This window comes from Cucumis sativus, chromosome 1, assembly GCF_000004075.3.
Source record: "Cucumis sativus cultivar 9930 chromosome 1, Cucumber_9930_V3, whole genome shotgun sequence".
In the NCBI taxonomy this organism is placed as follows: domain Eukaryota; kingdom Viridiplantae; phylum Streptophyta; class Magnoliopsida; order Cucurbitales; family Cucurbitaceae; genus Cucumis; species Cucumis sativus.
Genome location: NC_026655.2, coordinates 23029259 through 23171116, shown reverse-complemented (window position 1 = coordinate 23171116; position 141858 = coordinate 23029259). Strand labels below are relative to the sequence as shown.

Sequence of the window (141858 nt, the reverse complement as noted above, 5' to 3'; positions counted from 1 at the left end):
TTTTTGGATTCATTAATGTGCTGTGATGACGGTATTTTTTATTTAATAATCTTGTGATTTAAAAGAAATCTTATCAATAATTGTAAAGAGTATAGACCTTATTTAAAAGTTAACATTTAAATTTTGCGTCCTTGTTTCCATTGACTAACTTTGTTCTCTCTAAGGGTAGTGTGTGGTTTCTGGATGTTTTTTTTATCATTTTACGTCTCTAATATATTCACAACCCCACATCAAATGATAATTAATTCTGAACCTTTAATATTCTTATTTTTATTTTATTTATTTATTTTGTTTAATACAACTAATTTACAGTTGGAAGGGGCTCCCCTCTACGGGAAGGCATAATCTCTACCCCTTGCCACAAGGCTGTCTGTTCTTAGTCCTTTTTTCGAATATGTATTTGTTTCCTAGAAAAAAAATTCAGTGTACAAATATGTTTTAATATGGTGCTCATTAGTTATTAATGTTAAGAGCATTGTAAGTTTAATTATTAAGTTTCCAAAAAATCTCCAAAATCGCTCCTTTTTAATATAGTGATTATTGGTATTTTGGAACAATGTGATAGTTTTATCATTATTTTCCGATGCCTTCTATCTTGTTGGCACATCAGACGTTTTTTTTTTTTTTTTTTAGAATTATACATTATTTTAATTTCTTAAAAAAATATATATTATTTTATAATTTACTTCGTATATGTTCTGAAGTGAAATTTGAATGTAGGAATCTCGCAGAAATTGACTCTTGAGACATGATTAAATTTAACCTTTTGTTTGTGCTCTGCAGAAAAGTTTCCAAGAAAGAGTAATTAGTCTTCGTCAAGATGAATTCAGCAGACGTAGAGCCGAGAGAGAAGAGCATATCAGGCAAATAATTCAGGCACGGAAAGCAGAAAGGGAGGCTCAGAGAAAGAAAATCTTTTATGTAAGGCGTGAAGAGGAGAGGATTAGAATATTATGTGAAGAGGAGGAAGCACGCAAGCGTGAAGGTATTTGTTTAAAATGCTCTAATTTTCTATGGGGTCAAAAATCATTTTGTGCTTTTTGAACATATCGGATATGCACTTATCGACTGATGTTTGACATTATGAACATGGATTGGAACAACTTAAGAGATCCCTCCTTAGTTTTTCATATAATGTACATTAGTGTATTTAGCTATAGCTGATATTGGTTGTTTAAAAATGTGTTGATATGTAATTTGTCTTTGGTGATGACATCTTTTGAACTTTTGCAGAGGCGGAGAGAAGAAAGAAGGAAGAAGCTGAACGCAAGGCTAAATTGGATGAGATAGCTGAGAAGCAGAGACAGAGAGAGCGAGAGTTGGAAGAAAAAGAGAGACTGAGGAAAGAAAGTCTCTTTGGTAGTGCCAGATCAGGTGATGCTCCTGCTCGACCTGATGTTGCTCCTAGTTCTCGACCTCTGGAGCCCGTGACTGCTGCTCCTGCCGCCGCTGCAGCAGCTGCTGCTGCTGCTGCAACATCCCCAGCGAAATACGTGCCAAAGTTTCGACGGAGTGAAGCCTCCAACCCTGATGCACCACCACCTGAATCTGGTCGATGGGGAAGCAGCCGGCCTGATAATCGACCTTCTCGACCCGACAGTTGGCGTAATGATGACAGCAGATCTGGGTTTGGAAGTTCAAGGCCATCATGGTCCTCATCTCGAGTTCGTTCCAGTACAGACCGCTGATTGTGGGGCAAGTTGATATGAATTTGAAAGTAAAGTTTTGGGTTTGATCAGGAAATTAAATCATTTCTGAAAAAGAAAATAATAATAAACGATGACCTGTTTTTGCTACTACTAGAAATTAAAGGGAAGCAGCAGCAGCTAATAGGTTGTAATAGTTTTAAGTGCATCATCTTTTCCTTTGTTCTTCTTTTCCTACCATCTTTTGAGGTAGGACTTAATGAAGTGCTTGATTGTAAGCATTTTTTTATTTTTTATGGACTATGTATATGTTGATTGGCTCTTCTTAAGTTCATTTCTAATTTTTTTCTGAAAAAAATGATTCCACTTTAAAAATTACTCATTAAATATTTTCCCCGCCATTTTCTAAGAAGTCGTTATATGAATACAAATTGTTTAATCAGTGAAGACAAGATAAAGGATTCCCCTTCCAGCTTTGCTTGTATCTACCAAAGTTTTCTTTTCAAGAATAGGTTTAAAATGTTCCTCAACTCAGTAAATCTGTTAAATTTAAACATATGATTGATTAATTATATGTGGTAAGATTGATTCGACTTTAAATTTTTGACAAATATTCTGATCGAGGTCTCGAGGTACTCGCCTTGAATGGGGTGGGAAACGATATTTTGCCATTTTTTTTTATTAATTATCTAAGTTTATTATCAAGTGATATTTTGCTATATTTTTAAATATTTTCAGAAGTTTTCTCATTTAACTTGGATAAATATTCAAATATATAACAAAACACCAAAATATTTATTATTGCGGACGATTTGTCACTTTCTTTTTCTTTTTTGCGATTTATTCATTTTCTCTTTCAGATTATTTTTCTTCTATTTTTTTTCATCTTCTTTTTCTTTCTTTATTTTCTCTTTTTCTATTATAGCTCTTCTAGAATATCAAGATTGTTTAAATATCACTTTGATATGATCTAAACGATTGTTTACCTAGTCAAAACGATCGTTTAGCATGGTCAATATGATTGTTTAGATTTGAAACATTTTCTTCATAGTTAAAAGGAACTACACAATCATATATAATTTTATATGTGATCGTGTATCATTTATTACATGATTGCATATCAAGATTGTTTAGAAAGAAGAATTACACGAAGCATTTTTTCCATTGTTAAAAAGAACTACACAATCGTGTATGCAAACATTAAGAAAACATCCATCAAGTAGGCCAAAGTCTCATTTGTTGGTTTTCTTAATGGCCAAAACACGTAATCAAAAACCATTTCTTGAGGTCCAACGCCATAAAAAATGAGACTTGGGCATTTTCCCCCATCAAATATGAACAAAGTTCCATCAAGAAACAATCTTTGTTGATATGCGTCAACGTCAACGTCAACTAGTAATAGTACCGTAATGTAACAGTGACGTTTTTCATCTATCAGCAATCATTTTAAATTTTTTCTATACTTTAATTAATTAACCATCAAATTCTACCCATCACAATTAGTCTATACATTTTTGTGTAATATTATGAAACTAGATATGTATGCTTTTGTACACTTCCAACTATAAAGTTTTCTTAATCAATGATGTGAATATTTAGTCTAATCACATGTATTTTGTGTATATGATAAAAAACAATAACCCAGAATGATTATTAAAGGAGAGGAGAATAACCTAACTTAAAATCTATTTTTAGAAATTGACAATAACACATCTTTTTATTACTACTAGTTATGATAACTACATGTGTTGCACAGGTCTCATAATGTATATACATATAAGTTGAAATAAAAGCCTTATAGGCAATAAACTTAATAATAAAGAAAATTTGTTAAAAGAAGAAAAACAAACTATTAGTTATAATAATAATACGTAGAAAATAACTACTCGCCTAGTTGAAATGTACCTTGTCCAACGTCCTATAATACCATCATTTGGTAATTAAACTACTCAACTAGTATTTCATTGAATGTTTTTGTGCAAAAGAGTCATTCTTAGTAATAAACTAGAAATATGATAAGTTGCATTCAATAAGGGTTGATATTTGATTTGGATATATGAATGATGCAAAACTTCCCTTATGAACTTGATTACCTGACACGTTCTACGTATATTTGTCCACGGGTACTAAAAACATAGAAATAAACAATAACTTTTAAAATTTGTTGGACTATACAATAATGGCAATAAAAAATTAATCATTTTTCTTATCTATATGGTAAACCAACTAGTCGTTCATAATATTTTTTTTTCGTTTACATTTATTTACTTCTAACCATAAAAATCATAAATACTCTAAATGATTCTCAATAACAATACAACGATGTGATGATAAAAAAATTCATCGATTTGTAGGGGTTGTTATATATAACCCTTGGGTTTTACATTTTTAAGTAACACGTGGCTAAAAGCAAAAATTAATTTTGTTTCTTCCACGATGGGTTCTTGTTTTGTTGGTTTGGTATTTTTTTTTTCTTTTCTTTTAAGAAATGTGATGGTTTATATTGGTGGGTGAAGGAAATTTTGCCGTACACATCCGTGAAGGAAATTTTGCAGTACACATCCATTCAATACAGAGATCTTGAATGCAAAATAAAACATACTGCGAAACATAAACAAATTTTAGTTATCAATTAAATTTATGCATAGGTAAAAGTGAGGGAGGGTGTGGGTTAAACAATATATCACGTACCAAAGTTCACAACCCTCACAACCTCTTTTAGGTTCATTGTAACTTGTCTTCTATTCTTCGATTGATATATAGAGATCTTGAATGCAAAATAAAATATCACCGTCTCATACAAAATTTCCAAATATCATACATAAAGAAAAATTTTAAAAGAGAAAAAAAGGACAATATGTGTGTGATTAAGTATTTGAACTTATCGATTACTACATTCTTGATGTCATTGCTATCATTTACTATTGAGTCTGAATCTCATGTTGACGTTGTTTTTCCTTTGAGGAAGTATGGTAATGTTGTGTCTGGTGCTGATGTCACTGAGGTATAAGCACACAATAAAAGTATATATCAAAGTGAGACTTATTGAATTAATTAATTGTTTTTGCTAAGTGTTGTAGTTTTGTTACTTGTGAAACATAGGCTTTGAAAGATGCATGGAATGACGCATGTGCATCTGTTCGTCCAAGTGCGGTGGTTATTCCAAGGGGAATATTTAAAGTAAGAGAAGGAGAATTTAAAGGCCCTTGCAAGAGCCCTATTGAAATTCGAGTTCGTGGAACATTGCAAGCTCCAAAACACCCTTATGGAGATAGTTGGATTACTTTTGCATATGTTGATAGAATGAAACTATCCGGTGGAGGAGTTTTCGATGGCCAAGGAAAGGCAGGTTGGGAAAAGAATGATTGCCATAAACATAAAAATTGTGCTAACCTCCCTATTGTAAGTTTTATACATTTTATGTTTTCTTTTCCATTAACCTCATTTGTCTTTATTGCTTCCGAAGCGTTCATTAGATTTTGTTATCTATTATTTTTACTTTTACAATTTGGTAAACGTGTTCTTAATACCATATGATAATGATTAAGAAATTAAATATTGAACTAAATTTAACCATAACAAAATTAGGCAAAATTAAAGAGCCACTTTTTTTTTTTTTTAAGTATCAAGACTAAATATATAGAGAAAACTCATAATTTTCATCCTTCCCTAAAAGTAGTTTGTGCATGACTTTCTCACCCTATCTCTGACACGACTTATTGAACATATAAAATTGGCAGAGTTTAAGATTCAACTTTGTTACCAACTCAATTGTGAGGAGAATAACATCACTTGATAGCAAAAACTTCCATGTCAACATCCTAGGGTGCAACAACCTCACATTCCAAGGTGTCAACATAATTGCACCAGGAGATAGTCCCAACACCGATGGAATACACATTGGTCGATCAATTGGGATCTCAATCTTGAAATCTCGAATAGCAACAGGTGATGATTGCATCTCACTTGGAGATGGAAGCAAACGAATAAAAGTCAATAATGTGACATGTGGACCAGGTCATGGAATAAGCATAGGAAGTCTTGGAAAATACACTAATGAAGAACCGGTTGAAGATGTCATAGTAAAGAATTGCACAATAATAAACACCACTAATGGTGTTAGGATTAAAACATGGCCAACCTCTCCTGTTGCTGGTATTGCCACAAATATGCATTTTTCAGACATTACAATGGTCAACGTTAGCAATCCAATTGTCATAGACCAAGAGTACTGCCCATGGAATCAATGCAATCGCAAGGTATTTATCACATTCTTAAAACTTTGATTTTTAAATTCTTCATGCATGTCAACTTCACGAATAAACTTTAATTTTCACTTTAATTTTTCAGATTCCATCAAATATTAAGATTAATAAAGTGAGCTTCAAGAACATTAGAGGAAGTTCTGCAACTCCAGTGGCAGTCAAACTTATTTGTAGTAGCAACCTACCATGTGAAGAAGTAAAATTATCCAACATTGACCTCATTTATAATGGAATAAAAGGTTCTATTACATCTCAATGCATGAATGTGAAACCAATCATTTATGGAATACAAAATCCTCCGATTTGCTCTTCTTCTTACACTACTGCTTCAAAATGATCGACAACCTTAAATAGAATATAAGACAACTTCTTTATCTTTTATTTTTCTCTTGTATTTTACTTTTCCAAATAAACAAGAAGTTGGAATGTTTGAGAGGGAAGATTGGTAACATGAGTACCCTAGATTTATTAATGAAAATTCTTGGGTAATTAATATAATTAGCCGTCCTAAATTTAGATTCCTTGTTGTCACTTCTAATGGAATGCCAATAATTGTTCAAACAATTTAACCAAAAAATTATGAAACATTTTCTTTTATATATACTAGTGGGTGACATGTAAAATTTGTCATTTTATTTCAGTGTAATTTGTCATTTTTATTTTTGTATATAAAACGTGTGAGATTTGTATAAATAGCATAACATGAATAAGTGAAACTACCAAAGAAGTAATAATAACAAGAATACGTGGAAACATTCAACTCTGAAATTCAAAACTAATAAGTGAAAATCTGAAATTTAAGAAAATACAATGGTAACTTCTTAAACTTTTATTCTCACGACCATAGATATTTTTGGGGTTCGTTGTAAATATGTAAATTAACCCTTTTTATATATTATTATAATAACAATGAGTTTTTTTTAAAATAGAACAAAACCCACAAATACTTATATATAATAATTTTGAAATAAAAAAATGTGCAAGTCCACGAAAATATATATATATATATATATATATATATATATATATATATATATATATATATATATATATATATATATATATATATATATATTTATATTGTATCACCTACCCAGTCTAAACGATCTTTTACAAAATCTAAACGATCTTGGTAGATGATCTTTCCTTGTACCCTAAACATACTAAATCTAAACAGTCGTTTGAATATATCACTTATCTATTAGTAATAGTTGTCTATATCTATCTATCTAGAATACAACTAATCATTTAAATATTGTTGGATGGTATAGAAAAAAAAAATAAGAAGAAAAAAGTACATGATATTGATAATGAAAAAAAAAATTATCATTTTTGCGATTGATGAAAAAAATTGCAATTATGAAATTTACGAAAAAATGGACAATTTTGTTAGAAAACCGTAAATATTTATAGTTTTATTTCACGTGTAATTTAACCTAATATAAAGTATTTATATCTTATTTTTTAAAATTTTGGATATCGCTTATTGCATGTGTGTTTGGTTCTCAGACCATCGGCTCTCTCCATAATCAGTCTCCACCGTCAGTCTCTCTTCTCCGCCATTCCATTTTCCGTCGTCGGTCTCTTGTTTGATCTCCCTCACACAAAACTAGTCTCCACTTTTTCGTCTTCAAGTAAGTTTTTCTTCTGATACTTATCGTCAATCGATCTGCGATGATCATCACGCTCGAAGCTAGTTTCCTTTTTCCTTTCCTGTGAATTTGGCGGGTTTTTTTTTTTTTTTCTTTTTGTTTCTTGAAACTTTATGCAATTGAATGGGTTGATTTTTCTTCGTTCTCGTCTCTAGATACCTGATCAAATGGGTTTCCTTCTATGGTTTTGCCTGTGATTTGGGGTTTCTTAGAACGTTTTGTTTTCCTTTAAGTTGTAATAGAAAAAGACAACGGAGATTTAGTCCCAATTTTTCCTCCCTCGGCGAGTGGAGCTGGGCGTTTCAATAACCCCATTGTTTTCGCGTTCGCCATTGTTGGGAACTCTTTATGGGTTTATTTTCAGAGATTTAAACGAGTTTCTGTAAATGATGTGAGTTGAAAATCAGAGATAAATCTAGAGTTTCAGCTATGTAATTTGATGGGTGGAAAGGAAGAAAATGATAAATTGAAGATGGGGAAGAGAAAGGGTTGCAGGTAAGAGATGAAATGAAGCCGGGATGCTTCAATTTTTGGGTTTATCCACGTTTACCAATAAAACGTTGAGATTTTTTTCTTTAAATATTGAAACGCATAATTCGAAACACAAGGAATTTACTTCTGTACTTTTGTTATTATTAATATTTCTAATGAACAAACTTGCTTTCCTCTTGAGGGTGTTGTTGGATTTGTAGTTTAGTTTTCTTTGTTTTTAGTTTTTTTACTCCTTTTTTTTTTTATTGAGCAGGATTTGGTTCCCAGTAATGCTCATGAATTTTGATCGTTTGTTTAAGTCTTCGTAATGGTTCTTCATGGTTGTCTCAGGTCATTCACGCGTTGCATGCCCCTTGCCTTGGGTCAGATAAAGATTGGATTGAATTATGACATCTTTTGTAAAGCCAGAGAATGCCTTAAAACGAGCTGAAGGTGAATGAACATAATGTTTTTCTTTTGGATAGTCATATTTGCAAGTATGTCCTTAATATTCTGGGAACTTTGTTTTAGTAGAATGCTTGGTTCTTTTGATGAAGTTTGGTACGTTAAGTTCTCAAAATTCAATGAATGTATTCCATTTTTTGTTTGTTGGGAAGTCGGTTCAGATATGCATCCTGAGTGACATTGAGAATATAGAGATTATTGGTGTGTTGATATTTGTGGATTTAATGATTTGACTTCTGTAAGTTCTTTGAACTCACTGCTTGTTCTTATCTTTTAATAATTATAATTATAATATAATGTGTATAACATAATTTTTACGGGTAGTTGGAAGATATTAGAAAATCATTGGAGTATCTATTTTCTAATTCTGGGCGTATAAAATGTCAGTTTGCCTTTGTTGTGACTTGTGTTTCTTGTACTGGAGTTCCATGTTTGTGCTTCCAGTTTCCCACTGTTGATGTATTTGCCCTATTTTGAAATTTACGATGTCTATTGTTTTTTGTGAAATAAAGCATATCATATTTAATTTATTCTTCTTGTCTTTTCAGAGCTGATAAATGTTGGCCAGAAGCAAGATGCTTTGCAAGCTCTTCATGATCTTATAACTTCAAAGAGATATCGAGCATGGCAGAAACCTCTTGAGAAGATTATGTTCAAGTATGTTGAACTCTGTGTGGATATGAGGAAAGGAAGGTTTGCTAAGGATGGTTTAATTCAATACCGTATTGTTTGTCAGCAAGTCAATGTTACTTCTTTAGAGGAAGTAATTAAGCACTTTATGCATCTTTCTACTGAGAAGGCAGAGCAAGCTCGTAGTCAAGCTCAAGCCTTAGAAGAAGCCCTGGATGTTGATGATTTGGAAGCTGATAAAAGACCAGAAGATCTGATGCTTAGTTATGTCAGCGGTGAAAAGGGAAAAGATAGATCTGATCGTGAACTTGTTACCCCCTGGTTTAAATTTCTGTGGGAGACATATCGAACAGTACTTGAAATACTAAGGAATAACTCAAAGTTGGAGGCACTTTATGCGGTAGGTCTGAATTTTTATGTGGGGGGGGGGGGGGGGGGGGGTGGGGGGGGTAACAGGTATCATTAGGTCTATGTACTTTCAGTTTTGTGCTCAATTGGTCACGTACTATAAAAAGTATTTTTTAAGTCCTTAAACTTGGACTGTGTTTAATAGGACCCAAAAATTGACGCAATAGACATAATTTAAAGTTTGACGTAAATTTTATGAGTGTAACTGTCTACTTGAAATTCAATGGATCCACCATTTTTCTTTTATTCTTCTTGCAAAGCTGAATGAATTTTACCATAAAGGAAATCTCCTTACCACTTTTTTTTTTAATTTCTTATAAATAATTATTGATCTAGTAATGTTACGCATTTTAATTGTGCTGGTGTTTTTCATTTGTAGATGACAGCCCATCGTGCCTTCCAGTTCTGTAAGGTGTACAAAAGAACAACAGAATTTCGCAGATTATGTGAAATTATTAGAAATCATCTTGCTAATCTCAACAAGTTTAGAGATCAAAGGGATCGGCCTGATCTTTCTGCTCCAGAGAGCTTGCAATTATACCTTGACACAAGAATTGAACAGCTGAAGGTTGCCACAGAGCTGGAGCTCTGGCAGGTCTGAATTTTTCTGTATAAAGAGAAGTGGGTTAATGTCCATCTTTCAAAAATTCATTTCAGGCTTTCTTCTCTACAAATAAGATGAGTTCAAAATTTTAATTATCACCGAATTTTACAGGAAGCTTTTCGTTCTGTGGAGGATATTCATGGTTTGATGTGTATGGTGAAGAAAACACCTAAACCATCCTTGATGGTGGTGTATTACGTCAAATTAACAGAGATCTTTTGGAAATCAGATAGCAATCTTTATCATGCTTATGCATGGCTTAAACTTTTCTCCATTCAGAAAAGTTTCAACAAAAATCTAAGCCAGAAGGATTTGCAGCTTATAGCTTCGTCGGTTCTTTTAGCAGCTCTTGCAGTGTCCCCCTATGACTCTAAGCATAGTGCTTCTCATTTAGAACTTGAACATGAGAAAGAGAGGAATTTGAGGATGGCTAATCTTATAGGGTTCAATTTAGATTCCAAACTTGAAAGTAGAGATGTGGTAAAACAACTTGCCTAATTGGATTTTCTTTTATATTTTTCACAACCTCAACATTACCTTACTTTCTTTCTGTTTATGTTTCATCCAGCTTTCAAGGGCGAATCTTCTTTCTGAACTGGTATGTCTGATTTATTTTACTTCGATATCTAGTTAGACTATCTCTCTTACCTCTAAAATTATTGTATTTCAATTGTTTCTTTAAGGGTGGATAGTAATTTTCAATACTGTCTAGAATTAGAAGAATTCTTACCCAGGGAAGTTCTTGATTCATCTTTATTCAAGGCGCTTTTTTGGTGTAAAAATATACAATTGCTTCAAAATGACAACTGCTCCAAAATTGCAACTTTAACTTTCTTGTTTCTTTTAGGAGTCTAAGAATTTAGGGGCTTGTTGCTTGTTAAAAACCAGGTATTTGTGTAAATTATTATACCCTAGTTTTCTTTCCTTTTCTGTTCAGGCTCATGTTGCCTATTTATTCTTCCCCTTTGTATTTTCTGTTTCACAATAAAATAATAAGATAATTGTGGTTTTTCTTCCTGTACTAGGGTTTCTATGTATCTTGGTGTATTATCCCGATTTTCCTCTCTTTTAATAACGAGGAATCTTTTGTAATCCTGATTTTTGTCATGAGCTCCTTTTGCAACTATTTGGATATTTCATTCCTCAATGAAATTGTTTCTTATAAAATTAAAATAGTAATAATAACAATAGAAACACCATGCTTCCTGATGGAAGTTGAGAAACTAATATTGATAACTTTCATATTACGTTAAGCCGACTATGGATGGCTCTTAGATTAATTTTTTTCATTACAGCTTATATGCAATCTTCTACCTCACCTCTTTTATACGGAGAACTTTGTCTTTTCTTTTACAGTGGAAATTCCATACAAATATGTATCACAACTTTTACTGTGTACCCAATAATTCTAGTTCTATTTGCTTAGTAGGTTTCTGCTTTCCTTTAGGTGTCTAAAGGAGTCCTGAGTTGCGCAATTCAGGAAGTTAAAGATCTCTATCATCTTTTGGAGCATGAGTTCTTTTCTCTTGATCTTGCAATAAAGTTGCAACCCTTACTTGACAAAATATCGAAGCTTGGAGGTAAGCTTTCATCTGCTTCATCTGTCCCTGAAGTGCAATTATCCCAATATGTCCCGGCTCTTGAAAAGCTTGCTACCCTGATGCTGCTTCAGCAGGTACTTATTGTATACTTTTTATATATTGTGAACCTTGCAATGGTATTGCTCATATATAAAGAAAAGCATTGGTTGGTTGGTAATTTCTTATAGATCGCTGAACTTTTTATGTATCTATGCTATGCCAGGTCTCCAAGGTGTATCAAACTATGAAAATTGAGAGCTTATTGCGGATGATCCCATTTTTTGATTTTTCTGCCGTGGAGAAAATATCAGTTGATGCAGTTAAACAAAATTTCATTGCCCTGAAAGTTGATCATTCGAGGAACATTGTGCTATTTGGCGATTTGGTATTGAATTTTTTTTCATGTTTTCTTTCTTTCTTTCTTCTTTTCTCCTTTTACAGTAAGGTACAAGGCCACTGAAATCTGAGCCTTGCTTGATAATGGCTTTTTCTTTAATGCTAATGTATCCCTTTCAGATACATGAAGGGGATACACTGGGTCACTTTTTTTTCCTATGTTTTTTCTTTTTTGTCCAAATTTAAGCCAATCCACATTAAAAGGATTATTTTATTTAAAAGTCCACTTAAATATGGCATTCCAAAAATAAAGAGGAAAAAGAACAGGAAAAGAAAAAAAACCCTAAAAGCAAAATCTTCGTTCTTCTCTCTCACTATCTGGATTACGATTCACAACCCTCTCCCCCTTCATCTTCAACTTCATTCTGCAATTTTCATCTTTGACTTCATTCTTCAATTTTTATCTTTGACTTCATTCTTCAATTTTTTATCTTCGATTTCATTCTTCAATTTTCATCCTCGACTTCATTCTTCAATTTTTTATCTTCGATTTCATTCTTCAATTTTCATCCTCGACTTCATTCTTCAATTTTCAGCTTTGACTTCATTCTTCAATTGTTATCTTTGACTTCATCGATGTTGTTTACCCTACACCTGTCGCCAACCACCAATTAGCCTTACCGGTGCTAGCTACGAGCTTGCTGTTTTTCTTTCTTCACTCTCTTCTTAAATCTACCGTAATTTTACTTAAAATTAGTATGATTTCAACTAATTGGCCATTATCATATAAAAAAATAACATATCGTCAAAATATCCTTGTCTTAGTTTTTTAAAAATAGGCGTATCATCATATTTTATGGTATCTATATTTGTGTTTGTACTTCTTAGGATTTGAGCCAGGCTCTTCAATTGTTTTTCCATTGATGTTTATGTATCTGTTAGGTACAAAAGCCTTGGAGAACCACACCCCACCCCAAAAGCTAGCTTTTGGTTGGGAGACTCAAGTCACTTAAGTACCACATTGGTCATCATTCTAACCAATGTGGGACAAAGATATCCCATTCTAGCTTGGTTCCTAACAATACCCCATCCCCAAAAAGCCAATGTCCCGACGGCTACGTTAGCATTACGGTACTTCACTTGGTCACACCCTATGAGAACCCCCCACCTGTTTCACTCTGGAACGTCAACAATCGACTCTGATACCATTGTTAGGTACTCAAGCACTTTGGAGAACCACACCCTAAAAGCAAGCTATTGGGGTGGGAGAGGCAAACCACTTAAGTACCATATTTTCATCCCATTCTAACCAATGTGGGGCAAGAACATCTCATACTACCTTGGTTCCTAACAGTGTCCCATCTTATTTTTGTCTTCTGTTCAAGTAACAACTAATCACTAAACCCCTATGATATTTCTCTGCGATGTGGTAGCTCACATCATTTTCAACATGTCTTTATTCTTCAGTTAACTCTTCAGCATGTCTTTATTTTTTGTATAGATCTTCAACATGTGTTTCGATCGTATTGAATTGACGGTTAAATCTTCTGCATGTCTTTATTTTTTGTATAAATCGTCAATTTATTAATATGAATTGACGGTAATAGTGGCTTTCTTTTTCTGTTTATTTATTAGGATTTAGGGTAATTAGTCTTTTCTGTATATAGTTTAAACTGATGTTTATAATTTTATGGAGTAGATAAGAAAATAAAGAAGCATTTTTTTTTTATGTATCAATTTAGGTTATCGAATCAGATGAGCTTCGAGGCCACCTGACTGTTCTTGCTGAATCCCTTAACAAAGCAAGAGCTATGATCTGTCCTCCAGTTAGGAAAGCCTCAAAAACAGGTGATATATTGCCTGATTTGGCCGATATTGTTGATAAAGAGCACAGGAGGTTGCTTGCTCGGAAATCAATAATTGAGAAAAGGAAGGAAGAGCAGGAACGTCAACTTTTGGAAATGGTACCCTAGCCTCATCAAACTGTGAATAGCCATATTCATTTCTTTGTTGTGTATATATGAAAAAAATGTGGTGAACTGTGTTTAGGAACGTGAGGAGGAATCAAGAAGGTTAAAATTACTAAAGATAACTGAAGAAGCCGAGCAGAAGCGGCTTGCTGCAGAATACGAACAAAGGAAAAACCAACGGCTTCGTAGGGAAATAGAAGAGCGAGAACTTGAAGAAGCACAGGCTCTACTTCAAGAAGCTGAAAAGCGTGTTGGTAAAAAGAAGGGAAGCAGGAAACCGGTTCTTGATTCAGTGAGTTCTTTTTGTTGAATCTTTTTCTTAGTTTGGAAGGATGATGGATCGATTAGTAACAATGGATATATATCTCCAGGAAAAATTGTCGAAACAAACTTTAATGCAATTGGCCCTTACTGAACAATTAAGGGAGAGGCAGGAAATGGAGAAGAAATTACAAAAGCTAGCTAAAACTATGGATTATCTGGAAAGAGCAAAAAGAGAAGTGGTGGCACCATTAATTGAAGCTTCATTTCAGCAACGTTTGCTGGAAGAGAGAATGGTTCATGAACGTAATCAGCAGGTCTTGCTTTCTGAATGATTTTTTCAACATGTTGAAAGAAACTATGAGTATATAATCATATGCATTTGTTTGTTGTTTTTTCTGTTTGTAGTTTTTTTAAAATTTCAAACTGTGAGAATATATATGATAGTGTAATTAGGGAACAAAGTAAATTTAACATCTATATGGTACGGCTATATCACTGACAGGTAAATAAAGGGTTTTTCATACAAAAAATAAATAAATAAAATAAAAAGGAAGTTGATATATTTTAGTGGCATCAAGTGCTGTTTGCACATAAGTGTTGTAGCCTCCAATGAGTTTTTATCTCCTTCATGTTTTGATTTTACTTTGTGTAGCTTCTGTACTGTATCTGTGTCATAACATTCCAAAGCATAGTGACGTGCAGATAGGGAGATGATCTAACGTATTGTGCTTTTCTGTTTTGATTTTTGGTTGTGTTTTTTGGGAATTTGTTCTTTCGAGTATGGTGGTGGACACTAGGATGGTGATATAGATTATGGCTTATGTATTTTCAAGATATAATTATGGGTGGGCAACTACGATTTTGCTGGCTTGTAAGTTGACACATGCCACCTCGTGTCTTTTATACTTAATGATTCTTCAATTGGTGAAAGATTCCTTCAACACCTTCTATCTGTTTCTTAAATAAAGAACTTACGTGATGAGTTAATGAGAAGTGGCTTGAATTTGATCACATAATGTCATATTGCAATGGTTGAAGAAAAACTAGCAAAACACTGATTACCATATTCATGGAAGCTCTCTAGTATGAAAAGAAATAGTTGCTTGTACTTCTAGTTTTTCGTGTTTAGAGAAAAGCGGGCGACAGTATTATTGCATGTTTTGTTGTAACATGAAGCCAGCTAGTGCAGTAAACTTAGCAAAGAGGAGTTGTGCTTCTGATGAGGTTAGGAATTAGTGCAGAGTGAGGGAAGTTTCTAGCTCTGATCACCATAATCTTTTGTGATCGTTGATAAAGATGAGCTGATGTACATGACTTCCACAGTGGCATTATCATTTTCAATTACTACTCTTAATGTTTCTGATGTCAAAGGGGGAAAGTTTTCTATGATTGTTTTACCCAACATACTAATCTTACAATGTCCTGCTTTGTTTTGTTTGGATTTCATCTGTTCGTTTTTGTTTGAAAATTATTGTGCTTTCATTTTTGTCTCATATTTTTCCTGCTACGGTTGATGGTATTTAAATTAATAGGTGTTTTTTAAGTTCTATTTTATTATAAGATGATTTTTTTTCTTCATTTCAGCTGGAGGTCGAGATAAGCAAGCAGCGCCATGAAGGTGACCTCAAGGAGAAGAATCGATTGGCGAGAATGTCGGAGAGTAAGGTTAGTAGTTAGCTTCATATGGTTCTATTGGGCTAATATTAACTGTTAGAATTAGTGAGCTTGATGTATGTTGAAAACCCAAGGGTAGTTAGGCGGTTTACTTTACCCTAATTTTTAGTCTTTGAATTAGGCTCCTATGGCATGTAAATGAACTCCCCTTATCATCCTCTTCATAAGAAAATAATAAGATTTCTCTGCACCGTTGTTTTTTTCTCTTGGTACTTGGGTTTTCACGCAAAACTTGTGTTCATTGTTCGTCTCTACTTTCAATATGATATCAGAGACTGATATTGACCAAACCCTAGACGACACAACACTTGATAGAACCTAAACAAAGGAGATAGTCGTCGGTTTCAGTTCAGCGCTGTTGTTGATGCTCAGATCAATGCCATCATGGATGAGTGGTTCTGCCGCCTTCAGACAACTCCAGCCAGCCATATTCCATCACCCTCACTGTCATCTGCGCCTCCACGCTGATCGTTTAGACAACCGATCGTTCCTTTTTTATCACTCTCGTCTTCATCTATGACCTGTAGTATCCACGCGTAGCCCCATGTGTTGCCGTCTAGATCTGTCCAGCCACCACCATATTGGCAGTCATATCTGTACACACCGCCACTTCCCTTTCACACGCAGCCATCCAGTCTTTTCCAGCAGTAAACCCTAAATCGAACCTTTGCTTCACAACCATGTCTTGACCAGCCTCCTCCCATCAGTATTGCTACAAACTCTAATTTTCATCCCGGGGTTGGAAATTCTCAAATTCACTCGACATTTGAGGTTGGTGAATGTCCGACACAATCCAAACCTCACATGCAGGCTTCTTCTCCGGGTATAGCCCACTAGCAACTAGAAGGGCTTCGACAAGAAATTGAGGCCACCCTAGGGGCGACATCCAACACTTTCGGTCATGACCTTCATTCAACTTTACCGATGTACTCTGAGAACTCAGTAACTTTGTTCCCTACTTTATCATTTTCTTATGTGTCTAATACAGTGGCATAGTCTACATGATATTTTTCAGGGAAAAAACTTAATGGTCAAAACTATTTTTCGTAGTCCCGATCTATGAAAATGATTCTTGAAGGGGGCCACAAGTTTGGCTTTCTGACAAGGGAGATCCACCAGGAGACCCACAAGAACAGTATTGGAAAGGGGAGGATTCTCTTCTTCGGTCCACATTGATCAACAGTATGGAATCATAGATCGGCAAGCCCTTACTGTAAGTTGCCACTACTAAATATATTTGGGACACGATTCAGTAATTGTATTCCAAGCATCAGAATACCTCTCGTCTATACAGTCTACAAAAACGAGTCAACGAATGCCAACAAGAGACAATGGATGTAACATTATATTTTAATAAACTCTCTTATTTTGCAAGAAATGGACTTATGCTGAGAAATATTCTAGGAATGTACCAGGTGTGGAGTACTCCAGAATTGAAGAAATCAACCGGACTTTTGACTTTCTTGCTGGTCTGAACTCTAAATTTGATGTAGCTCGGAAATTGACAGAAATGTACCAAGTGTGGAGTACTTCCGAAATTGACAAAAATGGAATTTCTTGCTGGGGTAGAGACCTATTCCCTCCTTGATGGAAGTCTGTTTGGAGTTTCTTCTTGAGGAGGATTGCACAAGCACTATAAATATTTTCACAACTCCTGTTATTGATTCTACTGCCTTTAGTGTGAGGTCCTCTACTCCTGGCAATGAAAAGAACAAAGGAAAACTGGTCCCTGCGAAGATTGCAAAAAGTAGTGGGATACTAAGAAGCAGCGTTGGAAGTTACATAATCGTCCCTCAGGAAGTAAGAAACGTCCTCCCGTTGACAAACAAAACACAGGCAGGCATATGTGAATGAATCTGCTAACCGATCTTATCAAATTGGAAACCATACCGATCCCACTCCAACCACACTAGGCGTTATTGTCCAATCAAGTGTACCTCGGTCTTTTAGTCTTTTTAGTATTGATTGGTAGAACTCGTGGATTTTGGATTATGAATTTTGGCGCTTCGTATCATTTGACCTGTTCCTCTGAACATTTTGTGTCCTATATTGGTCACAAGAAAATCAGAATTGCAGATGACTCTTTGGTCCCCAATGCCGGGAAGGTGTTGATTTCTCCTCATGTAGGACTCTCCTTACATAATGTTCTGCACGTGTCCAGAATTTCTTATAATCTGCTAATAAGCAAGATTATTCGTGATTTGAATTGCAAGGGAACTTTCTTACCTGACTCTTATTCGTTTCAGGACTTGAGCTCGGGGAGGATCATTGGCAATACTCGGCACAGTAGGGGATTCTACCTCCTTGACGATGACACCTCTTCTAATAACATTTATAGGACTAGTCTTTCATTTTCCTATTTTCCTACTTCTGAACAAGACTGTATGTTGTGGCATTTTTGTTTGGGCCGCCCCAATTTTCAATACATGCAATATTTATCTCCTCATCTTTTCTCTAAAATTAATATTTCTATCTTATCTTATGATGTATGTATTCGTGCTAAACAGCATCAGGTCTCTTCTCTTCCAACCATACAAACCAACCCATCCTTTCACTCTTATCCATAGTGATATTTGGGAACCATCCAAGGTTACTATCTCATCTGGAAAACGTTGGTTTGTGACCTTTATTGATGACCATAATCATCTTACCTGGGTTTTTCTTCTTTCCCGACCATACAAACCAAATCATCCTTTCACTCTTACCCATAGTGATGCTTGGGAACCATCCAAGGTTACTATCTCATCTGGAAACTTTGGTATGTGACCTTTATTGATGACGATACCCATCTTACCTGGGTTTTCCTCGTTTTGACAAATCTGAGGTCACATCCATCTTCTGAGCCTTTTATCACACCGTCGAAACGCAGTTCAATGCAACAATTTCAATTCTATGGAGTGATTATGGTCGTGAATTTCAGAACCACACCCCTTAATGCCTTTTTGTTCTCAAAAGGGACTCTCTACCAGAGTTTCTGTGCATACACCCTCCAACAAAATGGGGTAGTAGAGAGGAAAAATCATCACCTTTTGGAAGTAGCTCATTCCCTCATGTTGTCTACTTCCCTTCCTTCCCATCTCTAGGGCGATGTTCTCACTGCAGCCCATCTTATCAACTGCATGCGTTCTCGTGTCCTCCATCTCCCAATCCCCTTGGGATGGAAATTGTCAGATCTAGAGAGGGCATCTTAGTATCCCAAAGACAATACACCATCGATTTGTTAGTTGAGACATGTATGATGGGATGTCGATCTATCGATACACCTATTGAGTTTAACGCTAAACTCGGGAATTCATGTGACAAAGTTCCTGTCAACAGAGAGAGATTTCAGAGGTTGGTGTGGAAGCTGATTTACTTTTCACATACTAGACTAACATCTCATATGCTGAGTACAGTTAGTTAGTTCATGCAGGCTTCTTACGAAGGACACATGGAGACAGTAAACAGAATTCTAAGGTACTTGAAAGCAACCTCTGGTAGAGGATTGAGGTCTAGAAAGACTAACAGAAGATGTATTGAGGTCTATACAGATTCTGACGGGGTAGGGTACGTTGTTGATAGAAGATCCACCTTTGGGTGCTTTACTTTCGTGTGGAGCAATCTCGTTACTTGGAGAAGTAAGAAGCAAGGGTTGTGTCTAGGAGTAGTGTTGAAGTTGAGTACTGGGCTATGAGTTTTGGTACTTGTGAGGAAATTTGGATCCATAAGTGTTATCTGATCTTCATCAAGATTGTGAGGTGCCTATGAAACTTCTCTGCAATAACAAGGGGACTACTAGCATTGCTAATAGCTCAGTCCAACATGGCATAACCAAACAAGTAGAGATCGATGGACACTTTATCAAAGAAAAACTGCACAATGGTAGCATCTGCATTCCTTACATCCCTCAAGTCAACAGATTGTTGATATTCTCACAAAGGGGCTTCTTATACCGAGATTTGAGTCTTGCTTTAGCAAATTGGGTCTTTTTGACATTTACGCCCCAACTTGAGGGGGAGTGTTAGAATTAGTGGGCTGGTAGGCCAAGGTAGTTGGGCAGTTTACACTTTACCCTATACCCTAATTTTTAGTCATTTAATTAGGCTTCTATTGCCTATAAATGAACCTCCCGTATCACGTTCTTCATAAGAAAATAATAAGAATTCTCTACACCATGATTTTTCTCCCTGTACTAAGGTTTCCACGTAAAACTTGTCTTCGTCTTTATCTTCGTCTCTACTTTCACTATTAACCATTGTCTGCTCAAAGTTTTAGAATACATTTTGGTTACCATGTACTGTAGTTGGCGTATTTTTTTTCTAATTATTCTGTGATCTAAAAGAAACTTTATCAATTATTGAAAAAAGTATAGATCTTATTTAAAAGTCACCATTAAATTTAGCTTAATTTTTTTTTTTCAACCTTGGGTAGTCCCACGATATCAAATGTTCAATAGAACTATGAAACCATTATTATTTTATTTTAGTTTTTTTTTAATGCAACTAATTTAAAATTTGGAAACCTCTCCCAAGGGTAATCTCTACCCCTTGCCATAAAAATTGAAAATTAGTTGGCTTCTCAGAAATATGTTTTGTATAGCGCTCATTGATGTTAAGAGTAAGACCATTTCAAGTTTAATTAGTAAGTTTCCAATAAATTTCTCCAAAATCGCCCCCTTTTAATATAGTGATCGTTCATTAGGTTGAGGGTGTTTGGTATTCTTGCAACTATGTGATAACTGATACTTTTTATATAGTGATCGTTAATATATGTCTTTTGGGCACGTAAGATGGGGTTATGTTTTGCTCTTTTATTTATTTATTTATTTATTTATTATTTTAATTTTTTTAAGGAAAATATTGGTTCGAAACTTGAATGTATGAATCTTAACCGAAATTGACTTTTGACACTTGATTAAATTTAGCCTTTTCTTTTGCGCTCTGCAGAAAAGTTTCCAAGGAAGAGTAATTAGTCTTCGCCAAGAGGAATTCAGCAGACGTAGAGCTGAGAGAGAAGAACATATCAGGCTAATAATTGAGGCTCGGAAAACAGAAAGGGAGGTTAAGAGGAAGAAAATCTTTTATGTAAGACGTGAAGAGGAGAGAATTAGAATATTAGGTGAAGAGGAGGAAGCTCGCAAGCGTGAAGGTATTTGTTTAAAATGCTCTGATTTTCTATGGGGTCAAACTGTTTTGTACTTTTTGATAATCTAGTTTATGTATTTTTGGATTTGACCCGTTAGACATTATGAACATTGGCCTGGGGGTGTTTAGAGAAGTTAGAACATGGATTGACACAAACTTCAGAGGTGGCTCCTTGATTTTCTTTATATAATGTGCGTTAGTGAGTCTACATATTTATATGAATGTGTTTGCTAAACATAAGCAACCCCTCGGTAAGTAAAAAATGGCTCTCAAAACATAAGTAAAATAAACGTACGCAATTTTATTTTTTTGAGATAGATCCAGTGATCCAAGTTGATATTTGTTGGGTGGGGTTAGTGGGTGATTTGGGGTATCAAATATCTGTGCTTTTAAAATGTATCTTCTCAGAAAAAAAAATCATTTGTCCACTATCTTCTGGTTCTAGCTCTTCGATATGCTTTAAAAGTGTGGATATGTAGTTCTTTTTCTGTTTACTTTTGGTGATGTCATCTTTTGAACTTTTGAAGAGGCCGAGAGGAGAAAGAGGGAAGAAGCTGAACGCAAGGCTAAATTGGATGAAATTGCAGAGAAGCAGAGACAGAGGGAGCGAGAATTGGAAGAAAAAGAAAGATTGAGGAAACAAAGTCTCTTCGGTGCTGCCAGATCAGCTGATGCACCTGCTAGACCTGACATTGCTCCTGGCTCTCGACCTTTGGAGTCTGGGACTGCTGCTCCTGCCGCTGCTGCTGCTGCTGCCGCACCATCCCCAGCAAAATATGTGCCAAAGTTTCGACGAACTGAAGGCTCCAGCCCTAATGCACCACCACCTGAATCTGATCGATGGGGAGGCAGCCGGGCTGATAATCGACCATCTCAACCGGATAGTTGGCGCAGTGATGACCGTAGACCTGCGTTAGGAAGTTCAAGGACATCGTGGTCCTCATCCCGAGTTCGTCCAGACCGCTGATTGTGGTAGCAGATGTGGGAAAGTATGAATTTCTGGAAGTGAAATTTTGGTTCAACGGGAAATTATATCATTTCAAAATTGAGTTTTTGCTACTACTGAGAAGTTGAGGGAAGAAGCAGCAGGGAATAGGTTGTAGTATTTATTATTATTGAAGGAGGCGTTCTTTTGTTTTCTAGTTATATGAATATACATATATATGGCATGCTAGGCCACTATTTTTAAGTATATTATCATGTCCTTGGTTGGTTCTCTTGGTTCATCTTAAATACTTAACTTATTCATCTTCATTGCAGACGAGTCTATCTAAGAGAAGCGCAACTTCTTGATCATCTCTTAATTCATGTGTACCACTAATTGATGGAATCTTGGACCTCATAGAAAGGATTTGAGCAACGTTGGACTGGAAATGGCTCTTGTGCAAAGACACAGTTCACACCCCTTTTTTTTGTTGCTGCTGCCGACCAACGAAATTGCTTTTTTTAGTGGTGATTGAGTTATGCATGACAAATTCTTTTAGTCGTCTAACATTTAATAGCTGACATAAATTCTTTTTCCAACACTTCACTATTATAGAGACATTTTGAGTGTTGAGTTTGTTAACTATTAGTTTGAGTTATATTGGTATATATATAGGGTGCATATTAAAATCGTAACAAAAAGAAATGATGGGTAAGAAATAAGAAACACTATGATAAGGAGATTTTAATAATAAGTAATAATAGTTGCAAACACCAAGAAACGTATGAAACAAATGGTGAGTTATTAGTTTTAGATTATTATAGTTGTGTTATAATGATTTATTTTTGAAGTCTAAGTTATTTTGGTTTGGATTATAACGTTTAATGGGTAAACTATTTTGATTTGATAAAAAAAATAGTAAAAATTGTAGCAAATAGTAACCACAATAGAAAATGTTTATCGTAGTCAATTGAGAATTTTAAGTTCAGTTATTATTATAATGATAGATAGTTCAAAATACTATGATGGAAGCCTCAAAGACGTCCAAAGTCTCATGTCTTGTAAATCCATTTGCCATGCTACAGCTCATTCTGCCTTAGTGTAACAAGTGCAATTGAATGAAAATCTATTGCCAGAAATGTACTGATTTTCTAATACAAGTGCAATTCGACTTTTCTCTAAGTGGCTCTGAAAACTCGTTTGAAATTCAGGTAATACAGCTTGAATCGTACTTCATAAAATGAGATTTTCTAATAGTTACATAACTTGAGGCCTGAGGATAAGCTCCTACTAATGGAAACAAACAAACAAAAAGAGAAATGTACTTAAGAAGGAGCAATTAACATATATATATAGTCCATAAAAATGCTCGTAAGCAGCAGTTCATCAAGGCCCCCCTCAAAAGATCGAAGGAAAAATTTAAGAACCAAAGAAAAATACAATGTAACTAAAAATGTTGGCCTATAAATTGGTAGCCATGTGATGTAGCACATTCATTTCATTATAAAACAAAAAGAACAACTCTTCCACTAATAAATGTAACACACAACAGAACATAACAAATATTACAACCTTCTCGCTGCTGCTTCTTCCCTAACTTCAGTAGTAGGTTTAGTAGCAAAAACATGTGATTATTCTTTTCCTCGGTCCTACCCAAAAATTTTCTGCCACCACAATCAACGATCAGTGCTAGCACGAGCAGGAGCTCTGGATGAGGACCATGATGGCCTTGAACTTCCAAATGCAGATCTGCTGTCATCATTACGCCAACTGTCCGGTCGAGATGGTCGATTATCAGGCCGGCTGCCTCCCCATCGACCAGAATCAGGTGGTGGTGCATCAGGGTTGGAGGCTTCAGTCCGTCGAAACCTTGGCACGTATTTTGCTGGGGATGTTGCAGCAGCTGCAGCTGCAGCGGCAGCAGGAGCAGCAGTCCCTGGCTCCAGAGGCTGAGAACTAGGAGCAACATCAGGTCGAGCAGGAGCATCACCTGATCTGGCACTACCAAAGAGACTTTCTTTCCTCAGTCTTTCTTTTTCTTCCAACTCTCGCTCTCTCTGTCTCTGCTTCTCAGCTATCTCATCCAATTTAGCCTTAGCGTTCAGCTGTCTTCAGCTTCTTCTTTCTCCTCTCCGCCTCTGCAAAAGTTCAAAAGATGTCATCACCAAAGACAAATTACATATCAACACATTTTTAAACAACCAATATCAGCTATAGCTAAATACACTACATATGAAAAACTAAAAACTAAGGAGGGATCTCTTAAGCAGTCGATAAGTGCATATCCGATATGTTCAAAAAGCACAAAATGATGTTTGACCCCATAGAAAATCAGATCATTTTAAACAAATACCTTCACGCTTGCGTGCTTCCTCCTCTTCACGTAATATTCTAATCCTCTCCTCTTCACGCCTTACATAAAAGATTTTCTTTCTCTGAGCCTCCCTTTCTGCTTTCCGGGCCTGAATTATTTGCCTGATATGCTCTTCTCTCTCATCTCTACGTCTGCTGAATTCCTCTTGACGAAGACTAATTACTCTTTCTTGGAAACTTTTCTGCAGAGCACAAAACAAAAGGTTAAATTTAATCATGTCTCAAAAGTCAATTTCTGCAAAGATTCCTACATTCAAATTTCACTTCAGAACACCTACGAAGTAAATATGATAAAATTGATACTATTATTATATTTTCTCAGGTAATAAATAAGAACAAAAAGCGCCCCAAGTCTGATGTGCCCATAAGAGGGATACTATCACATAATTCCAAAAACAACAAAAAGCCACAATTCAGATTTCTTTTTTCAAGTGGCCACCATGGATTGACATCATGACCTCTTTGACATTTATTGAGACTATCGCTTTTCTTTACCACTAGGCCAACCCATGATGATTAACACTCTCGATCCTATTATTGCTACATTAAAGGAGTGGTTTTGGAGAATGTAATATGGAAAATACTAATTAAAATATATTTGTAAAAAGCAAACTTAACTTCGTTCATAATAAACAAATGCATATATTAAAAAAACGGAGTAAAAAAGACAGGGCAAGTGTAAGGGTTAGAGGTTACCCCTCCCTGAAAAGAACCGTCTGATTGCATGTTAGTTGTATTCGAAGAAAAATAAATAAATTATTATTGGATAAAAGTACATTATACATTTAACATTGTGGGTTCTTTTTTTTCTTCTTCTTTTTCGACATAAATATTGTGGGTTCTTGAATATATTTAAATAAAATTATAATTAATATATCTGTAAACAACACATTATGCTAGGAGAGAAAAAACGTTAGTTGATCAAATAAAGCATGCAAATTTTTCGGGTTGACTTTAAAATAAGATTTATAATATTTTGATCTATAGATAAGATTATTTTATAAATCACAAAACAATTAAATAAAAAAACATTGTGATTACAGTACCTGATAACGAAGACCAACGTATACTAAAACTTGGAGGGAACAAAGTTTAAGACTAACCCAATAGAGCCATATGAAAATGGAACTACTAACCTTACTCTCCATCATTCTAGACAATCGATTCTTTTCCTTGAGGTCACCTTCATGGCGCTGCTTGCTTAACTCTACCTCCAGCTGAAAACCAAAACAAAAACTCAATTTTCAATAAAATGGAACTAAAAAACACCTGTTTATCATTAACATACCATCAGCTATCGCAAGAAAAAATTGACGACACAAAAAAGAAAAACAGATTGATTGAATTTATATAAAACAAAGCAAAACATTGTAAGACTAGAAATTAGTGTACACCAGGTCTAAGAAGACCATAGAAAAAATTACCGGTTCAATGTCAGAGACATTAAAAGTAACCCTGGAAAATTGTAATTCTAAAAGCATCTGCATATCTTTATCAAAGTTCACATAGGATTATAGAGATCTGAACTAGAAAGAAGAAACTCTGCGATATAGCCTAAGTGACTGGAGGATATACTAGAATCTCTATTGTGAATCTTAGTATCATACATGAGAGAAACCTCCTTATCTATAAGAAATAAACAATTAAATGATATATTAGCACATATTCACAATTTAAAATAATAATAATAATAACAATAAAACGACTAAAACCAAATGTATACAATGATAGTCAAAATCACTAAGAAAGTAAGACCTGTTGATCACGTTCATGAATCATTCTTTCTTCAAGCAACCGTTGCTGAAATGCAGCTTCAATTAATGTTGCAGCTTCTTCTCTTTTTGCTCTTTCTAGATAATCCATAGTTTTAGCTAGCTTTTGTAACTTCTTTTCCATTTCCTGCCTCTCCCTCAATTGTTCAGTAAGGGCCAATTGCATTAAAGTTTGTTTTGTCAACTTTTCCTAAAGATATATAACCAATGTTATTAATCAATTCTACATCATTTCGAAATAAGAAAAAAAAAATCAACAAAAAAGAACTCACAGAGTCGAGAACCGGCTTCCTGCTTCCCTTCTTTTTACCGACACGCTTTTCAGCTTCCTGAAGTAAAGCCTGTGCTTCTTCAAGTTCTCGCTCTTCTATTTCCCTGCGAATCCGTTGGTTTTTTCTTTGTTCATATTCTGCAGCAAGCCGCTTCTGCTCAGCCTCTTCTGTTATCTTCTGTAATTTTAACCTTCTTGATTCCTCCTCGCGTTCCTAAACACAGTTCATCACATCTTTTTTCCATTTATACACCAACAGAAAAATGAATATGGTTATTCACAGTTTGATGAGAGTAGGGTACCATTTCAAGAAGTTGTCGTTCCTGCTCTTCCTTCCTTTTCTCAATTATAGATTTCCGAGCAAGGAGCCTCTTGTGCTCCTTATCGACAATATCTGCTAAATCTGGCAATATATCACTTGTTTTTGATGCCTTCAAAACTGGAGGATAGATCATAGCTCTTGCTTTGTTTAAGGATTCTGCGAAAACAGTTAGATGGTCCCGAAGCCCATCCGATTCGATACCCTAAATTGATTCATAGAAAACAATTATGACTTTTTAGTCTTCACTCCATAAAAAAGCAGCTATGCTAAAGATATACAAAACAGACTATAATCCCTTAGTCTTAATAAATAAACGAAAACAGAAAAAGTAATCCCCTTAAATCCAATATAAATGTCTGTTTTGTACAGTAACCCACCCCTCCAATCTTTAGGGAGGAAGGTCATGCAAATTACAGTTTCTCAATCTACAAGTGACTTAAGTGATCTTAATGATATCTAAAGACACGTAGAACATAATGTCAACTAGCAAATTGAAAAAGCCAGAGACAAATCACCTGGGTTTAAAATCATAATCTTAAACAGGCAGTCAAAAATCAGATGGGATACATTAACATTAAGGGGGAAAGAATCATCTCAGCGGCCTTGTCCCTTGACCCTTAGTGCAAAAGAAAGGGAAGAAAGTGAAAAGAAGACAGAATTTTTTCAGTACCAGATTGCCAAATAACACAATGTTCCTCGAATGATCAACTTTCATGCCAATGAAATTTTGTTTAACTGCATCAACTGATATTTTCTCCACGGCAGAAAAATCAAAAAATGGGATCATCTGCGACAGACTCTCAATTTTCATAGTCTGATACACCTTGGAGACCTGGCATAAAAAAGATAAATAAGTAGTTCAGTGCATGATCGTTGAATTACCAAGCAAAGTTTTTATCTGTATGAGCAATAGCTTTGCAAGATTAACAATATATAAATAATGACAAAAGGTACCTGCTGAAGCAGCCTCAGGGTAGCAAGTTTTTCAAGAGCAGGAACATATTGGGACAATTGGACTTCAGGGACAGATGAAGCTGATGAAAGCTTACCTCCAAGCTTTGACACTTTGTTTAGCAAGGGTTGCAGTTTTGTTGCAAGGTCAAGATGAAAGAATTCGTGCTCCAAAAGATGATAAAGATCTTTAACTTCTTGAGTTGCACAGCTTAGGACTCCTTTAGACACCTAAAGAAAAACAGAAATGTATTAAGAAAATAGAACTAGAATTATCGAGTACACAATAAAAGTTGTGATACAGATTTGTCACTGTAAACGAAAAAGACACAGTTTTACATGTAAAAGAGATGAGATAGAAGATTGCACATCAGCCCTAATGATTTTTTTTTTTTTTCAGTTTACAGTGGGCTAAACATAGTAAATGAAAAGTTATTATACGGGGCATAACCTTTCCACAGTAAAAGAAAAAACACAATTCTTCATATAAATCGCCTAACGAAAATTGAGCAAAATACTAAAAGTTAAGATACATATTTGCATGGCATTTCCATGGTATATGGAAAAACATAGTTCTTCAAATAAAAAAGGTGAGATGGAGATGATTGCAAATATGCCCAAATGAAAATTGACTAACATACATCAACAATAGTTGCAATCTTTCAATATGAAGCATGGTGTTCTTTTTTCTGGATAAGAAACAATTCCATTAGTCGTTTAATTTCCAATATTGAAATTTACTATCCAACCTTAATATTTAAAATGAATGTGAATCAACTGTCAAGTATCATACTTTCAGAGCGTAAGAGGGAAATATTTAACAAAGTAACCAAGTAAAGTCAATCAGACATACCAGTTCAGAAAAAAGATTTTCCCTTGAAAGCTGGATGAAACAAGAACAGAGAGAGAGTAAGGTGATGTACAAGCGGTGAAAAATATAAAAGAAAATCCAATTAGCCAAATTGTTTTACCACATCTCTACTTTCAAGTTTGGAATCTAAACTGAACCCTATAAGATTGGCCATCCTCAAATTCCGTTCTTTCTCATGTTCAAGTTCTAAATGAGATGCACCATGCTTAGAGTCGTAGGGAGACACTGCAAGTGCTGCTAAAAGAACAGAAGAAGCTATCAGCTGCAAATCCTTCTGGCTTAAATTTTTGTTGAAACTCTTCTGAAGGGAGAAAAGTTTAAGCCATGCATAAGCATGATAAAGATTGCTATCTGATATCCAGAAAATCTCTGTTAATTTGACGTAATACACCACCATCAAAGATGGTTTGGGTGTTTTCTTCACCATGCACATCAATCCATGAATATCTTCCACGGAACGAAAAGCTTCCTGCAAAAATTAGTGACAAATAGATTTCTGAATTGACAGTATTTGTATAAAAGAAATCTTGATATGAATGTCTGAAATCTTGAGATTGCCCACTACTTTATATGGAGAGAAAAAGTTCAGACCTGCCAGAGCTCAAGCTCTGTGGCAACCTTCAGCTGTTCAAATCTTGTGTCAAGGTACAATTGCAAACTCTCTGGGGCAGAAAGATCAGGCCGATCCCTTTGGTCTCTATACTTATTGAGATTAGCAAGATGATTTCTGATAATTTCACATAACCTACGAAACTCTGTTGTTCTTTTATACACTTTACAGAACTGGAAGGCACGATGAGCTGTCATCTACAAATGAAAAATACTACAAGAATTATTACATCTCAGTACAAAAAATTTACATGCTTCATCTAGTGAATGTACAGAAGACATCAAGGTCATCTACAAATGAAAAATGCTAGACTTGTCAATGTGTAAGTTCTAACCAATGCTAAATAAATAATGTCCAAACTGAAAACAGTCTGATCTTGTCCAGAATAGTTTTTGTAACCCTCTTCCAAAAATTGTGATGTGTAAAAGGTAAAGAATTAAGGGTCAAATAAATTTCCTTTATAAAATACAAAAGGAATCTTTTAAGAACTAAAGTTGTAAATTAACCCCCAAAAAAATTGGTTTCTTATGGCAAAGTTGATCCAAGGAGCCCTAAACATAAGTTCCAGATACAATATCAAAAGCCTTCATAAATCCTTCAACCATTAGAACCATTAGGAAGCTAGGTTACAATATGACAGGGTTTGAACTAGGACTCCCAGACCCAATATTAAGTTCCACAGTAATGCTAAAAGTTTAAGGCATGACATACTTCTCACATTTTAAAAGATATAAACTGAAAAACTAACTCAATTACTCATACACCAAATAACAAGCTTGGTGACCACCTACCGCATAAAGTGCCTCCAACTTTGAGTTATTCCTTAGTATATCAAGAACCGTTCTATAGGTCTCCCACAGAAATTTAAACCAGGGGGTAACAAGTTCACGATCAGATCTATCTTTTCCCTTTTCACCACTAACATAACTAAGCATCAGATCTTCCGGTCTTTTATCAGCTTCCAAATCATCAACATCCAGAGCTTCTTCTAAGGCTTGAGCTTGAGTACGAGCCTGCTCTGCCTTCTCAGTGGAAAGATGCATGAAGTGCTTGATTACTTCCTCCAAGGAAGTAACATTGACTTGCTGGCAAACAATACGATATTGAATCAAACCATCCTTAGCAAACCTTCCTTTCCTCATGTCCACACAGAGCTCAACATATTTAAACATAATCCTCTCAAGAGGTTTCTGCCATGCTCGATATTTTTTTGAAGTGATAAGATCATGAAGGGCTTGCAAGGCATCTTGCTTCTGGCCAACATTTATCAGCTCTGAAAACATACAAGGAGAATAAATTGAAGAAATGCTATTCTTCATTTCACATCAAAAAAAACAATAGACATCATAAATTTTCAAAATAGGGTAAATACATCAACAGTGTGAACCACAAACACAAACTTGGTACTCCAGTTACAAGAAACACAAGTCACAACAACGGCAAACTGAATACCCCCGGAATTAGAAAAAGGTATTCCAATGTCCTAATATGTCTTCCAACTACATCTTATAAATAAATTATGGTGTGGACATTATATTATGAGAAGAAATAAGAAAATAAATAGAGTTCAGAAGCCTTTACAAAGGATAGAAGAACCAAATTATATGTTTTCAATAATAAAATAAGACGTGATAACGTAAAATTCAAGACATGAATATGCTATCCAACTATAAAATTAACACGTCACGAGCCACCCAAAAAAAAACCCTTACCACCTAAATTTCATTTAAAGTAAAATGAAAACTACCATGAGGTGAACACTTCAAGGAAAACTTCGAAGAGTCAAATCACTAAATCTACAGACATCAACACACCAATAATGTATATATTCTCAATGTTTATCAAAACATGTATACTGAACCAACTTCCAAACAAACAATAAATTGAAAACGTTCATTGAATTATGAGAACTTACAGTACATGAATTCATCAAAAGAACCTAACATATAACTAAAACAAAGTACCCAAAAAATCATGGCATACTCCCAAATAGAACTCAATTTATGGCAAATCCAAAAGATAACATTATGTTCATTACCTTCGGCTCGTTTTAAAGCATTCTCTGGCTTTACAAAAGATGCCATATCTCAATCCAATGTTTAGCTCACCCAAAGCCGAATGACCTATGACAACCACGAAAAACCATTATAAAGATTTAAACCAAACAAAGAAAATTCGTGAGAATTAGAGATTTTGCAGCCAAGTTGCATAATATATTGCTTTAGAAATCAGGAGTTGGCCTATAAGTAGAAGGCTCTGCCGCTTTTCTAAGGATAACTAATCAAAGGGCACAGATTTTTTTTGAATTCCAAATATAACTAAAAACCTTTTTTACACCTTAGTTTATTGATAATTATACCTTTTCTTAAGGAATTTTTAATGGTATTTTTTCTATACTCTCATTAATGGCCTTTTCCTGACTATCTATATCTATGCAATATATATAGATATTTATATAGAAGTGGCTATAGGAGAGAAATTCACCATATTCTGCCATATTTTTTTTACTTCATTTACTTACATTGTTCTTTTCTAAGTTCTTCAATTTTTTATCATTCTACAAAATGGTGTTAAAGAAGACAAATTTTATACTTTTGTCCATTGTTTAAAAGTAAAAGTAAAATTGTGAATTAATTGTGGTTTACTCAATTCTTAGGGTGAGTGAGTGATTTGAATCACGAAAGGGCCATTACGAATCTGAGCTATTCTTTAGGCCTTCCTCCCTATATCTACAGTATGCGGACATTTCTTCTCTAATTCATTGCAGGGGATATAAGAAGGTAGAGCTAGAAATAATGAGTGAAAGAGCAATGTCATGGAAAATGTAAAGATCAGAATGGGCATTGCAAAATTTTTATTTTCTTTTCGCTCTACTTTTGTTTTCCCGTTTTCTTCACACGTTCTTTATGGACACACTCCATTGTTGTTTGTTTATCTTTTGTAGCAAGCTAGTTTATAAAATTGAAGTGATTAAACCAATTGACATCAGTCAGGTTGAAGTTGTTCGGTTAATCAATGAAACTATGAATTAAATAGTTCCTTAATCAAACAAATCCTCCATTATATCATTAGGTAAATTGAAATTCGTGTTTTCCAAGCGAGAAGAAAGCCATAGATGGAAGCTGGGAGAATACCTACCAGTAACAGAAAAGGAGTAGAAAATCAGAGCAAAACCACTGTGACTGAAGCTTCGGCGGCGCGAAGGGAGGAAAGACGATGGCTGCAGCAGCAGCCGTGAACTGGAGCAAAGGAGCGGCAACACTCAGCTGCCGGAGGAGTAGATGGTGGCGTGAGGAAGAAGTGGTTTTAGGGTTTTCCTCTTTTCTATTTTATTTTACAAAGTGGGCTCACCTTACAAAGAACCCATTGGGCCGAATTTTAAAAGAGAATAGTGGGCTGTTGTTCTATTGGAGTTTGGAAAGAGAAGAGTGGGTTGTTTTGGCAAAATCTATTTACTAGATTCGGAGAGTATTAGATCGAAAAATTGAATCAATTGATAAAAAATAATCTCAACAAAAATTGAATAAATTGAAGGTAAGAAAATGTTCTATCGGTATTAATTTGAAAAAAATCCAAATGGACAACATTTTTTAATAAATCAAAGATGGATATCCTATGCCGGTAATTGATCCACTAAAGATGGGTTTGTACTCCTACGTGGTTTGAGCTAATATTTATTAAATCAATCATAGTTAGTTTAATGCAGTTTCACGTGAGATTTTGAATAAATGTATTTCCTGGAATTGAACTTCGATATATTGATGAATATTGTGAATAAAATCTTTAGTATTTACTAATTTGATATTTTATCTCGAATACAAGTTAAAAATTATCGATCTCCGGTCTTTAGGATGTTGTAGTTACAAGTCGATATGAACTTCAATCTTCTGAAATCCAATAAAAGTTTAATCTTCCAAGTATTCGATCTTTCAGAAAATGTTGATATGAGTTCAGTCTTTCAAAATATGTTGGTTGGACTTACACATATCGAGAGCTTGTAGAAGTTTGAATGTTCAAATTTTACTTCAATCTAAAATCTTTCAAAATGAATGACAATGGTCTCTATTTATAGAGAAATTTCATGAGTTTTATGTGTTATTGGGCTCATTTGCTTGTTGGGCTTGGACTGAATTGTAAAAGAATGAATATGGAAAATGACAAAAAAAACACATTAGGGGAGGAAAGGAAAACGATGAAAAGAAAGAGCAAATATGGAATATTTAAAATAACCAGATTAATGAGCTTTTTCATTTTGTTATACACATTGTACGTGTTTTATCGGTTTATTATATTTATGAAAAATAACCACCAAAAAATTGTTTATTAAATTTTGGTAACTTAGCTGTAATGACAGGAGACATTGTTTAATTATTTATATCATGATATTTAATAGAGTCATTTATTAGGTTAAGTATTGATACTTTTTTATAATTGAATATTAATATTGTATATTTTTTATTTATTTGAATTAAATGATTGAATAAAATAAAATAAAAATATCGTTATATATAAGAGTCTCTGAAAAAAGTAAAATTGTAATTGATGACCATTTTAGAAATAATAATTAAGGATATAACAACATTTTTAAAAAATTACAAATATAGCATGATAGACTTGTATTGCTAATAAACTTGTATAATCTATAGCTGATATACCAATATTTGCGAAATGGTCTCTCACTAGTTGATAAATTTTCAAAAAATTTAAAATATTGCAATATACTTAATTATTTTGAATCTAATAGCTAAATTTGCAACTATTCTTTAAAAAATACAACAAACCGACAAAAAAAATCCACACTTACAATGAAAAATGCAAAAAAAAAAAAAAAAGTCCCAGTTAACACTAGATTAATTGGCCAAACGCACGCATGTAATTATTCTTATAAATAATCATGATACACGCTCATGTAGGAAATGATACACGATCGTGTAGTTTTTTTAAAGATGATAAAAAATGCTTCAAATATAAACGATCTTGTTGATTATGCTACGTGATTGTTTACGACATATCCACGTGATCCTGTAATTCTTTTTAAACGAAGGAAAAAATGTTTCGAATCTAAACAATCATGTTGACTGGGTAAACGATCATTTAGATTATATTCACACAATCGTGTAATTCTTTTTAAACAATAGAAAAAAAAAACTTCAAATCTAAACGATTGTGTTGACTTGGTAAACGATCGTTTATATCGCATTCACACGATCACGTAGTTATTTTTAAACTATGAAAAATGACTTCAAATATAAACAATTGTGTTGACAATGTTAAACGATCGCGTTGATCAGATAGACGATCATTTAGGTCATAAAGAAGATAAATAAATCCCAAATAGGAAGAAAGAGAAGTGAGGAATATCAATCACAAATCAATAAATTTTTTATTTTGTTAAGTTGGTTGTAAATATTTTATATTACTTTGAAATAAATATATGTTATTAAAATAAAACAACTTTGTTATTAGTTATTTTTAAAAATACATTATTTAAGTTGTAAAATATTTTATTTGATTTAAATTATTTTATATAGGTTGAAGAAAAATAATGGTTATAGAAATGTTGAATCAATTTATATTTAATTAATATAGGATGAATTGGTGTGAAGGACAACTTTAATCGTTTATGAAATAAAATAACAAGTAATTTTAGATAATTAAGAAATAATATGATTTAGGAAGCATCTAAAACAACTTTTTTTCTATATCTATTTTTGGTTCGATCAAAAGTAATTTTGTATGGAATTTATGATTAATCGATATAAATCTATCATTTACATACTTGCATCAACAATGTAATATACATGTATTGTAGATTATGTATGTGTGAATGTGTGTATGTGTGTATGAAGCTATAATCTCTTGTTTTGCGATACAAACATGTATCAATTGAACTAAAATTGTAGTGGTAATTTTGCCATTTCGTATATTGCAGTAGGAAGTAAATATCATACAATGACTTTAGGTTGATATTGATATCAGTAATTTAAGATTACTAATATATTAACAAATATTTGAATTTAGATTATCATGATTATCCCACTTATTTATAAATATAACAAACTTTATATGCCAATTTGATATTTTTGTTAATTTTAATTTGTTTTGTCCTTATAATTATTGCTATCTTCTTAAAGATCATTCATTATCTTATGAACAATTTAATTGTAATCATACCATAAACAAGTCCCTCTCGAGCTAATTAAATAAAGTCTCATTGTTAAGTCCCAAATTCAGCTGTCCCTTTACCATTATCATTTTTTTTGAAGGAACAAACACAAAAAAGAAATTACACAAGCATGTCACACAAGACCAAGTGATAATAAACTACTCAGAACAAGGAGAAGAAATAACTTAAAACTCTCAAAATCCTCCAAGATTTATGCGCACTATAGTGTGTCAGAACATTCTAATTGCGTTGAACATGAACAAATAAGACTTAAGAATCATCAACAACATCACTAGACATATTTATGATCTCAAGCAATCAAACTCCACTCAAAGATCTCCCCTTTCAACACATGGGAGTAAAGATCTATCACATGTACACAATTCAATTTGTCACAATAGCAAAGTTATGTGTTCGTTAATGATTTTACAACTTTTTATTACGCATACATTTTTTTAATACAAACGGAGGAAAGAGTTTGAACATATTCTTAGTTCTCAGCACATACATGTATCGATTTGATTTTAAATAACTTTTTAAAAAAATAATTAAATAATTTTATCGAAAAAACTAATGTTATTTGACTTCGGGAGATGATCCAACCGGACTCGACCCATCAACAACCATCGTTCCTTTGAGTTCCCAAACGTGTGAAGTAATTGAAATTTTCAACGGCTAGTAATTATATAAAACGGCTATTTTTTGTTCCCCACTCTTCAGGAACATCATCGTTTTTCATTCTCGCCTTTTCACTTTACTTCTCTCGGTATTTGTTCTAACCGGATTAATCCCATGCAAGATCCGACGCAAAAGTTCTAACTCAAGAAGGAAAAAGAAAATCCCCTCTTGTTTTTTCTTGTCAATTTTCTAGGACGAGAAACTGAAAGCGAATTTTTTCTCGGGGAAAAGAAAAACAAGAAGAAACGCATGTGGACTAACAACAGCAAGAACAATTTTCCCTGCAAGGGATTTTTGACCCCACCACCCTCGTGGAAATCGGGGCCGTTCCGGTCACCGAAAACGGCACCTTTCTCAGAGAGGAAAAGATCGTCACCTAATTTTGCGAACAAATCTGATCTCTTTCACGTCATTCACAAAGTTCCCGCCGGGGACTCTCCCTATGTTAAGGCTAAACAAGTTCAGGTTTGTCAAATTTTGAATTCGTTGTTCATTGTATTGGCGAGTCTGTTCTCTTTTTGTGTTTTGAAGTTTCTGGTTCTTGAATAGAATATTGTTGGCTCTGTTTTATGATCTGTTTCTTCTTTCTCTGTGGTGGTTTATCTGAACAATGTTGGTCTTTAAGATGGAATTAGTGAGAAACAGAGAGGAATGAATTGTTCGATTGTTAGTTTAATAAAGTGGATCATGTAGGGTTTGTTTGAAATGATTAAAAGTCTAAACAAATTAAAGCTGTATTTTTCTTTCAACAAGTTTGTAAATAATTAGTGATTATAATGTATTATGAGTACTGAGTTTTCAGTCATTTTTGGGCTTAAAAAAGATATTGGGGTGGGGGGTGTTAAGTTTGGTTTTTGAAAATCAAGTAAATTTCCTCCATTTTTGTAAGTGAAAGAGTTGAACACTTGGCCAAATTCCAAATCCAAAAACACGTTTTTAAGAACTATTTTTGTTTAGTTTTCAGAACTTAGCGTATTTGGCCATTTTTGCTTCTGCAGTTGATAGAAAAAGATCCGAGTAGGGCTGTTTCTCTGTTTTGGGCGGCGATAAATGCCGGTGATCGAGTGGACAGTGCACTGAAAGACATGGCTGTAGTGATGAAGCAGCTGGACCGCTCTGATGAAGCGATTGAGGCGATCAAATCCTTTCGCCATCTCTGCCCTTATGATTCTCAGGAATCTATTGACAATGTATTGATTGAATTATACAAGGTAAGAACTTCTGTTTTTTGATAAATGTGATCACTGTATTCTGATTAGTACGAGAAAGAAATCATTGTAAAGTAAGTCACATAGGAACTCATTTGATACTGTATTTTCTTTCAGAGGTCTGGAAGAATAGAAGAAGAGATCGATATGCTTCAACGCAAACTGAAACAGATCGAAGACGGCACGATTTTTGGTGGCAAGAGGACGAAAGCTGCAAGATCCCAGGGGAAGAAAGTGCAAATTACTATTGAGCAAGAGAAATCAAGGTAGGTATTCAATTTATTTTCGTTCTTTGTTGATTGATTCAGCATCGGACTAATACAAATTCTTTTCCAACTTAGAGTTCTTGGCAACTTGGCCTGGGCTTTCTTGCAGCTGAACAATATCTACGTTGCTGAAGATTATTACCGGTGAGTCGGTTTCCTCGGTAAACTTTGATCCTCATTGAACTGAGAGCTAGCTTTTTTGTCATGTTTTCTAACATCCAAGGGATCATAAATTCACAAGTTTGTAAGGGAAGTAATTTTTACTTGCAGGAAAGCTTTGTCTCTCGAGGCAGATAACAACAAAAAATGCAATCTTGCGATCTGTCAGATCCTTACGAATCGGCTCACAGAAGCTAAGTCTCTGCTTCAGTCTGTAAGAGCTTCTTCTGGAGGCAAGCCTACGGAAGAGTCATATGCCAAATCATTTGAACGCGCGTTTCACATGCTGACTGAAAAAGAATCGAAGTCGTTCAACTCAACAGGGAACGAAGAAGATAACGGCGCCGGAACCACGATAACCTCGAAGAACACGACTGGTAGAACTGGGCATTGTGTTCCTCAGATCGCTGCATCCACAAGGTGGACTCATGATGATGAACAGATGTACATAAACGAAAATAGTCGTGACATTGATCCTCACTGGGACTGTTGTGATGACAAGTCAGTTGGAGCTGTAAATTCTTCACATAATTATTTGCATAGTGATAAATGGATTGAAGGTTGTTGCATTGAAAATCTAGGAAAAACTGTCTCCTGCATTCCCATCAAAATGAAGGGAAACCGTAACCGAGATAGTTTATTTAGATTAGTAGAAGAGAGTTTCAACTGCTGCTCATTGCATACTTCTCCGACACCAACCAAAAAAAATGTTGAAGTTCCATTCACTCAACAGAAAAACTCATTTTGGGAATTCAATACTCGATGGCGGTCAAAGGAAAGGAAGCAACAGCAAAAAAGAACTAGGAAAGTTTTGTTTGAGAATCCTTCAAGGAAGGATCAAAGTTTTGACAGTGGCTTTGTTGTAGACTATTCTTCTGAATCTGATGAAACTGAACCGGCTTCGAATTACAAGACAAAGTATAGATCTGCAGCTCCTGATTCAATTGAACTGGAGGTTCCATTTACACAGCCAAGGAGTTGTTCATGGGGAATGAATGGAGGAGGAAACTCGAGAAAGACAACTGAATGTTTTCGAAGTTTGCTCAGCAGAAGTTCTAGTAGAAAACTTTCATTTGAGCTTCCCACAAGCACTGAAAATACTCAAGCAATGACTGATTCAAACCTTGGAAGATCTAAACTTTCCAGAGAAATCAGTGATGAACCTCAAGATCTTGCTGGAGGAGACTGGAAACAGACTTCTTATGGAGATATCGAGTACGAAGAAGGCACAATTCCAAACGACTCGATGAAGATAATGGAAGAACACATGACTATTGATCATAAGTTCAAACATAATTCACCAACAGTTGGTGGGAAGAAGAGTTGGGCAGATATGGTTGAAGAAGAGGAGGAAGACAGTGACGACAAGAACGAAGATGATACAGAAGAAACATTGTCGTCAAGCGGAAGAGGACAAGTCAATTGCTTCGACGACAATTGGAGCAGCAGCAGCGACAATGTAGAGTATAAGTTCAATGATGAAACTCTAACAGTGCATCAAGAGCTAGAATGTTAAGCAAAACTTTCCCATTTTGGGTTGTTTTGTTTCTGTTGTTCTTTATTTTCATTTTTTGGGTTGATACAGTTCCTTTTTGTATCTTTTTCAACATCACATAATTGATAATACTATACTGTAAAGAATTCTGTAAATGATATACTTGTTCATACTAATACAATACTCATTATACCCTATAGTTTATTTATTGTTTTTATTATACAATATATATAGTAAGAAACCATGTACTATTATAATTTACATGAAAATACTCGTTATACTAAAATTTGAAAAGAAAGAAAAAAGGAACATAAAGAACAAAGCCCAGAAGTAGTGATTGAAGTGAGCTAATATATAGAGATCTCATCTATCTTGATGCCAAATAATGGTAATAAATTGTTTGTTTGTTTCTTATGTTTTTCATGCCATCTATCTTCATGACAAATAATGCCAAATATGTTATTGATCATAAAATCCAAACTTAATTGTTGTTGTGTCGTTGAAGATCCGTCACTGCCTTGACAACAAAAATCGGTACAACTTTAATATTTAGCCACAATTGTTGGTTGTTCTCCATGATTTAAACAACCTTCAAAACTCAAACGGTTGATCGGACAAAATCAAAAGAGATGAAAAAACTCACGAGGAAAAAAAAATTCTCAAGTCTAACTTTACAAGAAAACATTTTAAATATATAACAGACTAAATATATTGGATACAATTTTTGAAACTGAAAAGTAACAGTGATTGTGATGACAATTGATTTCCAACAAAGTAGGTGAAAAGAAAAGATACCCAGATGATTAAAAGGGGGGAAAAAGCTTCTGAGTTACAAAGGCATCAATGGATATGGGGCTAAAAAGAGGGAGTAGAAAAAAAGTAGGATATGTATGAATGAAAGAGGTTTGTTTATGGAGGAGCTTCAAGGAAGCTTTGTGAGTAAGGAATTGATTCTTTTAAAAGGCAAAATGTAGAGTGGAGGGAAATTTGTTGATTTTTTGAAGAATATTTGGACTTGTCAGTGTTTTACTGTGTTGCTCTTTTTGGTTAATATGATGGGAAGTTATTTTTGGTTAATATGATGGGAAGTTATATGCCTTCTGACCTCTCACTCCTCTTCAATACAAATTTTATTAGGAATATTATGAGATGATATAATATTAATTTTAACTTCATGTCAACCTAAATGACATAGTAAGTTTTCGAATTACTTAGTGATTTAATAAGTACGATATGGATATGTTTTGGTTGCTAACATGATATGTTATTGAGATTTAGGTATTTAGACCTTTTATTTTTTTAATTTTTAGCATGAATATGGTAGTTTAAATATTGATATATAATCGTGGATATGAGTGGATATAATTGAAAACTTCGTTATTTCAACAATGCTATATACAAATGCTTGGTCGTTTGTATCCTATATCATCAATATTTTGATGTTATTTAAGGGTACACGTGTATTGTTTGGAAATTTTAGAAAATGAGATCTATGGTTTATTTTTAGATCAAGCAATTCAAAGACTTTAATCTAAGCAAACATTTTACAAATCCGTGCCTTGACATTTCTAGTTAGTTGGATAAAGTTTATTTGAATTCATTGGAAAAATAAAGTTGGAATTATATTTAAATGGAATGTCTCAAAATGTATCCGTACTAAAAATGACCTTCTTAATAGTCATGTTACGTGGCTGACACAACAAAAAAATGTAACAAATTTGCCACATTATGTAACACTAAACATTCTCTTCCTTAAAATGATAGTTTAAGATCTAAATAAATATGTCATCTAGTTTCACACACAATTTCACAATATCTCCTAAGTTCTTGTGATATTGATTTTTTTCTCTTCAAAATAATCATGGTGTTGTAACGTGAGTTGATATATGGTTGTAGATATCCAAATTTTAGTTGTTGAAGGTGTCAATAAGGAATAGTGAAACTCGACGAGCATGCAGTGTACATAAAGCTAAATATAAGTGAGTGCAAGTGGCTAATATAATTGGTCCTAAATATTCGACCATTACAATTCACTAGTTGTGTGTTTAGTGCTATAACATTGTTCTTAAACTTACACTTTCAATAGGTATTTGTCTATTTGGACTTTTTCTCCTTAGACTTATCATTGTATTCCAAAGGCTTTTTCTCCACGTCTTCGTAAAAAGTTGGCCCTAAACAATATATTCTTTTATCCCAAACTATATTATCAGTTTTTACTTAACAAATTACTTTACATAAATACTCTACATCACAAAACTCTTAAAAATATTTATTAATAAAAACAAATAGAAGCTGGACTTAGCCTATTGCAGTCCATCATTATATATATTATTCTTCCATGCTTTTGTTTTCATCCACCAATTTTGTTTTCTCCATCTCTTTATTGACAATTTTTTTACGCAGCTAATCCCACTTTGTAAAATAAAAATGTTAAAATGCTATTATATGATCCATCCCTGTATTTTGAAGCTATTCGAACAAAATTTGTTCAATTTTAATGCGTATATGACAAACATTGACCATAAACTTCCTTCAAGTTAAATGATATTTCATTGAACTACAACTTTTTGAAGTCGAAAGGTAACTAAATCTAAAGTCGAACTACAAAGAGCTACAATTTTTTTTTTTTTATTAATCTAGTTATAGAAAAGTAACCGAATGAAGAGGGTTGTGCTTGAAAAAACTAAAACCGAAATTGAGAACAGCAAATAAAAGCAAACAAGAGAGTATTGAAACAACGATGAGACAACCTTGTTAGGGTTAAGGTCCTCAAATGAGTTGATCGATCATAAACTTGTTGATGCTTAACCAAATTAATTAAGACCCTAATCAATCTTCCATAGATACGTAATTAGTTATTTATGATCAACATTCATTTCGTATTATATTGCATTATGTGCTAAGGTTATGCTAATATCAATTCATTAACTTCCACAGTCTAGTTAACTCGTTCAATATGATTTTTCAATCAAGATATAGATTGAAGCAATATTAGTCAACTTCACTTTGAAGCAAAATCTAATTCACTGCCTCTAATGATTCATAATCTTCACCAAGATTAAACCCGAAAAGCACATAAACAAGTGTCAATGCACAAATGCTCGCAATCAATCCATAAATAAAGGAAAACCTACTTAGTTCTAACTAGAAGTGTAGTTTAGCCAATGATGAGTTACATAATTCAAGGGAAAACCTTCCCCCAAGCATCACTATAATCCAAGATGTGACAATAGAAAATAAATTAGCGTGGAAGATGAACACCTGCCAAATGTCTTGACCTGATTCGATAATCTATTTTAATAGAAAATGACATGGCATCGTGATGCTTCGACACTTGCACACAACACGATCTTCGAAGCACCGTACCACAACACTTTATCCCTTCAATTCGCCAAATTGGAGCTATCAAGAATTTGCGTCACCAGGCATTGCTATGCCTTCCACTCCTCTTCCTCCCTCCCGGGCATTTTGGTGTTTTTCATCTTTTGATGCAATTTTACCTCATATTGGTCTAACTTAGCATCATTTTACTCAAAATTATCATGGGTCACTTGCAAAAATAGCAAAAAAGAAAAAAAAATTATGATAATAAGATCAATGTCACTACATTTTTTAAACTGCAAAAGTATCAAATTTAAAAGTCGATAACCATATTTGCAATATGTAAAAAAAAGAATGCCATAGACTATTTTTTTCTAAATGTTTTTGTCCAATTTTTCTTTATCCCTTTTATCTTTAAGACACTTAACTCGTTAAACAAGGAAAGAGTATACTTTTCAATCGGTAAATTAAACTCTCACTATATCTTGAATTTAGTTTCCAATACTAGTTTATAGTTGATTTTGTTTGAAAAAGTATATCTATTATTGTTTTTCTTAAGTTTCTTTGTTACTATTTATAACATTTTTAATGCAAAATTAAAAAACTTATTCACCTATTTTATTGTTGCATTAAAATCAATAATTTTGGTTACATTTCACATAACTGGAACAAACAAGGATTAAAATATACTGTTTCAGTCTATACTTTTTCTCCACGCCGTCTACTACTCCGGCAGCTGGAGTGTCGCCCCCGCTTTGCTCCCATTCACGGCTGTTGCCGCTGCCGTCTTCCCTCCGCTCGCGGCGCCGCAGCTTCCCTCCTAGCGGGTTTGCACTGATTTTCTACTCCCTTTTTTGTTACTGGTATTCTCCCAGTATCTATCTATTACTTTCTTCTCGCTTAAAAAACTAAAATTAGAATTTATCTGATGAAAAATGGAGTAGTTGTTTGATTTCTCTTTTCTTGAATAACAATAGCTGAAAATAATCGAAAAAAAAAGAAGAGCTGTCTCAAGAACTGTTTTAATTCTTAGCCTGATCGATTGCCAACAACTTCAACCTGATTTTTTGTCATTGGTTTAATTACTTTAGTTTTCTAAATTTGTTTGCACCAGCATGATAAACAAACAACGATGAAGTGTATACATAAAGAACGTATGGAGAAAAATGGAAACCAAAAGTAGAGTGAGAGGCTACAGGGAAAGGAAAATAAAACCCTCAAGAACTCTCCCTCTGCACGTGATTCTGTAATGCTTGTTCGAATCTCTACATTGTTCATGCTGTTGCTCTGTTACTCGTTATTTCTAGCTCTACATTCTCACGTCGCTTGCTGTGAGTTAGAGAAGAAATGTTCATATATAAGAGAGGGAGAGAGAGAGAGAGAGAGAGAGAGAGAGAGAGAGAGAGAGAGAGAGAGAGAGAGAGAGGAAGATCATCCACACAACTAAAAACAAAAACAAAAAATTGGTACTTTTCCTCTGGAGTCTTGATCCTCAAACGGGGGTTCCCTGATGATGACTCCCCAAATCAGGGAATGGGTGCGGGGCAGGGTTGAAAAATCCACACGGGGAAGGGGATAGAGAGTTCATCTCCGAACCCACCCTACCCTATTGCCATCCCTAACGAAAAGCCGTCAATTTTCTTTGTGAAATGTACGTATTCGTTTTCTCAAATGAGTGTTTAATCAACAATTTGGTCGTGCATTAATTCACAGTTTTTCACTGATGGAAACTGGAGGAGCTGGGAGGAAACCAGTGCTTACGCCTAAGGCTGTTATTCACCAAAAGTTTGGAAGCAAGGCTTGCTATACTATTGAGGAAGTACACGAGCCGCCTCAAAATGGGTGCCCCGGGTTGGCCATTGCTCAGAAGGGAGCTTGTCTTTATCGATGCAATTTAGAGCTTCCAGATGTTTCTGTTGTGTCAGGGACATTTAAAAGAAAGAGAGATGCTGAACAATCTGCTGCAGAATTAGCCATAGAGAAGGTTTGGTTATTTGCATTTTAACAATTTTCATTGTATTTCTCTATTAAAAATACACTTGCCTTCTTTTGGTGGATGATGCTACGGATTTGTTTTGCCATTTATTTTTTATTATTAGAATATTAAAAATGGTTCTTTTTGGTATTCAATTTAGGAGGCATTAGATGATAAATCTCATGGTCTCTTAATATTGATGTACATGCATTTTTGTTTTTACTTCCATATATTCCTTGTGATTCAAGATATCTGTACCCCTATGATTGTTGGTGAGGCGAGCCCAAGTGCTTAGATTTGGTGAGAGGGGAGTCAAGTGAAAGGTCTCAACATTTGTCGATCAATCAGAATTAATGGAATCTTTCATGTTAGATCCAACTTTCCCCATATGAGCAAGTCATTTAAATAGAAAGAAGGATGAACATCTTGTTCAGCATGATAAACCTCACTGACTCAGGCTTCCAACTTCAGTTTTAAATATAAATATTTCAGTTCAGTGTACTGGGTTCTACATCGACTTGTGATTAACATTGTACTGGTCTATCTATCAACTTCGTAGTTTCCAGGTCTTGGTTAATGTTACATTTTCTTATATGGGAAGATTGCATACTTCCGTTTGACTAGACAAGATAATTTGATTTATTGCTTATTCCATTGCTTACAGTTGGGCATACATACAAGAACCAATGATCTAACTTCAGAGGAAGCATGTGATGAATTAGTTGCTCGGATCAACTATTTATTTTCCAGCGAGGTTGGTAATTTGCACAGCTGTATTTGGGTCAGAGAGGCTCTGTATATTTTGCTGTTAGTCAATAAGGCACTTGTTCCAAGATTTTCCCTTTTTCATTCAGCAATTTGAATACATACTTAGTATGGTGGGTGTCAATTTAGTTTTGTATTTGTCTGAGTTTCTTAAAACTCCTTTGTGTATTTGTGAATTAAGCACTGAGGTTAGAGTTGATTTTACTCTTCTTCTTTTTTTCCCGTCGCTTAGTTGCGTGCTTCAGTAGTAAATTATATCAAATTTATTCACTATGAATTATTATGAAGATAAGAAAAGTAATGCGTAAGGTTTAAGTGATTGCCTCCCATATATTCTAAATTATTCCAACATAAAGAATGTAAATTGGCTAATTAGGACTGAAATGAACAAACTATACCCATTTATGGTCACTTAATGGCTAGTAATTGCGGTCTCAAAAAGATAAACATGTTGATCAAATTCTAAATTGCATTCGCTCATCTTGACCTTGCTCTTTTACTCTTTAATCTATATCCAGTTGCCATTGCTGAAGCTCATATATTCTTAAGTTTTATTCTTTTATGTTTCTCTAGTAGTTTGTTGGGATCGACTGAATTTTCCTTAATTTTTCAAGTAATTTCTAGCAATAATTATTTTTATTAATTTTCCTTCAAGCCCAGTGTATGCATGGTACATTATGACCTTAGTTTGCTTTTTCCCTGTCTTTGTTTTTATGTATATGCATATTCTTTGTTTTCATGATATGCATATTGCGCTGGTTTCATTTTGGAAAACAAGATGAAGTGATTCCTCATGCTTTCTCTTTAAAATTTTCTTTTGACGATCTTTGTCTCGCTACTCTCTATTTGTTACAGTTTCTTTCAGCCCTTCACCCACTCAGTGGTCACTTTAGAGATGCTATGCAGAGAGAAGGAGATTCTCATTGTTTAGTTCCTATCTCGGTTATTTTTGCTTATGATGCAAGGATTTGTAATTTGTCTAAATGGATCGATCCTCATGTGGAGTCAAATCCATACTTGGTTATCCCATGTATCTTGAGGGCAGCTGCAAAATTATCTGAATCCCTTTCTGCTCCTAATGGACAACTTTCACTTCAAAGGAAAAATCCATACCCTTCTGAAGTTATAGCATCATCAGTTATTGAGCCCTCTCTTTCTTCTAAAAGATCTTTGATTGAAGTCGTGCTTATTCCACATTTTCTTGACAAGCCTGTAGAAAGTATAACCCTCGACCTTTCTCCAACTGGGTATTACCTGGATCTTATTGCCAAGCAACTTGGCTTGTGTGATGCAGCCAAGGTTTTCATCTCAAGGTTGGTGATTGTCATGATATGTCAAGATGCTAGAAGATGGTTCCTTAATATTATTAGATGCTTGGTCCCTTCTTCATATAAATTGTTCCTATGCTAGCTAATTCATTGTCTTTCTTTTCATTAGGCCTATTGGTAGAGCTTCCTCTGAAACAAGATTGTACTTTGCGGCTTCTGAAACTTTTCTGTCGGATCTACCTTCAGATCTTTTAGACTTCAAAAAAGCTCTTCACTTTAGAGAACCATTGAATGCAAGAGCAACTTATTTATGTGGTCAAGATATATATGGAGATGCAATTTTAGCAAACATTGGGTACACGTGGAAGAGTAAAGATCTTTCTTATGAGAACATTGGCTTGCAATCATATTACAGGTCTCTTCTAGTTCTGTTTTCAATTGAATCATCTAATAAATAAGTTACTTTTTCCTGCTGTTCTCTCACTTACACATGCCTACACACACATGCTGCATTAATCAACATAGACACCTCAAACTGTTGATAAATGTAGTTGGTCGATAAGTGACAACTTCACCCTCCATCGTTACTAGATGTATTTTTTACTGATGCTCTGCCTACCATGGGTTTCCATATTGAGTCTGCCTTCAAAAGTCAATCATTGTCACTTCTTTTTGCTTGGTGTTTTTTTATTACAGTTGAACCTTTATACTTGTGGAATATAACTGTTTTTAACTCAGGGAAGAAAGAAGGAGCCCTTTGAATGAATCAGTTAGTTGCAATTCAAATTACTACAATGGTTATAGGTAGCTCATATATTGGACACTGTCACATGGGCCCAGAATCTCTACTATATGAATTTTGCATATTTAACATTTCTTCACCTTTCTTTGTCAATGAGGATAACATCAACAATTGCCATTGAGGGCTTTTTCAACAGTTGCAAAATATAAAAGAATGCTTGTTGGCACATTGCTACTATATAGTATAACAAGATATTTATCTACAGGATGCTTATTAATAAGACACCAAGTGGTATTTATAAGTTGTCCAGAGAAGCAATGGTTACAGCACAGTTGCCATCAACGTTCACCACAAAAGCAAACTGGAGGGGTGCCTTCCCAAGGGATGTCCTTTGTACGCTTTGTCGTCAGCAGAGATTACCTGAACCTATCATCTCTTCCATAGGTGTTATACCATCATCTTCCAAGTCATCTGATAAACAGAACTTACAGGTAACCGATTCAAAAGCAGCGCAAGAACATACAAATGGAGGCACAATTGCTGAAAACAAAGGACAAGTGGTAGAATCAGAAGATACTTTCAGATGTGAAGTAAGAATTTATTCCAAAAATCAAGAATTGGTTTTGGAATGCTCGCCGAAAGACACCTTCAAGAAGCAGTTTGATTCAATCCAGAATGTTTCTTTAAAAGTTCTTTTGTGGTTGGATATATATTTCAAGGATTTAAACGTGTCTTTGGAGAGATTGACATCTTATGCTGATGCACTTTTCATTCAATTTAATTCCCAAAGGTTCTTTGAAGAATTAGCCTCCTACAGATCTATTCATTCTGGTTTGAACAGTAAAGTTCAAGAGGAAATATCGCATAAATCAAAAGATTTGAAATTTCCTTGTACCCATCTTGGATATGGAGATAGTTCTTTGAACATTCATGGTTCAGATTCTGATATTAGTCCATCTAATGGATCATTAGTATGCATCAGTTATAACGTATCCCTTAAGGCCGAAGGTGTGGAAGTTAGAGAAACTATTGAAAAGAATGATGATTATGAGTTCGAGATAGGCTCTGGATGTGTTATTCCATGTCTTGAAGCAATTGTACAGCAGATGTCTGTTGGTCAGTCTGCTTGTTTTTGTGCAGAATTGGCCCCTAGAGAGTTTATTTTAGCTGCAACTCTCAACTCTGCTAGGATACTCCACTTGTTAGATTCAAGTTAGTTCCCTTCTCCCTCTTTTCAAAGTCATTTCAAATCAGGAACCTGGTGATTACAAATTTACAAGAATAAATACTCTATTCCTGTGCTGAACTTGAAATTTTTTGTAGTATTTCACTCTCCAAAATTCTATGAGCAGGGCTATCCAAGTCTGAATTATGAATCATGTAAAAGAAAGGAAACTATCTAATGTTTTGGTGACTTCAAGACTAAGAATTTTTAATGCCGTGAAAAGTTATAATTTCAAGATCAACCTACTGTCAATAATTCAACAGGTTATTTAGGTTCACTCTCTTGGAGGGCTGAGCTCTTTTGTCTTGCCTTATTACACTGCAAAGCTTATAGGGGCACTATTGTTCTATACTGCAAGGCTTCTTTAGTTGAAGCATGATAGATATGTTTTGAATCTAATGTTGTATATATAAATTGGAAAGATACAACTTAAATATTTTGTTTTTATTTATTTTATTATTTCTTGATATGGTTATCTTGCAGGTTCATGCTGCTTGGAATACTCATGTACTCTCATACGCGTTACGGAACCTTTGGAAGCCAGGATGGAACAGGCTCTTTTCAGTCCTCCACTGTCAAAGCAACGGGTGGAATTTGCTGTGAAATACATCAAAGAATCACATGCTTGTACATTGGTATGTTGAAACTTCTCACATCCTGTTTTAGTTATGGATGAAATTTGTTCTTTTATCTCTTCGGATCTCATCTCAGGTTGACTTTGGATGTGGCTCGGGGAGTCTCTTGGATTCTTTACTAAACTACCAGACATCTTTAGAGAAAATTGTTGGTGTTGATATCTCCCAAAAAAGTCTCAGCCGTGCAGCAAAGGTTTGGATATTTTATGGTCACTTTGTTCTTCATTTCTCACTTTCTATTTTAATTTAAATTGATGTAAATGTTTTAGATGAAGGAAATAAATCGTGCCATACAAAAGTACAGGCCAATGGACACAAGGGAGCCATATTAATGAAATTAAAAGGAGCTGCAAGTGTTGTGAATCAAGAACTAATGATTATAATAAATAATTTTTTGACCCAATTACCTGGACAGTTGTGCTAAACCTCGAACGAACTCCTTGTATCTTCCGAATAACCCTGTGGACCGATCTTTCTATTTTCTCCTAACAAAATTTCCATAAAAATATGTTGAAATTAACTTATGCAACCACATAATTATTTCTTCTCTTAGAGGGACAGCTGAATTTGTTTAGAATCTTGTATCATCATTATCGTCGTGTGTGTGTATGGGGAGAGAGCATTTAGATGTGCAAGAAAATTTCGCTAGGATACCTCCTAACAAGAAAGCTCAAGAACAACAAAAATACAGTAAAAGATAGAAATGTATTGCAATATCAATATCCGAAGAGGGTTATACCCTCCCAAATTCCCACAATGGAAGTTTGTACTAAAAATTTGACACCTTGCTCCCAAACTACTCCCTGTGGTTTTAGTAAATGTTGTTGATTTTCCCTGCAGATACTTCATTCAAAACTGAGTACAGAACCAAATATCCATGTACCTCGAACTCCCATCAAATCTGCTGTTCTTTACGATGGATCCATCACTGATTTTGATCCACGATTGTGTGAATTTGACATTGCCACTTGCTTAGAGGTACTCTCTAATTATCGCTATTTTCATATCTTAAGTTGGCTGCCTGTTCTTGAAACTAAGAAAGGAGGAAATCTTATTTTTAACTTACGTCTGTGTATATTCTAAGATGTATTAACTTTGGCACATAATTTTTATCAATCATTGCTCAAGTGTCAACACAAACGGCACTAGTCGGGTGCTGCCTCATCAATGCTAAAATGCTTAATAATATGTGAAAAAAAAGTTCTCTGGATCGCTCTCTGAAGATTTTGGCTCTCAATGTTGCTGCTATTGTGAAATATAGAGTAGTAAATGGTGGTTGTTAAAATGAACCATTGTAGTTCTCAGGTCGCTAAAAATATTTGGTCAACTGCAGGTAATTGAGCATATGGAAGAAGCTCAAGCGTATCTGTTTGGCAATTTGGTGTTGAGTTCATTCTGCCCCAAACTTCTTGTTGTTTCAACTCCGAACTATGAGTATAATGTGATACTCCAAGGATCAAATCTTTCAAGCCAAGAAGGGGATTCAGATGACAAAACACAGTTACAATCTTGCAAATTTCGCAATCACGATCACAAATTTGAGTGGACTAGGGAACAGTTTAATCATTGGGCAAGAGATTTAGCCACAAGACACAACTACTCTGTAGAGTTCAGTGGGGTTGGCGGATTGGGTCACATGGAGCCGGGTTATGCTTCCCAAATTGCTATCTTCAGAAGATCCGAAACTCGACATGTACATCCAATTGATGATAAAGCAGAACCAGCTTACAAGTACCAAATCATATGGGAGTGGAATAGCAGGAACAAATGAAGAACTGCAATGAAATTTTGTATAGGTTCCCAAGTTTTAATCGCTTGAAGCTTTAGTGGATGTGGATCAGTTTTGTAAATGACAGGTAGTCAGTCAAACACATACAGAGATGAGAAGAAAAAAGTATTCAACTCCAGAAGATCATTGTAACATCAGGACACCATATCTCTACTTATATATATTTTTTAGATTTGTATAGCTTTTCTGAAGCCCATTAGATTGAATTTTTTCATTGCATATATGTTTTTGTTTTTGTTTTTGTTTTTGTTTTATGTTTGGTTTATAAGGTAGATGGAAGTTCTTGAGAATGGAAAGCTGGGAGCATGTGAAACTTGGTAGGAAATTCTTCCATTTTTATACCTATATTTGCATTTGTATGATATGATCTTTGATTCTTTGTTTCTTTTCCTAGTTAGTATTTACAAATTGTTCTCTTTTAAGAGTATATTTTTGAGGTTTCAAAATCGTGGGATGAAAATAATTTTTAAAATAGTAATTGAAAAACAATACTTCCCTTTCTCATCCAAACCACCAAAAACCCAACATTTATTTTTTGTTTATTAGAATAATAAAGAGATTATTTTAAATGAGAAATTTCTAAAAAATATTAAAATTTGTTTGGGATAGACTACGATAGATTTATTGTGGTTTACGGTAGATAACTATGAATATTTTGTAAATATTTTTGTTTACTTTGCTACATTTGAAAAGTGATAAACTAGAATAGACTTATTGTGCTTTACTTAAATAGGCAGTAATACTTTGGTTTATTTTATCATGCTTAAAAATAACCCTAGAACAAATATTTATTTCCATTTCTTTGCAAGGGTGGTTAGCAAAAGAGAAATTATTGTGAATAGTAAAATTGATATATTTATAAAATATAACAAAATTTTAGGTTTTATCAATTATAATTTTTTATCCGTGTCAACTTATATTGATAGACCGACTTCCTGATATTTATCAGCTTATAGCTATTGATAGACTTCTATCGGCGTGATAGACACCTATCAACATTACAGACACGTCAAATTAGTATATATGATTGATAAAACCTAAAATTTTGTTAATATTTTATCATTATTTTGATTTATTTTATTATATTTGAAAATGTCATGTTTGTTTGTTAATCACATTTTTTTACAAATGTATGAATTATTTAAAAGAAAAGTTGAAATATAACAAACTCATTAAAAAAAAATTGTTTAAAATATTTATAAATATAGTAAATTTCTAAAACATATAGTGGTTTATTGTGGATAAATTTTGAAATTTTCTATAAACATCAAACTAGAAAATATTGTTGGTGTTGTTCTTTCATTAATATCAACGTTACAAATATTATTGACGTTGACTTATAGGAAAAATGACATTTTACTAAAAATGAAAATTGTTGTAAAAATGAGACAACGAGAAAATAATATTGAAAAATATAATATTAAAATAAATACAATATAATATATATATTCTAATATCATTTAATTTCTCCAATGTGTATGAAAAATTCATTCATGTATATTTTGTAAAAAAAAAAGTATAAAATTACACTATTTATGACAATTTAACAAGTACGATGTGAATTACATAGATACTAAACATTAATATTTTTAGACACATGACAACATTGACAAAACATGAAGAGAATGACTTGTGAAATTTTGGTACTAAATAGAACGAGCATCTATTTGAAACTATTGATAATAGAAATGCTATACTCTTTATTCTTTTCGATAGAACCGTGGAGAGGATATAACCTATTTTTCAATATTCCTTTAATTAAATGATTTGAAAGTAAACCCAACCTCAAATAGGATTAGATTACTTTATATTCATCAAACTTTAAGTGATTTATTTTTTAAAAGATGGACGCATAATAAAAAAAACTTATTTTGTATGATTAACTAGAATATTTATAAATATAACAAAATTTAGATTTTATAAATAAAATGGATGTTATCCATAAATTTTACTATATTTTATATATATTTTCAATAACGGTGTAATTTATAATAATTTTTATCATAATATATTCAAATTTATATATTGGATTTATTAAAATAAATCAAGTGATTAAAAAAAAAAACAAATTTACATAAATATCTTAAACTGTTTTGAAAACACATAAATATTAATTTTTAAAACAGATTGTAAAGAAAAAAAGTACCCAAAGCTACAAAGATAAAAACAGACTTACCGTTAGCTGAATTATTATGTTTTCATATGCCTAAACTTTTACTATTGATTTTTTTAAAAATAAAATAAAATAATACCTGTGAGGTTCGAACCCGGAAAATGACCCGATCCACCCCACGGGCATCGTTTCCTTTGGTAAACACGTCATTGAGCCCCCACACGTGCGAAGTAATTGAAATTCTCAACGGCTAGTAATTTATATAAAACGGCTATTTTCTCTTCACCACTCTTCAGGACGATCATCGCTTTTCATTCTCGCCTTTTCACATCACTTCTCTTTGTATTTGTTCTAACCAGATGAATCCTATGCAAGATCCAAAGAAGAAGTTCTAACCCAAGAAGAAAAAGCAAAATCCCAAACTTTTTTTTTCTTGGCAATTTTCTAAGACGAGAAAGAGAGTGCGAAAATTTTCTCGGGAAAATTAAGTAGAGATTGAAGAACTCCATGTTGACGAACAGCGGCAAGAACAAATTTCTGTGCAAGGGATTTTCGACCCCACCACCGTCGTGGAAATGGAAGCCCTTCCGGTTACCTAAAACGGCGCCTTTCTCAGAGAGCAAAAGATTGTCTCCTAATTTTGCTAATAAATCTGATCTTTTTCACGTCATTCACAAAGTTCCCGCCGGGGACTCCCCTTATGTTAAGGCTAAACAAGTTCAGGTTTGTTGATTTTTGAATTTCCGGTTCGAATTCTTTTTTTGATTGGTACTTTGTTCTGTTCTTGGTGGGTCTGTTCTGTTTTTTGGGTTTTGAAAATTTTGGTTCTTGAATTGAATATTGTTGGCTCTGTTTTGGGTTTTCAAGAGGGATTTGTTTTTTTTTTTTTTTGGGGGGGGGGGGGGGGGGGGGGGGATTAAGTTTGGTGCAACCATTTGAGTTTTGAAGATGAAGGCTATTTCCTCGCGCAACTTCTTACAATGTTACATAATTCTTTAAGTACGAGTTGAATTCTTAGCCAAATTTAAGAACAAAAACAAGTTTTTACCAACTAGTCTTTTCTAGTTTTTAAAAGATAGGCTTCGTTTTTTAAGACAGGGGTAAAAGGTAGATTACAAATCAAGAAATAGAGAAGTGGGAAGGGTGTTTATGTGTTCAATATTCAAAATCTAAAGACAAAAGTCCAAATGTTTACCAAAGCAGGCTTTGATGTTTTGAAGTGATGTAAATTTAAATCTTTGGTCATTTTTGCTTCTGCAGTTGATAGATAAAGATCCGAATAGGGCCGTTTCTCTGTTTTGGGCCGCGATAAATGCCGGGGATCGAGTGGACAGTGCACTGAAAGATATGGCTGTAGTGATGAAGCAGCTGGACCGCTCTGATGAAGCGATTGAGGCGATCAAATCCTTTCGCCATCTCTGCCCTTATGATTCTCAGGAATCTATTGACAATGTATTGATTGAATTATACAAGGTAAGAACTTCTTTGTTGCTTTGGTACATGTGGTCTCTGTATTCTGATTAGTGTAAAGAGAGAAACCATTGTCAAATCTCAATTTTGAATGAATATGGGAATGTTCAAGAAACCATTGTTAAGTCCCATAGATCTCATTTGAATTTGTATTTTATTGCAGAGATCTGGTAGAATAGAAGAAGAGATTGATATGCTTCAATGCAAACTGAAACAGATCGAAGATGGCACGGTTTTTGGAGGGAAGAGGACGAAGGCTGCAAGATCCCAGGGTAAGAAAGTGCAAATTACCGTCGAGCAAGAGAAATCAAGGTAGCTATTAAATTTATTTTTGTTCTTTTCATGATTGATTTGGCATCGTACTTATACGAATTCTTTTCCAACTCAGAGTTCTTGGCAACTTGGCATGGGCTTTCTTGCAGCTGGACAATATCTATATTGCTGAAGAGTATTACCGGTGAGTCGGTTTCCTTGGTATACTTTGATCCTCAGTGGACCGAGAACTAGCTTTTGTCATGTTTGCTAACTTCCAAGGCATCAGAAATAATTCACAAGTTTTTAAGGGAGCTGATTTTTGCTTGCAGGAAAGCTTTGTCTCTCGAGTCAGATAACAACAAAAAATGCAATCTTGCGATCTGTCTGATCCTTACGAATCGGCTCACGGAAGCAAAGTCTCTGCTTCAGTCTGTAAGGGCTTCTTCTGGAGGCAAGCCCATGGAAGAGTCATATGCCAAATCATTTGAACGCGCGTCTCACATGCTGGCTGAAAAGGAATCAAAGTCGTTCAATTCAACAGAGCATGAAGAAGATAACAACACTGCAGCCACGATAACCTCAAAGAACACAACTGGTAAATCCGGGCGTTGTGTTCCTCAGATCACTGCATCCACAAAATGGACTCGTGATGATGAACGAATGTACATAAATGAAAATAGTTGGGACGACGATCATCATTGGGACTGCTATGAGAACAAGTCAATTGGAGCTGTGAATTCTTCACATAATTATCTGCATTGTGATAAATGGAGTGAAGGTTGTTTCATTGAAAATCTAGGAAAAACTGACTCCTGCATTCCCATTAAAATAAAGGGAGATCGGAACCAGGGTGGTCTATTTAGATTAGAAGATGAGAGTTTCAACTGCTGTTCATTGTTTTCATCTCCGACTCCAGCGAAAAGAAGTGTTGAAGTTCCATTCACTCAACCGAAAAACTCGTTTTGGGAATTCAATAATCGATGGGGGTCAAAGGAAAGGAAGCAGCAGAGAAAAAGAATCAGGAAAGTTTTGTTTGGGAATCCTTCAAAGAAGAATAAAAGTTTTGACAGTGGCTTTCTTGTAGATTCTTCTTCTGAATCTGAAGGAACCAAACCAACTTCGAATTACAAGACAAAGTATAGGTCTGCAGCTCCTGATTCAGTTGAATTGGAAGTTCCATTTACACAGCCAAGGAGCTGTGAATGGGTTATGAATAGACATTCGAGAAAGGCGACTGAATGCTTCAGAAGTTTGCGCAGCAGTAGTTCTAGTAGAAAACTTTCATTTGAGCCTCCCACAAGCACTGAAAATATTCAAACAACAAATGATTCAAACTTTGGTGGAAGATTTGAACTTTCCAGAGCAGTGAGTGATGAACCTCAAGATCTTGAAGGAGACTGGAACCAGACTTCTTGTGGAGACATCAAGTATGAAGAAGGCGGCAGTCCAATGCTCTACGGCTTGATGAAGAAGATAAAGGAGGAATGCATTGCTGTTGATCAAAAGTTACAACATAATTCCCCAACAGTTTTTGGGAAGAAGAGTTGGGCAGATATGGTTGAAGAAGAGGAGGAAGAAAGTGATGACGAGGAGGAGGAAGACAATACAGAAGAAATGTCGTCTTCAAGCGGAAGTGATCAAGTCAATTGCTTTGCGGACAATTGGAGCTGCAGCAGTGACGACAATGGAGAGTTCAAGTTTAATGATGAAAATCTAAATTCCAACATACTCCACCAGAACCATTGTCCTCCAAGCAGCAACCAGTTGGAAGACACAATAAAGATTGGTTCACTTGAGATAAAAGATGACTCAGACGAGGTTGTTTCATCCAGAAATTCAGTAGAACGTTGCCCTTTGTATTTCGACCAACAGCAGCAGCCTACGTTAGAGTCAATCGATAATTGTTGCGCCTCGCCACTGCCAAGGAAAGATCTGACAACTGAAGTCTCTTGTAAGTTTGGGCAGGAAAATAAGTTGATGAGGGGGAACAGATTGCAGGTATTCCATGAGATAACATCAGTGCATCAAGAGAGCTAGAAGAATGCTACAAGAAAATCTCTCTCAAATTTGATGGGCACTTCTATATTCTCTCATTTTGGCTTGTTTTGTTTTCCTATATGTTTTTCTTTTTTGGGTTGATACAGTTCCTTTTTGTATCATCTTCTTCAACTTCACATAATTGATAATACTATACTATACTGCAAAGAAATTTGTAATGGATGCTTGTTATACTCATCATACATACTCATTTATACCCTATGGTCTATGTTATCCTTTGTTATACCACTTTTTTTTACTGGTTTTACATTGGTGGCAATTTTGTCATTAATGAATAAATTAAATGATTTTATCAGTGACTTTTGGATTCATATTATTTTAAAATACAACTAAAACACATTTCAATACTTCTTCAAAGATGGAGCTTTCCATTCCATAATTTTCTCCCAAGTTCAATAAAAATAAAGGTAAACTTAATGCATTGAAAAAGGGGTTATTGGGAAACGGTGACAACGGTTGTTGAAAGTTGGCAGGGGCCACCTAAAACAATACATTCCTTTGACATTGATGATAAGCAATGATTTTTTAGAGGCAACCATAAGAGATTGGTTGTCGGAAGCGAAATTCGGGTAAAAATAACAAAAAAAAAAGTTTATGATAATAGGATTAATGTCACTTCATTTTCTAAATTGCAAAAAATAATAAATTTAAAAATCGATAATTCTATGATTATCGTCTAGCTGTATCATTATCGTCTGATAGATCATTAGTTTTGTCATATTCGCAATATGCAAAAAATAGGTGTTATGAACCTTTTTTTAAAAAAATGTTTTTGTCATTTGATGCAAATTTTCTAAACAGTAGGCAACTTTATAGTCATCAATCAACAAAAAACGATGATCAAAGATTTCCCGAGATAGTTGACAATGGTAAGTGGTTGGTTGAAAACGGTGGTTAGGAAACGATCATCCAGAGTTTGGCTGACGATGCTTATCGAAAACCAATCGTCGAAGGTTGGCCAACAAAGGTTGCAATGGAAATGGAAGACAAAAATTATGTATTGGCAATTGCATAAAAAACGGTAATTAAAGGTTTAGTGACAATGATCTGTTAGAGATTGATCTGACTAGAATTGTCGATTATATTCCTAAAAAGTAAGAATGCATCAAACTTTTAAAATTCATTTTTCGATGGTCGTTGGTTTTAAGTGTAATTGTAGATGAAAATAACTTTATAAACTCATTTTTCAAAATCTATTTTAACACATGGATTTTTTCTAAAATAATTTAATCACTTGGAAATAAACACACCCGTAGTCTACGGAAATGAATCTCTCATGACCCAAATGACGAATTTATTTTCAGCAAAAATCAATAATCCGAACCAAATCAAATAGTTGGAATTAGGTTTACTACCGTTGATTCGAACCGTTCGGTTCGCGTTTGCCCGAACCGATTCATTTGGAGTTAGGTTCCACGTTTCCAAATTTCATATCATCGCTTCAGGTTCAGCTGCCTTTTGTAAATCAGCCTCAACCGTCAGTCTCATTTTTGTTAATTTTGGGCACATAATCTTATTCGATCGTCGTCGTCTCCGCCGCTTCCTAGCCGGTGCTTGCCGCCGATAAGGTCCATCTTCAGTGGGTAACCCCTGAAATCATTCTCACATTTATTTCACTCCGGATTTGTTCTTCGTTTTTCATTTTTGTTTGCTGGTTACAGTGTTCGAAATTTAGGTGGACTGTATAGTTTCTAATTTGTTCTGGGTACCTTTCACTAATTTATGAAGCCACATTCTGATCAATCTGATTGAAGGTGATTATGGACAGCCAGATTATACGCTTGAATTGGAGGTGTAATTTCTTGGGTCAACAACGTAGGGTGCAGAATTTTCGAACTTTGTGTGTTCCGAAGTCTGCTTCTTTTCAAAGTCCTTATTTTCCCGGAGGTATGGTTCTGCATTTCTGTCTCTGCGTGAATATGGTGAAGTCTTTACTTCACGAGGTCTATAGCAAATGCTGTACAGGTTTATGTCATGCATTTGATTGAACAATAAATTACAAATGGCTTTTGAGGACGCTGGTTTGTTAAATTTCAGATATTACCTAGATTTGGATCGTGGGATGAGGATACCATGGTCATCATTCTACTATTTTCTTAGAAGACTAGGTAGCCGGTAGCCCTTTTTTTTTGCTAGGAAACATAGACATTTCGTTGATAATCATGACATTACAAAAATGTAAAACTATCTGATGGATTACCGAAAAGTTTTCTAATAGGTCATGAGATTTGTTTAGCTATAATTACAAAGAAGGTGAACTCAATTTACCCGGTTAGGTGACTACAACAAGAATACAATGGATGTTAAAAAATATTGAGGGTCTCGTTCCTTTTCATAGAAAAAACAAGAGTTGTACTCTAGCAAAACACAATATCTTCTTCCACAAAAAAGCCCTAGTAAAATTCAGCCAAAGAATCTTCTTATCTTTCTTGAAAGGACACCCAATGAACAATAAAGGCAAGATGTTTTGAGCGTCACATGGAAAAGTAGTCTGCCAACCAAAAGCTTCAAGACTTTAGTTTTTGGCGTCCAAATTCTGATTGTTGTTTAATGGACTTGGCAGAAATTTTGTTCTTCATATCTTCCTGCCTGCAACTTTTTATTGTTTACTGTGTGGTATTTTGTTTCTATCAGGAATTTTGGGTAAAGGCATAAAGTGTTCAATGAAGTCCTATAAGTTATCTGAACTTAATCAGGATGCTGTCACTGGTCTAAAGGCCCGTCCTCGTATTGATTTTTCTTCAATATTTGGTGTGGTGAGTTTTCGTTTCTTTACTGTTTTCCTTTTCATATCCTGGAGTTGTAATTTCAAACTCCAGTTTCAGTTTAAAACTTCTGATTTTAAATTCTATGTTTAGGTCCAGCCCATTGCTGATGATGTTCGAAAAAGAGGTGATGCTGCAGTTAGAGAGTATGTGGTTCTTATTTATTTATTTCATCATATGTATACTATATTTAACTCTGAAACATTTTGGTTTGTGTGTAAACATAACCTCTTGCCAAACTTACATATCTTGCAGCTATACTGCAAAGTTTGACAAAGTTGAACTGAACGAGATTGTTGTTAGTGTCTCTGACCTGCCAGAGCCAGAGGTAACTTTGAATAAATCCCGCATCCATGTATTTGACTAATTATGCATTTACACCTCAAAATGATTTTTTTTGTTTGGAGTAACGTAATTAAAGGACTTCTTGGGTTTTTTCTTCTCATATTGATAATTGGCATTTGTAATTTTTCTTTCACGCAGCTTGATTCAGCTGTCAAAGAAGCCTTTGATGTAGCTTATGACAATATATATGCATTTCATGCTGCCCAGATATCAGTGGAAAAAAATGTTGAAAATATGCCTGTAAGTTTGTATCTTAATTTGTAATCTTATCAGCTATACGAGATCTTAATCTATATTGTAAGCTTTTTACTCAAATATTTCAGGGAGTAAAATGCAAACGGGTGGCAAGAAGCATTTCTTCTGTTGGTCTCTACGTTCCTGGGGGAACTGCTGTTTTACCCTCAACGGCTTTGATGCTCTCTATTGTGAGTTATCAGTACCATAGCTGCTAAGGATGATCATGTACAATTTGACTTTTGTCATGTTTGCTTGTTAGGAATGAGAACTTGGGAATGACCTAATTTTTTGATGAAATTGGGAATGGCCTCATTTTCTATTTTTCATATCTACATTACATACTGAACTTCTAATATAATGTGGAATGATTTCTGCCTCATTCCAAAATTGAGTCAATCCATTGATCCTGAAGGTAAGGAATGCTACACTCATATTTGTGAATCTCTCTACTTTTTACCATCTCATTTGTTTTGGGGCTCACACTAGTTAAACTTGATTTATATAGTGTATCAATGAACTTTATCAACGATTACACAAATATTTATTGTCATTTCCAGATTTTTTATTTTGATGTATCTTCATACTCATTTCTCATTAATAAATGTGGTCTTATTGTAAAACTTACCTGATGCATCCATTAACGTTTCTTTTTACTGGCGTCAGCCTGCTCAGATTGCTGGTTGCGGTACTGTTGTTCTTGCAACACCTCCCAGTCAGGATGGCAGCATATGCAAGGTGTCTTCTCTACCCTTACATGCTTCAAGTTTGTTCTGTTTTTGGAAAAAAATCACATATACTAGCAATAGGCAAGACAACTATTTTTCAGTTATCACATGTAAAGGGACTGACTGATGTCAACTTCCTTAGGAGGTGCTCTATTGTGCGAAGAAGGCGGGTGTGACTCACATTCTTAAGGCAGGAGGAGCTCAGGTGATATGGAAACGTGCATGGCTATCAAAAATACATATTTTAACTTATGAATGTACATTGGCTAGACGGATGGCCGAGTTTGGTTTTGTGATGTTAATAAATATTTCTGACTGGTTGACCCTTTTTGATTGTAGGCTATCTCTGCTATGGCTTGGGGAACAGAATCTTGCCCTAAGGTAATACTTTTCCAAAATTTGTGTCATTTTTACGTTTATTTACCATATAGTGTTGGAATCCTTTGATTTATACACCAATAAAATTTGTTTCTTGTAAAGAAAAAAGGAACCCAATTCAGTCAGAGCTTTCTAAAGATAGTCAATTTTGTTTGTAATTCTTGAATCGGCGTATGAATGTCCTTTTGTTTGGCCGTATCAATATATGGAGTTTAAGCAGATGGATTGTTGCAAATTCAAGCAAGAAATAGAATTTTTAAGTCTTGAATATTTGAAACATGAGATAATAATGTCTAGTGTAGATGTAGTCTCATGGTAATGCCTATTAAATTTTTTGCACTGTATTTGATATTAGTAAATCTATTTCTTTTATTGATCAATTATGATATGTTTTTGATAACATGGATTCGAGGTTATATATTAATATGCAGTGGGATATGTACATAGTTTTTATTTTATGATAATATATTTTGGTTGAGCTTCATTTGGAATTAATTGCTTCTTTGTTTGCAGGTTGAGAAAATTTTTGGCCCTGGTAATCAATATGTAACAGCTGCCAAAATGATTCTTCAAGTATGAGTTTTTTTCTGGTATCTGTGTTTTAAAATTTATTTATTTATATGAGAGGCCTGCAGAACGTCTAACAATATTGTAGTTTCTTATTCATGGGAAGTCCGGTTCAAAATGGAGGTTGTTCTAGTCCTAGATCCTTTTCATGCAATAATGGTCATAGCTAGAGTTGAAAATATTCCATGTGATGATACCTGGCCCCAAGGGGACCTGCCTCAAGTGGGGCAGGGTTTTCCCTTTTTAGCAGAGGTGGGAAATTCTTTTCCCATTTTAATTATGGGGATGGGGATTGGGAATGCATTCTCTCAACCATGTGCCTTGACCTCGATCTCCTATCTGTGTATATATATAATGGGAATGATATATTTGGCCCGAAAAAAGAAAATAGAAGTCCAACAACCAATAACCCAAAACTGAAAAGGAGAAATTTCTAGGAATCCCGCTCTGATCCACCCCCAAATTAATGGTCACTTTTGCAGGGATAGGGAATGGTTTGAGGATCGTGAAGGGGATGAGAATGTATTTTCTGTCCTGGCTTTGCCCCGGTGTTTATCAAAGCTGAAGGCAGTAAAGTGTAATAATCTTTTGGGGTTTAAGCGCAAGACGGAAAAAGAAAAAAAAATGCGGATTTTTTTTCGTGAGGTGCGTTAAAAAGTACTACAAAAATAACAGAAAACATAGTTGAAGTGGGAATCAGAAAAATAAAACCCTAGAGCCAGGAATTTTGCATTTTGTCTTAGTATTTATTCTCAAAGAAAAAAGTTGATTCCATAAAAAAATGTGTGCCTCGCCATTGTACTGTCTTTTCAAGGCAAGGTGCCAAACTTGTGTGTATATCCTAGGCACGCACTAGGGAGGGTTTCCTTAAACACTGGTATCCATATTGACACCCATAGTCATATTCATATGATGTACACCCTTAGTTATATACCGATTATGTTACAGAATTGAAGATTTTCTTTTTGGAAAATATAGTGAAGTGAATGCATGGGTTAAACACACATGCATCAAAATAAACTTACTTCAACAACAAAGTTAAAAGAAGCTTTCTGGATCTAAGTAGAAGACAAAAATTTTAGGTTGATATATTCAACTTAAGATGGATTATAAAAATATTGCTTTCTGTACTGAAATTGTTATTTTAGATTTGAGCTGTACTTAAAAAGGTTAAAATACCTCATTTGCTTGAAATTTGATTAGCATTCTCACTATTTGGGCATTTTTCCTGGGACAGAATAGTGAAGCGATGATTTCAATTGACATGCCTGCGGGCCCATCTGAAGTTCTGGTTATTGCTGATAAATATGCCAGCCCCGTTCATATAGCAGCAGATTTGCTTTCTCAGGTGATTTCCATAGTGACAACAACCCTTTATAGTTAATAAACTTCTGTGGTTAATATGGGATAGGAGCAAAAAATCCCTCAATATTTTTAGATAAGAAACAATTTCTTCGATAGTATGAAATTACAAAAGGGGGAAAGTCCCTCAATATTATTCTTCACCTTTGGACAACAATTTTTTTGAAAGAATCTTTTTCTTGTTCTCTTGTGTTGCATGCAATTGATGAGTTACTTAGTTCCCTTTGTCAATTATCTGCATCTAACATTTCAGTTAATAATATGTAGGCTGAGCATGGCCCTGACAGTCAGGTTGTTCTTGTAATTGCCGGTGATGGTGTGGATGTTAAAGCTATTGAAGAAGAACTCAGCAAACAATGTAAAAGTCTTCCAAGGGGAGAGTTCGCTTCAAAAGCCCTGAGCCATAGTTTTACTGTGTTTGCTCGCGATATGGTTGAGGTTTGTTATCTTGGATAAATGGCTTGAGTTTTTATCCAATCCACACAGGGAAATGCTAATGTAAACTGGAGGTTATTCACATAAGGAAATGCTGATGTAAACTGGAGGCTTTGGTTAATCATGGGAACTTATATGCCTTAGATATATGGAAATTCAAATTCAATTAGGCTAGTAAAAATAAATCAGTCATGCATTTAATTAAATGGTCATATTAATATTGATTAAGGTGTGACCAGAAATACGTTGTGATCATGTTGATATTTAGCATTACTTTTTGACTGCCACTATCAATGTTTGTTATTAGAGGCAAAGAAATAGTAGTATGCTAATAATATATCAAGGGAATCTGTAAACGTACATTAATATTGACAAAGCCTCATTTTTTGATAGTTCTATTGGACACGACTTATATGGGACTTATATGGCTCTCTTGTGAAAATTCTCCTATCATTTGAAGTAGAATTTCACTCCTCTTATAACCCATTGGAAGTTTCTTTCTGTTAGACTTCCTTGGCTTATAAGGTTCCTTCTTTTGTAATTGTATCTTATCAATGAAATGTAGGAACCAAAGTTTCATATATTATTAGTAATAATGTTTTTCGAACTAACAGAGAATTCCTGGAAATTTTCTTGGTACTCTAAATTGCATTTTTTTCCTGCATATAGATGTACATACACCATCAATTACAAATATGTGCACAGCCCTGCCTGTTATTGCATTTGTTTCATAATTCAATGACCATATTATTTCAGAATCGCTACAGCACTTCATGTCTTTTGGAACATAATAGGGTTGTTTTTTATTCTCAGGCAGTCTCCTTTTCAAACTTATATGCACCTGAGCATTTAATAATTAATGTCAAGGATGCAGAAAAATGGGAGAGTTTCATTCAGAATGCAGGTATCTGTTGAGAGTTTTTATTTTTATTTTCTAGTTTGTTCAACCTTGTACTTCGCACTTTACTAGCTTTCAGGCTATTACTAGGGGTTTCTATATATATTATTATAAATTTCTTATAATAAATAAGAAACAGCGGACTTAAGAAAAATCATGGAGTTACATCTGAGTTGAGAGATCTCCATCGGTTATAACCATCAAGTGAGAATTGCAAAAGGACTTGTTAGGTTACAACTAGGGTAACTCTCAAATATTTTAATCCCTCAACACTTTGTCTGCAATATGATCTTGTCTCTTGTTTCTTAGACTTTGAAAGATCATAATAACGTTCATCAAACACAAATTCAGTTCAACTTTTCCCCTTGTAGTTTAGACCCTCTTGCTATGAATTTGCATTTGCTAATGCAAATTATGTCCAGAGTGGGTAAATGCAAGTCAGTTGTTAATTATCCAGTTAATGTTGCTTTGGTAGTTATGTGTGACACATAGTTTGATGTAGCATGCAGACACATCCAACTACTCCCCGTTTGTTGTCACTGGTTGTTAGCTAGGACAACTTTTAACAATAACGGCATGTCCTTCATAATTAACTTTGTTTCTTTATGTTGCAGGTTCTGTCTTCTTGGGGCCATGGACCCCAGAAAGCGTGGGAGATTATGCAAGTGGGACGAATCATGTTCTTCCAACCTATGGTTATGCACGGATGTATGGTGGAGTTTCGCTTGACTCATTTTTAAAATACATGACGATACAGTCTTTAACAGAGGAGGGTTTAAGAAAACTTGGTCCCTATGTTGAAAAAATGGCTGAAGTTGAGGGACTGGATGCCCATAAAAGAGCTGTAAGTCTTAGATTGAAGGATATTGAAGCCAGGAAAATCTCAAGTTCAAGGTGATTGTCTAGATACTTCATGTAGTGCCTATTTATGGAAAATTCAAACCCAGATTTTGACTATTCATCATGAAATTGTTATTACTTTTTTGGCTGCTCTGGTTGGTGTAGATGACATAAATCTGGAATGAGGTTTGATCAATGACTCTTGAACCTTGAGATGTCAATGACTGTATAAACACCATTAGAATGAAACAAGTTGTACAACTTTTATCTTTAAATCTAGTGCTTTCAAATTTTTTAATCAGTGGAGAGGTTTCAAGCTGTTTAAAAGCACTTGGTATGGTTGATGATACCATAACACCTGGTAAGTTCCTTAAGAAACGATTACATTGACATAAGGTTACAATAAAGGATAGAAAACTATGCCAAAGAAATTCTGTAATTTAATGGCGTAAAGGGCAGTAACATTTTAATCGTTGGAAGGAAAGACGAGTATACACCGGGAAAGGGCCACAAAGGAGAATCTATTTTTCTTTATTGTCAAATGCCCCATCCTTCTTTCCGGCCAAAGCATAAAAAAAATGCACTTGTAAAGTGGAGAGCATCTTCTTTTTCCTCGTCGAAAGGACAAACCAGATTTGGATAAGATAAACTTCCATAAGTTACCATCATAAGAATAATTTACTTAGATGTTTTGTGATGGTCAGTTTGGTTTTATTCTTCTAGATTGGACTCCCTTTGTTGACTTATTTTTCTTAATGTTCTTGTTAATTCTTCCATTTTTATTGATGAAACTCGATTTCTAACTAAAATGAAAAATTCTTAACTAAGATGTGACTTTGTGATTCCATTTCTCTTGCAGAGAGGGCATATCACTTTTTTACCATCTTTGAACCCTCTCATCCCACTCCTGATATACTTTTTTAAACACCTTGATACATCTTGAAGCACTTTTACATTCTGCTAATATTATGGAACCCTGGGAGATTCGCTTGAACTGCTAATGATAAGAAAAATTCATTGCATGTACTGTGTATGACAAACAAGCAGATGTAAAAGATTCTTATACAACAATATTCTTATACAACAATTTCATGTACGAACTCTTCTGTCATTTCTGATTTTTAGATATCTAATCTAGAACTTATTTTGAAGGTAACCGATAACTTGTTTATTGATTTGAAAAGATTTCTCTAGAATGTCACTGGAAATATTGGGAGTAGACCCAAATACTGCATTTGCAACTATTATGACTCCTGGGTTTTGGCTGCTAAGAGCAGCAATAGCAACTGCATTAGTAGGACCTGGATTTCTCTGATAGTGAACAAGACCAACAGGAAAGACAAATGCGTCGCCCTTCTGCAACACTTTCCCTATATGCCTATTTTCAGGAAATGATGTGATGAATCCGACTTCTAGACTGCCTTCCAAGACAATCAATATCTCAGAAGCTCGAGGGTGCGTGTGCAGAGGGTTGATGCCTTGCGGGGCGTAGTCTATTCTAACAATGGAGATGCCAAGCGTGTTGAGTCCTGGCATTTCTAATGGAGTAACTGGAGTCACATGACATCCCAGTGCATTTGATGTGTTTGCTGCAATGTGAAGTCCACCGAAGGAAAAATCATCAGCTACAACTTGCTTTGGATCCTTGCAGGTCAGTCCATTTAGTAACACTGCATTCAATTGCTAACAACATCAGCTGCTTTTGGTGGTTAGGTTGATAAGGAAAAAAAAGTTAGTGGAGTCCTATTAGAAACACGAAAAGGACATCTAAAGAACTACTTTATATTTTTTTTCTGAAAGATAACAGATAACTTAGAAAGAAAGCATTTCATGATTATCCTTCACAAATTTGATAAAGATGCAAGCATGAATGAACGAACGAAAGAAAAAAAGAAAAAGGGGGAAAAAAAGAAACTTGGGAGTCAAGAATATTCATGTTCTCAGGACTAGTTGCAAAAATAAAGAGCACAAATGAGATACATCATCAGAAATGAATATGATTAGTCTCATACTTGCGTTGGCTGTATGCTATGAAGCACATACACTAGTGTTTATGTCGGACATGCTTCAGACACGTGTCCGACACAAATTTTGGTGTACTATTTTTAATTTCAGACACGTGGGACACTTTCTAAACACGCCTGAAAAATATTTTTAAAGAGAAAATGGTATAATCTTGGATGTTGGACCCAAAATTAAAGGCCAAATCAATTACATCAACTAGAATTTTTAAAAAGAAAAGAAAAACCCATTTATTTAAACGCAAATAAAAATACATAAAACATAAAAATACTGAAGTTAGAAACCTAAACATGTCATCTCCTATAATTGTTAATTAACTTTGACATTTTATATATTTTTTTTAGTGGAGTTCATTTAGTATTTATGTTAAACTTAGATATCCTAAGAAAATAATAATAAAAAAGAGTGTATCCATATTTTCCATGTCCTGGTCTTCTTAAAATTGGTGTATCCCCATGTTGTGTCATATTCATGTTTGTTCGTGCCTCTTAGGTTAAATGGTTGTAATGAAAATTGTAGCTACGACAGATTGCTGAAGATTTAGAGAATAAGAAGGAACTAAGAAGATGCTTTTCTCTCTCTTTGAAATGTCTTAGATGGTACTAGTTCTTAAATCACCAATTGACCTAAAAGCTTAAGCTTATAGATAGAAAGTAAATTTGATATAATATCTAACACTTTTCCTCACTTGTGAACTCGTAATATGAAGAAGGTTCAACAAGTACAAATAAATATTAATTGGGGAGGAAATATAATATTGCATAGACTTGAATCTAGGACATCTTTGACCACATTACCTTGATACCATCATAAGTTATCAATTGACCAAATAGGTAAAGATAAGTTAATATAATATCTAACCTTAGTTAAGTTTCTAAACCTCTATCAATTCAATTTTGTCTTATTAGCAACTCATATAAATATGTTAAACAAGGAAAGGATAGTAAAAAACAGGCAGAGTTGATCAAACAATACCTGTAGTTCCATTATCTGCTACACAAAAATCTTGAATCGGATTCTGGTCAGATGCGAAGACAGCAAAGAAGGAAAATGCTAGAAATGAAATAGTCAATATACAACCGTTACTGGCCATTAAAAACAAGGTAGAGATAATGAGTCTAGAAGTTTATGTTGAGAAAACAGGAACAGAAGGCAATATTGAGTGAAATTTACTCAATGTTTTAAGTTTTTGGGGGAAGGAATAAAGAAGCTGAGGTATTTATAGGAAGAAGTTTAGAAATTGGGTGCAAAATGAATCACTGTGGAAAAGAGTCAACAAAGTTGTTTTGGTGCCTAAAAGGTCAAAGCCCTGAAGCTTTTGCTGTAATGTTAAGCTAGAGAGAGGCTTACCAATTCAAATTTGTAAAGGAAAGCTTTAGTTTAGAAGTGACCCAATAATCTTATTTTTGTTGGCTTTTGGAAAGGAACAAAGTTATGGGTCTTTCCCATGCGCACTTACATGTAGGGAACAAGTGGACCCTATTCACAAATTATCTGTCTGTCTGTATTCTATTTCTCATTTTTCGTTTTCTTTACGGGTTTCTTGTATTAACATGCAAAGTTCATCTTATATTGTTTTTTGAAAATTGTTCTTAGAAACTGTTTTCTTCATTTGCTTTCCATGAATTTGATTAAGGCGTATATCTTTGATCCAAAAGTTAACGCTTTGAACTCAAACTACATGTTGAACTCTATATATGTGTGTATATGTATATTAGAGGTGTGGAGCTTTAGGATGTGTAAATGACCACATAATGTCTAATATTAAAAAGCATTCAATCATAGTTTTTAAGAAATGTCTTGTAGAACAAGCTGACTACCAATCATTTGACTTATCACATCATTGTAAAGTTCAATATTTAAAAGATTTCTTTGATAGCTCATGTATTTAAAAAGATTTTTTTTTTAATTTTTTTAATTTTTTATTTTTATGAATGACTCAAAATATTGGGTAGAAATGAGATTTTTTTCTAAAATTTAAGTTTTTTTGCCTTTATCTCGCACACACAAATTGAGTCTTTTGCTCTCACTCTCTCGTTCTCTTGATCTCCTTTCTCTCTTGCACTCGCCCGTATTCGACACTCCCCATCTCGATCCCTTCTTGCTTTTGTTGGCAACACTCCATCTTAATCTTTTCTCACCTCTACAATGCTTCAGTCAACTTTCTCTTTTGCCGATGTCTCCATTTTCTCTCACTTTCAAGTTACACCACACAATTCAATTTTACTTTTGGCGATTTCACTTCAACTTATCTTACTCTGGTGACTCCATTGTAATGATTCGATCTCCAATGACAACTAGAAAAGGAAAACGATGGAGAAAGGGAAAATGGGAAGGAAGAGGTATAAAGAAAAATAAGGGTAATTTGGTAATTTTGATCGGAGGGCAAAATTCTTAAGTTTCATAATGTGGACAGTTGACGATGTCTTATTATTATTTTGGTCATGTATTTGGACTTCTATACCATTTCCCTAAATAACATCTTTATTTCTCATTTTTCTAGTTTTTTAGAAACCCCATTAGCCAAATCTTATGCATATTTATCGAATTTAGAATCAGTTTGGAATGCAATTCTATTTTTAAGTTTTTTCTAAAAACTTTCAAATATTCTAGACGAACTTATTTTAAAAGTATAGTCATATGGCCTCTTCATATTTTATATTACTATTTACTCAAATGATTGCATATTTTGATGGAGTTATTAATGAAATAAACCCCATTAACTTTAAGCATGTGACCTCATTATGCACAACATTCATCATCTTTACAGGTTATAGTCTACATTTTTTCGAATCTTATGTGTAGTTTTAAAAATTTTCTAATTATATTGAAAATTTAATACTGCAAATCTATTCGATAAATAGATAATTGTCACATTTATATGATAAATGTAACAAATCTACTATTGGAGAAGTTGTGTATGTTAATTGGATATCATTGATGCTACTTAAATTAAATTGTTAGGTAAGCAATAGATATCATATTTAGTCTTTATTTAAAGCATCCATATCGTTGGTGGAAGAATTGAGTTATTTGTTATCTTATAAATCATGACTTTACCACTTAAGTCTCTTTGGAGGTTGGTAAGAAAGTTAATATATATCTATTTCAATTTCTTTCATATTTCCATTGATGTTAATGGAATTCGATAGTTCTCATTGAGAGGTGAACAATGCTACTTGTTCCATTACTTTGACTTTTGTTCAAATTAAATGTGTTTTTTTTATATGAAAATATGTTTTTTTAGATGGTATTTTTTAAAATTAATATTCAAGATGCTTTTAAAAAGTTTATTTATTTAATGTAATTAGTTTCTCGGAAGATAATTTTAAGAAAACAATTTTAAGGTGATTGGATCTTACACTTTATCCCATATCAATCTTTGAGCGTATTAGATTTTTTTCATTGATTAAGGACAATTTGTAGCCATTGAACCCTTCACAATGAACAATGTAAATTTGAAGCGATTGGATTTGGCTGATGACCTAGTTTCTTTAGTCATGAATAAGAGGAGAGTCAAATTTATTTTGGGAAGAAAAAATGCTCTCTTATCACAAGTTCCTTCCTTCTACCCTATTCAATCTATCCACTTCTACCCTATTGGATCTATCCATACAGATAAGAAGATTGGAACTTGTGATGGTATAAACGGGAAAACTTCATGGCAGTTCATTTGCATCTTTTGGAAAGCTTTCTCACCGTTATCATCCTCCTTCCATACATTACACTGTGAACCCTGCAATTACAAATTCTTCAAAAAGTTCTTGGATATATTGGAGCAACCCTCTGGTTGAAAAAATTATGCAAAGAAAAAAAGGTTACTATGTTGAATTCACTCTCTTCTACATGCAGAACACTAGACAAAATTGTTTATTCCATCGGAGGAAAATAAGCAAGGATAGTTCTCTTTTTACTCCCTTCTTGCTGACTATATGATTGGTCTTCCACACCTCCCACTAAAATATATACATATGAGGCTGGGACACAATCTTTCCCTAACAAGTTACCCAAACATGAAGTGGTTAAGCTAATTCCTAACAGATCTGATCAAAGCTTTCCCCCACACTCTGATTGGAAATTGTTGGAAAAAAATGTGGATCTTCGGTCCAATGCAAAGTTACCTTTCTTGTTGTCCCATTTAAATAGACATAAATAGCTAAGTGCTATTAGAGGATTACATATTGTGTTGATGGTGATACTATGACTTTGTCACCACACGCCTGTGTTCAGGCGGGCTGGACAACTGCGCTTGCACAAGTAAGGATGTAATGTTGGATAGACCCATCTGCTCTATGTATCATCTGTCCTCCCTTAAGAATTGGTTGGTTTGATTGGGGAGTTTATTTTCTTTCTTGTTTGGTTTATGTGTTGTTTGTTGTCCAAGAGGGAATCTTGCCTCTCTTTTGTCCTTGATTGGAGAGTTTATTTTTAGGATTGAGAGAATGGACGTTTGTGTTTGGAATCCTAATCCATCAAAGAGTTTCTCTTGCCAGTACTTTTGGCAACTGACGGCCCTCCGTCTCCCATTAGTGAATTTGTCTTTGATGCTCTATGGACTGTGGCGCATTAAGGTTCCTAATAAAGTCAAGTTCTTTTATCTAATAAGTTTAGGGATTGGCTTTCGAGAGAGATACTTTCATATGTATGTCCTTTTTTTCTTTATGTATTCTTTGTTGGAAGACAGAGAAAGGGTTGGTGGTCACAAATTTGTCTGAAAAGTTCCTTAGTTTGGAGTGATGAGTTTAAGACATCTGTATGAAGATGCTTCTTCGAGGAGTTCATCAAAGAGTTGGTACAGATTTGTCCGATGAGTTTCTCAATAAAGGTTGTTATTTCTAATAAAAAGAAAAAGAAAGAAGTATTGTAAAGAAATAAAAAAGGAGAAAAAAGTGAAGGATATAAAAATGGTTTGGTGAGCTAATCTAATACAGAAATCACATGATTAAGGATTAAGCTAAGGGAGAAATCAAATCAATCATATTTTTTTTGCAATGAATAATGAATGAAAAATTGTATTAGGTGCTGCAAGCAACAATTGACTAATTTATACCAAGATTGAAGACAATGAAACATGCTTCCAACTTAAAATATGACCACCTACTAAATACAAATATCAATCATTCTAATTCAAGCAATGAAATATTATATCCAAAACCCAGCTCTGATTACATTACATTAACTCTCACTCACTCAAACCATGTAAAATTCTACAAACTGCTGGACAACAAGAAACAACACCATCATCACCATGACCATCACAAACTTAAACATAAATCTCAACAACAACATTACAGCTTTGGACAAACCAACGTTGTTGTCGGGGACGTTGGCTCAAGCAGGGATTTCCTCTTCTTCATCTTCATACTCTTCATCTGCAGTCGCATCCTGGTACTGCTGATACTCGGCAACCAGATCGTTCATGTTACTCTCAGCCTCGGTGAACTCCATTTCATCCATTCCTTCACCTGTGTACCAATGCAAGAAGGCCTTGCGCCTGAACATGGCTGTGAACTGCTCGCTAACCCTCCTGAACATCTCTTGAATTGATGTCGAGTTACCGATGAAAGTTGATGCCATTTTCAGACCCTTGGGTGGGATGTCACATACGCTAGACTTCACGTTGTTAGGTATCCATTCGACAAAGTAAGATGAGTTTTTGTTTTGTACATTAATCATCTGCTCGTCTACTTCTTTAGTGCTCATCTTACCACGAAACATGGCTGAAGCAGTAAGGTACCGACCATGTCGTGGATCAGCAGCACACATCATGTTTTTGGCATCCCACATCTGCTGGGTTAACTCTGGCACTGTAAGGGCTCGGTATTGTTGAGATCCTCTTGATGTTAATGGTGCAAAACCAACCATAAAGAAATGCAAACGCGGGAATGGAATGAGATTAACAGCAAGCTTTCGTAGATCGGAGTTCAATTGTCCAGGGAATCTTAGACAACAAGTAACACCGCTCATGGTAGCAGAGATAAGGTGGTTCAGATCACCAACTACAATAGGACAATTCAACAAGTAAGAAAAAAACCCAATCAATAAGATCCATTTGATAAGTATTTTGTTTATAATCTTATATTTTTTAAATTTATGCTTGTTTGCTCCCAAATCCCCTATCATGGTTTTCACTTTCAAACATTTAAATTCTGAGTTAAAATCTAAAAGGAAATTTATTTTTTCAAAAATTTGGTTTGATTTTTCAAAGCTTCGATGAAAAATAGACCATACAACATAGAAATTTAGGAATGCAAGTAGAGTTTAGAAGCTTAATTTCCAAAAAATCAGAAATCCAAAAGTTACCAAACCGAGCTAAGTTAAATACTTATATAATAAAACAGAATATTAAAAAAAATGAAGAAAGCTACCAAAAGATAGCACTTATTTGCATGTGAATATGCGATTGCATTTGTGAATTTGTGCACAAATGCATAGCTGAAAATCCACTTTCCTTTACTTTCTGGCAATATTTGAAACTTGACTAAAAAAGATGAAAGGGGAAATTAAAACAAAAGAAAGAACGTACATCTAGGAACCCTTCTTACTAAAACTGCCACCAGTGAATGATGATCAGGATTTAGAATTTGTAAACAATCATTTTTCAACTATTGCACAATACAGCCATGGAAAACACATTGTAAGCATTTAAAGAGCCGTATCAAAATTTCAGATTGTTAAATGACAATAATGAGTGTGCAAGGGTAAATTTCAAGACCCAAATACGAGTTACAGAACTTGGGAACTTACATGTTGGAGTAGCAAGCTTGAGTGTTCGGAAGCAAATATCGTAAAGGGCTTCGTTGTCAAGAACCATGCATTCATCAGCATTCTCAACAAGTTGATGAACAGACAAAGTGGCATTGTATGGTTCTACAACTGTGTCTGAAACCTTGGGAGAAGGAAATACAGAAAATGTCAACATCATGCGATCTGGGTACTCCTCCCTGATCTTTGAAATTAGAAGTGTTCCCATTCCAGATCCAGTACCTCCACCCAAAGAATGACAAACTTGAAATCCTGTACAAAGAATCAGCAAAAAGTAGTGAGCCATTTTCAGAGACCTCTGTGTGCATGCATGCATGATAAATTAATTGATAAGACTGCCACACAAACTGACCACATATTTTTTTAATGTTAGAATATATGAAAGATAAATATCTCAAATTTATGTCTAGTGATTATTAGAGTGCATCTACATGTTTGAATCAATATCTAACAATTATAAAAGGTGATAACAGAGAGATGACACATCGAAGATTTGGAAAGAATGGCCAAATATAAGAAGAATCGAACTATAAACCTATGCTTTGAATGAATTAGCACAATATTATTGGATTTTCTACACACAAAAAAAAAAAAAAAGTTTAAATTCAGTGGAGTATCCAATGATCGGGAGCACAATTAACAAAAAAAAGAAGATAAAAAACTGCAATAGATAGGATTTGAACCCAAGACCTTGAGATTTTAAAAAAGCACAACCACTATACCAAATGTAGAATATAATAAAAAATTACATTATTTAAAATATATTGTAATTTGGCACTTCAAAACTAATATTAAAATACAAAAACCGGGAATATGAGGGATACGTGCTCGTTTGAAAAAGGTATTTAAACGAAAAGATTGATCATTTATCGACATAGTGAATTCTCATATTGAGAAATGATAGATAACTTACTCCAAAGGGTACATGCATTAGGTTTTACTTAATTAGAGCAGAGTTAATGGCACAAACTGAAACGTGTATATATTAAAAGAAAGATACGAGATCAAAGTTCATAAAAACAACTTTATAGAATTACAAATTCTGAAGAGGATGAAAATATAGGAAGATTATCCGATCCTGATAGTCTTTTCCGTATGTCCAGATCTGAACAAAGTTAAAACCATGCTTTCACAAATTCCGCGGGTATGAGAAACAGGGGAAATATATACTAATCCATGATATCAAAAAATCAACTAAGCGCACGCAGACTACTAGAGAAAATATTTGCAAAATTGAACCATTTCTCCAACTTTGAGAGGCAAGCTCACTAGAGAAATGATTCTTGAAAACAAAACCCCAAACACCAAAGGCTATAAAAGAAGCTAATAGATATGATACGAAGAGAAAGGAATAAAATTCAACAACTCCACAATTCGATGCAAGATCTAGAAGAACAATTCACCGTACTGAAATCCACAAAATGAAACAAGTAAGAAAATTGCGCGCGAAATCATAATTCCAAGACCAACAGTTTTTTAAAAATTTAAAAAACGAAATTACCTTGCAAGCAATCACAATTCTCAGCCTCCTTCCTGACAACGTCTAGAACAGAATCAATAAGCTCAGCTCCTTCAGTATAATGCCCCTTAGCCCAATTATTCCCAGCCCCAGACTGACCAAAAACGAAGTTATCGGGACGGAAGATCTGTCCATAGGGTCCGGATCTGACGGAATCCATGGTTCCAGGCTCAAGATCCATAAGAACAGCACGAGGAACATACCTACCGCCACTGGCTTCATTGTAATAGACGTTAATCCGTTCAAGCTGAAGCTCAGAGTCACCGCTGTACTTTCCGGTGTGATCAATGCCATGTTCATCGCAAATGACCTCCCAGAACTTGGCTCCGATCTGGTTGCCGCATTGGCCGCCTTGGATGTGAAGGATTTCTCTCATCTTCGGTTGATCTTCCCGGGAAACAAACGGAAAATCGACGAGATCTACAGCGGGAAAATAGGGAGAATTGGATTTCTTATCGAACCAATAGAATAATGAAACTGAGAGGGATAAACAGATATGTCGGGCAGGTATTTATACTTGCTTTTTTGAGCAAATAAGATAAATTCAAGGGGCTTTTTTGCAAACTACTTATTTATTTATTTATTTTCTTTGTGCTCCAAAAAAGGAAAATAAACTAAATTCAAAACTTCAATCTTTTCTCTCTCTATCTCTCAACCCTTCATTTTTTTCCCCCTTCTCTCTCTAATTTTATTTTCTTAAAAAAAGAAGAAAAAAAGATTAAAGATGTCAATTGGGAGCCAACTTTTGTTTTTATATTTCCTAATCATGAAAAAGAAAATTGCTTCTTTTCTTTTTTACTATTACAATGGATATTATTACCTTTTTATCATACATTTATATAAAACCATCCTTTTTCTCTTTTCCTATTATACAAAAAAGTTCATAGCCTAAATTTTATCTGAAAAACAATAAATAAAATTTGTACTTTTACAAAGTTCTACTTTTATTCATATTTAAGTTGTAAAAAAAAAATGATGCATTTTCATTTTGCTTCATATTTAGTGTTAAAAATGGTCATAAGAAAGAGAATAATTTTGGGATTCAATTTACAATATTAGTGTATTTTTAACAGTACTTTTCCTATTCAGAGTGTAAATTATATGAAACTGAGTAGAATTTAAAGAGTATTATTAAAATGCTGATAAGGTAAATAAAAAAGGTTGTAAATTGAAACAAAATATTGTTGAATATAATAGTGTATATGATATATTGAAAAGAAATTTAATAAAAAAGAGAATATAGAGAGATGATTTTAGATATTTTGAAAGATGTAAATGAGGGTATGGCCCTATGGGGATGGGATGATTGGTAGAGAGTGAGTTGTAATGGAAAATGACATGTTATCTGAATCCATATAAAAATTGAAAAATGAAGAAAAAGTTTTAATTGGGTTTTGTTAATGTGTTGTGTCACCTACGTTCTACACATACTATCTTATCTCTCCATATGACTTTCAATGCAAGCCACATTAGTTAACATTTTTGTTTTGTATTTTAATTCCACATTAATTAATTTTATGTATAGTACTTTCCCTCTAGAACTTAAACAATGCTTCATTACGAAAATAAAATATCCAAAAAACTTTGTATACTTGAACTGTAATCGAGCCATTCTTATGCTAATCGTTGTCATGAACATAATTATACGCTTTTCACGAGCTTGCAAGTTGATTACATTGACTAACTTCGGTATAACGACGACATTGAATATACTTTTAAAATTTATAGTAAAGAATGTTAATTGGTATTATTTTTTTAAAAAAATAATGATAAATTAATTGTAGGGAATAAAATTAAAATTGGATGAAAATACAATATTGGTAAATAAGTTTTAAAACAAAGGGAATAAAATGATTTTTTGAATGAAAAAAATAATAAAGGAGATTATGCAAGATGCTCATTAATCTATTTAGTTGCATCACATATTATTCAATATATATATATATGTAATCCTTATCAATGATGTTATGTTAAATTTTAATATAAAAGTAGAATTCAAAATTTAATGACATATATATTTGAAATGTTTTAAAAAATTCTTTATTTTACATAATATATTTTTAAAAAAAGAGTTAAAAGAGTCCATATAAACTAAATCTAAAAGTAGAAATAATACATTTATAACAAACCCTATTTTTTTTCCTTTTTGAGTAATTATTTCAGCTGACTTGAATGTATGGTAAGTTTGGATTGTTGGATACTCAAAGACATTAGTTTGGGTTATAACTAACAAAGTATTTCTTTAAAATATTTTTTTCTATTTATTGTGGAGGTTGAATTCCATAATTGAAAGATCTAAAGAAAAACAAATAATAATAGTAATAATGTTTGTAATAATAACAATAAAATAAATATTAAAAAAAGAAAGGAAAATGAGTATTATTGTTGGCTTCACGAGAAGTATTGAGTAAAGGCACAAAAGAGACAATTAATAAATATAACCTAACGAAGACTGCAACCTCACTGGTTACCTCATGCATATGTGAGTCAACATGGGAAGTATTTTGGTTTTATGTTTACACGGTAAGAAAATAGATTTTCGTCCACGCTACAAAAAGCGTATGCATACGTGTTTTATGTCGATGCTAATATAATCATTATATGATCTTTCTCCATGCGTATTTAGTAGACCTTGCATTCATGGTTTAATAAGTGAATCGTAAAGTGGGTGCATGGATTTTCTTGTGTATACAATGTACTCAATAGACGATTCTGATTGTGAAACGTGACACTCTTACTTAGTAAACGAGTGGAACATGATAGTCTGTATGGAAGATGGAAGATGAACTATCTTGTGTAGTTCAAAGGACTTTGCTCACTTCAACATTTGATTTGCATCCTTAAAGGCACGTCTTATCTCGAACAAAATGCACAATAAACAGTAAAGTATATATTGAAAAGTGGTAGCAGTGAAAACCTTTGTTTCCAAAAAGTTGGTTTAGGCTTTAAACTCAATCATCATAGCTCTTACAAGGTGAATTGAATTAAGAAAGGAAGAGAGGTGTCACGCCCTAGGCTCAAGATTTGGACCAAAATTTAGAATTCGGATCCTCGACATTCCCTTGTGACCTGGCAACATCATCTTTACATGTCCTAAAGACTTATTAAACCAAAATTTTGTTCTCACTCACATGCATTCTAAGAAAATTCTTATGAGGTCACCCAACCTAGAATTGCTTCAAGCTAAGCACGCTTAACTTTTAAGTTCTTATGATCGAGCCACCGAAAAAGAAAGTGCACCTTGTTGCTTTATAGATAGTAACTTTTAATATTTTTAAGTCTTTCTTAACATTACCTCCATGTTCTAATTTTATGTTCTCAAGATCCTTCTCATTTATATGTGATACTGGTCCATTCATGTTCTCCTCCTAAACTCAGGGCATTACAAGAGGTTATGATAAATCAAATTTAATTTGCATATTTTCATTGTCAATTGGCAGCCACTACAATGATCAAATAAATATTTGTGATGTCATAGACATGCATGGATGCTTATCACGTCCTATTAGGAAGACCACGACAATATGACAATCAAACAATTCACAAGAGCAGTGATAATACCTATGAGTTTGAATGGATGAGAAAGTGAGTCCTCCCTCCTAATCTTCATAATAAATCCTCCATTGTTTTAGATAAACCTAAATAGAAGGTAAATTGTTTGCCCTTTTATCAAATAAGGATGTTATTTTTAACGCTACAAAATATTCCTTTGCTCTTTTGGTTAAAGAAACGAGCAACCTTATCCTTTCAACACTTGTAGGCAGTAAGGTCCAAAAACATTTAAATCAGTTTCCTTCCATGTCTACGGATCTACCTCATATTTGAAAGATACAACATAACATTGATCTTATCCCAAAAGCATATTTTCCTCATCTACCACACTATAAAATTAGCCTTCTGAATACAAAATCCTTTACGACATAATTCAAGATATATATTCTTCCGAAAAAACATATCCAACCAAGCTTCAACCCTTGCGCGGTTTCAACCCTCTTAGCTCCAAAAAAAGGATGGCTCTTGACGCCTTTGTATAAACAACTGAGCATTCAAGGAAGTATTATCTAATGCACCAAGCACGTTTACATGTTTGATGAATCCCTGTGATAAGAATCATGATGTTCCATACAGACCAATTACAATATCGAAGGCATCAAAGATTAACCAATCATTCATTCTTCATGTACAAGAATGGATAGGGGCGATTCATCCTCAATTTTATGTGCCACATACTAAGACAAGAGATGAAGAACCATTTGGAGTATTGAATGTCAATGTTTTCTCGGTTGAAGGAGACTATCAGATAGACATTAACCTTCATGAAACCACAATTTGAAAACCTCATGATTTACTTAATATCACATTTTTATTGTATTTCCGTATGTTTTAATTTGACAAGTTAAGGTAATAGGTTAGTATTAAAGATGGTGGTTAGAAGATAGAAAGCTTGATTAATGTTTTCTTTTGAGTTTTTGGTACTTTCATTAATTAGGATAGAATCTCTACAAGGGCTTTTATCCTACCATTTGTAAAAAGAAGACTTTTGATGAATGAATCTCATTTTGAAACTTTTCCCTTAATTTGCAATTCTTGTGATAGAATGCATGCGAGTCATTCAATCTAACATTGATCAAGTTTGATTGTTGAGTTACTCAATTTAGAACAAGATTTCCAAATTTTGCTTTTAGATCTTTGATCTAAGAAGTAATCCAATCCTAAGTTTCTCTTGACTGATCTAAATTAGTATAAGGTGTTAGTTTCTTATTTCAAAGGTTCTTGCTACGTTAATAGCTTGGATCTTTGGATTAGGATTGTCTTATCACTCTGATTTACTAGACCAACTAGCTAGATTTTAGATTTTTTTTCTAAAATTGACCTTGCTAGCGAATACCAGTACCAAATACAAATTCAAAAAGGTGATGAATGGAAGACAACATTCAAGACCAACGAAGATTTTTTTTGAATGGTTGGTGATGTCATTTGAATTATCTAATGCACCAAGCACGCTTATGCACTTGATGAACCACATATTTCTTCCTCTACTTAAAAAATATGTAGTGGTTTATACATGATTTATAGTGTCATGCCCTACCCCACTCCGCATGCATCCTCAAACTTGTTGTGCAAAACGAAACATGATTTAAAAACTTTGAATCATTAACCATTAACATGAAAACTTAACAATATCAACATCTTAAAGTAATGCAACGCATCTCTTATTTATTTAAACCCAAAAATGTTGACAACAGTACAGAACAATATACAAATTCTCAAAACAAGAACTTAACAAAAAAATGTCAAAAGCTTTCACAACCTTCATCCCTTAACGATTGCTTAGCTCTTCAACTCAATCTCTTGGCTTCTTAAATGATCACTTAACCCCAATCGCTTACCTTTTAACATGATCGTTTAGCTACCTAAGCAATCGCTTAGTATTGATAGCTTACCTTTCAACCCAATTGTTTACCTTTCTAAACAACCGGTTAGCTTCTTACAATTTGGGGCAAAAAAAACTTAAAACATAAGTATATGACTTAGTGGTAAATGAAAATTTTGTGAGTAAAAAAATATTTATTATTATTTTATTCTAAACATGCATTCCCACATTGCTAAGATAACAATGTGGAAGCCTCCTTTATAAACTCATAGATCCATTCATGATAATTAATTTTTTCTTTTGTCATTAATATTATGACCTTTGGAGTCTTCCCGCTCATTATAAATATGGGTCTCATTCTTCTCTTCGTAAGAACTTAGAAACTTCACAACAACTTTATTCTCTCCCAAAATTCTTTTTTAGTATACCAAGCAATAAAGTGTCTATTTTGAGTGTTGTGAATTCTGCTTAGTTCCAGTGCAAAACTAATAAAAGAACGATATTGTTTTATCCTTGGGACGACGGGACAATCAAAATTATTTTCACAAAGAAGCAGAGTTGTGAAACATCTTAAAGAAAGCGAGATCCACAACTTAGCCATCTCTTAACCAGTTTTTATTTTGCATTATTGGCTTTTTTATCGGGGGTTTTAACCACTAAGCGAGGTGATCAATAAGCGAGATCAATTGGCAAGGTGAACAGTTGAGGAGGTGATCAGTTGGCGACTTGGCCATGCGAGATACCGGTTCCTTACTTGAGATACAAGGCAAGGAAGCACACATTTTGTCTGGGCGTTAAGGCTTCTCAACGCATCACACCTTTTGAGCGAAGTGCAATAACACCTAGTGAGTAAAGTTAAAAAAAAAACATTTTGGGAAATACATTTCATAAAACATTTTCATCGCAACACAAGCTCAATGCCTCATTTTCAAGAAATCACAATCGTAAAACACATATTAGCCTTCCACATTCCTTTCCACCAAGAACATGAACCATTCCCGTGTATGGACTATTGTGATGGTCTTTAATTTTCATCCCCGAGAATTTCATGGTTCGTTTCTTATTGCTCAGGCTTCATAGCGCAATACACATCTTTTATGCATTGTTCCGTATCATGATATGAAAATCTTTACTTACCATGTAGACCTTTTCTACCTGACTACCTTTACTCACTATGTACACATAATAGCTAGCTTATTGATAGAAGTATGACTAATGATTCACTCCCAATCAAGCATACAATACAATCAATTAAACATGAACTTTAACTTGAAAACATAACATTAAAGCTTTCTTTCAAATCATGTTTTTCTATAAACATAAACATGCATTACATGACACATGAAACAATGAGACTTAGAAAGCTTTAGAATTTGAGTTCATTTTGAAAATCACTCACTGTATTAAGTTCTAAGTTCTCATGTTTGCTCAGAACTCTTAACAGTCTCCGGTCTTCTTCTCACTTAATGATATTTGCCTTTTCTCTTAGTAAAAATCTCAAATAAATAGTTCTACCCTTCCACTTACTTTCTTATTAATATTAATCCTAAGTCAGATTAGTCATTCCTTAAACTCCTATAATTTTGTCAGCTTTTGCTTAACTAAATTCTAAGTCTTCGCATGTTACGAAACTTGGAATCCACTCCACTGATCTGATAATTATATCCTCGAGAATCTCTTTAAATCTCCCACACGATTGTTTAACCTCTTATACAATCATTCAATCCTCTTACACGATCGTTTATCCCTTTAAATGATCGACTATCTTTCTTACATGACCATTTAACTTCCTACACGATCTTTTACGTTATTACACAATCGTTTAACAAAATACTTTTTTAAAACCATTTATTTAGGCACGGGTGTTACATATAGTAAATCCATATAGGACCATCTACTACACCTCAAGGAAGTATTTCACATTTAATTAAGTTGATAATTCTGTAATAATTAACTATAAAAGAAAAATGTGTTACAACTACAATTTCTTTTTTAGGGTTTATCATTAGCAACAAAGGCATTGAAGCAGATGCTAGCAAAGTAAAAGCAAACAGTGAGTGGCAACCACCTAAAACAGTAAAAGAAATTCAATCTTCCCTTGGCCTCTTCTAATTTCAGTTCTTTAGCTACTTCCCTAACCAATTATTTGAAGAAAAGGAAATTTGAATGGACAAAAGCCACTTTAAATAGTTTCAAATTTATTAAAAATTAAATTAGCTTCTTCTCCAATCTTAGCTTTACCAGATTTCAACAAAGCTTTTGAAATAGTTGTGAATACTTGTGAGATTGGCATTGGTGATGTCCTATCACAACAAAGCCATCAACAAATTCTTACACTCTCAAAATCATGTTAGTAGAATGCATAGCAAGCGAGTGAAAAATTGTTCTAAAAATTGTTGATATTAAAATTTAGAAATCAAAATAAAACAAAATTTGAAAATCATTAAAATTGTAACAATTTCAAACCTAAAAATTTAATTGAAATCTAACTCAACACATAAAAAATAAATATGTGATATTTTATTTTCAATAAAATTATTTGAGTTTTACGTGTGGCCATGAGATTAAGGGACGAGTTTGCTAACGAGTAAATGTCATTTGCTTGATATAATTTGGAAGCAATATTCCAAATGTACTTAGGTTATTTTTCTTGTTGGACCGTTTATGTTTATGATTTAAAAGAAGAAAAAAAAAGTAATAACAACATTTTCAAATCAAATAAAATTCATTAAATTAAATAGCTCTTACTTTTTTTTTTCCTCTGCAATAAATAAATTTATATATAACAAACACTTTGATTTCTAGGACATTTAAAAAAACCAATAAAATTCTTGATTATTTAAAGCAACAAAACGATACCAAGATACTCAAATCTAACCAAATAGCATTAATATATATAAACAACCAAGAACCCAATTTGAGATGGAAAAAGCTAATACATATGATAAAGACATTATTATTATTATTTTGGAGAGGAAATACATTATTGAGAACACACATATATATATATACTTTCACAAAGTTATGATTGACAATCATCTACAATCTTTTGTTTTGCTTTCTTTTCTTGGAAGTTGAGATAAAGATCATTTTGGTTTTCACTTTTAATAGGAAAATTTTTAATCAATTGCTTGAAACATAAGGATTGCCAATTGGCATTCTCCAATGTCCATGGGGTCTTTTTAATTCTCAAACAATTGGAGTATGCTCCGTTTTTAAGTTAACTATTTCATTTTTTAAAAAAAAAATTAAGTCTTTCTTCTTTAACTTTCTATTATCGTAGTATTCATCTTTTTTCAAATAAATGCGTTTGAATTTTTAGACAACTTTAAAAAAGCATAAATAAAATGTTGAAAATGGCTACACCTCCTTTATTTTCTCTCATTTTGTTTTTTTCTTTTTTCTTAATTTATATAGGAGTTAGTTTTTAGTCAAATTCCAAAAACAAAAACATATTTTTAAAATTATTTTTCAGTTTTCAAAATTTAACTTGATTTTTTAAAACATTGATAAAAAGTAGGAAACAAAGCAAGAAATTGAGAGGTGAATGAGATGTTCATAACCTTTATTTTCAAAAACTAAACTTAAAAAGTCAAATTATAGCTTTTTTTTTCTTCAAATATATAACAAAGCACGAAAATATTTCACTGTATAGAACAATTTCGAAAAAGAAAAAAGCTCATATACCCACAACGTGAAATAACAAAATATCTCGCGGTTAATCAGTTACACACGTGTGAAAAAAGAATTTTGTACCATTGTACCTAATCTAAACGATCTTGTACCCTTGTACCCAGTCTAAACGATCTTGTACTAAATCTAAACGATCTAATATCATTGTAACTAGTCTAAATGATCTTGTACCCTTGTATACATCCTAAACGATCGTGTACTCTTGTACCTAGTCTACACGATCTTGTACTCTTGTACCTAGTCTACACGATCTACACGATCCATCCTACCCATGCCAGCCTTCCTGCCAAGCCGCAACCGTTTGACAACCAGCCACCGTAAGCCATACAAGTCACTCAATCATGGCCGCTTGCACATGCACCTTCATTGTATGCACCGTCACATGAGCTACTGTTAAGACTTGCCTAGCCGATGACCTTGGTTCAGTATTATACTGCTTATGTGATTGTGTCACCTTCTGCTGAGTTAGCCGCAAACCTTGGTGTCTGCCTTGAGGTTGGAAATCCAGCCCCCTCGACCTTTGAGGTAGGTGAGTCCTCAGCAAAGTCAAGGGCCCAGGATTCCACTGCCTTCAGTGCAAGGTCCCCTAGTCATAACAGAGAGAAGCACAGTGGAAAACTAATCTCTATTTGTGAACACTGCAAGAAAAAATGGCATACCAAGTAGTAGTGTTGGAAACTACGTAGTCGTCCCAACGACAAACAGAAAATTGGGCGAGCTTATGTCCATGAGTCTACTAGCCCTTCTCAGCTACTTGAGGATCCCAATCTGATTACACTAGAAGTTATTGTCTAGTCAGGTATACCTCATTCCTTTAGTCTTATTAGTGTTGATGGAAAGAATTCTTGGGTTCTAAACTCTAGGACCGATAATCATTTGACAGGATCCTCAGAGTATTTTGTGTCCTATATTCCATGTGCTGGTAATGAGAAGATATGGATAGCAGATGGTTCCTTGGCTCCTATTGCCGAGAAGGGGCTGATTTTTCTTTTTGAAGGATTGACTTTACATAATGTGTGGCATATGCTCCGAATTTCCTATAATCTATTATCTATAAGCAAGCTTACTCATGAATTAAATTACAAGCAATATTCTTACCTGATTCTGTTTCTTTTTAGGACTTGAACTCGGGAGGATGATTGGCACTGCCTGACATAGTAGAAAACTCTACCTACTTGATGATGACGCCTCCTCTAGTAGCATTTCTAAGAATAGTCTTCTATCTTCATATTTTACTATTTCAGAAAGAAAAAAAATTGTATGTTATGGCATTTCCATTTAGGCCACCCCTACTTTAAATATATGAATACTTATTTCCTCATTTTTTTTCTAAAGTTGATACTTGTACCATATCTTGTGGTGTGTGTATTTGGATTAAACAGCATCGAGTCTTCTTTTCCTCACAATCATATAAGTCAACCCAACCTTTCACTCTTGTCCATAGTGATATTTGGGGACTGCCCAAGGTCTCTACCTCCTCTGACAATAGATGGTTTGTTACCTTCATTAATAACCACACCCGTCTTACTTGAGTTTTCCTCATCTCTGAAAAATTCAAAGTCATATCTACATTCCAAAACTTCTATCACACCATAGAAACGCAATTCAATGCAAAGTTTACAAACCTACACAATAATAATGGTCGCGAGTTTCAAAATCACTCTTAACAAGTTTTTGTCCTCTAAAGGAATTGCCCACCAGAGTAGAGTTCTTGTGCTTACAACCCTCAACAAAATGGGGTCGTTGAGAGAAAGAACAGTAACCTTTTGGAAGTTGTTCGTTCATTTATGTTGTCTACTTCCCTTCCTTCCTATCTATGGGGCGATGTTGTTCTCACTGCAACTCATCACATCAACCGAATGACTTTTTGTATCCCACACCTTCAAACCCCTTTAGAGTGTCTTATAATTCTATCCCTCCACCTGTCTCATTTTTTATGTCCCTCTTTGGGTGTTCAGGTGCACAACCCATATTCATAGCCATGATCCTAACCAAACTAAATTCACCCATCGAGTCCTAACTTGCATGTTTGTTGGATACTATCTGCACCAACAAGGCTATAAATGCTTTCACTCATCCTCACATAAATACTGTCTCCATGGATGTCACCTTTCTTGAGGATCGTCCCTTCTTTTTCGTTAGCCTACTTCAAGGGGAGATTGTGAATGAAGAATCTAACTATGTGGTTACCTTAGAGTCTACCTATCCTACTCTAGTTACCTTACCTGACCCAAATTCTCACACTACAGTCCTACCTACAGACCAAGTTTCCTAGAAAACATATTATAGAAGGAATCTCATAAAGGAAGTTGGGTCTCCTATTGTTCAGCTAGCTCCAGTCTAGGATTCTGAATCTTTACGAGATCAAGGTATGACTAATTCCATTAACTCACATATTAGAACAGAATGAGTGAGAATGACAAGTCCGAGACAAATTCCACTAACGCACATACCGACAATAAGGTAGGTGAGACTGACAGGTTTGCAAATAACGGGTCCAAAACAATTGTCCCTGAATATATGGTTGAGAAGGGCAGTGTTAATGAGGTCATTATAGATAGAGAGGTCAGAGTTGATAAGAATAAGGTCATCGAAAAATCTACTAAAAACGAAACCAAGCAGGACCGTTCAGAAAACATTAGTAAGTATGATCCTTCTCTAGATCTTCCTATTGCGCTGAGGAAAGGTACTAGGTCTTGTACAAATACCTCTATTTCTAACTATGTTTTGTATGAGAACATCTCACCTTAGTTCAAAGCCTTCACTACTCGTCTTGACTCTACTACGATACCCAATACTATCTATCTTGCCTTAGAGTGCCCTGAGTGGAAGACTGTAGTCGTGGAAGACATGAGAGCCCTAGAAAATAATATGACTTGGGATTTATGCACTCCCTAAGGGACACATGATGGTGGGATGCAAATGGGTGCCTACACTCAAGTAAAGAGCAGATGGCACCCTCGAGAGACATAAAGTCAAGTTAGTTGCAAAAGAGTTCACTCAAACTTATAAGGTTGACTATTCTGAGACATTTTCCCTTGTTGCAAAGTTAAACACTGTTAGAGTCTTGTTGTCAGTTGTTGTAAATAAAGACTAGACCCTATATCAACTTAATGTTAAGAATGCGTTCTTGAATGGAGATTTAGAAGAGGAAGTGTATATGAGTCCTTCAAGATTTGAAGCCCAGTTTGATAATCAGGTTTGCAAGTTTTGGAAGTCTTTGTACGAGTTGAACCAATCACTGAGAGCTTGGTTTGATACGTTTACCACTTTCATCAAGTCTCAGAGATACAATCAAGGGCACTCTGATCACACTTTGTTCATAAAGATCTCCAAAACTGAAAAAATTGTTGTACTGAGTGTCTATGTTGATGACATTATGTTATCTGAGGATGACCATTGAGATCATCCAACTAAAAAAGAAGATGGAGGATTAGTTTGAAATTAAAGACTTGGGAATTTGAAGTGCTTCCTTAGGATGGAGCTTGCTAGGTTTAAAGATGGCATCTTCATGTTTGAGAAAAAGTGCACCTTTGATTTATTAGCTGAAACAAATAATGATGGAATGTCGTCCTACTGATACACCCACTGAGTTCAATGTCAAACTCAAAAATTCAGGTGACGGGATTCTTTTGATAAAGAAAAATATCAGCACCTTGTAGGAAAGTTGATTTACTTATCTTGCAGTAGACATGACATCTCCTATACAGTGAGTACTGTCAATCAGTTCATGTTGGCTCCTTATGAAGACCACGTGAAGGTAATCAACAAAATCTTAAGGTATTTAGAAGCAATTCCCAATAAATGGTTGAGATTCAAGAAGACTAATAGAAGGTCTACTAAAGTCTATACTAACTCTGATCGTACAGGGTCTATTGTTGTTAGAAAATCCACATCGAAATATTGCACCTTTGTGTGGAGCAATAAGAAGCAAGGAGTTGTGACTTGAAGCAACATTGAAGTCGAATAAAGGGTTGAGTTTGGGAATTTGTGAGAAAATACGGCTCCATAAGGTGTTGTCTGGTCTTCATCAGCACGAAGAGATGCCTATGCAACTATTCTGCGATAACAAGCCAGCTATTAGCATAGCTAATAGTCTTATCCAACATGACAAAACCAAACATGTGGAGATTGACAAACACGTTATCAAAAGAGACTAGACAGTGGTAGCATCTGCATTCCTTATATACCCTCAAGCCAACAAATTGCTAATATACTCACAAAGGGGCTCCTCAAACAAAACTTTAGTTCATGTGTTAGCAAATGGGGTCTTTCCAACATTTACATCCCTACTTGAGGGAGTGTTAGAAATAGCAAGTTTGGGTCATATTGAAAGCCTAAGGGTGGTTGAGATTTACTTTGCTCTAATTTTTTATTATTTTAATTAGACTCATGTTGTCTATAAATATTTTCCCCTTTGTACCTTTATTATCATAAGAAAATAATAAGAAAGATCAACATTGTAGTTTTTCTTTCCTGGACTAGGGTTTTCACATAAATTTGTGTTTGTTCTACATCTCTACTTTCAATATATCCAATCATAGCTTTAATTTCTTTGAAGTCTACAAGTTCCTTCCTATCAATAGGCTTCCTTTAGAAGCTATGAGTCACCAAATATTGGAGAAGACATTCAAATGCTTGCGGAGAACCACACCAGGAAACGAACAAAATTGTGACAGTTTCACGAACTTCACATAGAATCTCGTTAGACATACAATATGTGTGAATATGATTTTGCTCCTCATCAATTATATTGTACAACAAACCGCAGTTTGAAGAGTGAAATGTTTGGATTCTTCTAGAACTTCATCATTCTACTCTGGAATCAAAACTTCATCTCTTTTCAACAAAAAAAAAATCAAATAGCTGAACTTCATCTACACTAGAATAGACAATCATACCAAGAAGGGAATTGGGAAATATATTCGAGCATTGACATCACTTGGGCTCATCGTTTTCTGCTGCAAAGTTCGAGGTTTTTATCTCAATGCAAGTACAGCACACAGATTAAATTGCCCCCACAAAGAAACTATCTTGGTTGTTGAAGACTATTGTTTCTCTTAAGCTTTCGCCATTGAGAAGGAGCAGCTACTCCACCAAACTGAGTGAGAAGGATTGTTTGATGGTCAGTGGAAAATAAAGGACGGTGAAAAAATAAGATATCACTTCCTGAAATAATTTTAAGAAAGAAAGACAAACCTTATACCAATAATGTGATCCGTTTAAATATCATGAAGGCGCAAAAATGACCAGCTGCAAAAGCCTCGTACCCAATCTGCAGTTGGATATAGCTTTCAATTCCATGGAATTCCAGACTGTTATACGGAGAATATAGGGTTGAGAAAGCCCCTTCCTATACAAAAATATTGAACCAGAAATTACATAATTTTCAAGTGCCAAATTCAAATAAAACTGCATCTCAAATTCGATCAAGGTAGATCTAGAAATCCCATCAACAAACTTATAAGTTATATAACTCAGTAACATTACCATACCGTATGTGAAAAGGCATCCAGTGCACCATGAGTCAAGTTCGAACATTTCAAAGAAAGTGATGCAACAACTTTGGGGATTATTCAATTAGGAATTCATGACCAGAAAAGGGAAACTCACCCTTCTAGTTGCGAAAGAACTCTCTAGAACAAAGTTCTAGTTTTACATATGATTCAGAAAGCCGCTTTACAATTCCCACGATTAGCTATTTCAAGTCTTTCAAAATAAGGAATAGCTAATTAACTTCAAACTACTAATTAAAAACTAAACTAAAATTAACCAATAAACAAATCATCTAAAACCATAAGCATATGCCATTTCTAAATAATTTTCTTCTCTTCAGAAAAAGGTATGAAATCCAGATACAGGTCTCATTGATTAAAATGGCTAAAAACAATAACTTCTAATTCAAAGTAGAAAGCAAAGAAATAGGAACTCAGTATGTTATATCTGGTACTAAAAATTTGAAGAGATTCAAATCATTTGTTATAAATCAATTGTTACAGCGCCTGAGCTCACTTAATGAAACCAATTTTATTATTTCAAAAGCATGATAGATGTTCATAAGAAAGTCAAAATATAGCATGGAGAACTACTTTAACATCTTACTGTCAAAGAAAAAGGGAACAAGGAACGGCATTGTTTCAGGTGCATTAATTATTGCATAAAGATCAGAAATCCAGAGCAGTAAGGGAAAGTCAAAATACAAAATGTTCCACAAGGATGAAGCTTTCAGCTGCTGTACCTTTATATTGCTTGAGATATGTTCGAATACATTCTAGATTGCCGAAAATAGCAGCTGAACCATCATTCTGAAAATTGACTTTCTTCCACATACAAACTCAGCCCACAAAAGCAGCCACATCAGTATATTCTTCGGAGCTAGATGTATCACCACATAGACAGTATTCTAGACAGCCATTCAGTAATTTATAATGTTTTTCAGAAATATTCACATCTTTGGGGGGATTATGAACCAATGTTTCACAATCTCGTTTCCTAGGTAATAATCCCAAAACTTTCATCTCAATTAATAAGTAGATAACCAGATGAGAACCATTTGATGATCTACAAATGGCATTGTATAACCTAAAGAAATTATTCCTGCTCATTTTTATTCCCAGGTCAATCATCTCTTGCAGCATCTGCTTCACTAATGCAAATTTTTTTTCTTTACAAAAAGTGGAGAGCATTACGTTGCAAACATGCCCGTTTGGATTTATTCCAGCCTCCTTCATGTAGTTATACAAGTTAGAAGCCTCTGTATTTCTACCGACCAGAAGAAGCCCACGAATGGCAACAGAATATGATACAACATCTAAAGAATTTTCCTCCAATAAATTTCTTCTGAATATCCTAATGGCTGAATGAAATTTACCAGCTTTTATAAGTCCATCTATAATTACAGTGTGGATGTGAGCATCAACTCCTGTATAGTTCAAGAGAATGCCATTGTACAGACGAACTGCTTCACCGATTCTCCTTGATTCACAAAGACCAGTCAGTACTCCAAGAACACTATACTTATCTGGCATTAAACCTCCATTCACCATGTTATTATATAGTTCTAAGGCAAGTGCAGCAAACCCAGCCTTACCAAGATAACTAAGCAGAGAGTTACATGCCACCAAGTCAACTTCAACTAAAAATCCATCAACCAACTTGGGTAGAAGAAAAAGCCTTTTGGATAAACATATGGTATTCAACAACGAACTGAAAGTATAACAGTCAGGAAGTATGTTTCGTTTATGCAAACTAAGAAAAATACTGAGAGCATCATTGTACCTCTCATTTTTAGCAAGGCTATCAATCAATACGTTATAAAGAATCAGGTCAGGCGAAGGCCCTTCTGATTCAATAATACTTAAAACATCAAATGCGTCACTAATCCGTTGTGCATATATATATCCCTTAATCAAGGTAGTATATGTCACAATGTTTGGAGAACAACCAGATTTTTTCATCTTTTTCACCAAAGAAGAAGCTTCTTCGGTTCTGCGCAATCTACAGAATCCATCGATCATTATAGTCCAAATGTTTACGGACATGGATATTCCAAAAGTTGTCATAATACCCCATACTTGATATGCTTCTGCCAGCCTACCTAATTTGCATAAACCATTCAAAACCACTTCAAATGTCCCAGGATTAGGACAATACCCCATTCTCAACATACATCTAAAAGTATCTCCAATACCTATCAAATCCTTTGTTTTGGATAAATTACACAATACAATGTTGAATGTCAAAAAATTTGGTAGCAGTGTCTCTTTAAAGACCTTCAAAGCAACATCAGCACGTCCAACCTTGAACAACACATCCATAATCACATTACGTGCAAATGTGTTTGGTGTAAATCCATAGCGATCCATATGGTCAAATGCTTCAAAAACCAAATCGTACATTCCTCCACGCCAATAAATCCTCAAAAGAAGCAGAAACGTTTGTGCCTTAGTCACATTTCCAACACTCTCCAACCCCCCAAGAATCCCATTCACAGTTTCATATTGTTTCATGAGACGGGAAACCACACCCACCATATAATCAAACGCCGCAGGGTTGTGGAAGAAATTGGGCTGTTTAGCACACCACATGAAAAAGCTCAAAGCGATTAAATCAGAAGAACAATTCAACAGAGTGGTGTACACGAGATCATTAGTGAGAATCACTTGCCTGTTCTCAGAAAATTTCTGTTCAATGTCTTCGTCTAGTCGGTTGTGGAGGATTTTGGTTAAATTTATATGTGGGGTTGTACATCGACGATATGACTGATGGGCAAATGTTCTGATGATTTGACGAGATGCTATTTGGAAGATATTACAGCCATATCTCCATATCATTGCCAAAAAAGTTCAACTTTCTTGTGTTCCAACGCAACATGAGAAAAATATACAATGGTGATCGAAGCTAGAGAGAGCAGAAAAGTTAACTCCCGCTTGGAACCCCTGAATTTGGAAGTATTTCAAATCAGACATACACGGAAGAAATTAAATCAGTTTGTGGTTTGAAATCTTGTGCAAGTTCTTCTCTGTAACTCAATGAAACAAAACCATAAAATCAAAATCTTCGATAGCTGAAAATGAGCGGCAGTGCAAGTGAGTGTCAGCGCGATCTCACCAACGGCGCGGTTTAAGGGCTGAACCACTTTTTTTTGTTTCTGAGAAAGAAAAAAAAGAACAACGACGATAAGTAATTCTGATTTCTTGGAGAGACGAGGGAGTGTGAAAGGGAGGGCGCGGCAGCGAGTTCATCGGGGCGGCAGTGGCAGCTAAAGGGACGGGAGGGGTTTTGCTGAACGGTGAATAGGGTTTAGAAAGGAAAAGATAGGATGGTTTAAAGGGAGTTTCCGGCCATGGGTTTGAAACTAGGGGGTGTGTCAAATTCATGTTTGGACAACAAAATTCTTTGGATTAAAAAACTAACCACATGGGTTTGGAATGTGGTTTTTTTTACTTAAAAATTTTCACTTAAAAATTTTCACTTCACCCTCTTATCAGTACAAAGGTTAAAATGTTAGTAAACTTCACGATCATGATTACTGATCATGATCAATCTGATGGTCACCATTGTCAATCGTCTTAACCATCGACTTCGGATCATCTTGATTGTCATCTTCAAATTATCGTGATAGTCGATTATCGATTGTTGGTGACCAATCATCTTGATTCTTGGTGAGACCTATAACTTCGAGCATTACTATTGTCGAGTGAACATCTTGATCGATGACAATCAATCATTGTTGTTAATTATTGATATCATGTCTATTAACAAACGATTGTAGTGAGTTGGCAATGGCTAATAGATATGACCCTTAGCGATCGATTGTCACGATGGTCAACGACTAACCAATCGTCTTAAACATTGGCGATTATCTTCACCATTGATCAACGATGGTCTTCACCAAGGCTTCCTACACTCTTTTTCATGAGTTTCAATAAAAAATTTGTCGACACCACCCATGCTGACCATTGTCGATCGACCATTGGGTGTCATTTTTTACAACTTTGTTGGCAAACTTCCAATCATCGATGCAAACATTGAAATTTTAATAAAAATAAATTTTTGAAAAACGTTTTTTTTTTGTCATTACTAAACACGTCCTTGATTTAATCACAATAATGTTTTTAAAATACACATTTTTCATTCTTTTAGTTTATTTTCTAATGGAATTTTTTTAATAATAATAATTACAAGATAATTTTGCAATTATCTCTTTTCTCTTCTTTTTTTTTTTAAATAATGTTTCCTCCGTTTTAGAAGATTTTCTTTACTTTATTATATTTTTTGTAAGTGAAAATTGATGATCTATCTATATTGTGATGTCAAGTATAAATCAAATATTAATATATTGGTAATATAATAGAAATTCTAAATGTATATCACATATACCCGACTTATTTTTAGTTTATTATTATTATTTTTTTTGTTTATCAATTTAACTAGAAGACTGTGTACTATTTGGATTAACTTCAGAAAAATGTGTTTTTTTAAATTAAAAAAAAAACTCAGTTTTGTTTAACTTTTTTTATAAAAGTTTTTAAAAATGCATTGCATAATACGTATCATAGAAAGGCAAGTATAATTATGTCTAAATGTAACTTTATTTGACTTTTGTTTTCGCATGTTGTTTTTCGTTATGCTTATTTGGAATCCTATTAGACCCTTCTTAAGAAGTTTATATTTGAATATGATTCAAATTTGGATTAAATCAAATATAAGATATTTAAGTTAGCAATTAATTAATTAAAAATGTAATTAATAGTTTGATCAAATTTTATTTAATATAACAAAAGACTATATTATTAATTTAATATAATTTAATAAGGTTAATTTTCATAAATATAACAAAACACCAAAATATTTATTGCATCTATAACAAGATTAAAAAAAACGCATTATATTTTCCTAAATGGTAGGTTTACCCATTGCAAACGATTTTTCACTTCTTTTTCTTTTTCTTTTTCTTTTTCTTTTTCTTTTTCTTTTTCTTTTTCTTTTTCTTCTTTGCGGTTTATTCAAATCCACTTCATATTGATACTTCTTTTTTCTTCTTATTCCCACTTGTTCTTGTTGGTGAATATTTTATTAATTTCCTCTTCTATAATTTATTCCTCCTTCGTCGTCTCTCATATTCTTTTCTTCATTTGTTCACTTCTTCATGTTCCTACTTGGTAAACAATCTCCGTCATCTCTTGTGTATTTTCTCCTACAAATCTAAACGATCATGTACCAAAATATAAAAGATATTGACGATATTGGTTCAAGATCGTGTATCAAAATATAAACGATATTGACGATATTGGTTAAGGATCGTGCACCAAATATAAAGATCTTGGTATACGATCATTTATATCTTGGTACAATATCATTTAGAATTGGTACACAATCATTTAGATCTTGATATGCGATTATATATCATTTTCTACACGATCGTGTATCATGATCATTTAGGAAAAGAATTATACAAGTGTGTTGCTGGTGTTGATACTACCTACACGATCGTGTGTGATGATCATTTAGAAGAAGGATTACACATGCGATTGACTCAATTAATCGCGTATTGACTGTGACATTTTTTAATTTTTCATTTATGTGCCTATGAACTTTTTTCGTTTTCAAAATTGTTCTATACAATATAAATATTTAGCTAGTTTGTTATATTTTTTAAAAAGCATCAATTTTATAACTAGATATTATTCTTATATTTTATGTACCCTCTCTAAACAAGCACTAGCCAATTAATTTAAACCCTATTACTAAATCGTTAATCATATTGTTTTACTTTTTCTAAAGTGTCCCTTGCAAAAATAGCAAAAAAATTTATGATAATAGAACTCGTATCACTACATTTTCTAAATTGCAAAAAAAGTAATTTAAAAATCGATAAGCATATGATTATCATTTGATAGCCCTCCGATAGTCGTGCGATTACCAAAAGTAAATTTTAATTAATTTCTAATGAAAACCATTTCCATTCCAATAATTTTGTACATCATGCATACATTAGTTCTACTAAACTTAATATAATTAATTTAAAATGTAGTGGGTAAATGAAAAACAACCAATAATATAAAAATTATTTATATTACAGCAAAAATAAAATTAAATATGAATTTACCATACAAATTTGAAATATAGAACAAAACTCAACCATTCTCCACATTACACTTTTATATATACTATACATAAATAATATCATATTTATATTAATTACTCCCTTCTAACATTAACTATAAATATAATTAAAATACTTATATTTAGAGTAGATCTTAGATTAAGTTTAGGAAGGATCCTTACACTAAATTTAAATACACCCATCTATATAAATTAACATGAAAAAAAACATAATAATATTAATGAATATTTTCTCGGATAACGTAGGTTTTGAAAATTAAACCTATTTTTTTAATATCTTACAAGGATTTGTATATATTTTTTTAATACAAATATTGTATGGAGCGAATTTTTTTTTAAAAAAAAACAACATTTTTTAAAGTTATATTTTATAGTTTTTTAAATTGGGGTTTGGTTTTTGAAATCAGTAGTAAAATATTGATAACAAAAATAAAAGTGGGAGTTTATAAAATTTAATTTTAAAAAACACAAATAAAATACAAAAGGTTAACAAAGGAGATCTTATTTTCACACAAAGTAGAAAGTAGAATGGTTATGAGTATTTATGTTGGGTTGTTTTCAAGCGTTATAAAACAAACAAAAGTAGTTTTGATATACGTCAAGATGGATATACATCTTGTGAATATTTGGAGTAATTTTGTTACTTTTTCTTTAATATTGAGATAAATATAAATAGTAGTAACCCCAAAGTGCCAAAATTTGAGATTTGGATACCAAAGGATTCTCCATTTGTAGAGAAAAATCCAAAAAAATTCATTTGTCGTCGATAATTCGAAAAACACAATTTCTTTAACCCTTCTTCTTCTTCTTCTTCTTCATCAACAACAAAATAACACTTCCTCTTCTTCTCCTCGTTTCTTTTGGAATTTCCAACTCCATTTCGCCGTTTCATTGCAATTCCCCTTCGCCGTTTCATTGCACTTTTCCGTTTCTTCTTCCACAGTCATGCCTCTTCTTCCATGGAAGACCACCAGAGCTTCTCGAATCTCCCAAATCGTCGCCGACCTTCACTCGCCGAAGCGCGCCAGTTCGCTTGTTGTCGAGACTGGATTTCCAACCTCTATTGTTGATCTATTCGTCAAGCACCGCGATCGACTGAGGAAGCACTCGGCCAGAAGGAAGTCGAAGAAGAAGAAGAAGATTACGAAGAATGAATTTCACGACTCAATCGCTCAACTGTCTCCTTTGGAACTCGATTCTATTGGCTCTTCAGGCTCTTGCGTACTGCGCGGTAACCTAGAAATTGAGGATTTGGATGAAGCTCGTAAATGTAGCGGTCGTGGATGCGAACCGATCCGGGATCGGACTGAGACGTGTGTTGTCGGTGGCGATGCGGCGTCCGGGAACGGATTCTGTTTGTTTGTGTTGAAGATGTTTGTGGTTGCGGTTTTGGCGTTAAGTGCCAAGAAGCTTGTGGTTGGTATTACTCTGTCTGCTTTTCTACTTTTTCTTCTGGAATTTCTCGGTACACGTATTGTACGCTTCTTCAAACCGTGCATTCATGGCGAGGCTGCTCTGAGATCCTTGATCCAAAAGGTATCGAAGCATCTATGGATTGGAAAAGATGATCCAGTGATTCAAGTCTCAAGAAATTGCGAAGGAGAATCTGTTCCGAAAGTTTCGCTCAATGCTTTTCTAAACGAATCGATTGATTCACCAGAATTAAGTTCCTCAGTCGAAGAAATTCAACTCGTGGAACCGGAGATCGACACCGATGTAACGCCTAAGGGAAATGAAGATGAAAAACGCCGTCTGGATGGAGGGAATCTTGAAGTGTGCGAAAATGGACGTGGAATACGAAGGAAACAAAACAGGAGGATGTTTGACAAACTAGTGCGAAGGAAATCAGGAAGTGAAGCAAACGAGAAAAAGAACAACACAGAGGAATTGATGTTCAGAAGTGGCGGACTGGACAAGGACTCTATTGAAGAACAAGGGAATGAAGCCCTAGAAAAAGACCAAGAACAAGATGGTGAAACCATAAGCATTTGTTGCAAAGATGAACAAGATAGCGGAAAACCTTCAGGTTTCGATGAACAATGGCAGACAATGAAAGTTGCAGAGTCGTCATGTGAAATTCATAAAATCAAAATCAAGAGAGAACAGAGTTTGAGTTATGCATTTCTGTTTCTGATTGTTCTTGTTGGGTTGTTCGGAGGTCGGTTTGTGGCGGTGGTGCTGGCAACCGCAAGCTGCTTCATGATCAAACTGAACGAAATTGCAAGGAGAAAGTCTTTGAATCCGCCATTAAAGATCAGTCAGTAATATTCGTTTCCCCCATTTTTCATCTTTGATACAAATGTTGTGTTTGTTAATCCAAATTAGTTTTAGTTGAAAGTAAAAATTTCCCATGGAAGTTGAAAAAATTCAACTGGGGTTTTTGTACCAAATGCTATAAAATTACACACACAAAGTTTTTGTTACACTTCGTTAGATCAAAATCTGTCTTCGGGTGATACCCTTTTCAGTTAATTGTGTTCTTGAGACTTTTTTGTTGAGATATGATTCAAAGCATATGTTTGATCAACTTCGAGGAGAGATTTTTGTGAAATCGAGTTCGAGCAGATAAATTAAGCACTATGTTTATGTATATTATACACATATTTTTTATTATGTATAAAAGTATCTCCATAATTTAGGTACGTGTCTCCATTGAGTTACTCTTTTGTGATCCTCACTGACCACTCTCAAGTTGTGGCGGTGCAACATACTATATGATCTAAAAGTTTGTGCCTTCGGAACTTGCAAACCATAGTTTTCATTCTTCGCATTAAAATAAATAATCCATTTTGGCTTCTTTTTTTTTTTTTTTTAATATGAGGTTCTCATAAAAAGTTGGACATAATTTCATACTTTTGTTCCTCCCTAAAAAAAAATACTTTGAAAAAGGAAAAAAGATATTTGCCAATTATATATGGGGCAGGGACCAACTCTTTTACTTTCTATAATTTTGAACTTTAGAAAAATATTTAAACTATCTTGAGGAGTAGAAATGACTTTTCTACCATGTTATTGTCATTTCTTATATAAGATAGGAGAAATAAATGAAACTAATATAAAAATGAACAAAAATGTGTCGTAATAAAGTAATAAAGAATGTGAGTGTCTAATTTTAACACGTGCAACACGTAGTGTATAATAAAAATTGTCAACATGATTTAGAAGGGAAAGAATATGACAACTTGATAATAGCTTAACAACTTAAATTGCTACGTGATATTTAGAAAAAAAAAATGAAAAACGTAAGGAGTAAATCATTTTTGAGTATATAAAGAAACCTAAGGCATAAGATTTTTTCTAATAGAACGATGGGGTGTTTGAGCCAAATAATGAGGTAGAGATTCTTCCTAACTTCTAAACTCCTAGGGGTTGGTAGGTTTGGAATTTAAATCTGTTAATGTTAACCCTATGCTACCGGGTGCAAATTTATAAATCATTAAATTTGGGAAGTTTTCTTGTATTTAAAATTGGCCTCTTATGTTTTAATATTGTTAACTTAAAAACATACTAAGAAATATAGAAGATCTATTTTTTTAAAATTTTGAAATAAAAGTGTTTGGTTCACGACTTAGTTATAATTTGGGAAATTTTCAAAAATAGCAAATTTTTCAAAATATTTACAACTTATAACATTGATATGGTGTAGTGATAGGAGACTACCAACAATATAATCTAAAATTTCAAAATTTTGCTATAGCCGGTAAATATTTTAATTTATTTTGCTATTTTAAAAAATGTTACTTATAACTATTTGATTATAAACTCTTTTTAACACATGTCATGTCCCAAATCTAAATTTTAATAATAAGCGCTTAATATATTTGGTAAATGTTCTTGGAGATCAGATTTGACTACACAATAATTTAGATTTGACTACTCAAATCGTTTGACTATTGGTTGGTATATGATTGTTAGATTTGATCTTTTAGATTTTGGTATCCAAATACCAATATCTCAACTTTTTTTTATTTTATATTTGGTACACAATTTTGAACCACCAAAGAATAGTTTGAAGAAAAAAATTGTCGAAGAAGAAGAGAAAAAGACAATAAAAATAAAATTTGTAGAGCGAAAGAATATGAAAGGAAGGGGAAATCTAAAAAAAAAAAAAATTAAAAATGGTAATTACTTTTTTTATTTTGTTACATGGTTGTAAATATTTGGTGTTTTTGTTACATTTATGAAAATTTCTCTATTAATAATTATGTAATATTAATTTACCTACTAATAGTAAAAGTTTAAGTGAAATATTTTATTTTGGTGATACTATGGATACATTCTAGTTTATAATGGTTTCAAAAGTTTTTTATTCAAGCAATTCACGTAGAGATGTGTGAGTGGGGCATTCTATACAAAGAATTTTTATAAGATTAGATCGCAAAATAATTAATCTTTTTGAAAATTAGTTAATTGATATGATTAACATTATTTCACAAGATGATCATATGTTACACAATCTTAATCTCCGAATGGGTTATATGAACTCTTGTTTAATTTGTGTAACTTATTCTTTGATTTGTACGGGTGAGAGTAGCTCGAGTTGCAAACTCAATATGCCTAACATTTTGAAGATTCGAGCGAATAAAGAGCTTCTAAAGATGAAATTCACTATTTCATGGGTTAGAAGAAATTCACTATTTCATGGGTTGAGTTAGGAGATGAGCGATTCACTTAATTACTCCCTATAAGACTTAAGTATGAGATCTATTCAATTACACTGCTCCTAATCATACTTAAGTGGATACAACAAAATAGAGATAAAATTTAAGATAGGATTCATGCAGTGGAATAATAAACTTAGCCCATTAATAAACTGCTTCGATTCATGCAACAAGCATAAGCCAAGAAGATACTACTATTATTAATATGTTATCTTTCTCTCCTAAACTCAGTTTATTAAATGAGCAAAATATTAAAAGCATTAAACATTCAATTTGGATGCTATTGGAATATTAAAATATAATATATAAATAATAAAATCATTAAAATCAAGAAATTAGAAAATCTCCATTATTTTGAAGTAGATTACATGACCACTAAGATTTGGTATCTTCAAGACAGATGACAAATGTAAGATGTGTAGAGGAATGCGACACATGACATGCAATGACACTAAGCATATAATGGATAATGAACATCTATTTTTTATGATATTTAATAATACTTCTCCTTAGATGTGCATTTTATATATGAAATATGCCTCGTTAAAATCTTGCTAAGAAAATAACGTAGGAGAAAAAGTATAGTGAAAGAAAAATAGTACATATTTCATATATAATTACAAAAATAAAATTTATGAGAATTTACTCCCTCTCATGAACATATTATTTGAGATCTTTGGGCCATCGCATTCGAGTGTTGTGCACCAATTATTCAAAGGTTGCGGTAGGTAATGATTTTGTTAAGTTTGCTAGGTTATCATTTGAACAAATTTGTTGTACCGTGATGTCATCATTTTTTTCAAGATATGGTTTGTTCTATCTCCTTTAATATAACCTCGTTTGATTTGAGCTATACATGATGTGTTGTTTTTGTATAGTATTGTTGGAAGAATTTTACTAGAAAACAAGCCACATGCTCCACAAATGTGTTGATTCGTTGATCATAGACATACGCATCTCAATTTGCCTCATGCATTGCAAGAATTTTAGCATGATTTGAGGAAGTGACTATTATTGTTTGTTTCACTAACTGTCATGTTATAATAGTTGTCACACCTTTTTACAAACCACATACGCTCTTGATATGAGAGATGATACGAGGCCAAAAATCTCGTCTCTAGCTATTCGACGACACTTGCCGACCCTATCTTAACTTGAACTACTAAACCTTATACACAATCCTTACCAATTTTCATAATTGAATTGGTGGTCTGTTACTACACACAACAATACTTTACAGAGGCAAATGTATTGCTAAGACATACATGTTCAACACTTACAACTACTGTTGACATATTTACAACATATGGATCCAACCTGTAACTACTAATCCATTAAATGCATGAGAAACTATCAACAAGACTGACACAACAGACTAGTGACAACAAGTCAAGCTTGGGAATCACGATCTCTTCTTGGAAGCGAAAAAACATTTACAAAGGGTGAGCTAAAAAGCCTAACGAGTGACTATTTGAAAACATTAGCTTAGAAATCATGTTTCGAAGATTCACTAAATACGCATTAACTTAAGGAGCTATATAAAACAAATATTTTAAGAGCAACTCAATAAAACTATCATTTATGAATAAAACAATTCTTTCATTTTATACCTTGAAATAAACTCGGTCACGTTAGCTTGACTAATCAATACTATTGTGCCTGATCAATTTGATCATGATATTATCGTGCTAGAATTCGATTAAGATAACATAGTAAAATCGATACTATCTTGCCTGAACTCAATGGTAGATGTCTAAGTGGTTAGCAAACCCTATACCTCTTATACTTTATGCACATTGATCGCATATAACTTGGTGTATAAAATAAACATGGTTTTAAAATCTATTCATAGCTTAAACTTCTTAAAACAAGAAACTCAAATCTCTATCAATAACATTTAGAACTAACTAGTCTTAAAACATGACTTTCAAATCTCGTGTTTAAATAAACACGTGCTTTCTTTAAATTTCTTTTCAGAACTCGTAAGACATGCTTGGTAATAGTTTATAAATCATGCTTACATAAACTATTAAAGTTGTTTGAATGTGATTCAAATTTTAAATATATATATATATATATATATATATACATATACATACTACCGTTCAATAACTAAATTGTTGAAAATTTGAAAGTATATATATTAAGAGTATGTTTGGAATGACTCAGAAAAAAAAATCCCAAAAAATTCATTTTCATTTTCTTTCTTCTAAAAACTCTTAAAATGGATAAAAAGGAAAAACACACGTGTTTGGTAACTTTTTTCCATAAGTGTTTTTGGGTAAAATTTGTTTAATTTGTTATATACTAAAAGTTTTTTAAAGAATTTAAATTATAACAAAAAAGTTTGTCTGTATTGATTTGGATATGAGTTTAGTAGTGATGATTGAGGATGGTTATTGGGAGTAGTCACTACCAAATGATAATTAGATGTCAACTATAAAGATAGTTGGAAGTTAATCGACAACGATCGCTGAAAAACGGTTGTTGACAATTGGCCAATGGCGGTTGAGGAAAACAATAGATGAAAGTTGATCCACAACGATTATACAAAATCTATCGAAGAACGTAAGTCGATAATGGTCATCGAAAAACGATAGGCAACATACCTGAAAAATGATTGAAGAAAGTTAGCTCACCATGGTTACTGAACAACAGTTGACAGTGGTCACAAAGAATGACAAAGGTTAATTAGATTAACCATTAAACACTCAAATTCATTTTTTAGAACTTGGTTTTAAAGTGTTTATCCTAAACCACATTATTTTATAAACTCACATTTTTTTCCTTCCAAACAACTTGTTTTTTATTTTAGTCGCTTGGAATGCAATTCAAACACACCCTAAATAGTTACAAATTGAAATCCAAAGACACAATTATTAGTTTAATGAAAGTTTTGAGACAAAAAAGTGTATTTTAACCTAAAAAGTAAAGAGAATGTAAAATAATACCATACTAGTTTAAATAGGGACTCAACCAAGTACTTCAAAATAAAATATAGTATTTTGTATCTAGAGACCAGATAAAAACTAAGGTCATGTTTATCAATCCGTAGTAGAAATTAGTGTAAACATAATGAAATTATATTGGTCAATCAATTGTAATGGAACATAATTATATAGGGGAGCACATGGTAGGCCGAAAAACCTATATTGGTTGAACCGAAGTCAGTTGGTCGGAGTGAGGTGCAGTGTGTCATGAAAATGCTTGTCCAGGGCATTGTTTGCCTGTGGCCACATGCTTAAAAATCTTTGCACCTAGACGATTGCTTTCATTTTGATGTTGCTGACCTTGCAAGTGGCATTTCACACTTTTCATATGCAAACATGTCAAACCTAAAAATGTTCAACCTGGCGTCCTCTTTCCAATCCAAACTTCTAGTTTTCAATGCTTTTCTTTGTCTCTTACATTTTCTATAAAACCATTTTTTCTAAAAATGTGAAGAGATGCTACATAATATTGTGGCACGCCTTTCATATTTAGTATGATTGATTTGTTCACTAGTTAGACCAAGTACCACACAATTGCTCGTCATGTGTTTGAAAGTTTGCGACAGTGACACGTTGTCGTTAGAAGTCGGTTTGAGTAAAAGAACAAACCTGACCTATATAAATAAATTATATATATATATAATGTTTATACAAATAAAATATAAACATATAAATAAAATAATAAAAGTAAAAAATATATAAACAAAATTTTAGGGCGTTCTTTCGTTTCTCACTTCGTTCGCTCCTCTCCACTCTTCGGAAACAGAAAGGCTTGCGGCTCCACCACCGGTTCTCCACGACGGCCGACGCGACACGCCACGGCTCCATTTCCGTCTCCGACTGTCTTCTTCTTTCTCTCCACATCAAGTCTGCCTCATTCTCCACAGTCCAACTTCACACCGTCTCCGACTTTCTCTCCAAAATTTGGTCCCTCCACAAACACCTATGGCGACATCCTTTAAGAACAACTACCGTTGTGTTCCATTCCTTCAACAATTCTACGAAGGCGGGGCTTTCGTAGTATCATCAGACGCTTCTTTCATCGCCTGTGCTTGTGGCGACTCGATAAAGATAGTCGATTCAGAAACTGCAGCCATTCGGTCCACTGTAGAAGGTGGTGAGTCTGAGGTGTTCACCGCTCTGGCACTTAGTCCCAATGATAAATTGCTCTTTTCTGCGGGTCACAGTAGGCAGATTCGAGTGTGGGACCTCTCCACTTTGAAGTGTGTTCGGTCTTGGAAGGTAAGGGCGTGTTTTTAATTTCATTATTGAGGAAGAGTGTTTGTTCAGTTCTTGTAGTTTAACTAATGAGCTTTATAATGAACGAGCTGAGTTGGTAATTTGGTTCTGGGGGAACCTCAATTTTCTGGAATTGATTATAAAGGCTGTAACTTTAGAATTACAACTTTAAGTGGCTCTTCAGAGTTGATGTCCGACTTATGGGAATTTTTGTGAGAACTATCGAAATGACTTGTTTTTCGAAGTTGCAAAAATTGCCTTTTATAGTCTATGAATGTTTCGGTATAACTGATTGAACATATTGTTAGTAGAGAGTAGCTAAAGTTTTTCACTTAATTATTTGTTTTCTTGTTTTCTCTTTTGGCTTTAAGTAGGGGCATGATGGTCCTGTGATGGGTATGGCATGTCATTTATCTGGGGGATTGTTAGCAACGGCTGGAGCTGATAGGAAAGTCCTTGTTTGGGATGTTGATGGTGGCTTCTGTACACATTACTTCACTGGTCACAAAGGGGTTGTCTCTAGCATACTATTCCATCCTGATCCTAACAAACAATTGGTGAGTATCAGAATGAAAACATTTTATTTTGACTTTCGTTATTTGAATTTGATGCACTGTAAAGGGAACTATTATTAATATTCTCACCGCTTGTCATTCCCTTTTACATGATGTTACTTGAAAAAAGTATGTTTGCTGGGTGATGTTTTCCACGAAAGTTGTTTGTGGTTAGATACTTGGTTATTAGGAAAGCCATGTGAACCATAGTTTCACTCAAGAGTGAGTGAACAAGTGGCATCTCATCACGGAAGAGGAATGGATGTATATGCCACAACTCTCTGTCTCTGTTTCCATAAGCTACCGCATATATTAAGTTAAAATAAAAAGCAAGCATATATTAAATTGTTTCAATCATACATACATACATACGAACATTAATTTATTTTGGAGCAGTTAAATGCATACACTATACTTTAATTTTTTTTGTAATTTTATAACCCACAAAATTAACTTTCATTTAATTAATTTAAATTAATTAACTTTAATAATATTTAAAATAAAATAATAAAAAATGCATGAGAATAGCTTATTCCTATGCCTAAATTACAAAACCTTGTACCAAACAAGGGCATGTTTGTCCCATACTAATTCCCTCCCTTATTCCCATCCCAATTCTCTCAATCCAAATGGTCCCTAAATGGCTTGGCTGTCCCACCCCAATAGCTGGCTTTTGAGGTGTGGTTCTCCAAGATGCTTAAGTACCTACAATGGCATAAGAGCCAGTTGTTGACGTTTCAGAGTGGAATTGACAGACGGTTTTTGACCAGGTGTGGCCAAGTGAAGTACCGCCAGAGTAGCCACCTGGAAAAACGGGTTGCTAATACTAAGGGAAATGCCGTCTCATGGTTATTCCTTTCTGGCGTTCAAAATTGATTCCAAAGTTTATTGCATTTATTCCTCAATTTTATCTCTTTTTGCTGCCATTTTTTTTTTATCACATATAGGACTGAACAGTTTGTTAAAAATCTTAAATTTTATAGTTGTGTAATGATGGTATGTAGTCTGTGTCCGCCTTCATAAAATTCTTTTTATCTTTGAGAATGACTTAAAAATGCTGTATATGTAGTATCATTTATGGGTGTTTCCTTCAAATTGTTGGAGATCATCTTATCAAAAGATGGCATAGTAATTGATTAAATGCCTCTTATTTTCAATTTCTTCTTGCTTGTATCTTTTGCAATTACTGAGATTGGCCTTTGTATTTTAGCTTTTCTCTGGAAGTGAGGATGGGAATGTCCGAGCTTGGGATCTAATGTCTAAGAAGTGCGTTGCTACACTTGGTCATGAGTCAACGGTTACTTCAATTGATATATCTGAAGATGGTTGGACCTTGCTGACTGCTGGAAGAGATAAGGCAAGGCTCAATTTCTTCTCTCTTTCTTCACTCTTCTTTTTTCAATTTTTAGTTCCCAAATTTTTTTGCCTTTCTGGAGTATACCATTTACTGTGCAGATCAGCCACATGTACATGTTTCTTATGGTGTTTTTTTTTTCCCCTTTTCAAGTGTTTTTTTCTTCTTTTTTATGTGTGGTTGCATTTTTATTCTTATTGGTTCTGCAACCAGTACTCACTAATTCTACTTTGTAACACCAATGCTACAAAAATGAGAAGTAAACTGATTGGCTTAAAAGAATTCTGTAAATGTTCATTGAGTTGGCCTGCTACTAAGATTACCAGACTAACCAGGTTTTTAATTCTGTGAAAAGGTCTCATAGTTGAATATTGATGTGCTAGTGTATGGTTGAAAGTTGTTATTTTTGATCTGCCAAACCTGAGTCTAGAAAGTTGGACATGCAAGCATAATTCTCTTTGAAAGATGATGAACAACCAATGGGCAGACATAAATTAGAGCTTGCATTTACTATATTGCTACTTGGGGGATGATGGACCTGGACCACCTCACCGTCCCTTGTGCAGACTCAACTTTATCCATTCCTAAAAAAACAGAATATCAGCTTTGAAGTATTGAATAAGAATTGCGATGTTGGTGGTCAATTGTAGGGTGACCCTCTCAAGTATTTGATCATCTTAGTGCACATTCTATTTGTTTTGGAAGTGGTTTGAAGAAAACAAAATGCAGAACAACTTTTGTTGAGAAAAAAGTGAAAGAACAGACAGACACACAAAAACCAAGCTCACAAAAAAAGAGGGGGGAGGGCTCCCTCTACATTTTATGGAGAAATTGTTTGGGCAATCTTGTGATAAACTTGGACGAATAGAAGCAGTAGAATTTGAAAGCATTTTAGGTTGACAACCCATGTCTTCCTATGTAATTATTATTTCTATGAAACCAACATTTCATTGATGAACGAAGAGTACATCACTTGAAGTTGGCCTCATGCTCGTCGGGTGCCAATGAAAAAGGTGAAGTAGGTCTAAACTATGGTAGAATGTCATGTTCTATGGGTTACAACTACGTACAGTAGGGTTAGGGATTAGTTGGTTGTCTTGTAAGATTGATTGAGATACGTGTAACATGGTCATGGTCTAGAATTAATACAGAAATTATGAATAATGAGTACGAAAGGGAGGATTATACTTGTCAGTTTAGCTATGGTTAATTTAATATTTATTCACTGGGAATTTATAAATTGCTAATTTGAAACTTTTCTCGAGATGACTGCTTACTGAGTGGTAATTATTTTCTAACATATTGGTTGTTGACTTGCCAAATTCCTGGAAATGAGCTGACGAACAATTACATAGTGATTTCAGGTTGTGCATGTGTGGAATCTGCATAATTATACCTGCAAGAAGACTGTACTAACATATGAAGTCCTTGAAGCTGTTCTTGTGATTCATTCTAGTTCAGATTTTGCTTCATGTGTTGGTTCTTTCAGTAAAAAACGAGAGGAAACTAGCGCGTCCTCAGAAATTTACTTTATCACAGTTGGGGAACGTGGGGTTGTCCGTTTATGGAGTTCCGAGAGGTATAGTTCAAATACCATATTATTTGTTTTTCTGTGCATTCGCTGCTTGTTTGTTATTTCATTTTATTACCATATTTATGAAGAAACAGTTGTAATGACAAGAGATGTACAAGTTGGGGAGTAATAAATGATCACTCCCTTTCATATGCCTTAATATAATAGATAAATCAGAAAGAAAAATAGTGAATTGTGTGTTTACTGCTTACGTTGTTTTGTTTTTGCCTATTGTATGCCACTTGATATTGCCTAGTATGCTGTGTGTCGTAAATCTTTATTGACACATTGTCCCCCTGTATTATGAATGTTTTTACATCTTAAACTACATTTTCAGTGCAGTTTGCTTGTTTGAGCAAAAGTCCTCGGATGTTTCTACCAAGATGGATGAAGGGAATAGGGGGTTCACTGCTGCTGTTTTGTTACCTTCGAATCGAGGATTGCTTTGTGTGACGGCTGATCAGCAGTTCATTTTCTATTCTCCAGTGAAAACTTTGAAAGATGAAATGAGTTTGATCATCAGCAGAAGGCTGATAGGTTATAACGAAGAGATTGTTGACATGAAGTTCTTAGGCGACGATGAACAATTTCTTGCTGTTGCTACCAATGTTGAACATGTAAATTGCTCTTCCTTCATAATCTATACTGTTTTCTAACTTATTGATCTCTGAGAATCTAAAATTTAAAAATGTTTTGGATGTGCCCAACTGAGCAAAGGGTGCACTCAACTTTTATATGACAGTTTGTGTGGTACTAGGTGAGCTATGTTTAACGGGTGCTCACCTGGTGACTTATCTATGGACAAATATCCAGCACTAGGCTTGTACATGATGGATTTTCCTTCTGTTTGATGTAACTAAATAGGCGAAATAGTCCACCTAAATACTAACGAAAAGCTGTTAAAGTTGTTACAACTAAGCAGTTACACAACTGTAAAATTCTAGTATAAATAAACATCTTCACCATATTGGGAATATAAGAGAAATTTTCAAAAAGACATACTTTGGTTTTACACCACTGTTGGATGACCGTACTGTTTCAATAGCTGTCTGCAGCTACCCTGTTTTGTGAATAACCTCTCCTGCTATCATTACATTTAGACATTGGACTACTTTTTCTCTTTGTTTAAATTGATATTCTGTGTGGACATCTTGATAATTAAATGTATAAAATTTGGATGTTTACAGATCAGAGTTTACGATATTGCTTCCATGTCATGCTCATACATATTGGCTGGTCATACGGAGATAGTTCTTTGTCTTGACTCCTGTGTATCAAGCTCCGGATGCACGCTTATTGTAACTGGAAGTAAAGACAACAATGTAAGTCGTCCATTCCCTCCCTTCCTCTCTTTGACAAAGTTGATTTTTTATCCTTTTTCTTTTCTCAAGTGTTATAAAAAAGCCCTTTCAGACAAAGTTACTTTTTGATAAGAAATCTGTTTAATGTTTATTATAAAGAAAATAAAAATCTTTATTTTCTCTTCATGTAAGGTTTTTTTTTGGTTAATATATATCTATATATTTATTTATGGTCATTTCATTTTTTTCTTGCTGTGATTAAGTAGTCCTGAATCTGAATTTTTCCCATGAGCATGATATGTTGGCACATTATATTAGCTGGTCAAATACTTTCTATTTTATGGTTGGTAACTTAACAAAATGTCTACTTCCATCTCATATACATCTTTCTGTATAGGTTAGATTGTGGGACGTAGAAAGCAAAACATGTATCGGTGTTGGCGTAGGTCACATGGGAGCAGTTGGAGCGGTTGCATTTTCAAAAAAGCGGCGGGACTTCTTTGTTAGTGGCAGTAGGTAGGAGGGTTTGATTCTATATTCAGACTATTTTCATCTACTTTTGTGTTTTGTATGTGGAGGTATTGACTAGCAATTTTTAATCAACAATAGTACATAAAGATCACTTAGGTTGAGATTTCTCTTACGAATGACATGATGATTGATTCATTGGTTTGCCATATCCATGCACTTTTTTGTACCCCCAAGGGGTGGATAATTACTTTGTCATGGTTTGTCTTTAATCCCTAGAACACGATAAACCTTGATTATTGACAATCTTATTATTCGAATCTAAGCCCTTGATTGAGGACTCTCAGGTTCTGTGCTTCTGCTCAGGTTCTGTGCTTCTGCTTAGAATCTGTCTTAGGCATCTGTTTTGCGTACTTTTATTTTTTTTAGCTAGTAAACTGATTCTTGACAAACAAATAAGATGAAACTATGTGTAGAAGAAATGATTCTCATGTTTTCTGCATTTATATTTAACTATTTTGTTATTTGGTCCAATGTGTTGCTTTAGTTTTGCCATCAATGTTATGGCTATCTTTTTCACATAGTGCTTTATAAAATGCATATACACATTTTTTGTGTGTTTTTGTTGTTACTTAGTGACATATTAATTTATATCATTGTCTTGTTTAGTGATCGTACTCTTAAGGTGTGGAGTTTTGATGGACTTGCTGAGGATGAAAGCAGGCCTGTTAATTTGAAAGCTAAAGCCATTGTAGCTGCCCATGACAAGGATATCAATTCCATAGCAGTTGCACCAAATGACAGTTTAGTTTGTAGTGGTTCTCAGGTTAGTAATTTGTAATTAATTAATATTTTGGCCCACTTCCAAATAACTTTCTTGCTTCCAGCAGGGTTAAAAATACAACAGTGCCTGACATTTGCCTTTTAAATTAAATTAACAGAAGGCCCTACAATGTAAAAGTCTTTTTAATTAACAGAAGGCCCTACAATGTAAAAGTAGTCCCTGATATTTTATTTTTCCTCTCTGTTGATTTTCTTATGCATAAATAACTATAGTTATATTAGACGGGATTCTTGTAATTTAGTGATCTGAGTATCTGTTTTCTTGGTCTTCATGGTTTTTGATATATTTCTGCAAACTTAGGCATACAAGAGTTTTGTCCTCAATTAAGAGATGAGGTGATCTTATTCCTACCCTATATGTTTTGGAACTCAAAAACTCTGATATGTCAATCCTGTTTTACATATCTATGCTAAACTGTATGGTCTCTAATTTGGAATTTCCATTGATTATTTTTTGTTCGCTGATAATTTTTGCCAATAATAATTGTCTATTCCCGATTAACATCTTTAAGACAAGATGTAAAGCATTTTTAATTCACAGAAAGCTGGCTGTGCTCTCAGTGAAGAATTGAACGAATACTTAATTTTTGAATACCATTATCGAACTGAATTATTATGCTTAAAATAGCTCTCTAAAATTTAATTCTGACCTATAACTACTAATAATGGAGTGTAGCTCCTTTCGGTGGTTTGATGATAAGCCTTCATTTTGGGTACCCGAAATGTGCAATAAGCTATTAATTTTCACCAAGTTCCACTGAAATCAAGTAATGACAACTTCTTATAAAATAATTAGGCTCTTTTAACTCAGATTGGGCCTGTGTTCTAAATATTAACTTGTCACTTTTTGTATTACTTTTGTCACTTCCTTTTGAAGGATTCCGACTTATTTTGTTGTTCATTTTTGGATTCTGACTTATTTAGTTGTTCATTTTTGGATTCTGACTTATCTTGTTGTTCATTTTTGGATTCTTCATTGTTAGGACCGAACGGCTTGTGTTTGGAGGCTTCCTGATCTGGTATCTGTAGTTGTGCTTAGAGGACATAAAAGGGGGATTTGGTCTGTAGAGTTTTCTCCAGTTGACCAATGTGTAGTCACTGCTTCTGGTGATAAAACTATTAAGATATGGGCAATATCAGATGGTTCCTGCTTGAAAACATTTGAAGGTCATATGTCAAGCGTGTTGAGGGCGTCTTTTCTTACTCGTGGTACCCAACTTGTATCTTGCGGTATTGATCCTCACCACTATTTGAGTTTTTGGCAGTTATCACAAGTATACTAAGTTAGATATGACAACCAAGTAATCGTCTTTTCAGGTGCTGATGGATCAGTCATGCTATTTACAGTAAAAACAGAGGAGCGGATTGCTGTCTATGATCAGCATGAAGACAAGGCGAGCACAATTGACTCTTATTTTTTTTATTATTGCTACTATTTCTTTTGTTCTTATTGTGATCAGTTATGCTTTTTTGTGCCTGCTCCAGCAGGCACTGAGTGGGTAATAGATAGTTCAACTAATATTTGGAGGCAAGGTTTTTCTCTTAATCTAAATTGAGTCGCTTGATGAGAGGTTTTAGACTGGAAACAAGATGTCTCATTATCTAGTTTGGAGGCTAGTCTTTTTGTTATTGAATATTTGTCATTGTACGTTGGCACATTTCTAGTTTTTGGTGGGTTGAATTCCTTGTCAATCTCTTCTATCTTTCTGTTTTCTTCTAATGAATGAAAACAATGTAGTTTCAATGCAATATTACTATTCTAAAAAAATTAGGCGAAGAAAGTTTTGTCAATGACAACATTTTAGCGTGTAGGTATGGGCATTAGCTGTGGGAAAGAAGACAGAAATGCTTGCTACAGGTGGAAGTGATGGTGCTGTCAATCTCTGGTATGATTCTACGGCACTTGATAAGGAGGAAGCTTTGCGCAAAGAGGTTAGATGGATATATCATTATCTTTTCAGTTCTGTATTTTTGTTTATGATATTTCATGGATGTTGAACTAATAGAAATTAACGATTTATGATGGTTTGATCTTGGACAAATGGACCTTTTTTGCAAATCTGTGGTGCTATGTAGATATTTTATTTTTAATCTATCTTTTTTTTAAAAATGATCTAATTTTATTTTCTAAAAGACAGAAGAAGACATACCTCGGATATTTGATTTTATTTTTAAACCTTTTAATATCATTTTTATATTATTTTTTAAAAATATGTTTGATAACTGTGAAATTTAATTTAAAAAAAGCAATAAAAAGGGCTGCTGGTCATTGTTTTGTCTTCAAACGACTTCTTCAAGGTTTCTCCTATTTGTCAGCTGCTCAGTATTGTTCAACATAGTTGGTTGTTTTAACGGCTTCGATAAAACCTTTTCCATCAATTTAATCAATATACCTGTAAATGCGTAATTGTTTTAAATGATAAAGCTGCTAAAAATATTTATGAACTAGGAAATTATCATTGTCCACTAGTGATAGATGTCTATTGTTTTTTTTATATCCACGAGAGTTTGAGCTTAGCTTACGTGCACCTCAACTAATCTCACGTGACAACTTGAAAAAAAAACTAAATACAAAACATTTTCCAATTGTTATGAAATAGCACGGTTGGATAATTGCAAAAGAATTGGGACCGCCGAGAAGCTAAAATATGAATTTAATATGCAGATAAGGGGTTAAAAGATTGGGTATTCATTGTTAAATACATTTTATTATTGAGAAGTAAGCCTTGGAATTGCACAGTAGAGCTTGGAAGTCCTTATTATGTGTACGTTAGTTGACATGTAGTCAATGATTCATGCAGGAAGAAGGTGTTCTGAAAGGTCAGGAACTAGAAAATGCTGTTTCTGACGCTGACTACACCAAAGCTATTCAAATTGCCTTTGAACTCCGTAGGCCACATAGGCTCTATGTATTATTTTCTGAACTTTGCAGGTTAGCAGTGTTTCTCGTTTTGTTTTCTATGTGTACCTCATTGGGTATATACTTAAATTTGTTCTCTCCACAGCAAGAATGACTCTGAGAATCATGTTGGAAAGTCCCTCAGTGCTCTTGGGAAGGAGGAGTTTCGTTTATTGTTTGAATATCTTAGAGAATGGAATACAAAGCCTAAACTTTGCCACGTTGCACAATTTGTGCTTTTCAGAGCTTTCAGCATCCTTCCTCCAACAGAGATCTCTGAGGTGTGTCTTCTATCTTTTCAAGTTTAGTATGGAAGACATCTACATTTCAGACTACATGATTCATCCGTTGTGTTTTGTTCTTTAAAAAAGGAAACAAAACTTTGCATTATTAAAATGAAAAGAGACTAATACGTAAAAGAAGAGTACAAGCAAGCTGAACTAAATTAATTCTCCTTTTATTTGTTGTGGTTCCCCTTTAGAATGAAATATGTTAATTTAAAAGATAAAAAGATAAAAATAATTTGATATTTGAATGTAGATCAGTGGATGTTAACTATCTATTTCATGTTTGTAGAATACTCTTATCATATATTTACATAATTCTTTCAGGTCAAAGGTATTGGGGAATTACTTGAAGGTCTAATCCCATATTCCCAGAGGCATTTTAGCCGGATAGACAGACTTGTAAGAAGCTCATTTTTGTTGGACTACACACTGACTGGAATGTCAGTCATTCAACCAGAGAATGATGCTAATGACAAGCCCCCAGTTGACATCGTTATGAAGACTAAAACAACAGATATAAAGCTTTTGGACGAACATAGGGAGCCGGAAAATAACACTCTCTCTAAGAAACGTAAATCCAGATCAAAAACTAGCTCAAAAAAGAAAGCCAAGGGTGTGGCCTACACTGAAGTTGCAGCTGTACCATTAGCGTCATAAAATAAGAGGTATTTGCTCGGTTTCTCTATGCATTATTTTGCTCATACTATCAGTAGTAGTGCCAAGAAGTTCTGAGAAGCTGAATCTGTATGAAAAAAATAACCAATCAGCAAATCACATCGTCATATTTTCCCAAGTCTTCAGCAGATTGGCTCTACAACTTCGGCCCCAATTTTGGTAACAAAATTTTGCTCATTAATTAATTGTAAGCTTGTGTAAAATCGTCATAAGCATTGGTATGGTTGAGACTTGAGTAAACATTGTTCATACATGTTAATCTGAAATGTCATGGAACAACTGAGAAAAATTTTTGCCCGTAGAATATTAGTTTGGATGTAATCATAACATCATATGACCAGCCCTATACTGGAGAAAGTTCAAGGATAACTGCTTTTCGATCATCATATTTTTGTGGCATCTCAGTGTATTTCAACATCAAGTATTCATGATAACTAATTGTTACTATTAGTATCAATTAATATAAATTGTAATTTTGTAATATTTTTGAAGGTAACACTATTATAAGATATTGTAATTTTATTATAAATTTAATATGTATCAATAGTGCAGAATAATAGTTATTGATTATAACGAGTAGGAAAATCGACATACTTTAGGGCTTACCTTCAGTGGAGGAAATGATAAGAGTTTGTATTGATGATGTGTTGTAAAAATGAGAGACAACGGGAACACAACTTTCGAAACATTGCTTTCTTTCAAAATAATCATTTACAAACCATTTTGAAATTCAAAGAAAGCTTTTAAATATACAAACATTTTCTAGATTCACTCACAAAAACTTAGTTTCCCTCTAGCTGGCTTCCAACTTCTTTTCTCGTCTCAACAAAGTAACACTATACTTATCTTCATAAATTTATATTTATCTTCATAAATTCTTAGAGCAAACCCTTTAACATTCTCAAAATGGATTAGTCATCTCTAATATCTTAATTGTTCCTTTTACAAGTGGTACACGTGTAAGTTCAATCTTTCTTATGAACATGCTTAAACTTAAAACTTGCCATGTAAACCACTAATTAATTACCAATAGAAAGTTTCTAAGAAAATTCCTATCTTTCATTACATAGTTTTAGCTTGTGATGAGTTTTAGATTGCCTAGTTTGTCTTGCTCGTATCACTCTTCTCCCTGCGAAGAACTTCCAAACGCCTATCCTTAACAGGTAACTTCAAAATAATTTTTCCTTCATCAAAATGCCTAGCCTATGTGTTTAAACAAAATATTTATTTATAAAATTTGACCTTCCTAATCAAGCTCTGGTCTCACAGTTGTACCTGTTCAACATTCATAAATTCAAAGTTTCAAACCTCTCATCATTCCAAACATTATCTACAAATATTCAAGAATTAATGAAATATTAAATATAGGGATGAACTTAGGAAGAGTGTAGTTCAACAAGTACCTTGAGATGAAAAACATAAGATTAAAACACGGAGCAAAGTTGCTCCAAAATGACAAACAAAAGGATTTGAATACTTGAAACTCGGGGCAAAGTTGCCTCAAGATCACCTCAAATTTTAAACTTGAGGCAAAGTTCTTCCTAGATTAGGACAACATTGTCTCGAGTCTTAAAACTAAGATGATCTTACGGCAACTTTACCTCAAATTTTAAAATCTTAAAATTTAAAAGATCTACTAATCAGAAACCTTGGTTTAGATATATTAGCAATGTAAGTATAAATATGTATTTAGCTTACTAGGCACCTTCTACTCGTATAGCACTTTTATTGGTTTGCTTCTATTTGTTCTTATTTAAGCATGCATCTCATTTCAAGTTCATTTCTAGAACTAAAATGGTGAAAGTTCATGGATCAATTTAAAACAAAATCTAATTCAAATCATGGAACCCATCAAAATAATCCATAAATTTGAACAAAAAAAAAACAATTTTAAGGTTTAAAGTTTAAACTAAACCTTAAAAATGAGAAGGCAACCTAGAGATGTGGTTGGCTATAGAGAAAATGAGAGGGAGAATTAGAGATAGTTGATTGTAGAGAGGGAGAATTTTGTACGATTTAGGACCGCCATGAATTGGAGAATGAGATGGTTTAGAGCCATTGTGAATCGGAGAATTGGAGAATCAAGTGGCGGTCGGTCGCGAGGGAGAATAAGAGGGAGATTGGGAGGGAACTTGAGATTTGAGAATAGAAGTAAGAAGGTGTCCACGATATCGAGATGTGAAAATGGAAGAGAGAATCGAGAGGGAGATTGAGACTCACCTAATTAGTAATCTAATTAAATATAAATAAATAAATTTATACATATTATTGATTTAGGTTGTGTCGTGATAAACTAAAACGACTCGGTTGAATAGTGGAAAATTTTAACTTTATCCGTGTAGTATGGGTTGATAGTTCGAGCCTAAAAACTTTGTTTGTTATTTTATTTATTTATTTTTTATTTATAACATTGCTTTAAATAATTTAATATTTATAATAAATTGTTTGATTTGTAAAATAATTTTCGGATCACTCGTCGGAATTTATTTCCTTTTGAACCCTACTTTTTCCTTTCTCCTCTGCACCGCTTCCCTCAGTCCCCGGCGGGCAGCCACTGCAACCCAGCCAGTCGGACACTGCCGCCGCCGCACGACGCTCCTTCCCGACGTCGCTGTCGCGGTCGCTGTCGCTACCGCTGCTCAACGTCAGCACGCCCACCCTCGGCTATCGCAGTCTTTTGGTCGTTTCCTCTCACACCTTTTACACTTTGCCGCTTTCTGCGTAGTTGACCTAAAATGGTGGAGTGGAGAAGGTAGCAGTTGATGGCAGTTCTTCCTCAACGATTGTTTTTATTCAAAAACTTGAAACTACCATGGCAAAGAACTTACTTGTCTCATAAGATTTCCCTGCACTCAATCCTAACCAGTGGGTGATTACTTAGCTTATGCTACTGAATAACTCCCGGCTATTGATTGAAGTTGTGCAATTGCGATTCTTCCAAAAAGTTCTCGGAAAATTTTAGTTTATGGGGTTTTAGGAGTTCAAGTGCAGTAATTCAACTGTTCTTAGTTTACACTTCGTCTTTTACGAGCATTTGGAAATGGTGGAGGATGTTGAATCCAAGCCTGAATCATCTAATTCCTGCTGTAAAGTGGTAATGCTTTCCTTCTTTCTTTTCTGCTTTTTGTGATTTATTGATTGCATTTTTGTTTCATTGTGGTTCTTTTGGGTCCAGTGGAAAGATATGTGTACGAAACTTGAAGAAAAGAGAATTGCTTTACGGCAGGCAACCAAGCTCCTTAATGAACAATGCAAGAGGATTGAGGTGGAGAATCTTAATCTTAAAAAAGGTAGAATGTCAATCATAGTTATTTTCCTCTGCCTGTTTTTATATGTTGTAAGAACGAGGTTTCTTTTAGCAGGATGGGTCTGGGTATTGACGAAAGAATAGTTATTCATTGTAGAATTTGTGAATTGTTATACTTCTCCCAACAATAACACGGAGATGTGGCATATGGTTTAATTGAAAAGAAAAAATGTTAACCAGCACAAGAATTTTTTTGTATCTTTACTTAATTTGTGTGACTGTGTCAACTGGAGAAGATGTTTATCATCGAATCAGGCCTAATATTTTATTTCCTTCCCTGTGATTCTTTTTTTCTTCATTGTTTAGTTAACAGACAAATGATACCAACTGTGTAAAGGTAAGTTCTCTCCCCTCTCTCCTCCCTCTTCTCTCCTTCCTCCTTTCTCTTCTGGTTGCCGGAAATCCCTTTCTGTCTCTCTCTCCGACCAATCTAAAGGATCATCGTGGAAGTAGTCAGTTGCAAAGTCCTTCAGTCTCACTATTTTACCTGGAAAGAATGTAATCGTATCCATGTTGAAAGTTTGGAAGCTAGCAGAAAATTGTCAGTGTCCGAAACTCAATTCGAATGGTTTTTGAAGGCTGTTTCGGATTTATTAAGTGGTCCAGAGGATAAATTCCTTCAAAAGCTGAGTGAGTAGACAGAGGAAGGTTGAGAGTATCGGAGTTTAAAGCATGGAGTGGCTGGGTGTTAAGCTGCGTTTTCTGGCCTTCTTTTGGAGGTCACTCGAATTTAAGAGTATGCTTAGGAGACAACAAACAGGGATGGAGGTCGTTTCATAATATGTTGGAAAATTTTCTTAGTAAAGAGGAGTATGTTAATTGGTTTTCTTGCAACCATTCGAAGAACAGTTTTCCATTTTCGACAAGCAACACAAGTTACGCAGAAAAAGTTAAATCAAAGAAGGACAATGCTTTTTTCATCTCAAAGTGTACTTCTGCATCTCTCCCCTGTTTGGCAGGTCGGTCTAAGTCTAAAAAAGTGATTGGTGATGCCTCCTTAGCCAGTAAATCAGATAATCAGGGCCAATGGGTGATTAAGAATGCTGAAGTCGACACAACCAACTTGGAAAGTCTTTAGATAGTTACCTAACTATTTGCATTTGATGATTGGCGAATGACCAGGAAATCGCTGGAAGATTATTTTCAAGCAAAGATAGTTATAAATTCTTTATTTGGTGAGAATGCTCTCATTAGTATCAATCAAGGCTCAATTAAGGATCATCTACGTGAGGAAGGAAAGTGGCAGGCTATGGGTTCATTTCATCTCAAATTTGAAAAATGGAACAAACTTAAACATTTCATCTTGAATTTGAAAAATGGAACAAACGTAAACATTTCATTTCAACTTTGAAAAATGGAACAAACTTAAACACAGTCGATCGCTTGCTTTGAAAGGCTATGGAGGTTGGTTTAAAATCAAGAATCTCCCCTTGGATTATTGGAGTAGGACTACTTTTGAGGTCATTAGTGATCATTTTGGGGGTCTTGTGAACATTGTCACATAAACTCTTGAATCTCACAAATTGCAGTGAAGCTGGATTCAAGTCAAGCAGAATTACTGCTGTTTTGTTCCTTCAACGATTGAGATTACTGATGTTAAGAGAGGGAATATCTTTTTACATTTTGGTGATTTTGAATTTTTGAACCCTCCTATGTCAACTAGTGGTTCTCTTATGGTTAAACATTTTACAAATCCATTCGATCCTTTGAGAATTAGGAAGGTTTTGGAAGGTGAAGACTTAGATCTCTCTACTTTTCCTTTGATATTGAAGGTTCTGAAATCCACGTTTGCAGTCCTTCCCTTAGCAAGAAATCTGTTTGAAGCTTTGAAGATTTTGCAAGAACATTCATTGATGTCGGGGAAGATGGCAATGGAGGGCAATCAGGCTGACAAGGAATTAATTGCGCCAGAGAATGAAAAGGCATCTTTTTTGGACATTGCCAAACTCGTTACTAACAACTGTCCAGACGAGGTAGTGGGCCCCATGATGATTGATTCTTCTTTTAAAATGTCGGTATTTTAAGGGTTGGGAAGAGAGAAGGATAGCAAAAAGGCGCCATTAGTTAAGGCTATGAGAGTATAAATTTAGTACGGGTTTAATGCTACCAACTCACACATTTATTGCACAAGCACAATGATCTCCACAACAATGACCCTCCGTTAGAAGACAAAGTTTTGGGATCACCGGAAGTTGGGATATTACACAGATTTAGTCAGATTAAAGAAAATAAAAAAGTCAAGTCTCCAAAGTTATGTCTAAAGCATTTCATTCAGAAACAAACTTCCTTTAACAATGTATGGACTGCCCTTTTGAAATCAGAATCAATTGGAGCATGTTCTCTCAAAATCTCAATCTCGGATCCACACCGAAAATATATGCTAAAGACTTCTCTTTCTTAGAAAAATCTGGATCTTCTGGAGGTGTGCAGCTCCAAAGCCCAGTCATCCGATTGTATCAACAGGTTAGTAACTGTGGATTCTAATCCTAAGTTGTTCAATTACTCATGTTTCATGGAACCTAATAGAAAGGTTACTTTATTACGAGGCTCTCCTTGTTGCCCATATGGTTCATACAAGAAGCAAGCAGCTGTGGAATTTGTCTCCCCTTTCAGTGTTTGTAGTGAAGAATCGATGGGAGCAAAGAGTCCTATTGATCACAAGGTTGATGCAGAAATGGAAGGGGTGGATCTAAATTCCTTGTTTGGTGATGATGATGCCCCTCCAAGCGTTGCCCCTGGTCCTCCCCTCTCACTCTATCAAAAATGTCGAAGGACCTGGTTCCCATTGTCAAATATTGTGGAATTATTTTGATTTGAACAAGTTGTCTTGTCACCTCGCTGATAAGTAAATCAATTTACCCTCAAGGTGCTGATATTGTTCTTTATCAACTGGAACTTGATGGTCAAATTTTCCTAGTTTACAGTTGAATTCAATAGGAGTGTCAACATGATGACATTCCAACATACCTGTCTCGGTTAGCAAATCAAGGGTGTATTTTCTGTGAGATACGAAGATGCCTTCTTTAGATCTAGCCACCTCCATTCCAAGGAAATATTTCAAATTTCCCAAATTTTTGATTTCAAATTCGTTACCCATTCTCTGCTTAAGTTGACTGATTTCTGTCTGTTCATCTCAAGACAAAACGATGTCATCCACATAAACTATAAGAACTGCAATCTTCCCTGTTTTGGAAACTTTTGTAGATAAAGTATGATCAGAGTGCCCTTAATTATACCTTTGGGACTTGACAAAGGTAGTGAATCTGTCAAACTATGCTCTGAGGGACTGTTTCAGACCATTAGGGATTTCTGGAGATTCCATACCTGCTTACCAAATTGGGTTTCAAATCCAGTTGGGGGCTCATGTAGACTTCCTCCACTTGGTTTCCATTTAGAAATGCATTCTCAACATCAAGTTGGTATAGAGGCCAATCTTTGTTCACAACAACAAATAGTAGGACTCTAACAATATTCAACTTAGCAATAGGAGAAAAGGTTTATGAATAATCAACACAATAGGTTTGAGTAAATCCCTTTGCAACTAATGTTGCCTTGTGTCTGTCAAGAGTTCCGTTAGCTTTGTATTTGAGATGTTTGCATCCCACAGTTTTGTGTCCCTTGGGTAGAGCACAAAGTCTCCCAAATTTTATTATTTTCAAGAGCCTTCATCTCTTCCATGACAACATTCTTCCATTCAGGACACTCTAAAGCAGTGTAGATAGTTTTTAGTCTTATGGTAGAGTCAAGATTTGCTGTAAAAGCTTTGAACTGTGGAGAGAGACTATCATACAAAAGAACTATTTGTCCTTTGCCAGCAATCGGGGCTAAAGCTATCCAGATTTTCTCATTATCGGTATAGGGGGTATAAGCGACAAAGTGCTCTGAAAAATTTGTTAAGTGATCTGTGGCCCCCGAGTTCAAAATTCAGAGATTCTTCCCATCAACACTAATAAGGCGAAGGGACTGAGGCATACCTGACTGTGCAATGACGCCTAGAGTAGGAGGGCTGGTCTGGCTAGCAATAGGGTTGGTTGACTGAGATGTGCTAGCAGTCTCCCTAACATTGGTACGCCTTGATTTCTGTTGCTCGTTGGAGGAATGTTTGTTACCTCTTGGGGACCGACCGTGGAGTTTCCAACACTAATCCTTGGTGTGCCATTGTTTCTTGCAATGCTCATATAAGAGGTTTGGTTTCCCACTATTCTTCTCATTATCATGGGTCGAGTTTTCCACTACAGACCAAACCAAAGGCGGCACGTGAGACACTTTCTGATCATTTGGTTGCGTGGACAACGGCGAGGGTTGTCCCAGGTAGCTTCTGACTCTGGTGGAGTAATTTTTCCATGGCGGCAGTGGCAACTCCTGGTTTGGTCTGAGTTTATCCTAAACTGTTTTCTAAGTTACGTTGTTGCTTTGCTCTGATACCATATTGAAAGCAATAAACACGAAACCAAGGCTTATGTGGAAATTGGAGTACCGGGGGAAAAACCTCGATATTGTTGTTTTATTATTTTATGATGATTTACAGAGGTACAATGAGGAAGATTAAATAAAATACACAAGGACATAAGAAAAAAAGGAAAAGAAAGATTTATGGTAAACTTTTCATAAACAATTTTTTCCATAAACACCTTAGGGCCAAACCTACAAATTCTAGCAAAGAGATTTCACCGGGCGTTCAGCCCTCACTGATGGATGGGGGGCTTGGCTTAGGATAATGTGTTTTCCTCTTTGGAAAATCTTTTGAGGAATTTCTTTTGGGAGGCCGGTAGTAGAATCAATCATTTAGTGAACTGGAAACAGGTTACTCACTTAATGATGGATGGGTTAGAAGGTATCAAAGTCCAAAACACAGCTCTTCTTGCTTAATGGGGGCGGGAGATTCTGGAAGGAAGATTCCTCTTTATGGAGGCAAGTTGTAAGAAGCATTCATGACAAAGAGGTATTTGATTGGCACACGTTGGGCAAATCCGGGAATAGTCTAAGGAATCCTTGGGTAAGTATTTCAAGAGGTTGGAGGAAGGTGGAATCTTTGGCCTTATTTGAGCTTAGCAATGGTAGGATAATTGGTTTTTGGACAGATACATGGATTGGTGTTTCCACGCTTAATGTCCAATTTCCTAATCTGTTTAGAATTGCCTTGTTGCCCAGAGGGTCGGATGCTGCACATTGGATAATTCTACTTTATCACGGACGCTTGTGTTCAGAAGATTGTTGAAGGAAGAAGTAATTTCAGACTTCCAATCTCTATTATATCTTCTATCGTCAAAGAGGGTGATTGAGATGGATGATAGTGAATATTGGTCTATTGACCCATCTGGTAGATTTTCAGTCAAATCCCAATCTGTGCACCTTTCTCCATCATTCCCACTGGATAAAGGTCTTCTAAAGCACTCTGGAAATCTAGCAGCCCAAGGAGAATTAACATTCTGATCTGGATTATGGCTTTTGGTCTTCTTAATTGCTTCTTGATTTTGCAAAAACATCCCCCAACAAGTGCCTTTTGCCCTCGGTTTGCCCACTTTGTATGAAGAACAGCGAGGATCTGCTTCACCTCTTTATTACATGCTCGTTCTCATCCAGTTGTTGGGGGAGTATCCTCTCCTCTTTAAGGTTGCTTGGGTTTTTGATGGTTCCTTGCGCTCAAATGTGTTTCAATTATTGAGGGGTCCGATTTTGTCTTTCAGAAAAAGAAACCATGCTTAATTTGGGAAAATATGAAACCCCTATTGCTAGAAATTTGGTTTGAGCGCAATCAATGGATTTTCAATGACTAAGACCTATCAGTGGACTGGTTTTGCAGGAGAAGACATTCTGTGCTTATGGCTAAAAGTAGGAGTTGAAGATGTGGTCTTTTTCTTTTTGTTTTAGCTTCTGTAATGTTTGCATTTTGTCAGATTTTGTTTTGTCTTGTCCGGTTTATTCTAGTTTTGGTTTTATTGTATTCTTATGATTCTAGGATAATACTTGGGATATGATGATGGCGCTAAAGGGGTGTCGACCTAGTTGAGATGCCCGGGTGGCGCCTCGTAATCCCCTCTTCTTAGCTTCTCTATTATTATTCTCATTGTATGATTCATGTAATCTGAGTTTTTATTAATAAAGAAGTTTGTCTCCTTTTCAAAAAAGAAAAAAAAAAGATACCAACTATGTAATTCACATCCTTTATTTCTTTTGTGTTGAGTGGTTCTATTTAAGAAGTAGATTTGATTTCAACCTTTATCCAATGAAAGAGTCATTCTCCTTGATATATGCATCAGTTTGGTGGTTTTTGTGTCGCCTTGCAACTTGCAGCTTTCCCTAATTCAGAAGATGAAAAAGATCTTATCTTAGCTATTGAGCATGTGGATTTTAAAAGAAAAGCTGTAGTTTGTTGATTTTAGTTAATATCTTCTTCTTCTTCTACTACTTCTAACATTGTTGATAATTAATTGGTGTAGGATATGAGGAGGAAAAGGCTCGAGCTTCCATTGAGAGAGAGGGCAAAGACAAAGAATCTGCTATTAGAGTGTCTTTAGAGAGGGAAATTGCGGACTTGAAACTTCAAATTTCATCATTGAGACAAAATGATGTAGAAGCAGTTAATGTCCAAGGGGAAGTAGATCATCTTAATGCACTTGTTGCTGAGGGTAAGAAGGAAATTATCCAACTAAAAGAACTTCTAGAAACAGAGAAGAGAAGGAAAGATGCTGAAAGGAAAAATGCTGAAGCGAGGAAAGAGGAGGCTGCCCAAGCGTTGAAAACTGTCAAGATTGAAAGGAGTAAGGTTAGCGACTTGAGGATGTTTCACAAAGCTGAAATGGATAAGGTTAATGATTGCAGACAACAACTTGGGATGTTGCAAAAAGAATATGAAGAAACAAAGTTAAAGTTGGCTAGCGAAACATCTAAACTAATTGAGGTAAAGAAAGATCTAGAGTTTGAAAAGCAAAGGGCTGTCAAAGAGAGAGAGCGTGCAGATTCTGAAATGTCTAAAGCTCAGGCTTCAAGGATGCAAGCTGAAGTAGCCATGAAACAGGCTGGGGAAGAAAAATCTAGGGCTGAAAACTTATTTCAGCAACTGGAAAGAAAGACATGCAAGATTAAGGAATTGGAGAAGGAGGTCAAAGAACTTCAGACCGTGAAAAAATTTATTGAATCCTGTTGTGGCCAACAGGTTAAGAAAACTAATAGGAAGGGTGCGAAAAAGAATGATAAAACTTGGTTGGAAATGATACAGAGTAATGCAAATGAATTAAAGTTGGCTTTTGAGTTTTTGAAGGCTAAGGAGGTTAACACAATGCATAAGATGGACGGAGATTTGGGGAATATAAAGAAGTCAGTAGATTCCAGCTTGATAGAATCATCAGAACTGAAAAACCATTTGGAGATTTATCGCAGGAAGGCCATGGATGAACAATGCCGTGCTGATAAATTGTCTCTTGAGTTAGAAGAAAAGAAAAGGAAGGTTTCAGAATTGCAAAAGAACGTATGTGAATTGAAGTCTTCTAGGAAATTTGTGGATGCATCTGGTGTTTCTTTAGAACATGCTATGAGTTCTGAACGTGCAGAAATGAAGCTTTTGAAAAAAAAGCTAAAGTTTGAGAAAACGCGATTGAAACATGCTAAACAAGTGGCTAAGGTGGAAAAAACTCACCGTACCATTATTCAACAAGAACTGAGTCGTTTTAAGCTAGAATTTGTCCAGCTGTCAAACCACTTGGATGGCCTACATAAATTTGCCTCTACTGGCACTAAAGATAACATCGAGTTGGAAAAGGTTGGTTTTTCCTTTTTAATTCCTTGTTTTGTTTAATCTTGTAACTATAGTACTGGCTATATTGATTGTTATATTTTACTTACTTGTAAAGGCACAATGACATCACCTTATTGTCATTCCTCTGTTGGATTGGTCTGCCCACTTTTCCTCCAAATTGATGTAGGTTGGTTATTGGTAACTTGAAACTGCATATCTCCATCGGTTTTCTGGTAACTCTAATTTTTGCTAATCTTGCCAGTGAAGAATTGATTGCTAATAATGTTGACTTTAGATTTATAGTTTTGCTATACCTCACATGGAGCTGATTTGAAATGTAGTTGTTTTCCTTTTTTGAATTATTAGCGAGCTAAAAGATATTTTTTCCTTTTTATTTTATTTTTATTTCTCACTACAGAACTTCTGAGAAGTGCGAGGGTATTAATATTTTCACCTTGCTCACTTGATTTCTTCTTTATTTCCTTTCGCCTATGTGTTGATGGATAGTTGTGGCATAAAGTTGTTTATGATTGTTTTTTTTTAAATTTTTTTCTCATTGAAAATGGTTGTTGTCAATTAAAAAGTTGTTTATTGCATATTCATTCTTAATTGAGTTGTGGTCCTCTTCTATTCAACTGCTTGCTTTATTCATGGTGAATTTACTCTTCAATGGTTGTTACTTACAATTCTCTACCCACTTTTGACTGAACACTTCTTTGTTGAATGGTTCACAGACGATGAATGCTAAGAACTTGCAAAGTTTGTACTCAAAGAAGAATATACGTGCTATAGAGGCATTCCAAACCTGGATGCCTGATACTCTCAGGCAGACCACCCCACAACCCAATGCTCCACTGCTTCCTTTGTCTGGAGTGAATCATATCACATCTTTATCAGGTATTGAATCTAGGTTGGAGTCCTTTCCTGGAGACAATAACAGAAAAATGTTACAAAGTTGTGCAGTCAATTCAAGTACTGCATCTTTTTCTGATGGTCAGTTGATCGGCTCACAGGAAAAGGCTGGCCTTTGTTTGACAGCAACGAAACTCGTTGGAGAGAATTTGAATGTGCAACCAAGAATATCTAACTTATCTAGTGAAGTTAGTAAGATGAAAAGCAATGAAAACCTGACTATGATGGCTGAAAATAGTGTAAGAAGTCCTATTAAAAATCATGTTGGAAGAGCTAATGAAAAGCACCAAAAGAGAAAAAGGACCTTTGAAGCTGTTGAATCCATTGATTATTTATATCATGAGAGTAAGAAAGTGCATTCTCAGATTGAAGAGAACTCGTCTCTCTTGCAGGCTCCAAGTCCTTTAGAAAAGGGTGGACATGTGATTTCGAGCTTGCTTCAAGATTCTTCTGCTGATAAGAAAATTCGGAAGAGAAAAAAGGCTTTGTGCCAGAAGAAATTAAAGGCGCAACGTGTACTTGGTGATAATGAAAGGAAGTTGAATAGAGTTGACACTGAAGTTTGTGCGCCCAAAAGTAGTGGTAGACAACCTTCTCAACCTGTCAGCAAACTTACGGACAATTTTCAGCTATGTGCAGAGGAGCTTAATAGTTCTGTCATAAGTGAACTTCAAACATTGGAAACTTTTGGGAATATAGCAGATGTGGACTATATGAAATTGCTAGATTTGGATAGTGCTGCTGATGAGGAATGCTACAGGAGAGCAGTGGAAATGCCACTCTCGCCTTCACTTCCAGATATTTATATTCCTGGTGCTGAAACCTCTGCTTTGAATGATTTTGATTCTTTAGCAGACGAGTTCCTGAAAGAATTGCCAGTTGATAGAGAGGGTCAACTGCAATCACATAACGATGATGTCACTGATGTTGAGATTAAGTCCAATTATACGCAATCCTGCAACTTTGACTTGTTAGGAGATATTCAGAGTAGTCAACGCCAAGTTGATTCATGTTCAATACAAGGGAGACATGAGAGGGACCTTTTTGATATTGTGCGGGCAGAAAATAACTGCCTTGATCAGGTTGAGGTCAGTGTAGGGATGCCTGGGACAAATGTTTCTCTCTCTGGTTGTGAAGGGGTGGAAATATCAGAAATTAAATTAGGAACCCTGGGCAATTCTATCCCTGACTTTTGTGTTCTTTTCTATGATTTAAAAGACTGTCAGAGCATCATTAGAATTTTTTCAGCGACTAAGGGTTGTATAAAGAGGAGCTCTATGATTAGTCAAAAAGAATGGATGGTGCAAGGGATTTTGGCTTCCCTAAACATGGAGCATGAACTTTCATCGAAGTAAGTGTTTCATTTGCTTTACCTAGCATCTCTATAATCTATACCAGTACCAGTACAAATTATTATTGGTTTTAGAAAAAAATATTTTCTGTTTCATGATTCTTCCTTCCAAATAATAAGCAAGTTCCATAAATTCAGGGAGAAGACTTGTGTATTCTTTTCCTTGTTGCTGCTCAACTTCACCATTGTTGCTGTGCATAAATATGGGAACATTCTGAACTGCCATGCATGCTTGGATTCTTTTTCGGGGCACATATGCGAAGGTTTACTCTCTCTCTCTCTCTCTCTCTCAGTAATTTATGAATTAACAAATTTAATGTATACAATTCTTCTGTGATTTCATATTAATGATATTTTCCATATTTCTTTCTTCTTTTTCCCCTTTTCCTTGCTGCCAGCAATGCTTGATCTGGAAATAAGAAGTTTGTTTGTTAAATTGCTTAGTTTGGACAAGTTACTTGCCCTCATAGAAGACTTCCTAGTAGATGGACGGATCCTGTCATGTATCGATGCCTCTTTTGAGACATTGACAAAGGGAGTTTTGAGGGTCAATATCCCTGTCGATGGTGTAAACAGAACATTGTCACTTACCCCAGCATCAATGGAGTATTTGGTTGCAGGAAGTTCCATACTAGCATCAATTTCTAAAGCAGTTCATCGTACTGATCTTCTTTGGGAGGTATCATACAGTATTTTGAGAAGCTGCAGGCATGAGGCTTCATTGATGTTGACATTGCTTCATATTTTTGCACATATCGGTGGAGATCAGTTTTTCAATGTGGAAGGTTACTCTACTTTGAGGGCTGTTTTGAAATCAATAATCATGCACCTTGAGAAGGTCGGATCACCAGATGACGCTATTTTCACCCCACTCAAGAGAAATTGCAGAACAGAGTTTGCTCAATGTGCTAGCTGCCCTTTTTCAGAGGAAGTTATGTCTATGCCCACGACTATTTCGTTTCTGTTGCAATTGATCCGAAAGAATATATCAAATGGGATTATGGATGAAGATTTAGAAAATCCAACCAGTTCGTTAAATCTGGAATCCTTCCTCAAGAGGAATATACCAAATCAGATCCTTGGTAAAAATTCAAGTGGAAAAGAGGTCCATCGATCATTGTATTTGGACTGTGATGCTTCTTTTTATTTAAAGAAGTTCAAGGTGTCTGATGATGAACCACACTTTCTCTTCAATCCATCATTGTCCGATGTTATTGATACTATCTCATTGGTTGAACTTCTAGCGTGCTACATGGTACTGGTCCTCACCTTTTTCTTTTGATTTTAATTATTTTACATCAGTCTGTCATTATGTATTCTATCTTTTCTCTTCTTTTCTTTCTTTCTTTTTTTGCTAAAGTTAATGTGATCATTTTTAGAGGGTTAGAGGTTGTGGGTAGAGGGTATGAGATTTTACCAAGTTTAATGTCAAGCTGTGTCTAAACTCTGGTTTTTATTTATTTATTTATTTTTTTGCAACAATGAGGCTACTCCAAAGAGCAAATCTCTTCCTATGAAATTTCCAAATTCATTTTGCTAGTAAGCTTTGATTTTTGACCTTGAGAGCAGTTAATTCGAGACCTTGATAGGAAGCTTGGTTTCCTGGCAATTGACTGAGTGGATGCCCTTTTTATCCTTGTTATCACTCCTCAAAAAGACTCGAAAGATTCCAGTGAGTGATTGGATACCCTAGAATCTTCCATTTTCCAATTTATGCTAGATTCACAATGGAAGAATCGGTGACTCTTAAGTCTCATATGATTTCTTGCATAAAACACACCAATTTGGCATTGAATTCAAGGCCAGGACTCCTTTGTGACCTTCTTTTAGCAATATTAGTGGTCTGTGACTCTGTAGACAAAAACAGATAGAAAATTTGACCCTTTTTTGGCATGTGACTCTTCAAGTTTATCCACGAAATTTTCTTCGTTCAAACTTCAAGATTTCCTTTGAAACTGCCATCTTGGGAACCCTCTGAAAAATGTATATGAATCTAGCTTCCATATTCTTGTATTCTCTTTGCCCCTGTAATACAGCCTTTCAGTTTCGGCTATATTCCATGGCACAAATGACTGTTCAGTCTATTTGATTCGTGCGTCCAATTATTAAGAGGTATTCTGTGTTCAATTGTTGAGAGGCATTTGATTTCGTTTGCCAGTTGCTGCTACTGTTGTATACTTATCCTCAGTTGGGTAGTTGCTTGATCGCTCTCTTGCTTTTGGACCCACAAGAATACACATATTGGAGTTCTGTTTTCTAGTGGTTGTTGTCCATTTGTTTTATGTGTACTATGTTTTCAGTTTATAATCGAGAAAATTCTAGTTAAGGTTTACTTGCAAATTGCAATGGTCACAACATTGAAATAATATCTTCGAGTCTTGAAGTGGATAACTTTCTGTTACACTGCAAAGTTGATATCTAATCTTCGAGCTATCTGAATATGATGTTGCTTATCTTGAGATCCGGAGCTGAGACTGCTTTTGGTTTGCTTGTCAATTGCAGAGCTGGAATTGGACATTTGCTAACATTATCTCTCAGCTGATGGATTTAATGAAGTCATCTGCTAAGAAGGGCTTCGCAATTGTGGTTCTTCTTGGCCAACTTGGGAGGTAAGACATTGCAATTCTCTGGTATTAAAAATCCTTGTGCAATTTCTAGTGCTTATTCTTCTTCTGAATGGCAAATACATAGAGACTAAACTTGTGCAGCTAAAGAGAGCTTATTACCTCATGATGAGAATTGAAATGTCTGTTAATACGTTGATATATCCGTAAGTTGGAGGTTCGACTTTGATATGAAAGATTAATTGACACCTCCAATATCTTTTATAAAACACATAAAACATTACAAATTATCATCTATTGATCTCAATATAAATATGAATATTAGTAATAAAACCTATAACTTAGTTTGGAAGTAAAAACAACTAAATTATTAATTTAAATAGTTCTTATAAATTTCTTTACATAAAAAAATATATGTTGATATCAATATTTTATCAATGTATCCATATAATTGAAATCTCGATATCAATATGGATATCAATATTTCTTTCTTTGACTTGTTTTCTTTTTTGAATTTTGAATCCGAGAAAAAAAAGCCATTTACCCATGTCTGTATTGATATTTTTGACGCCCTCTGTCTCATTTATGTACAGCTTCTTAGACTTGGCACATCCAGTTATTGAACTTTGTTGTTGTCTGGGTTACTTCTGTTTTATATTTCCTTCTTTTGTTATTTAACATGCACCGACTTATGGATGCACAATTATTCTATAGAGAATGCACGAACAGTTTCACTGTTTGCTCAAGCAGGAATTGAAATGTAAATTATTTAAATTGTGACCAGTCATCTAAATTTTAATTTATAACTGCAGGTTAGGCGTAGATGCTGGAGGCTTTGACGATGGAGGAGTTAAGATCTTGAGATCTAATCTATCAGCATTTCTTTGCTTGGACACTACCATTAAATCAGGTCTCTGTGTTCAAATTGCTACGGTTTCTGCCTTGTTGGGCCTTCTCCCTTTTGATTTTGAAACTATCGTTCAAGATAAAGTAAGCTATCTAGCCACTTCGAGTCACTATGCTGAGGTTAACTTAATAAAGACGTGGTTTTCTTTATTAAGTCCGAAGCAGAAGGAGTTGTCACGTAACATTTTACAAGTTGGTGTTTGCAATGTAAGCTGATATATATTTGATATTTCCTTTCTTGATGCAACGTTAACCCAACTGAAGTTTTGACCTGTTTCTGAGGCATGGACAAGAGGTTATCACTGCCTATTTTTGAAGACTCACCTGTAGATACTTAGGAATTTGAAGATTTGTACATATCTATAGCATAATCTGTTTTTATTCCACACTTTAAAGAGGGGAGGATACACATAGTTTTATGAATTGTTTTTATTGAGTACATTAATATTCTGAAATCAAAATTTGTACATTATCCCATTAACTTCCAGTGTCATCTAATCCGTTCATTTGCTAGAATTTTGCTCGGCTTTTATGTCAGTTGTTTTCTGTTTTGGCACAATTCTGTCTGATGTTTGACCAACGATAAAGGTATATTTTGCTTATTTTTCATCTCTTCAACTTGGCCAAACGTTGATAACTGTAATTGTCACATTCAAATCATCGTGTAGGTACGTGCAATTGTAATCAAATTACATTTGTAAAGTGCGTATTAAAAAAATTCAATTACCTTTATGATTAAAACTCATTAGTTACGGTTGATATATCAATAAAATGAAAGGGACTTGGCCCACTAAGCACAAATAGGAGTTAATTGATGTATGACAGTCAAGATTTGGTGACTCGTTAACCTTTAAATGAGAGGTTGTTTGGTGTAGGGCCAAATTCACTTTAAAGCAAGTCCAAAATTATCTCTAGACACCAGTGCACATCAGCATATTAAAGTGATATATTTATGAATTCAACTCTGCCATATACATTATTTAATGTTGGGACCATGTCACATTGATGTCATGTCTTTGATGCAGAACAAGTTGAGATAAATTTATGTAAATTCTGATGTAATTGTTTTACATCACTCTTGGTTCTTTTGCTATTAAGTTAAAGAGTAGCATCTCACATTGCTTCCTTCTGGACTAAAAACAAAATTCTAAATCCATTTCTCTAGGATTCTAGATCCACACTTTACTTTTATATAAAAATGTATGCAGAAAAAGAAAGAAAATCCCTCATCAGTGAACATAGCAAGTCAAATCACACTCTTACTCTCACTCTCAGTTTGAAACAAAGAAAATAAAAGTGAAAAATTATTGTTCAAACTTCTACAAAAGTAAATACTCAACCTTATATCACTTCTACATTATTAGAGAGCTCTGATACTGTTTAAAAGGAAGCTAGTTGCAATAACTGGAGCCTTATTGTTGATGGAAAATTAGTCGGTACTCGGGACTTTTCTGGATTTTTTAGTCCTAAATGATGCAGAGCCAGCCAAAGGAGGAATGCTCTGTTCATGCCTGAAAAAGTTGCCAGGATCAACTTTTGTCTTTACCTTCACAAGCCTATTGAAGTTGTTCTTGAAATATTTGTTGCCCCATTCAGTGGCATGAGCCAAGCTTGTATTGTCCTTGTTCATACCCAAATCAAGATCTCTGTAGTTTACATATGCAGCTCTTGGAGACTTGGAAACATATGGAGCCATGTAGTTGTAAAGTTCTCTGATCCACTCTATGTGTTCTGTTTCGTGTTTATCTCCATCCTGCCATGGGTTTACATACTGAATTTTGAACAAGTTTCCTTTTCTGTGGGGGAATGGGATTTCATTCTCTGAGATCTTGCTCATCATTCCTCCATAAGGATTCCAGATCATCAATGGGCTTTCTTCTTGGAGAAATATTTTCCATAGACCTTCCAATCCAGTTTCTGGGATTGGGACTTGAACAAAGTCTGATTTAGCTTTGAAGTAGTTCTTGAATTGTGGCTTTCCTTGTAGAAGAACTTCAGGTGGTGTTTTTGGTGGTTCTCCAGCTATGTAAAGAACTGATTTAATCCAGTTGGTTTCAATACAATCTTTTGGTGTCAAACCCAATTCAGGGAAGCTTTTTCTCATAATTTGTAGGAGTCTGTCGGAATCTCCAAGAAAGAGAGCATTGTAAGCTGTGGTAATGGTTCTTTCTTTCGTAGCTTTATCATTTGTTACTTGTATTATGACTCTAATGAACAAATCTTCATCCAGCTTGTCAGCAACTTGTTGCCATTTGTACAGGATTTGAGTGGCACCTTGCTCTAATGTCTTTGGAACAGTGAAAACTGTCACAGTTTCTGGAACAGGAACCAATTGCAACTTCCACCAAAGAATAATCCCAAAGCTACCTCCAGCACCCCCTCTAATGGCCCAAAAGTAGTCCTCTCCCATCGTGGATCTATCGAGGATTCTACCATTAACATCGACAATCCGAGCATCAATGACATTATCAGCACCAAGGCCATATTTTCTCATCATGGACCCATATGCACCGCCTGTTATGTGGCCACCAATGCCTAAGCTAGTGCAAAGGCCAGCAGGGAAGCCATGGACATTGCTTTTCTGTGAGATTCTATAGTAAACTTCACCAACCGTTGCACCAGCCTGAGCCCATGCAGTGTTATCTTGGATATTCACTTCCACCGACCTGAGTTTTGCTAGGTCTATGACAATGAAAGGTGTTTCGGTTTCGGAAGCGTAGGAAAGACCCTCATAGTCATGGCCACCACTACGAACTCGAAGATGTATGTTGAGCTTCTTCGAACAAATAACCGCTGCTTGGACATGAGTGTCATGCAATGGAGTGAAGATAAACTGAGGCTTGGGAACTGAAGGGTCCAAGAACCTGAGGTTTTGTGCAGTTGATTGAAGGAGAGGGAAGAATGAAGGATTGTTCTGAGAACAAACAGACAATGGAGGAACAGATTGTTGAGAATTGAGAGATACACATTGTAGAAAACTTTGCTCCAATGAAGCTGAGACTGAAAGCACTGAAAATGAGAGAAGAAAGGGAAGTAAGAGAATCAAAATGGAAGAGCCTGAATACAACATTGTTTCTTGCCAATTTCCTTTTGATGAAATTGTGATGTTTTAAGAAGTGGTTGTGTACATATATATATACATACAGTTGTGATGAGTGTGAGAATATATTTTGGTTTGGTTAAAGTGTATTTGAGGTAAGCCAAACGTCATGCAAACTTAAGAATTAGTTTCGTCTTCAATGAAATCTTCTTTAATGTTATATATAATTTCTTTAATATATCTCAATCTCCAATTTCCATTTTCCTTATTAAAATTCACATCACCCTTTCAATTCCTATTTCATTATTTCCATTCAAGTTTTGTTTCAAATTAATTATCTTTTTTTTTCCTTTTCATTTTTTCCTTTTCATTTTTTCTTATAAAGTATGTTTTTTAAAATTTCAGTTTATAGTAATATATTTTATTTTTAGTTTTTTTGGCCATTCATGTTAAAACTTAGTTTCCATTTTCAATTCTTTTAATTAATTTTGTGTTTGAGGTTTTTTTTAAAAATAAAACAAAACGCAAAAATATTTACACCGTATAGAATAATTTTATAAAAGAAGAAAAAATTTACAAACTCACAAGGAGAAATAACAAAAATCGGTCACACATACGTGCGAAAAAACTTCAAATTTAAATGATCGTATAATATAGTCGAAAAGATCATTTAGATATTGGTAATACGATCATTTAGATCTTGGTACACGATCGTTTAGATTTTGATAAACGATCGTTTGAATCTATCATTTATCTATTTGAAATAAATAGTGATAGTGATCTATCAATGTCTATCTAAGATAGACGACTAATACTTTAGATTTTGGTACATGATCGTGTAATGAAAAAGAAGGAGAAAGAAGATGAGAGATGACAAAAATAGAAAGAAATTCTAAAAGATGAAATGAAGAAATAGTTAACAAGAAGAAATGAAAATATGAAAATATGAAATATGAAGAAGGAGAAGTAATAATAGGAAGAAATTCAATACTCATCCCAATAAATTCAAAACCAACAAAAGACAAAATTGGAATTTATGAAAAATCAAAAGTAATTGCATGAGATTTTTTTTATTATTATTATATAAACCGTAAATATTTTTGTGTTTTGTTATACATGTACATGTAAACTAGGCTTTCACACGACAATTAATTGAAGCTCGAACATAATCCAAAATTGCAAATTACAAATGTAAGTTGTAGAATTTTGGTGTTTTATAGTTGAAAAAAAATTCTTAATCAAATTGGTTTAAAACATGAGATCAATTAATTATAATTACAATTGATTTTATTTGAATTTTTTAATTATACTTGAAGTGCAACCCCATGAAGATGGCAACCTTGTGGAACATGATTGATTTGCAATTTAACTTCAATCTAAAAAAAGAAAAAGAACTAATCAAATTGCCTTTTTTTTCTCACTCAAATAAACAAGAACAAAACCTTAGACAAAATAAAATTGTTTGCTAAAATTCTTTTTAAGAAAATATTAAGAACAAAAAAAAAAAAAATCAAAATCATTGACTGGTACATAATTTTGTCTTAATTTTTCTCATATTTTCCACCTATACCTATGCACGAACATGCATGGTTGACTACGTGGGTTATTGTAACTAGACTAATTGAAGTCGTGTACCTGATATATCATTTTGGCCTCAATCAAAATGCACTCCATTTTTTTCAATACTTTGCCTTAACCCTATTTTTATCATATAAACCTCTTAGACTTTAAAAGTGTCTAAGAGATCATAGATGAACATCATTTCACACCAGACATTTTAAAATTAGGAGTTCAATCTATAAACTATTAGTTTCGTGTCCAATAGACCTTTTTACGTTAAAAATTCAATTCTTAAATTTGAAGTTTAATCTACAAACTATTGGTTTCGTGTCTAGTAAGTTTTGAATTAATCTTTTTTAATAGAGAGTCCATAAATCTTTTATTTCAAGTTTGACAAACCTCCTAAGTTACAAGTTTGGTAACTTAATAAGAAATTCCTTTTCTCTTTTTTATTCTACTTTTTTAGTGAAGAAAAAGTAAAATAATAAAAAAGAATTAGAGGGATAGAGACTCACTAAATCTGTTTATATATTCACATCCAAATGCTACATTTTTCAACCAATATTCTCCAAATTTTGGTTTAAATAATTACTCTTTTTTTAATTTTATTTTTGTAGTTTAAAATATCCTCATACTCTCTTTAATCACATTGTGTAACGTTTTTTACCTTTTCATTTCATTTTTACTTTATTCTATTTTTCCAACCATAGAATTGGATGAACATTCAAACTTTATCCTAATTCAGCTTTGCTCTAATTAACCTTTATTTTTCTCTTTCGTTACTGACCGTTTTTTCTATTTAATTATGCCTCTTTTAATATAATTTATTAGATCGAAAATATTTATAAAATATAATAAAATTTCAAATTCTATTAATGTTTAAAAAAATCATTTATTTATTTATCTATTTTAGTGAGACTTCAACTATTTGTGGGATGAGCATTTGAAATATTATGTTTAATGTATTTATCATCTTTGCAAAGATGGTAATTTATGAATTTATATTGTGGAGGTAGACACAATATCATTTTCAAATCTTAATTTAAATTACATATTAAGAAGAGCATGAATTTAGTGGCTGATTAAAGATCAAATATCATTTGGGGAAATATATAATGCGTATCTAGAGGATGATATCATCAATATTGGTAATAATATGATTATGATATTGTGGAAATGTAATGCTAATTTGATATAAAATCCGAAATGATATGCTTTTAGCAAATTTATTGAAGGAGTTGCCTCAATGTTCATATATATATATACATACAAATCGTTTCGAAAAGGAGTTTAAATATAACAAAGTTTTACTTAGTATCAGAAATACATCGTGATAGGCTCGAATGTGATACATATAAAATGTAAAATTTTGGTATACTTGTATTGATCCATTTTTGTTATACTCAAAGACATAAAAGGTAAAATAACTTCTTCTTTTTTTCGTTTATTTGTGACTATAAATATTTGAATTTTCAAACTTTTAGAAAAAGAATATAGGCCAAATATGGAACGTTTAAAATATTTTATAAATTTGGGTTTTAAATATTGAAGTTGAAAATTTTCAAAGTTTCAACTTTATTGATATATTGGCAGTAAAGATCAACCAAATTGATTATCTTTTGAAAAAAATCGTAAATAGAAAAGAATTCATAAAAATTGGTTTAGATTAACAAATAAGAAATAATTTACCCTTTTAAGACTTGAATTGTTTTTCCAACAACCATCACTTACCTTCTCTGAGATTATGAGATATATTCATACTTATAGTTAGATAATAAATTCTTGCGGGCAGAGATTCAAATATTTTGCTTCTCCCTTGTAAATTCAAATTATTTAAAACCATCTAACGATAAATTATAAATATATAGTCAAATATGACTAATAGATACTAATAGACTCTAATTAACTATTATCATCTATCTCTAATAGATATCTACTAGTGTCTATATCTGATAAATTATAATGATATTTTTGCTATGTTTGTAAACATTTACTACACCCGCATACTAAAAGAATATCAACCTAAACTAGAAAAAACTTTAAAAATAAAAAAAAACTTAATTTAGGCTTTATACATTCGAGTTATATTTACATCACGAAATTGCAAAATGAAAATTTATGAGAATGTTAAATTTAAGTTTTTATTTTTCTTACATCTTAATAATATTCATATTGTTATAATTAACTTCGGTTTTTGTATATACATATATATATTATTCTCTCTCCATATATATTTAATAGCTTATTTGGAACATCCTGATTTTGGAAAAAATTAACTCATAATGATTTTAAATGAATTTCAGAAATGGAATGATTTCAAATCCTTTTACTTACAAACGAAGAAAAAAAATACTAAAATGTTCGAATTTTGAAAGATAATTACTCAAATTAACCTTCTCAAATTCTATTTTTCATTTAAGACATTATAATTAAAAATCTACTAGGTATGTTGGATAGATTTTAATAGTAATCTAATCGTTGATAGATTGTAATATTTTTTTTATATTTGCAAAATTTTCAAATATGATATGATTTAGAATTTTTTATATTTAAATATTTATTTTCTTCCTATGTTATTTAGAACTAAATAACAGTTACATAAAAAACTTTCAACTTATTTAAAAATAATTGCATAGTAAAATTTGAATAGATCCAAAATTGTTTCTCTATATAATTGATCAAACCCAAACTTTTGAATTTACTATTTGAATGTTAACACCAGAGTACACAAATGGTTGGAAGTTGGAGCACTTTATATTTATTATTTGGTCACATTTGGACTGTCATTGCATTTACTAAAAAGACTTTGACAATTCTACTCAAGAAATATGTGAAAGAAAAAGCACCATATTTGCTTTATCATTTCATTTTAAATTCAACCTCCCTTTGTTTTTCCTTAAAAAGAAAAAAAGAAAGAGAAAAAAGAGAAGAAAAGAAAAGAAAAGAGAAACCCATCATTTAAGGGTGTGAGTGTGGGTTGTTGACCCAACTTTCATCTTAAATCCACAAAACACTCTTAGCACCAAATTTGGGTAATGGTTGATGTTTGTGGCTCCATAATTTTGTATAACCTATTTACCTATTTTTAGATGTATAATTCAAAATATAAAGTTACAACCATATCTACCTCAGTTTTCATAACCATTTAGCTTTTCAAAATTAAAATTACAAACTTTACTTTTGAAGATTCTATTAATATTGATAGACACTGATAGATTTCTATTAATTTTTAACAATATTCTATTAGATTGTAGTATTATTATCAAAAGACAGTGATAAAAGTCTATCAATATCTAACCTGATCGAATAAAAGATCAATTTAGTTTATAGGTATGTTGTACTGTTTAGAAAAGTTCCTATACACATCAATTTTTTTTTCATTCTAATTACTGTCTATTGTTTGTTTCTTTATTTGATTTTCTAGAGGAAAAAGTTGGAAAACTATTGTAAATAATAAAATTGATAAAAATATAGACAAATATAATAAAATTTTAGAATTTATTAAATAATACATATCAATACACTTCCATGGATGCCTACGATACATTCTAATAAAAGTGGATTAGTATCTATCATTTATAAATTCTAAATTTATTTTAGTTTAATTTTTTTATTGAAAAATAGTCGGAAAGTTGATATGTTTAAACATCCTCGTTTATCTCTAAATCTTCTTCTTTCTAACTCTAAGAAGACTTATGATATGTTTAGATTACGTTTTCAAGTGTTTAATCTAGAAAATAAATTATTTGAAAAAAAAACTAAAATGTTTGAAAGTCATTCAAAATAAAAATTTTAAGCGTATTTCAAACAATTTTTAAAAAAACGAGTTTAAAAAATATTTTTTTATCAGTTCAACCCAAACCGTGCTAAATTATACATTTTATTTTTAATATTCTCTTTTAGTTTTCTATTATATAGATGTATTAGGTGGTTGATAGATTCCCCATTTTAAAAAAAGTAATGTGAATTTTTATTTGAACAAGAAATTGACTTTTTGTGTCCTACATATATCTGTAAAATTTAAAATTAACTATATATTATATTAGAAAATGTGGAAAAGTTAATATTAAATATTTATAATTTAACCTTTTCTTTTATTTTGTAATATGTGAACCCATTTTTGACTCACCAAACAAATGTCCCAAAGAAAAGTCAGTATCTCCGGAAAATAAGAGATAATAGTGAACGTTTAATTTTCAAAAGTACTTTTGATCACAATTCAATGCAGCTATAAATTTTAGGAAGGGAATACCCTAATTAACCAGGTGCATATGTATTGACTTATTACATCACTACTAACAACTCTTAGGCTCTTCTTTTGTGGAATAGTTCTAAACATTTTTCTTTTTGGTAAGGTTTTAACTTTTACAGTTATACAATCAAATCTTGAATATTTTATTAAATAATAATAGATGTCAAGATCTTTAGATTAGATGATCTTTATAATGACGTAAGTTTAGACTCTAATATACTTTATTGATCCGTTATTATTAATCTTCTAAGAAATTAATAAAATAACTACTTTGATGAGCTAGAAAGAAGACCGATTCATTAGGTTTTATCGTTATATAGACATCTCTTATTAAAATGTTTAATATTTAGGAAAATTACTTTTTACTTGAGCGATCAAATAAAATAATGTTTTTTTTTAAAAAATAAATAGAACAAAATACTAAAATATTTACAAGTATAGAACAATTTTAAAAAAAAATCCACAAGCCAACAACGTGAAATAACAAAAATACCCCACGATTAATTGACCACATACGTATGAAAAATGATCTTGTATCCAATATAAATTATCTTGGTATAATAGTTGATAGTGAAAACAGAATAGAAAGTAAAAAGAAGAAGAATGAAACAATAGTTGATAATAAAAAAAAGAATAATCAAGAAAAAATATTCTTTATGAAAAAATGAAATGGAAGATGAGAGATTGGGAAAAGATGATATAATATTAAATTGAAATTAAATGTAAGAGTATCCTTTATCCTCAATCAAAATTTTAATCCTTAGTTGTTGAGGGACTTTAGAGTCAAAAATACCTCTTGACAATTAATACAATACTAAATTTGCCTTCATACCATATGTTTAAATTAACTTTTAAGTCAATTGATTTTGTTGCTTCTGCAACTTTTAGCGATTAAAGTGTTTTAGGTTTTTGTCATACAACTCGATGTAGATTTAATTAAGAGGTCAAAGCAGATAGTCTAACAGAAGTGTAACTTCAATCCGAATAATCTAACAACTTGAACTACTGAACCCATATTATATGGGTTGGATTGAGTTTAAAATAGGTGCATTTGCAAAAATTG

At 34.0% G+C, this 141858-nt stretch overlaps 15 protein-coding genes across 30 annotated transcripts in view; 10 read left to right on the top strand and 5 right to left on the bottom strand.

Moving 5' to 3' along the window:
• Window positions 1–2004, top strand: part of LOC101215735 (eukaryotic translation initiation factor 3 subunit A) — a 9757-nt gene extending 7753 nt beyond the window's left edge. For both annotated transcript variants that reach the window (XM_011660775.2, XM_031889940.1), the window contains exons 13-14: window positions 784–985; window positions 1234–2004. In XM_011660775.2, the coding sequence (XP_011659077.2) occupies window positions 784–985; window positions 1234–1688 (657 nt within the window). In that variant the 3' untranslated portion in view covers window positions 1689–2004. The remainder of the gene's footprint in view (window positions 1–783; window positions 986–1233) is intronic.
• A 2499-nt stretch (window positions 2005–4503) lies between these two features.
• LOC105434511 (exopolygalacturonase-like) lies at window positions 4504–6248 on the top strand. Its single transcript, XM_031886692.1, has 4 exons — window positions 4504–4650; window positions 4749–5048; window positions 5387–5905; window positions 5997–6248. The coding sequence occupies exons 1-4, from the start codon at window positions 4504–4506 to the stop codon at window positions 6246–6248; spliced, it is 1218 nt and encodes a 405-aa protein (XP_031742552.1).
• A 1140-nt stretch (window positions 6249–7388) lies between these two features.
• Window positions 7389–22658, top strand: LOC101215504 (eukaryotic translation initiation factor 3 subunit A). 5 transcript variants are annotated; one of them, XR_004219266.1, is made up of 15 exons: window positions 7389–7545; window positions 8386–8487; window positions 9048–9529; window positions 9917–10132; window positions 10253–10621; window positions 10710–10739; window positions 11589–11816; window positions 11945–12106; window positions 13800–14021; window positions 14107–14319; window positions 14399–14605; window positions 15876–15956; window positions 20891–21092; window positions 21616–22184; window positions 22349–22658. XR_004219266.1 is itself a non-coding variant. In XM_031889953.1 (15 exons), exons 2-14 carry the CDS (start codon window positions 8442–8444, stop codon window positions 22053–22055), a joined length of 2898 nt encoding a protein of 965 aa, XP_031745813.1. In that variant the 5' UTR covers window positions 7389–7545; window positions 8386–8441; the 3' UTR covers window positions 22056–22077; window positions 22349–22658. The 5 variants fall into 5 exon arrangements, 3 of the variants coding, with proteins under 3 accessions (XP_031745813.1, XP_031745806.1, XP_031745818.1); XR_004219267.1 differs by having other exon boundaries at window positions 21616–22187; XM_031889953.1 differs by having other exon boundaries at window positions 21616–22077.
• Window positions 22659–23333: 675 nt separating this feature from the next.
• On the bottom strand, window positions 23334–32497 carry LOC101209344 (eukaryotic translation initiation factor 3 subunit A). The gene is given in 15 exon segments (XM_011660769.2): window positions 23334–24109; window positions 24111–24151; window positions 24367–24568; window positions 25523–25603; window positions 26142–26348; window positions 26431–26643; window positions 26732–26953; window positions 27422–27583; window positions 27706–27933; window positions 28556–28585; window positions 28674–29042; window positions 29165–29380; window positions 29975–30456; window positions 31222–31306; window positions 32322–32497. Coding segments are annotated over 14 exon segments (2919 nt in total). The 5' UTR covers window positions 31268–31306; window positions 32322–32497; the 3' UTR covers window positions 23334–23689.
• Window positions 32498–36066: 3569 nt separating this feature from the next.
• On the top strand, window positions 36067–39354 carry LOC101215262 (hypothetical protein). Its single transcript, XM_004135682.3, has 5 exons — window positions 36067–36492; window positions 37026–37238; window positions 37353–37501; window positions 37577–37645; window positions 37772–39354. The coding sequence occupies exons 1-5, from the start codon at window positions 36277–36279 to the stop codon at window positions 39174–39176; spliced, it is 2052 nt and encodes a 683-aa protein (XP_004135730.1). The 5' UTR covers window positions 36067–36276; the 3' UTR covers window positions 39177–39354.
• Window positions 39355–43145: 3791 nt separating this feature from the next.
• On the top strand, window positions 43146–51258 carry LOC101215019 (small RNA 2'-O-methyltransferase). 2 transcript variants are annotated; one of them, XM_011660746.2, is made up of 10 exons: window positions 43146–43303; window positions 44190–44460; window positions 45116–45205; window positions 46072–46529; window positions 46654–46899; window positions 47492–48438; window positions 48935–49086; window positions 49163–49279; window positions 49927–50064; window positions 50420–51258. In XM_011660746.2, exons 2-10 carry the CDS (start codon window positions 44200–44202, stop codon window positions 50855–50857), a joined length of 2847 nt encoding a protein of 948 aa, XP_011659048.1. In that variant the 5' UTR covers window positions 43146–43303; window positions 44190–44199; the 3' UTR covers window positions 50858–51258. The 2 variants fall into 2 exon arrangements, with proteins under 2 accessions (XP_011659048.1, XP_004135729.1); XM_004135681.3 differs by having other exon boundaries at window positions 43146–43339.
• Window positions 51259–53263: 2005 nt separating this feature from the next.
• LOC105436130 lies at window positions 53264–56994 on the top strand. 2 transcript variants are annotated; one of them, XM_011660764.2, is made up of 5 exons: window positions 53264–53711; window positions 54249–54461; window positions 54676–54770; window positions 54847–54915; window positions 55043–56994. In XM_011660764.2, exons 1-5 carry the CDS (start codon window positions 53496–53498, stop codon window positions 56748–56750), a joined length of 2301 nt encoding a protein of 766 aa, XP_011659066.1. In that variant the 5' UTR covers window positions 53264–53495; the 3' UTR covers window positions 56751–56994. The 2 variants fall into 2 exon arrangements, with proteins under 2 accessions (XP_011659066.1, XP_011659062.1); XM_011660760.2 differs by having other exon boundaries at window positions 54622–54770.
• A 1201-nt stretch (window positions 56995–58195) lies between these two features.
• Window positions 58196–65624, top strand: LOC101209591 (histidinol dehydrogenase, chloroplastic). Of its 8 annotated transcripts, none has more exons than XM_004135495.3 (15): window positions 58196–58354; window positions 58526–58658; window positions 59406–59527; window positions 59630–59682; window positions 59792–59864; window positions 60020–60121; window positions 60205–60306; window positions 60782–60853; window positions 60986–61048; window positions 61183–61224; window positions 61735–61794; window positions 63026–63136; window positions 63418–63588; window positions 64399–64489; window positions 65098–65624. In XM_004135495.3, the coding sequence occupies exons 2-15, from the start codon at window positions 58532–58534 to the stop codon at window positions 65379–65381; spliced, it is 1473 nt and encodes a 490-aa protein (XP_004135543.1). In that variant the 5' UTR covers window positions 58196–58354; window positions 58526–58531; the 3' UTR covers window positions 65382–65624. The 8 variants fall into 8 exon arrangements, with proteins under 8 accessions (XP_004135543.1, XP_011659035.1, XP_031744980.1 ...); XM_011660733.2 differs by having other exon boundaries at window positions 58207–58354; window positions 58540–58658; XM_031889120.1 differs by having other exon boundaries at window positions 58210–58339.
• A 683-nt stretch (window positions 65625–66307) lies between these two features.
• LOC101214781 (putative germin-like protein 2-1) lies at window positions 66308–68774 on the bottom strand. Its single transcript, XM_004135680.3, has 2 exons — window positions 68321–68774; window positions 66308–66993 (listed from the first exon to the last, which is right to left on the bottom strand). Exons 1-2 carry the CDS (start codon window positions 68436–68438, stop codon window positions 66458–66460), a joined length of 654 nt encoding a protein of 217 aa, XP_004135728.1. The 5' UTR covers window positions 68439–68774; the 3' UTR covers window positions 66308–66457.
• A 3591-nt stretch (window positions 68775–72365) lies between these two features.
• On the bottom strand, window positions 72366–76120 carry LOC101209837 (tubulin beta chain). Its single transcript, XM_004135496.3, has 3 exons — window positions 75612–76120; window positions 74093–74362; window positions 72366–73344 (listed from the first exon to the last, which is right to left on the bottom strand). Exons 1-3 carry the CDS (start codon window positions 76003–76005, stop codon window positions 72677–72679), a joined length of 1332 nt encoding a protein of 443 aa, XP_004135544.1. The 5' UTR covers window positions 76006–76120; the 3' UTR covers window positions 72366–72676.
• A 13237-nt stretch (window positions 76121–89357) lies between these two features.
• Window positions 89358–93572, bottom strand: LOC101214538 (putative pentatricopeptide repeat-containing protein At1g16830). 2 transcript variants are annotated; one of them, XM_011660713.2, is made up of 4 exons: window positions 92863–92996; window positions 90935–92765; window positions 89896–90049; window positions 89358–89797 (listed from the first exon to the last, which is right to left on the bottom strand). In XM_011660713.2, the coding sequence occupies exon 2, from the start codon at window positions 92727–92729 to the stop codon at window positions 91032–91034; it is 1698 nt and encodes a 565-aa protein (XP_011659015.1). In that variant the 5' UTR covers window positions 92730–92765; window positions 92863–92996; the 3' UTR covers window positions 89358–89797; window positions 89896–90049; window positions 90935–91031. The 2 variants fall into 2 exon arrangements, with proteins under 2 accessions (XP_011659015.1, XP_011659004.1); XM_011660702.2 differs by having other exon boundaries at window positions 90935–93572.
• A 3432-nt stretch (window positions 93573–97004) lies between these two features.
• Window positions 97005–98937, top strand: LOC105436120. Its single transcript, XM_011660697.2, has one exon. It carries the CDS (start codon window positions 97270–97272, stop codon window positions 98587–98589), a length of 1320 nt encoding a protein of 439 aa, XP_011658999.1. The 5' UTR covers window positions 97005–97269; the 3' UTR covers window positions 98590–98937.
• Window positions 98938–104693: 5756 nt separating this feature from the next.
• Window positions 104694–115567, top strand: LOC101209097 (transducin beta-like protein 3). The gene is made up of 14 exons (XM_004135493.3): window positions 104694–105217; window positions 105589–105771; window positions 106979–107125; window positions 108487–108701; window positions 109033–109312; window positions 109883–110017; window positions 110394–110512; window positions 111134–111290; window positions 112291–112537; window positions 112625–112701; window positions 113120–113239; window positions 114109–114239; window positions 114313–114487; window positions 114818–115567. The coding sequence occupies exons 1-14, from the start codon at window positions 104921–104923 to the stop codon at window positions 115148–115150; spliced, it is 2616 nt and encodes an 871-aa protein (XP_004135541.1). The 5' UTR covers window positions 104694–104920; the 3' UTR covers window positions 115151–115567.
• Window positions 115568–117632: 2065 nt separating this feature from the next.
• LOC101214300 (restin homolog) lies at window positions 117633–132459 on the top strand. The gene is made up of 8 exons (XM_011660680.2): window positions 117633–118262; window positions 118344–118458; window positions 124916–126234; window positions 126945–128473; window positions 128612–128736; window positions 128872–129728; window positions 130976–131082; window positions 131850–132459. Exons 1-8 carry the CDS (start codon window positions 118209–118211, stop codon window positions 132157–132159), a joined length of 4416 nt encoding a protein of 1471 aa, XP_011658982.1. The 5' UTR covers window positions 117633–118208; the 3' UTR covers window positions 132160–132459.
• A 525-nt stretch (window positions 132460–132984) lies between these two features.
• On the bottom strand, window positions 132985–135080 carry LOC101208856 (berberine bridge enzyme-like 15). Its single transcript, XM_004135492.3, has one exon. The coding sequence runs from the start codon at window positions 135011–135013 to the stop codon at window positions 133373–133375; it is 1641 nt and encodes a 546-aa protein (XP_004135540.1). The 5' UTR covers window positions 135014–135080; the 3' UTR covers window positions 132985–133372.
• Window positions 135081–141858: the final 6778 nt, after the last annotated feature.

Bases quoted from the DNA above. Each gene is read 5' to 3' on its own strand.
- LOC105434511 (XM_031886692.1), top strand. From the start codon at position 4,504: ATGTGTGTGATTAAGTATTTGAACTTATCGATTACTACATTCTTGATG. The intron at 5,049-5,386 runs GTAAGTTTTATA...TAAAATTGGCAG, and splicing joins ATTGTGCTAACCTCCCTATT to AGTTTAAGATTCAACTTTGT. The intron at 5,906-5,996 runs GTATTTATCACA...TTAATTTTTCAG, and splicing joins GGAATCAATGCAATCGCAAG to ATTCCATCAAATATTAAGAT.
- LOC101215504 (XM_031889953.1), top strand. From the start codon at position 8,442: ATGACATCTTTTGTAAAGCCAGAGAATGCCTTAAAACGAGCTGAAG. The intron at 11,817-11,944 runs GTACTTATTGTA...ATGCTATGCCAG, and splicing joins CCCTGATGCTGCTTCAGCAG to GTCTCCAAGGTGTATCAAAC. The intron at 14,606-15,875 runs GTCTTGCTTTCT...TCTTCATTTCAG, and splicing joins TTCATGAACGTAATCAGCAG to CTGGAGGTCGAGATAAGCAA.
- LOC101215262 (XM_004135682.3), top strand. From the start codon at position 36,277: ATGTGGACTAACAACAGCAAGAACAATTTTCCCTGCAAGGGATTTTTG. The intron at 37,239-37,352 runs GTAAGAACTTCT...ATTTTCTTTCAG, and splicing joins TATTGATTGAATTATACAAG to AGGTCTGGAAGAATAGAAGA. The intron at 37,502-37,576 runs GTAGGTATTCAA...TTTCCAACTTAG, and splicing joins ATTGAGCAAGAGAAATCAAG to AGTTCTTGGCAACTTGGCCT.
- LOC101215019 (XM_011660746.2), top strand. From the start codon at position 44,200: ATGGAAACTGGAGGAGCTGGGAGGAAACCAGTGCTTACGCCTAAGGCT. The intron at 45,206-46,071 runs GTTGGTAATTTG...TATTTGTTACAG, and splicing joins ACTATTTATTTTCCAGCGAG to TTTCTTTCAGCCCTTCACCC. The intron at 50,065-50,419 runs GTACTCTCTAAT...GGTCAACTGCAG, and splicing joins ACATTGCCACTTGCTTAGAG to GTAATTGAGCATATGGAAGA.
- LOC105436130 (XM_011660760.2), top strand. From the start codon at position 53,496: ATGTTGACGAACAGCGGCAAGAACAAATTTCTGTGCAAGGGATTTTCG. The intron at 53,712-54,248 runs GTTTGTTGATTT...TTGCTTCTGCAG, and splicing joins TTAAGGCTAAACAAGTTCAG to TTGATAGATAAAGATCCGAA. The intron at 54,771-54,846 runs GTAGCTATTAAA...TTTCCAACTCAG, and splicing joins GTCGAGCAAGAGAAATCAAG to AGTTCTTGGCAACTTGGCAT.
- LOC101209591 (XM_004135495.3), top strand. From the start codon at position 58,532: ATGGACAGCCAGATTATACGCTTGAATTGGAGGTGTAATTTCTTGGGT. The intron at 59,683-59,791 runs GTATGTGGTTCT...CATATCTTGCAG, and splicing joins GGTGATGCTGCAGTTAGAGA to CTATACTGCAAAGTTTGACA. The intron at 63,589-64,398 runs GTTTGTTATCTT...TTTTATTCTCAG, and splicing joins TTGCTCGCGATATGGTTGAG to GCAGTCTCCTTTTCAAACTT.
- LOC101214781 (XM_004135680.3), bottom strand. From the start codon at position 68,438: ATGGCCAGTAACGGTTGTATATTGACTATTTCATTTCTAGCATTTTCC. The intron at 66,994-68,320 runs GTATTGTTTGAT...AATTGAATGCAG, and splicing joins AGCAGATAATGGAACTACAG to TGTTACTAAATGGACTGACC.
- LOC101209837 (XM_004135496.3), bottom strand. From the start codon at position 76,005: ATGAGAGAAATCCTTCACATCCAAGGCGGCCAATGCGGCAACCAGATC. The intron at 74,363-75,611 runs GTAATTTCGTTT...TTCTTTGTACAG, and splicing joins GAATTGTGATTGCTTGCAAG to GATTTCAAGTTTGTCATTCT. The intron at 73,345-74,092 runs GTAAGTTCCCAA...GTCCTATTGTAG, and splicing joins CAAGCTTGCTACTCCAACAT to TTGGTGATCTGAACCACCTT.
- LOC101214538 (XM_011660702.2), bottom strand. From the start codon at position 93,029: ATGATATGGAGATATGGCTGTAATATCTTCCAAATAGCATCTCGTCAA.
- LOC105436120 (XM_011660697.2), top strand. From the start codon at position 97,270: ATGCCTCTTCTTCCATGGAAGACCACCAGAGCTTCTCGAATCTCCCAA.
- LOC101209097 (XM_004135493.3), top strand. From the start codon at position 104,921: ATGGCGACATCCTTTAAGAACAACTACCGTTGTGTTCCATTCCTTCAA. The intron at 110,513-111,133 runs GTAGGAGGGTTT...TGTCTTGTTTAG, and splicing joins TTCTTTGTTAGTGGCAGTAG to TGATCGTACTCTTAAGGTGT. The intron at 112,538-112,624 runs GTATTGATCCTC...TCGTCTTTTCAG, and splicing joins TACCCAACTTGTATCTTGCG to GTGCTGATGGATCAGTCATG.
- LOC101214300 (XM_011660680.2), top strand. From the start codon at position 118,209: ATGGTGGAGGATGTTGAATCCAAGCCTGAATCATCTAATTCCTGCTGT. The intron at 128,737-128,871 runs GTTTACTCTCTC...CCTTGCTGCCAG, and splicing joins TTCGGGGCACATATGCGAAG to CAATGCTTGATCTGGAAATA. The intron at 129,729-130,975 runs GTACTGGTCCTC...TGTCAATTGCAG, and splicing joins AACTTCTAGCGTGCTACATG to AGCTGGAATTGGACATTTGC.
- LOC101208856 (XM_004135492.3), bottom strand. From the start codon at position 135,013: ATGTTGTATTCAGGCTCTTCCATTTTGATTCTCTTACTTCCCTTTCTT.